We start from the raw sequence: 135,814 nt of genomic DNA on the forward strand, positions 1-135,814 counted from the left end.
GCATGCACCACATGTGTGTCTGATATTGTGGAGCCAGAAGAGGTCTCAGATCCACTAGAACTGGAGTTACAGAGGGTTTGGGGCTGCCATGTGGGTGCTGGGAATTGAATCCTGGTTCTCTGGAAGAGCAGGCAGGACTCGTAACTGCTGAGACATCTCCCCAGTCTTAACATTGTGTATGTGTGTGTGTGTGTGTGTGTGTGTGTGATGTGTGTGTGTATGTGTATGTGTGTGTGTGTGCTGCTGGTGATAAAACCTTAAACAAGCAAGACAAATAGGCCACGCCATAGCTCCACAACGGTGAGCGCTCAGGGAAGCTGTTGTGCTGAGCCGCACCTGCAGCCCGTCACTGGAAACTCTAGGTGCGCACACTATTACTGAGTCCAGCAGGGCCTCGGGTAGCCCAGGCTGGCCTCTATCTCCTGGTCCTCCTACTTCTCCCTCCCAAGTGCTGGGATTACAGGCCTGCACCACCATTCCCAGAAAATAAATTTTTTACAAAAGGTTTATTTATTATGTATACAGTATTCTGTCTCCATATGTGTACCAGAAGTGCACCAGATCTCATTACAGGTGGTTGGGAGCCACCATGTGGTTGCTGAGAATTGAACTCAGGACCTCTGGAAGTGCAGCCAGTGCTCTTAACTGCTGAGCCATCTCTCCAGCCCCCCAGGAAATGCACTTTAAAAATGTATTATTGGCTGGGCGGTGGTGGCGCACACCTGTAATCCCAGCACTCAGGAGGCAGAGGCAGGTGGATCTCTGTGAGTTCAAGGCCAGCCTGTCTACAGAGCTAGTCCAGGATAGGCTCCAAAGCTACAGAGAAACCCTGTCTCAAAAAACCAAAAAAAAAAAAAAAAAGTATTATTGCCATTATCACCTTGGTGTCTTAAGATAGCAGGAATTTATTTGCTCATAGTTCTGGGGGTCAGAGTTCTGACATCACTATCTCAGCCAGAAACCAGGATGTCATCAGGGCCACATGACCTCTGGAGCTCTGAGGGGAGAAGCCTTTGCTGGAGTTGCACAAGTTTGTTCATGGGGGTGGTGCACGCCTTTAATCCCAGCACTTGGGAGGCAGACGCAAGCGGATCTCTGTGAGTTGAGGCCAGCCTGGGCTACAGAGAAAGTTCCAGGACAGCCAGGGCTACACAGAGAAACTCTGTCTTGAAAAGACAAAACAAAGCAAAAAACTATAATAATAATAATAATAATAATAACAGCTGCACAAACACTTTTGCCAAATAAGGTAACATTGATGGGTCACAGAGATTAGGGTTTTCAAGGCTGGTGGAAAGTCTATCCCATTGTTTCCTGGACTCTACTATATTTCAATGCCACGGTCCTGAACATCTAATATGTTTCAATACCACAGTGTCCTCATGGTCTTGGCCTCAAGTAATCTTCCCACCCTATTCTCCAGAGTAGCTGAGGACATAGGCTCATGACATACCCATACCTCTGCCACCCTGTTAACGACTTAGGGCACACAAGTATCCAGAATAAGCTCCCACCTCAGGTCCAGGCATGTCTATCATTTTTTTTAAAGATTTATTTATTATGTATACAGCATGTAGGCCTGCAGGCCAGAAGAGGGCGCCAGTTCTCATTACGGATGGTTGGGAGCCACCAAGTGGGTGCTGGGAATTGAACTCAGGACCTCTGGAAGAACAGCCAGTGCTCTTAACATCTGAGCCATCTCTCCAGCCCCATGCTATCATTTTTATAAAGATCTCTTGACCTGGTGAAGTGTCATAGATGTAGACATCTTTGGGGGACCGTGCCTTTATTCTACCTGCCCCAAAGGGGTTCAGGTGAGAGGGTTGTAGTTTTAGCACTGTTTTTGGGGGTTGTGTTTGCTGGAGAGAGCCTCCTTGAGGCAGACCAGAGGAGGGGAGGAAGGAAGGGGGGGTGCTATGGCTATTAGGGAAGGGTTGGTATGAAGTAGGAACAGCCCCACCCTCCGGCTGTCCCAGATGCCTCCAGCATCTTGCTTAGCAGAGGAGTGAGCCAAAAGCCCGGAAGTGACCGGGGTTTGAGGACTCCAATCATCACTGGTCCTCTACTGCCCATGGCTCCTCAAAGGGCAGGTTGGCCTGTGGGGAGAGACGGGAGGCTGTGTCAGAGGGGCAGCAGATCCCACCTTCCCTCCTACCTGGATCCCGCACAGGTGGTCACCTGGGCTGTGGGCAGGGCTTGCTGGTGCAGCGTCCGCCTTCGGTGCCACTGGCGCAGGGAATCCCGGGCCTCCGAGCTGAGCCCCTGGGGTGCACGGCCAGAGTCGGGCTGGTAGTGAGCAATGTGGTAAAGGGCCCCAAACCACGTGGTAAGATAATAGCCAGCTAGGGGAGAGAAGGCGAGATCATCACGGCCCTCTGGGCTTCTCTGAATGCCCATCTCCCCTTCTGAGGCACAGGAAGATGGGGCTCACCGAGGGTGCCCCCTTCTCAGTGTCTGGGCATACTGGAGGTGGGAGCTCACCTTCTCCCCGCAGCTCCTCTGGATCCAAGAGCTCCATAAGAAACTCCACGTCCAGCTGCGTCTCCCCTATGTGTGGACTCCAGATCAGCTCCTCGGTCAGGGCGGGCAAAAAGGCGTCGGCCCCTAGGGGCTCTAGGAAGTCCGAGGACCGGTCGTGAGCTTGGTAGGGGTGGGCACACACACCGTCCTTCGGGTCCCCAGGCCCGAGTGGGCACTGGCCTCCAGAATGGGCTACCCTTCCCTTGGATATGGGTACCCACCATTAACCCACTCGACCTCCAGAGGTTCTTTACCTTGATTCTCGCCGCCGGCCAGGCCCGCGTAGACGTCGCTGCATACCGCCAGCAGCAGCGCCACCTTGCGGCGCGGGACGCAGGCGGCGTGCAGGTGCGCGAGGCGCGCGTGGATCCGGCTCCGCAAGGCTGGGGCAGGGTGCTGTCCCTCGGGCCCTGCCCCCGCCCTCAAGACTATTTGGCGCCGGCGCAGTAGCCGCAGTTCCTGGGCTCTGAGAGTTCGGAGTTTGGTCCACAGGGCCGGCTTCAGGGGCTCCAGAACTGCCCGACAGAGGGCCACTTCCACAGCAGAGCCTGCGGGGTGTGTGGCATGTGAGGACAATGCCTTCGTGACCCACCCTGATCCCTACTCGCCCTGTCTCCTGCTCCGGGCCACCTACAAGTGTAGATGGAAGTAGGGGCGTGGGGGGCGGGGAGGGGGATGAACACTCCAAGGATGGGAGAGTCTAGCCGGCAATGCATGTGTTAAGTGGAGCTATGATGTAGTAGTTATATGAAGTAAGGGTGTGTTTGCCCGTGGGGAATGAAAAGTTGGATGTGAACACATACTGGACCGAGTCATGGCATCCCCCAAACCCTTGGGAAGTTTCCCTCCAGTTCTCATTACCAAGATCTTCGTCGCCAGGGACCCTAGGTTCCCTGCTCCCAAAGACAGCTCTGACGTCGGGGTCCTTTGCCAGGTAATTCTGGAGATCAGTGAGGAGCTGGCGTATATCCTGAAGCAGCTCCGTGGCCGGGTCCCCGGGCCTGTAGGGATTTCCAGAATTTGAGGTGAGCCGTGCCCGAAGGCACCGGTACTGCCTGGCTACATAGCTGCTCCGGGCCCTGGCCAGAGCACGGATGTGGTCAGTGAGCAGGTCCTCGCGGCCTTCCTCTCCATCTTTGTGCTTGTCACTGCCCACTTCCTCCTGCTCTTCCACCACACTAACTAGAGCAGGCCTAGGAAAGGGCACTTCCGCTCCAGGACGGTACTCTGCCACTTCAAGGTGGTGAGTGTCTGGTCCAAGATGATGCACTTCCTGTCCAGTGTGGTGCACTTCCAACTTCAGTGGGTCTTCCACCCAGGAGACCCGATGTGGGGTGGGCTTCCTAGGGTCTGAATGTGAGAAGTAGGTTGGGTCCCTTATTACAGTGGCATCCATCCGCTCCTCCCTCAGGGTACCTAGGCCCCGGCCAGCTCACCTGGACTGTATTTCTGGTCGGTCTCTGGCTCTGTTTGCTGTGGAGCTTGCTCTGTCCCCCAGCCTCCATGCGTCTCCAGGTAGAGCTGGTTCACTACAGACAGCACCCTCCCTGAGGTGTTGACCTGGATGCAGCCAAGTCGCACAGGATCTGAGAGCCAGCAGAAGAGACAAGGTGTCCCTGATGTGCAGGGGGGCAACCAGGAGGCGTCATCGCCAGCCTTGCTCACTAAAGGACCAGGAATGCAGTCCCAGCTCCTCACACGTCCTCAAGCTCTGTCAGGAACCGGAGATGGTCTCATCCCTACTGCTACAGCGGCTATTGCTTCCTCCTCCTCCTCCTCCTCCTCCTCCTCCTCCTCCTCCTCCTCCTCCTCCATTTTCTTCTTCTTGTTTTCCAGACAGGGTTTACCTGTGTAGCCCTGGCTGTCCTGGAACTCACTCTGTAGACCAGGCTGGCCTCGAACTCACAGAGACCCACTTGCCTCTGCATCCCCAGCGAGTGCTGGGATTAAAGGTGTGTGCCACCACCGCCCGGCCCACCACAGCTTCTTTTCATACTTGCCCCAAGCCCAGATTCACCTCTCTCAAACCCAGTTATCGGGTCCTGCTGCGGGCCGCAGGAATATATCATAAGAACTCAGCTGGTTATGGCAAAGTCACTACCTGGAGGAATCAGAGAATTCCTCCAGAGGAAGTCAGATCCCAAGGAGTTTTTGGTGTTACTTGGCTTGTTATATATCAGCTGTATTCTGTTATGAAAATCATGTGTGCCTTCATAGTTTTCCCAATTGACTTTTCCCTAAGAAGGGATAACAGTGTGGACTGATCACTCTCTGGACATACACATTCCAGGTATTTGGAGAACAGCCTCAAGAAAGACTTTCTCTGGAATCAGATATCTCCCTTAGCCACTTTCAAGGACTAGCAGTAATAACAGTCCACATGCAAGTCTCCTGATTTAAGATAAATTCCACAAGGAGACACCACCTAGGTCAGGTGGACGTTAAGTAATAGCTTTACACAATTCAGCTCGGACCCTTCTTTCTTACAGCCTTACTAACTTTATAGACCTCTAACTCCTTACCTAACCACTTTTAGGAATATTTAGATAACCTTCTGCGCTGACAGCTATGCCCAGCCAGAACTCCAGTTCAAGCCTCCCTGTAATTATCATCATTGGCAGCATCCGGCCAGGTCCATCCCCAGATGGAGGAAAGTACCTTATCAGAGATACCTCTGTACTCTCTAAGAACAGACTTAAGCATCCAGGCTACCTGTTTGAGAAGGCCTGGCGGATGTGCCAATTAAGCCTTACTTCCTCTTTTCCCAAACCTTACCGCCAGTTCCAGATCTCCCTTTAACTATCACCAGAGGCATCTAGCTGTACACAGGTTGCCTAGCGACTGAGCACACTTTCCCCCACCCTGCAGAAAAACGGCAGATAGCTTGGACAGATAGGAGCTACAGGAAAAAAAAAAAAAGACAGTTTTATTTTCTCCCATTGACCTAGCAACTTATAGATTCTTAACACTTTCTACCAACCACGTTTAAGATTGTAGTTGGGCACATAAGAGCCCTCTTCTTAGATATTACATGAATTTAGCCTTTAGTTAATTCATTCCCCCATTGGTCACTTCCCTTTGGGGTTGCAAGTGATAATTAATGGTTATTGCCTCCCTATATAATTCTTATCGCCTCTCCATTTGACCCTGGAAGCCTGGCTTTGCACTGCTAAGGGAATACTGCTTGTAAGTGTATATATACCAGGACTTCCAGGGCACGAGAGGACAGAGAAGAGAGAAGAGAATGGAAGAACTAGATGGGTAAGAACTTGAGAGGAACAGACTGAGATGGGGAAGAACTAGATTGAAGGGTTACAAGAGAGGACAAGAGGAATGAGATGGAAGATGAGGAAGAGCCAGATGGGGAAGAACAAGATGAGGAAGAGCCAGATGAGAGAGGAGACAGGAGAGGAGCTGAGAGGGGAAAGAACTAGATAGATGAGAACCTAGAAGGGACAGAACTAGATGAAGGAATTAAGACAGAACCTAGAGGGGATCGCAGACGAGTGTAGAGAGAAATCAGGCTAGAAATGAGCTAAATATGAGAGCAGAATATAAGCTTGTAACTGTCACAGAATAATAAAGTATATGGACTAAGGAGTTTCGTGTACATAGATTCATTTCTTCCCATCAAAGATTAATTATCAGCTGGTTGTAGATTCTTCCCGGACCCTGGGAGGGGACTATTGAGGGGCTGGACTCCCATAGTCCCCGATATGGTCCTAACTTAGATCCAGTCTCTCTGGACTAAAGAGACCAGCAAGTTGACCCCTCCCTCCCCTGGAGCAGTGTGCCTCACCTGTGTCCTTGTCTCCAGGCCCTACAGGTGGAGTGGGCAAGAGCAGTGTCCTTGGCAAAACGTCCCTGAGGAAAAAGGGAGACCTCAGTCTGGATGGGGTATCTCAGGGAAGGGCCCCCATTGCCACTCCACCAGGGCACCAGTACCTGCTGGCTGACAGGAATGCCAGGAGATGGGGAAAGTCTGGCAAGCAGAGGTTGGAGGATTCCAGGGACACACCTGGGAAGAGATGAGAAAGCAAAGTTTCAGGGTGGCCACTGGCCTCCTCCACCCTACCCCTGCGGCCCAGCCTCCCCCCACCCTCACCTCTTGGCATGGAATCTCTATTCTTATACTCCTCCCTCAGAGAAGGAAAGTTTTTCACCCCGGGAGTTGACGTCTCCTCTCCTGACATTGCATCCCAGCTCTGACACCAAATGGAAGTCATCAAAAAATTCTTCACCATTTTTTGTTTTGTTGGAGCGGGGTCTCACTGTAGCCTTGGCTGGCTTGGAACTCACTGTATAGACCAGGTTGGCCTCAAAACTTGTAGCAATCTTTCTACCTGAGATTAAAGTCCTGAGCCACCATGCCAGGCTTACATTTCTTAATTTTGTTCTATACTCACTATATAGACCAGGTTGGCCTCAAAACTTGTAGCAATCTTTCTGCCTGAGATTATAGTCCTGAGCCACCATACCGGGCTTATATTTCTTAATTTTGTTCTATTTTATTTTATTTTTAGACAGGGTCTTGATATGTAACCCAAGCCATTTCTGACCTTGATATGTAGCCAAAGCTAGACTTGAACTTTTTTTTTTTTAATTTAAATTTCTGCCTGGCAGCGGTGGCTCACGCCTTTAATCCCAGCACTGGGGAGGCGGAGCCAGGCAGATCCCTGTGAGTTCGAGGCCAGCCTGGTCTACAGAGCGAGATCCAGGACAGGCACCAAAAACTGCATGGAGAAACCCTGTCTCAGAAAAAAAAAAGAAAAAGAAAAAGAAAATAAAGGGGGGGAAAAGAAAATTTTAATTTCTATTTTTAAATTTATTTCTATATGTGGGTGTTTTGCATGCACGTGTACTACATGCATGCAGTGCCCACAGCGGCCAGAAGAGGGCATTGGATTCCTGGGACTGGAGTTACAGGTGGGTTTGAACCGGCTGATATGAGGACCTCTGGAAGAGCAGGCAGTCCTCTTAACCAGGACCCATCTCTCCAGCCCCAGACCTTGCATTCTTGATACCTTTTTTACAGAGGCTCTCACGGCTGCAGCCTATGTCAACCAACCACTCAAGGCGGGAGGGAGGCTGATGCAGGAAGAACAAGAGCAACACGCTGCGGCTGGGTTAGCAGGAGCAGAGAAGAGAGCCCAAGGTCTAAGCAGGGAGGGAGGGAGGGCCAGAAGCAAGTGAGAGCAAGCTACATCGCAGGGCACTGTGGCTCATGGTGACCTCCTAACTCTGTATCTGAGGATGTTACCAAGCCTCTCCAGGGTTTGGGGAAGGGATGGACAACATGTAGTCTATGTGAGAGAACACCTGTTGGCTGTGCCCAGCATGCATTGTAAGGAAAGGGTAGCCACAAAAGCACCTGAGAGGAGGCCACTGCAACGGTCTTGGCAAGAAGGAACGGGCTAGCTCAGACTAAGTGATGGGTGCAGGTACTGGGGAGAGTCAAGAGATATTGGTGATCAAAGCTGAGAGTTCTTGATGCATTTGCAGTGTGGACTGGAAACCTAGGAAGAGGTACCTCACCTCCAGCAAACTTGTGGATTGGATAGGTGTTGACGTCTCCTGATGAAGGCCCTGTCTTCAGCATCAGGACCTGGCTAGGATCTTGTCCTATGACCAGGAAGCTCTGGAGAGGGGATGAGGGCAAGAATCAGCTCGAGGCAGGTATGTGCAATGCTTCCTTTTGCCTGCTTGGGGCCACTTCCCTTTAGACCAGCGGTTCTCAGCCTTCCCAATGCTGCGACCCTTAATACACTTCCTCACGTTGTGGTGATCCCAACCATGAAATTGTTTTTGTTGCTGCTTCATAACTGTAACTTTGCTACTGTTATGAATTGTAAATATCTGATACACAGGATATCTGATATGGGTCCTCCTGAAGGGGACGTGACCCACATGTTGAGAACCATTGACTGCTTTAGGGAAACCTCTATTCCTAGTTCCTGTGGATGGGACCCTAGGGGGTGGGGCCAGATCCAGAACTAGCCAATAGGGTGGGCTACTGCCTGACCACTGTTTGGTTCAAGGATGGGCAACTGCCTCAGCGTGACTGATGAACATCTGCCATGGGATTTTTCCTGGAGATCTTTGAGTTTTGTTGTTTGTTTATTTATTTTGTTTGTGGGCTCTCTCTCTCTCTCTCTCTCTCTCTCTCTCTCTCTCTCTCTCTCTCTCTCTCTCACTCAGGATTGAACCCAGGTTCTTTGCTGAACTACACGCCCAGTATTGTTTTCTTTTCTTCCCTTTTTCCTCCAAAAGGGTCTCACTACATAGCCCAGGTTAGGCTCAAACTCATAACCCCCCTCCAGTACTGGGATTACAGGCTTATCCCACACACTTAGCTTGAGGGAATTCTTTGGAAAAAGTGGGGAGTTTTTGTGGGGGGGTGTGCTTAAACCCAGGGACATTTGCTCACTATGCAAGGATGCTGCCGGCCACTGAGCCCCACCCCTGATGCCAAATGCATTTGACCCGGGTTTCTGAAGCGGGCAGGACATGGCGCTGACAGTCCTCTTTACTGTTACAGGGAGGGACAGCTGTGGTCTGCCAAACCCTGTCAGCTGTCCTTTCCAAATTTATCCTGTATTCCCTGGAGAATTTATTTATTTATTCGGTTATATATTGACAAGGACCCAATGTCGTCCAGGCTGGCTTTGAACTCCTGATCCTCCTGCATCAGACTTCTTAATGGTAAGATGACAGGCACGTGCCACCAGGCACAACCCTGTGGAATGTCTCGTCCAAGGCATTAGTATTCTGAGCTATAGGAAATAATAATGGTGGACATCTGGGCTTGGTGGTGCACACTTGTAATCGCAGCACTCTGGAGGCTGAGGCAGGAGGATGGTGGGTTCAAGAGTAACCAGGTTCCTTAGTGACATAGAGGTACTCAGTGCTGGCTTGGCTGTTCGGTATAACTCCTAGGTGATCTTTTTTTTAAAAAAAGATTTATTAATTTATTATGTATACAGTGTTCTGCCTGCATGCCAGAAGAGGGCCCTGGATCTCATTATAGATGGTAAGAGGGCACTAGATCTCTTGTGGATCATTGGATCAGGCAAGATCTCTGAGCCAGATATATAACAGAATTAAATTATTAGCCCTTGCCCTAGCTGGAGCAGCCTTGAGTCTTGTTTTCCTCTCTGCCAGAGGCCAGAGCATGGTTCACTGATGCCTGGCAACATGAGGATTGTCCAGCTGGGACCTGGCTAGGATCTTGTCCTGTGACCAGGAAGCTCTGGAGAGGAGGGGTGAGGACAAGAATCAGCTTGATGCAGGTATGTGAGCCACCACGTGGTTGCTGGGAATTGAACTCAGGACCTCTGGAAGAGCAGCCGGTGCTCTTAACCCCTGAGCCATCTCTCCAGCCCCCTCCCAGGTGATCTTTAAAGCTCTGCTGCCCGGCCCTTGCCATGTGTTCTGCGTCAGGTCAAAGGCACAAAAGCACCCGGCCCCTCTCTTCTTCCTGCCTGGGATGCACATAGCGTGGACCTGGGCCACACCCCAGGTAAGACAAGGAAAGCTCAGAGGGCTGCACAACAGCCAGCCCTGATGTCACTGGGCTGCAAAACGCCGGCTGCCAGGTGCCTTGCTGTTGGAAAGACAAACAGCTGTTTGGTGACGCCTATAGGACAGGCCAGGAGATAAACTCAGTTGGTAGAGTGCCTGCCCTGAATGCATGAAGCACTGGGTTAAATCCCCAGCACTGCATATGCTGGGTGTGGTCTCTCTCTTACACACACACACACACACACACACACACACACACACACACACACACACCCCTGTAATCTTAGTATTCAGGGGATGAGAAGTCAAGAGGATCAGAAATTCAAGGTCAGCTAGTGCTACATAGTGAGTTGGGGACCAGCCTGGGCTACATAAACCTTTTCCTAAGTTTTGGGTTAGTCCAGTTTGCATTGTGTCGGTCTCCTACCTGATACAAGTTGACAATAGGGATGGTCAGAAGTGACCCCCAGCCGTGAGTACTCACCCCCAGTGGCCACAGCTCCAAAAAGGCCTTGGCATGCTGAGCATCCAGCTCTGGGACCTGCCACACCCTCTGTGTCCTCTGCAGTCGAAGAAGTGGCTCTGGGGTACTGAGGACCCCAAGTGAGTTCTTGCCTGCTCCATCTGTTAGTGGCCAAGCCAACCTGGGATGTACAGGTTCCGGGAGGTCAAGGGTCATAGTAGAATCTGGCCATTGACATGGGGTCCAAGAGGCAGGGATAGCCCAGGGACAAAAGGTCAAAGATGGATCTGGGGACACTGGGTATCCTCACCTGTCCCTTTCAGTAGGGGCTGCAGACACCATGTCCTCCGGCTGGACAATCCTCATGTTGCCAGGCACCAGTGAGCCATGCTCTGGCCTCTGGCACGGAGGAAGAGAAGACTCAAGGCTGCTCCATCTAGGGCAAGGGCTAATAATTTAATTCTATTATATCTGGCTCAGAGATCTTGCCTGATCAGAATGGACCTCAGAGGTCCCCAGCTATGCCAAAAGCCATTCTTTGTTTTGTTTTTCAAGAAAGGGTTTCTTTGTGCTCTCTGTGAAGCCCCGGCTGTCCCAGAACTAGCTCTGTAGACCAGGCTGGCCCCAAACTCATGGCAATCTTTGTACTTCAAGCTCTGAGATTATAGGCCTGAGCCACTATGCCTGGCTGGGATGGCCATGCAATGCAATTCTTTAGTTGCTGGGTGGCAGGCAACTCTGGGGACCCCAGGAGAAAGGCCTGTGTATCTCGGGGGTGGAGGGCATCATTCCCAACAGGAACTTACAGAACAGAAGGGGATATTCCAAGATCTTCACCGAGGTATTTGCAACCATACAAGTGCGTACGATCTGGATAACCGCCACGGTTAAACCCAGAGCCTAGAAAAGCTCTTGGCTCACAGCAGAGCACTCTATCCAGATGCAATGTGACACACACTTCCTCCTTTTCCAGCCTTCAGAGGAGGCCTAGCAGACCCTCCCCCACATTCAGTTTTTGTTTTTTTTCTTTTTTGGAAACAGGGTTTCACTATGTAGCCCTGGCTGTCTCTATATAGACCAGGCTGGCCTCAGACTCATAGAGATCCACCTTCCTCTGCCTCCCGAGTGCTGGGATTAGAGGCATGCACCACCATACCCAGCCTTGATTAGAAAGAAAAAATTCTAAACATATAGAAAAGTTGAAAGAATATTCTAGAGCCTGCCATACGCCCAATATCTGGATTCTCCATGAAAATCTTGCTCTTATTTATCTCACATCTGAGCTATCCATTTATCTGTCAAACCTTAACTTTTTGTTTTGTTTTTCAAGATAGTTTCTCCGTGTAACCCTGGATGTCCTAGAACTCACTCTGTAGACCACCAGGATGCCCTCAGACTCACAGAGATCTGTCCACCTCTGCCTCCCGAATGCTGGGATTAAAGGTGTGTGCCACCATTGCCTGGCCCAACCTTAATTTTTCTTTCTTCTTTTTGAGACACGGCCTCATGTAGCCCAGGCTTGTCTCATACTTGTGTATTGTAGTAGAGGCTAGCCTCTTACTCTTGATCTTCCCCACCTCCACTTCCCATGTTCTGGGATCACAGGCATGTGCCAACTATACCTAAGAAGGGAACCCTATAAGGGATTCTCAACTCAGGGTGAGCCCTTTTGAATATTTCCCCCCAGCAGTCTCAGGAGTAGGGGGGTAGCCTGGAGAGAGACCATTCATCCATCTATCTTTCCATCATCTCTCCATCCCCATCCCCCCATCTTTCCATCTGAATTATTCAGCCTGGGCCCAGCATTAGGTGACTGGCCTGGGAGGAGGGCTGGTAAGTGGGATAGCCCTTTTATGAAGTGGGCTAGCCCTTTAATGAAGTGGGCTAGCCCTTTTGAGAAGGTCCCATTTCTGTTAGGGCGTTGTATGCAAGCCAGATAACTAACAGCTATTTAAATCAATTAGCTGCTGACTGGCAGCTTAGGGGGCAGGGGGCAGGGGCAAGCACACCGCAGGGATAAGCAGGGAAGAGAGGTGGAGAGGGAAGGTGGTACTCCCCTCCTCCAGGACCCTTGGGAGGAGATCCAGATATGGCGGTGCTGGGCAGGGTTGGATGGAGGCAGCTGTGGGTGCAGAACCAGATGCTGGGTCCCTGGGGGCCCTACCTGTTCCGAGGGGAGCCTGAGCAGCAGGAAGCGAAAGTGTTCTCTAGAGAGGAAGCCCGCATGCAGGGGAAGAGGCGGGGCTGGGGGCATCTGAAATCACCTTCCTCTCTCTTTCCGGGGACCAGCCTTAAGGGCTCCTCTTTTGGAGGAGTGGACCTCTGACAGGCTAAGAGCCAGGGTGAAAAGTCACCAGGCCACCCTCTCCAGGGGGCATCCTCTGGCCCCACACACCATCCCTCCTAAGATCCTGGAGCCATAGGTCGTCGGGTGCTGTCTTTATGGCCCCTTCCCCTCCCCCAGATGCCGCGGGTACCCACTAAAAGAAGCAGAGACCACACAGCTCATGGTTAGTTGCTTTGTTCTGGTTTTTAATTTGTTTCCAATAAGCAAGTCTCCTGCTCATCTCCCACTGGCTGGCAAGAGGGTCCCTAGGAAAGGGAGGCCAGCACCCACTTTGTCTGTTGGAGGCAGAGAACTGGGGGGCCTTCAGGCTTGGAGACCCCACAGACTCTAACCCCTGGGTGCAGTTCTACATCACCATAGAAGTCCAGCCCTTCTGTGGGGTAGGTTAATTTGATTTAGACATGGCCCCCTGAGAACAATGGAGAAATGCCTTGTTCTGGCAGTTAGCAGTTTGGGGGTAACCTGATCTCTGGGAGTTGTTAGAAGTTAGGGGAGGTCTCTTCTTGCCCTCGGTGGTTAGAGGCTGTGGGATGGGCTGTGCAGCCCTCAGCCCTCAGGGAGATTAGAATTTTCTGGGATTGAGTTGGGGACCCTGGTTTGAAGAAAGTGGTTAAGAGAATGAAGGATCCACCGAGCCCACAGCAGCTCGTGTTAGAGGGGCCAGTGCTGGCTGGGGCTCCTCTGTGCTGCTCGGGAGGCAGTGGTCAGGGGTGCTTCTCTTTCTCTTCGGTCCTGGCCGCCTCCTTGGCTGGAGGTGGGGACTTTCTAGGGGAGGTGCTAGTGCTGGGGTTCGGGGCCTGTGACCCTGACTGAGCATCTATGCTGGCATGCTCCCTCCGGACAAGGTCTTCCAGGTCCTTCTGCAGGGGGCAAAGTTCACAGAAGTCAGAGGTTACCAGAACATCCTATAGGGCTGGGCTCAGGGTGGGCTGAGGTGGCCTAGCTCCTCACCTTCCATCCGAGGAGGTCAGCGAGGGCCAGGCAGCCTTGGTCACAGTCACCTAGCCAGGCCACATCCCTGCAGTGTGAGCAGGAGTTAGAGAACAGGCTGAGGCCTGGCCAGGCTTCTGTCTTCTCTCCCTCCTCAGCTTGCTCTTCCCAAGCTCCTTCTGGCCCCCCAAGGCCCAGACCTCACCTGTAAGCTTTCTTGGAGTCAAAATCCATGCCGCCTCCCAAGCCCATCATCATGCCCAGGAAGGGATCTGTCTGTGGGGAGAGAATGGCTAAGAGCACAGCCCTGGAGCCACCAGACCTGGCTTGTATTTATTTTCCAGACAGGGTTTCTCTGTGTAGCCCTGGCTGTCCTGGAACTCACTTTGTAGCCCAGGCTGGCCTCGAATTGACAGAGATTTGCCTGCCTCTGCCTCCTGAGTGCTGGGATTAAAGGCCTGCGCCACCACCACCCGGCTTATTTTTATTTCTTAAGTGTATGTAGTAAGTATGTGCCTGTGTGTGTGTGTGTCTGTGGGGTGTGTGTGTGTGAGATCCCCAGGAGCTGGAGTTAGAGATAGTTGTGATATGGGTGCTGGGAGCTGCACTTGGGTTTCTGGAAGAACAGAAAGTGTTCTTAACCACTGAGCCATCTCTCCCGTCCAAAACCACTTTTTTTTCTGACAGTGCTGAGGCTTGAACCCAGGGCTCTGTGTAAGCCAGGCAAACACTCTGCCACCGAGCCATATCCCCAACCCAAACATATTCTTTTTGAGACAAGGTTTCTCAGTTGGCCTGGAACTGGAAATTGGTGAGACTGTCTGTCCAGTGAGTCCAGGTATCACCAATCATGGCCTCTCCAGCATGGGACTGCAAACGCATGCCACCATGCATTCCTGTGTCATGTCACGTGTCCTGTCCCCTGTGTTTCCTGTCAGCTGAGATTTGTCACAGACATGTAATCAGAGTCTGTTTGGGAGGGTGTTACCATTTTACCTGAGCTTTTTTCCAGAGCCTTCCATCCACAGACACCCCTCCCCCCTGCCTTTTAGTATTGTCAGCAGTGGCTGGTGAGAGGGACATGGTGACATTTAAACTTCTAAGCAGTTGCCAGGTGGTGGCACATGCCTTTAATCTCAGCACTCGGGAGGCAGAGGCAGGTGGATCTCTGAGTTCAAGGCCAGCCTGGTCTACAGAGTGAGATCCAGGATAGCCAAGGCTACACAGAGAAACCCTGTAGTGAAAAAAACAAACAAACAAACAAACCACAAACAACAACAACAAAAAGCTCTTCCAAACAAATAACACAGCCAGGTGTGGTGGCACAGGCCTGTAACCCCAGAATTTGAAAGGCAGAGGCAAGAAGATTAGGGGTTCAAGGCCATCTGTAATTACACAGTTCGAGAGGACAGGCCACACGAGAACCTGTCTCACTGTTTCAAGAACTATCTCCAGAGTTCACACTGTGTCGCACCACATGTCAAGTAGACACACAGCGTCTCCAGGAGGATGTGTGTGCTCCATGCAATCTGCCACTTCATATGAGGGACCGGAGCATCTCCAGGAGGATATCCACGAGGATGTGTGTGCTCCATGCAAACTATCTGCCACTTCCTATGAGGGACTGGAGAGTACCCAGATTTTGATATGTGAGAAGGTACTAGAATGGTAATGGCTGGAGCCCTGTGGCACAGTCAGCCGTACACTGGTCTCCTGGGTGCCCAGGAAGCACTCAGGTTTCAGCAGGTTCAAGGTGTGGTTCTGTCATTTGCTCAGAGGAATCCAGAGTGACACAGAGGCCTGCACTGTCAGGTTGGCCCAGCCCCTGACGCCCCTATTCTCCAGCCTGAACTGGCAAGTCTAAAGCACGATGCTCTCTAGGTGGGACACACTGAGACCTGTCTCACCCTCCTGCGGGAGGGGTGAACCCCCCCAGTGAGCAGAGAGTGAGGGAAGTTGAGACAGACTCACCTGGCCCGTCTTCTCCTTGTTGATGAGCAGGCGTGGGGTAGACAGTGGTGCCCTGGGAATGGGGAGCTGGATTCAGGATCTGCCCTTGTTCCCTGTCCCCAGCCGACCCCCAGTCCTACCCCTCAACCTACTTGCTGATGAGGGAGGCGAAGGGCTGCACCTGCAGGGAGGTGCCCATGATGATGAGGAGGTCCACCTTCGAGAAGTCCTGCGGGGAGTAGCCACAGGGACTTGGACCCCACTGCTCTGCCTTTGTGCCCCACCTCCCTCCAGCTCGCAGCCCACGTGGGCCAAGCCCAGGGTGGACACTTACTGACTGCATGCAGGAGAAGAAGCGTGGCGGAAGATTCTCACCGAAGAACACGATATCTGAGGTAGAATCAGGGACAGGAGAGAGGACAGAGGAGACAGAGCTAGAACAGGCAGGAATCAACTGAGGCCTGAGGGGGCAGACGAATACCCACCCTCTGTAGGACAGCAGGGGTGGGCCACGCAGCAGAGGTGGCCAGAGGTGGGGTGAGGAGGACAGTGGGGGAGAGGGCCCAGCTCCAGTCCCCCTGCCCCAGGCCCTGAGGCTCACCAGGTTTCACCACACTCTGACATTTCTCGCACTTGGGGGTTGCTTCTGAGAAGATCTTCTCTGGGTGGGAAGAGGGAGGGAGGGAGAGGCGTGAGGCCTCCCAAGGCTGGAGCAGCCATCTTTCTTCTGTCCCTCCCTACTGTCAACATAAATGCACCCCAGGCAGGTGGCAGAGGTGCACGCCACTAAACCTGCTTTTGGGAGAATTCAGGAGGAGGACTGTGAGTTCATGGCCAGCCTTGGCTACACAGCAAGACCATGTCTCAAAACCAAGAGCTGGGGCAAGGAAGCAACTCAGTGTGTAAACGCACATGCTGCTGCCAAGCCTGATGACCTGAGTTCGAGCCCCGGAACCCACACGCTAAAAGGAGAGGAACAAGTCCTGCAGACTGTCCTCTGACATCCACAGGCATGCTGTGGTGTATATATATACCCACACACATACACATGCAAACACACAAATCTGACTGGGGGCGTGGCTCAGTGGTAGAGCCCCTGCCTAGAGTCCCCCAGTGAGGGGCTGGGGTGTGATTCAGTGGTAGAGTACCTGCCTAGAATCCCCCAGTGAGGGGCTGGGGGCGTGGTTTAGTCGTAGAGCCCCTGCCTAGAATCCCCCAGTGAGGGGCTGGGGTGTGGCTCAGTGGTAGAGCCCCTGCCTAGAATCCCCAAGTGAGGGGCTGGGGTGTGGCTCAGTGGTAGAGCCCCTGCCTAGAATCCCCCAGTGAGGGGCTGGGGGTGTGGCTCAGTGGTAGAGCCCCTGCCTAGAATCCCCCAGTGAGGGGCTGGGATGTGGCTCAGTGGTAGAGCACTTGACTTTGCATGTCCAAGTCCCATCACCACAAAACAAACAGCACACCTCACCACTAAGGAATCTCCTGGGGGTCCTTCCGGCTTATCAGAGAAGAGCTCCCTTCTTAGAGAGCTGCCCCTTCATCTCCAGGCTTCCAGGGGGTGGCTCCAGCACCACTGCCTACAGCTAGTGAAGGAGAGGGTAAACACAGGAGCAAATCCACCTACCCCTGGACTCCACCAGACCACATCTGTGGAATGGGGGTCAAGCCCTTCCACTGGGTCTTGAGGACAGTCCTATTTGCCCTGGGTCAGGAGAGGACATACAGATAATGGTGGGATGGAGCCAACCTCAAGCTCCCCCGCTCTGTGACAGACTCCTCTAATACTACCCTTAGGGCAGTCACACTCCTTATTGTTCATGGAGCAGGGGCTGGAAAGCGCGCCTGTCACTTGCAGCCTGCAGAACTGGAACTCAGCTGTCAGCCGCTCATCTAGTCGCACACAGAGTGCGGCTTTAACCACCACCATGCAGGGTACTTCTGCACAAACACCACGCTGTTCTGCGGGGTCGATGCAGCGCCACAGAGACATAAGGACGGGGTGATGTCCATTGTCCGGAACCCCCAGCTGTGCACACTCGGGCTGCTCGGCACCCTCAGCCCGGGGGCAGCTGGCTGGCATTCTGTCAGAAAGGCCACCTTCCATGGTCCTGCCACAAAGGCCACAGCTGTCCTGATCTCAGGGGACACGAGGGGCTTTGTGAAGTCAGCATAAAGAATATAGCTTCCCGGCACAGCCACACGGCAGCCCCAGACTCGGCACAATGGCTGCCAGAAGCAGGCTGGGGCTGGCACTGAGGGCGGGGGACCGGCCGTGTCCCTGTCCTTCCATGGACGGGGACAGCGGCAGTGGCGAGCCCGCCGTGAATGCTTCCACACCCATCTCTGACCGGCACTGCACCCGGCTGCTCTCTACACATTCCTCTCGCACTGTCTACTATGGGAGTCCGGGCTACATGGAACTTAGAAAATTTATTGTTTTTTCTAATTTTTATTTTTTCTCATGTAGCCCAGGCTGCGCTGGAACTTGCTATGTAGCCAAGGCTAGCCCTGAACTCCTGATCCTCCTGCCTCTATCTCCCAAACAATAGATAATAGGCATATACCATGGCGCCTGGTATAGCACCTACAATTTAAATCAACAAAAATTTAATAAAATTAGAGACCCTGTCTTTAAAAAAAAAGAAAGAAAGAAAGAAAAGAAAAAGAAAAATTAAAATGTCCTGGGTCAGCAAGGTGGTTCAGAAGGTAAGGTGCCATCTTCAAGCCTGGCAGCTTGAGTTCGATTCCCGGAACCCACATGGTAGCAGAGAACTGATTCTTTGGTTCACTAGGCTCGTTTCTAGTGCTCAGTGGACAGCTGGAGCATTGGCACCACACTGGACGCAGACAGCCCCCTCGCTCCATGCTGACCTCAGAACACAGCTGTGTTTGCCTTCACGGAAAGACTCTTGTGTAAAATGGTGAAGCACCTCAGAGGCCACAGAGCCGGTGCTCATGACTTCAGTGGCTCTGTGGCCACTGTGAGTGAGTCTACGTGTGGCTGGCCTTGCTCCGCAGTTCGTGTGTATGACAGCCTGGCAGAGAGGTGGTGACGGAGCCATGACTTGTCACCACCTTGACTCCTTGGGGCTTCTACAGCTGCTGTAAAGAGCAAGAGAGCTGAGTGTGGTGGTGCATGCCTGCAATCTCAGCACTAGGGAAACTGAGGCAGAAGTGCAAGTTCAAGGCTAGCCTGGGCTACACAGGGAAACCTAGTCTCAGAGGAAACCAACCAACTCACCGACTAACCAGCAAGAGTGAAAAAGTGAACCGGACCACACTGGTGCCAAAGCACGTGGAGACCTGGCTATGGCACGGGCAAGGAGTGGGAGGCTTGGCCTCATCGTGATCCCAGCCTCACCTTTCATCCAGCTCAGCGTGTATTCTTGGCGGCAGCTGGAGCTGACGCAGTGGGAGGTGTAGAAGGTGCCATGGGCCTCCACCAGGTCCTCGGGCTCCAGCCCGGCCACTCGCTCCAGAGTGTCTATGTTCTGGAGCGGGAGACAGAGGGAGGGCAGGACAGTCAGCCCTGTGGGCTCCGAGGAGTGGGACTGCAGGGGACAGGGGCGCCTGGGTGGATGTGTGTGCCAAGTGCCCACTCTTCTGGGGGCCACCGAAGGGTTAACAGCCAGGACTACAGGGCTGCCTAGGCTCAAAGGTCTATGCAGCCAGGTCCATGCCATCATCAGCCCCACGGGACATCATTCTGTAACCTGGGTCATTGTTTCTATTTTTCAGAGACAAAATAACTGTTCCTGGGGGGGGGGGCACCTGCACAGCTTGTGCCCAGCAGCTCTGGACAGGCATTAATATAATAAAATGAATCAAGCCACGAGTGAAGGTGGCTGCTTGATCCCTGACTTGGAGACTGAGGCAGGAGGACTGCGGTGAGTTTAAAGCCAGCCAGGGCTACCCAGCTATTGTCGGGCCAGACAGGGCTACATGGGAAGACCCTGCCTCAAAAACTGAAATAAGGCCGGGCATAGTAGCACACACCTTTAATCCCAGCACTCAGGAGGCAGAGGCAGGCGGATCTCTGAGTTCGAGGCCAGCCTGGTCTACAGAGTGAGTTTCAGGACAGCCAGGGCTGCACAGAGAAACCCTGTCTTGAAAAACAAAACAACAACAACAAAACTGAAATAAACAATAAATAAAGCCAGGCATGGTGGATCATGCCAATAATCCCAGATTGCTACAAGCTTGAGGCTAGCCTACACTACACAGTGAGTCCCAGCCTGGGTGACAAGAGTGAGCCGCTTGAAAAACCCCAGTAAAGGGCTGACAAGATGCCTCAGCAGGTGATGGCACCCGCCACCAACCTGCCAACCTGATTCTGACCCCTGGAAACCACATGGTAGAAAGAAATACCTCCCCACGTTGTCCTCTGAACTCTACACACACACTCAATAAATGTAATAATTTTTTAAATTAATAAATAAAAGAATGTCTTATTTATTTCTTTGGGAGGAGTTATGTTTTTTGAGATCCTTCCTCTAGAGTGCTGGGATTACAGGGATTCACCACCACACCCGGCCTCACGTCACAGACCCCGCCTCAGAGCTGTAAATGACTCAGTCTAGAGAGTCATTACACATATGCAAAGTCTAGAGTCATTACACATATGCAGAGGGCTAAACAAGGGTCTAGGGAACTACCACATCCTGTATCTGCGGGAAACACCACAGCCTGGATCCGCGGGAGACACGGTTCAGGATCATAGGAGATGCCTGAAACCTCAGCCTGGGTTGGCTCCTATCCACACAGATGTGCCTATGTCCTGATGAACCCGTTGTGAGTTGAAGTTGCCTCAGATACATCTACCCTATTGCACATCACAGCTAAGTGACCCAGGACCTGCCTGGGTAAGTCTGCACGGTTTCCCCTCATGATGACGTGGCAGGACGGCTGCCTCTACCCAATGCCAACAGAGTAAAGCTGGGCTGGCGCAAGTCTGTAACCTCAGCTACAGGCGGAGGTGAGACGGAAGGATGGCAAGGTCAAGGCCTGCCTGGGCTCATGGCTCAGCAGTAAAACATTTGCCTAGAATCCCCCAGTGAGGGCTGGGGTGTGGCTCAGTGGTAGAGCCTCTGCCTAGAATCCCCCAGTGAGGGCTGGGGCGTGGCTCAGTGGTGGAGCCCCTGCCTAGAATCCCCCAGTGAGGGGCTGGGGTGTGGCTCAGTGGTAGAGCCCCTGCCTAGAATCCCCCAGTGAGGGGCTGGGGGTGTGGCTCAGTGGTAGAGCCCCTGCCTAGAATCCCCCAGTGAGGGGCTGGGGTGTGGCTCAGGGGTAGAGCCCCTGCATAGAATCCCCCAGTGAGGGGCTGGGGTGTGGCTCAGTGGTAGAGCCCCTGCCTAGAATCCCCCAGTGAGGGGCTGGGGTGTGACTCAGTGGTAGAGCCCCTGCCTAGAATCCCCCAGTGAGGGGCTGGGGCGTGGTTCAGTGGCAGAGCAATCCCTGCCCTCCCCCGCCCCCCCCCCCGTGCCCCCTTTCCCCATGCACACATCACCCCCACCCCAGGCCCATGGGGGAAAAAAAGGAAAAAAGATTAATCTTCAGCTTGTAAAAAGCATGGGGCTGCTGTGTAGTGTGCGCAGAAGGGGCCCAGACAAGGGGCTGAGTGGGAAAAGGAGCTTGAAGAGAACCTCTGTATTGTGAATTTCAACATTCAATTTGAAAGATCTGCAGCCGTCACTCTGTGGGGACCACAGTGGCTTGAGTGATCACGACAACTGTCTGAATGTGTGAATGGGTTCCTGTGTCCTGAGCTGAAAATAGCAGCACACAGCTTCAGAGATGCTGCGTTGGCACAACGCAGAAGCAAAGCTGCTGTGCTTGAGAAGGCGGGTCAGTGACTCAAACAGTGACTGAGGAGGAGGAGGAAGAGGAGGAGGAGGAGGAGGGCCGAGTGCCCAAGAGAAAAGACCGCAGAGTGGGCAGGTGAACATTCTTTTCCACCGCTAGATGTTTTACATAAGTCACTCAAAAATCCCTGTGTGGGGGCTGGAGGGATGGCTCAGCAGTTGAGAGTGCTGCTTCTCTCACGGAAGACCCAGGCTGGGTTCCCAGCACCTGCACAGCAGCTCACACCACCTGTTAACGCCTTCTCCTGGCCACTGTGGGCACTGCATGCACATGATACACAGACACACATAAAATAAAAATAAACCCTCTTAAAAGTGTATGTGTGGCCGGGCGTTGGTGGCGCATGCCTTTAATCCCAGCACTCGGGAGGCAGAGCCAGGCGGATCTCTGGGAGTTCGAGGCCAGCCTGGGCTACCAAGTGAGCTCCAGGAAAGGCACAAAGCTACACAGAGAAACCCTGTCTCGAAAAAACAAAAAACAAAAACAAACAAACAAACAAAAAATGTGTATGTGTGGTGGCCTGGGCAGGTGTCTCCACGATGGGTAAGGTGACCTGCTGACGTCCCACGCAACCCAAGTCAGAAGCTCATTTTTTAATAAAAGGGGGACCTGCAGGGCCCTGGCCCCCGTTTTGGGTAACTGTTGCCTTGCTTGTGGACTTTGACCTTGATATCCCCCCTATGCTAATTCCCTGTCAGGTTCCACCCTCCTGAATGCTTAAGGGAAGTTCCTTGTCTGTGTATCCTGAATAATGGGCATTAACAGCTTAGATGCAAGATTGTAAAACATCAGTAGCGAACTTCTGCCCTCTGGGGTCCTCCCATTGTGCTGTAAGCCTGTATGTAAGACCTCCTCCCTCCTTTAATAAATGGCATTCGGCATGTAAAATTAAAAAATATATATATAATTGAATGAATACTGCAAATGTAATCTATGAATACCACAAATGCGATTAATATCATGAGTGTAAGTAATGAATATCATGAATGTAATTTAAAAAATTTAAAAAAAAGTTTATGTGTGGGGTCAGTGAGATGGGTCAGCAGATAAAGGTGCTTGCCACCAAACCTGATGATCTGAGTTCCACCCCTGGAACCCATGTGACAGAAGGAGAGAGTTGACTGCAAGTTGTCCTGGGGCCTCCAAACTTTTTATGTGGCCTGCCTGCACATGTGTGTGCATACTTGGAAACACACACACACATACACACACACACACACACACACACACCAACTAAATTAAAGCTTAAAAAAATACTGCAGGTAGTGGGGTGGTGGTGGCGCACGCCTTTAATCCCAGCACTTGGGAGGCAGAGCCAGGCGGATCTCTGAGTTCGAGGCCAGCCTGGGCTACAGAGAGAGTTCCAGGAAAGGCGCAAAGCTACACAGAGAAACCCTGTCTCAAAAAAACAAAACAAAACAAAATATATACAAATAAAATAAAAACTGCAGGTAGTTGTCAGATACCTGCACATTTCACACTGAGCACGCCTGTGCTGGCCTTCTGGTGAAATCTGAACATGCCAGCACTCAGGGCACTTGGCAGCTGTCACTCCCAGCTGGCTTTGTCGGAGGCCTCAGTTTTTCACTCCGTCTGCTGAGTCAATGCCCATCTGCTGCTTCTCCAGCTATTGCCTCTCTGCTCAGCCCAGGTCCATGTCCAACCGCCCCCCACCCTCTACGTAGCTCTCTCCCAGGGTCTCAAGGCAGAATGCCATCTCCCAGACACCTCCCTTCCAACAGTCTCAGGAAAGCACAGGAGGTACTCAGACGAGGAACACCCCAGCATCCAGGCTTCATCTTCTAACGAGATGCCTAGTCTTCCTGCTGTTCTTCCTCAATGGCCCTCACCAAAGGTCCGTCTCCCATCCACTTTGGCTGGACAAACATGGCAGCTTCTTGTCTGCTCTCTGCGGCTCCCTGTCCCTGTCCCCACACACACCCATAGTGAGCTCTGCCTGAAGATTCCTTCTCTCCCAGTTCTCAGGGCTTTGCTTCAATGCCACCCTCTGGGTGAGGCTTCCATGCCTACCCTGTGCACACCAGCATCCGCTCACACAGACTTGACTGGCCTCCTGTGTGACTCAGAGGACTGGTTCCATCTGACACACGAGGTCTGTGACTCGCCCCTCCTTCATGTGTCACACACATGAGAGTGTGACAGGGGCAGTGCTCAGCACCGGGTGGACGTCTGCTGTCACCGAAGCTGGCAAACAACCGCATGCAGGGAGTGTGGGGCTTTAAGGAGGCTGTCAGCATCAGGCCTGGGCCCTGTTCTGTGTCAGCATCAGGCCTGGGCCCTGTTCTGTGTCAGCATCAGGCCTGGGCCCTGTTCTGTGAATGGGGCTGAGTCGGGAGTGTCCTGGGCTTGGGCAGCACCTGAGGGCTGAGCTGTCCCTTCCCCAACTAGGGCCTCCAGCCATCTGGCCCCAAAAGAATTCATCCTCCCCCTGGTGGCCATTTCTGACTTTGCAGGTACCTCATCGGGTTGCCTGAAGAAAACAATACCTCTTTGTATTCAAGCATTAACTCTTCTGTAAGTTTTGGAGTTCTGTTTTTCCTTTTTAATTTTTTTGGCGGGGGCAGGGGTAAAGTTTGGCTCTGGAACAAATCTGACCTTGAATTCACTATGTAGCCTAGGCTGGCCTTGAACTCATGATGTTGGGCTTGAACTCAGCATGCCAAGTGCTGGAATTACAGGTGTGTGCTACCATGCTCAGCCAGCTTGTGTTCTGAGGCGTAATTTATAGCACACATGTAGACTGCCGCAGAGCAGTCTGAACGTCAATACATGGATGAGACAGGTAGAGGCACACACTTTTTCTTCCTTCTGACTACCAGCAGCTTGAGCACCCTTCCGAATACTCCAGTGTGGCCACAGCGTCCTATTAGCCACTGTGTTCAAGGCCAGGCTCGGAACTATGCAAGTCATAAAAAGCACACCTTTTTTTTTTGCACCAGTTAGAAAACTGTCCCAGTTTGCAGACTTGGCATGGCTGGCTGTGGGATGGATGGTGTCCCCTCAGACTTTTGCAGGTGTCCTTTTGCAGTACGCATGGGGTGACCTGATGGGACTGTACTGTCACCTCACAATAAACCTCAGAGGGCCTGAAGCTGTTTTGGCTTTTTTTGTTATTGAAAAATTCTTTTAAAAAGTTCTTTTATGTATTAGTTTATATTTTAATGAATTAATTGACTGATCAATTAATTTAGAGACGAGGCCTCACATCCCGAAGGCTGGCCTCAAACTCACTTTGTAGCCAAGGATGACCTTGAATTTCCACTCCTTCTGTCTCCACTTCCCTAAGTACCAACTTGCCCAGTTTCTGACCCATTTTTATAAAGGGGAAACTGAGGCTAAAAGGAGTGGCTCACTGAAGATCACTCACTACAGTTAGCTAAACCCTGGTCGCTGGCCCTGTGCCTGCCTGTGTCACCCCGGCTCTGACTGAGGGCTCCAAGACCCACCCAACCGACGCACCAGCCCCGGCCCTGCCCCCCGCCCCGCCCCGCGCCCCCCCCCCCCCCCGCCCACCCACCTGCGTGTAGCAGCGCAGCAGCAGCCCTTTCTCCTTCAGCAGGCGGATGAAGTAGTGGCAGATGGTCGGCTGGAAGAGAGTAACAATGCTGATGGCCATGTCCACGGCCGTCCCATGGCCGTCCCAGGGACGAAGCCAATCACACGCCCATTCTACCCCAGGGCCACCCTTGCCCAGTGAGGATGAGCACAGCACTCTCCCTGTCACCGACGACGAGGAGACCATCCGGGGCATGGTGGTGGCTTGCTGGCATCGCCAATCGGCGAACTGCACAGTTAGGGTCATAGCCAGGCTCCGGCCTCAGCCCTTTCGGAGACTCTCAGCAGCTTTGTCTCACAGGTGGGGAAACTGAGGCTCAGAGCCACAAAGTAAAGAGGTGAGGGCCAGAAGGGAGGCCAGGCCGGGCAGGCAGCAATCCATTCCTCCTCCTCTCCTTGAATTTCTTAAAATTGTTTAGTATTTATTCAGTTTGTTTTTCTTTTTTCTTTTTATTTTTTTTTGGGGTTTTTTTTTTTTTGAGACAGGGTTTCTCTGTGTAGCTTTGCGCCTTTCCTGGGACTCACTTGGTAGCCCAGGCTGGCCTCGAACTTACAGAGATCCTCCTGCCTCTGCCTCCCGAGTGCTGGGATTAAAGGCATGCAACACCACCAGCTGGCCCAGGGATTTAAAAAATCAATTTCTTTCTTTTATGTGCATTGACTGCTGTTTTGCCTGCATGTGTTGGCAGGAAGGTGTTGGACTTTCTGGAACTGGAGTTCCAGACAGCTGTAACTTGCCATGTGGGTGCTCCAGGCCACCAAGCGCTTGGACTAAGAGTGTGCACCACCACACCAGGCCTTCCTCTCTCTTATCAAATATTTTATCATTTTTAGTTACTGTGGGGGGGTCTGCGTGGGTATGTGCACGTGAGTCCCAGTGCCCACTGAGGGTGCCGGACTCCCTGGAGCTGGAGTCCCAGCCTCCTCACATGGGTGCTGGTTCTCTACAAGCGCACCACATGCTCTTAAACACATCTCTCCATCTCTCCCACCTTTTTAGTTTTTTAATCTTTTTTTTTTCTTTTACTTTTGAGACAAGGTCTATGTAGTCTAGGCTGACCTTGCATTTGAAAGTTTCCCATCTCTGCCTCCCAAATGCTACAGTTACGGGCATGCACTACCACATCTGGCCAGAATTTATGCCCCTCCCCCTAAATAGTATTTATTTATTTCCATATTTATATGGGAGGGGTGCACTTGCAACAGTGCATATGTGGAAGTCAGAGAATAACATGTGGGAGTCAGTTCTCTCCTCAGTCATGTCGGTTCTGGGGATTGAACTCAGGTCGTCAGGGTTGGTGGCAAGCACCTTTACCCACTGAGCCACCTTGCCGGTTCCAGAGCCTGGATTCTTTTTTTTTTTTTAAAGATTTATTTATTTATTATGTATACATTGTTCTGTCTATACATATCCCCACAGGCCAGAAGAGGGCACCAGATCTCATTACAGATGGTTGTGAGCCACCATGTGGTTGCTGGGAATTGAACTCAGGACCTTTGGAAGAGCAAGCAGTGCTCTTAACCTCTGAGCCATCTCGCCAGCCCCAGAGCCTGGATTCTTAATAGTCATACAATGCTGGTCTATAAGGATCCTCCTTCCCACATCTGCTTGTCCCAATCTCCCCTGCAGAAAAAGACCTCACCTTGAACTGCCCGGGGTAGAGCTCCTTGGCAAGGGCAAAGAAGGGTTCTGGATGTTTCTGTAGGAGAGAAGCAGAGGGCCACACGCCAGGTAAGGTAGGGCCTGGAGGTAGGAACTCCCCCCCCCCCCCCCATCTCAGCTGCGTACCTTGAAGTAACTGATCTCAAAGATGGCTTCCGGGTAAGGAAGGCGGTACTTCTCCAGGTTCGCATAGAGGCCGGTGGATGGGGAGCGGAAGTCAGGGATACCCGCAGCTAGGGAGGAGCACTCAGTTAGAGGTTCTAGCCCCATATATGCGCAAACCCTCCCAGGGCTCCCACACCCCGGGAGTGGCTGGAAGGAGGGGCACTTACATGTGGAGATTCCAGCTCCCACCAAACAGATGACCCTGCGACCTGCAAGAGAGAGTTTCTATCGTGTGACAGGGTTTCTCCTCCCACTCGTATTGCAGGTGGGGAGGACAGCGTTGGCAGCCCCACATTACGGGGAGCACAGCCAACCAGAAGGGACAGCAGAGGAGTGGAGGCCAGTAGGTGAAGTCTGGGGAGAATGCTGCAGCCCGCTCAGCACTACAGAGCTGGCCAGTCTTCTGAGAACTGAAAACCAACCCAAACCAAACCCTGGTGACAGCTTACCTTCAGGACACAATAGTGTATGACTTAAAAATTACTTTTAAATAATTTTCTTTTTTTGAGACAAAGTCTCAATGTGTAGCCCTGACTGGCTTAGCACTGGCTATGTAGACCAGGGTGGCCCTGAACTTACAGAGATTTGCCTGCCTCTGCCTCCCAAACGCTGTGATTAAAACTGTGTGCCATCATAGCTGGCTTTAAATCTCTCTCTCTTTAAAATCTGAGCTAAGGAGTCGGCATGTTGGTGCACTCTGCAGTCCCAGAACAGGGGAGGCAGAGGCAGGCAGCTCTCTGTGAGACCCTGGTTTACACAGTGAGTTCCAGCCATCCAGGGCCAGGAAGGGAGACCCTGTCTCCAGTACAAGACGAACAGAAAGGGGAGGGCTGCACAGAAGGCTGAGGTTGGGAGCACCTGCTGCTTTCCCAGGGGACCCGAGTGCAGTGCCCCGCACCCAGGCCAGGCAGTGCCCCGCACCCGATAACTCCAGCTCCATGGCAGCCAGCGCCTCTGGCCCTTGAGGGCACCGTACACACACCCCTCGGGTGGTGGGGCTATGGTGTGTGCCAGCATGCCTGCTGTTATTTTCTTTGGTTTTGAGACAGTGTCTCCCTATCTAGGCAGGTAGTCTGGAATCCTGAGCCTCCTGCTTCAGCCTCCCAGGCACTGGGATGATAGGCTTCACCTTCAGATGACCCATTTCCAGCATGTTCTACTCTTTCCTTCACACTGCTGTGCTCACACAGAAGCCACCAGAGAGTCTGCCCCTTGGAGTCAGCTGCACTAAATAACCTCTTTTTTGTTTGTTTGCTTTTGGTTTTTGGACAGGATCTCATGTATTTCAGACAAGCTTTAAATTCACTGCGCAGCCAAGGATGACCTTGAACTTCTGATTCCCCTGCTTCCATCTCCAAGTGCTGGGATTACAGGCATGCACCACCATGCCCAGATTTTTCTTTTCTCTCTCAGAGACAGGGTCTCACTATGAGCCTGGCTGTCTTTGAACACAGTGACCTACCTGCCTCTGCCTCCTGAGTATTAGGATGAAAGATGCATGACACCATGTCTGGCCATGCCCTGTTTCTGTATGTGGTGTAGGGGATCGAACCCAGGGCTCTGTGCATGCTAAACAAGCACTCTACCAACTCAGCCACGTCTCTAGCCCCTCAACTGGATTAAACTTCCTCAGACCCATGGTTTGTATTCTTTTTTTGTTTTGGTTTTCAAGTGAGATTTTCACTGTGTAGCCCTGACTGTCCTGGAACTCACTCTGTAGACCAGGCTGGCCTCGAACTCACAGAGATCCGCCTGCCTCTACCTCTCAAGTGCTGGGATTAAAGGGGTGTGCTACCACCACCCGGCTGGTTTGTATTCTTATGAGGGTTTTGCTCCCAGTTTTTAATAGTTCTTAGAAAAGAAGATGGCAATGGTTGTGTACGCCTTTAACCCCAGCACTCGGGAGGCAGAGCCAGGAGGATCTCTGTGAGTTCAAGGGCAGCCTGGTCTACAGAGCAAGTTCCAGGACAGCCAGGGCTACACAGAGAAATCCTGACTGGAAAAACAAAGAAAAAGAAAGGAAGATGGGCCTGATACGGTCGAATCCATTCACAAGCACACGGCTGGCCGGAAATAGCCCTGTCGCTGCCTCAGCTGCTGGCTGGCAGGGAGCCCAGCGACACAGAGCCCTGGCATCTGTCTGTCAGCTGATGGACAGACACAAGTGTGCTGTCCCAAGAATTGGCCCCCCCTGGGGTGTTCTGTTTAAGGGACAACAAGTGTGAACAAAGGTCAAAGCCTGCCACAGGGGCCGGTGGGATGGCTCAAAGGGTAGAGGCACTTGCCTGCTGCAGGCCTGAGTTTGATTCTGAGAAACGTCATGGTAGAACGAGAACTCCTGAACACGGTCCTCTGCCAAGCACACACATGCACCTACACTAATACACACACCACACACACACATACACATACACTTACAATGTTTAAACTGGGCGTGGTGGCACATGCCTTTAATCCGAGCACTTGGGAGGCAGAGGCAGGTGGAACTCTGTGAGTTCAAGGCCAGCCTGGTCTACAGAGTGAGATCCAGGACAGCCAGGGCTACACAGAGAAACCCTGTCTCTAAAAACAAAGAAACAAAACAAAAAATATTTACTCAAAAAAAAAAAAAAAAAAAAAAAAAAAAGCCACAGCCTAGGCCTAGCCACAGCTTTTTTAGGACGTCACTGGCCCTGGTCTGGTTGGAGGTCATGGGCACTGAGACTGGGGACGCACACATTCTAGATTCAAGGGGCCTGATACTCCTGTGTGTGGTAATACATGTCTGTAATACCTGGGAGACTGAGATAGCCCCGTGTCAAAGCTAGCCACAGCTTAGAGCAAACCCTTGCTTCAAGGGCCTTGGTATCGAGTCCTGACTGTGACACTCACCAGATGTCACACCAAGTCACAACCTTTCTGTGCCTCAGTTTCCTCTTCAGTTCAGCTCACTTCTAGAAGGACCTCCTGGCTCTTCTGAGATAATCAGTACAAGGATGCTTGAGAAGTCCTCAGGCCAGAGCCTGGCACACAGCCAAGGCCTGGTTAATCACTATTTATCCTAAGTCCCTCTCCCTACAGGCCAGTGACGCTGAGACCTGAGTGGAAGAAGACGGAAGGACAAACGGCCCCATCCACTGCTGGGGTTCTCTCTGCAGGCGGCTGCCCAGCCTGTGGCAAGAGAGGGAGGCGCAGCCGCCAAGCCTGGCTGCCAAGGAGGGAGATGAGCAGCTGGTCCAAGGGGAAACCGGAGAAGGTGGCCTCAACAAAGGGCTGTTCAGGACCCTCAAAGCGCCATTGTTCCCACTGAGGACCGAGAGGGCCTGGTTTCCCAGACTTCGGTGACTCTCCCTCAACAAGAAATACAAATTTCACAGTGACCCAGCTAGGTGGCCTCTAAACAGCACATCTGAGACAGGCTTCCTGTAATAATATCATAGCAAGCACATCCACAGCTCTCGAGGGATAGGGTCCTGTTCTAATCATTTACCTCTTTTGAGAGAGAGAGAGAGAGAGAGAGAGAGAGAGAGAGAGAGAGAGAGAGAGAGAGAGGTGTATAGTATTTCTCAGGAGCCATTCACTTGGTTTTTTTGTCTGTCTGTCTGTTTGGTTTTTCACACATTTATTTGTGTGTGTGTGCCCCAGCAAATGTGTGGAAATCAGAGCACATCCTCTGAGAGTCATTTCTCTTCTACCATGTGGGTCCCAGGGACCAGCTGAGGTTGTCAGCTTTGGTGGTAAGCGCCTTTCCTTGCAAAGCCATCTTGCAGATCCGATTATGCTTTTTAAGGCAAGGTCTCTCCCTGGACCTGGGCTTGGCTTGGCTCCTCTTGCTTCTGTCTCCCCAGCCCTGGGCTTACAAGCACTGAGCTCCTATGTGGGTGCTGGGGATTACACCCAGGTCCTCATGCTGGTGTGGCTGCACTCTGTGGACTGAGGTATCTCTCTCCTAACTCTCTGCTTCTCTCTTTTTTTACGAAGCCCAGGCTAACTTTGGATTCAGACCCTCCTGCCCCAGCTTCCTGAGTAGCTGGACTGCAGGTGTGCCAGCCCGTTGGGCATCACCCTGGGTCACCCCAGAGGGATCATCACTTCTAGTCTCGGGCCTGGTGGTGCTGGTCTACATTCGCAGCTAATCCGGGAGGCTGAGAGGGGAGGATCAACCTTCAGGGACTGTAGAGTGAATTCATACCCATTCAAACTTCAACGGCAAAAAGAGGCCTGGGCTGCAGCTCAGCGGCAGAGCTTGCCTGGCATGTGGGAGCCCTGGGCTCCATCCTCAGGACCTACTTGTTCCACCCCTCAAAAAATAAGCAATGACTCAGGCCGCCAATCAGACAGGGAACTCAGAGGAGGCGGAGTTCAGGGCAGTCATTTGACTCAGCCTGGGCCAGTGTGGCCTGGTTCTTTGTGAAAAAGTGCCCTCTGGAGTAGCTCTGGTCTCCTGTGCGCGCGCGCGCACACACACACACACACACAGGCACAGACAAACTTGTCAGACTTGTGGGGCTTGAGAACAACGTCCAAGCACCTCACTCCATCACATTTAATGCTTAGAGTCTGCGTGCTCCTTTTTGGGCTAGGCTCTTGTCTGTCTGTCTTTCCTTCCTTCCTTTTCTTCCTTCCTTCCTTCCTTCCTTCCTTCCTTCCTTCCTTCCTTCCTTCCTTCCTTCCTTCCTTCCTTTCTTTTTCTTTCTTTCTTTCTTTCTTTCTTTCTTTCTTTCTTTCTTTCTTTCTTTCTTTCTTTCTTTCTTTCTTTCTTTCTTTCTTTCTTTCTTTCTCTCTCTCTCTCTCTCTCTCTCTCTCTCTCTCTCTCTCTCTCTCTCTCTCTCTTTCTTTCTTTCAGTCAACACTCTTATTATGTAGCTCAGGCTGCCCTCAAATCCATGATCCTCTTGCCTAAATTTCCTGAAGAGCTGAGTTTCTTTTTAAGTGTACGAGTGTTTGGCCTGCGTGAGTGTTTGTGTACCAGGTACATAATCGACACCATGGTGGCTATAAGCAAATCCCCCGGAACTGGAGTTACAGATGGGTGGGAGCCACCAGGTGGGGCCTGAGAATCCACCCAGGTCTTTTGGGAAAGCAGCCAGTGCTCTTAACTAGTAAGCCATCTCTACATGTCAAGAGTTGGGCGTCCTCCAATTTTTTATTTTAGAAAAGCTGTCATGTAGCTCAGGTTAGCCTCAAATGCACAATATAGCCGAAGCTAACCTTGAAAAGCTGATCCTTTTATACCTGCTCAGAGTTGAGACCACAGGTGTGTATCTCCATACTCGGCAGTTTTTCTTGCTTCCCACACCTGACAAATCTGCAGTCCCTGTGGGTCAGGGGTGGGAGAAGTGGCCAGGCAGTGGGGGACTCACAGCGCTCGCTCTGCATGTAGCGGGTCACTCCTTCGAGGCTCAGCTCGTCCAGCAGACGCTCCTTCTGGGAGCCCAGGCCCAGGGTCTGGGAGAATAAGTTCCGCAGGAAGTCCACTGACCAACAACAAGAGAGACAGTGCCAGAGTGACAGGGCCCCAGGCCTTGCCCAACCATGTAATCTACAATCCTCCCCCCAGCAAAGTCCCAGTGTCCCCCACAACCAGCAGCCTCCAGTACCAAGCCCATTATTACATGCTTTAGGTATCACTCCTATTAGCTACCCTCCAGTCCCAGACCCAGATCACCTCCCCGCCCTCCTCCAGGAAGGCACTTACTCTCTGCCGCTCCGCCAGAAGCGCCTCCCTCAGTGTCCGAGTCTGAATCCTGGAAGGGGCAGGTGGGGTGGCCAAGCCCAAGAAGTGGGGTTAGGGAGGAAGGGAGGGGAAGGGATGGGGTGCCACCTGGTTCAAAGAGGTCGGGCTCTGACTGGGAGGTGGCCCGAAGAGTAGAGGGCCAGCAGAGGGCTCTAGGAGAGGTTGCCTATAGGGAGGGGACCTAGGTCTCCTCATGTGACTGACTTCCTAGGCCTTATCTTTTTTTGAAATGGGATCTCTCTAGCTGGCCTAGAACTGGCTATGTAGACCATGCTGACCCAGAACTCCCAGAGATCCACCTGCCTCTGCCTCTTTCTGCATTAAAGGCATGTGCCACCATACCTAGCTTGCTTTCTGAAACAGGGTTTTATGTAGCCCAGGCTGGCCTCAAAGTTGCCATGAAGTCCACAGACCTTGAACTTCTGATCCTTTTGTCTCCACCTCCCCAATCCTGGGATTACAGGTGTCATGTTGGAGCTCATGTCCGACATTCTAACTAGCCTGACAAGACACTAGGGGCCAAAGCCAAGGCTTCCTGAACACTAGGCAGCCACCACCGCCGGGGCTAGACCTCGAGCGCGTGGGCCTCAACTTGTACATGCAGCTCAGAGTTTGCTGTGAGGCTGAGCGTGAGTCCCTCGGCATCTCGGCTGCTCCTCTCCACTTCCCTGGGCCGCTGCCACAGCTATGCTTCAGCCTAGGCGCCGGTGCTTCTCTGTCCCCAGATGTGAGCCTCTCAAGGGGACCCCACTTTGCTCCAACCATGTTCCAGAGTGGCTTTAGCATCTCCTGTGTGAGCCTCTCAAGGGGACCCCACTTCGCTCCAACCATGTTCCAGAGTGGCCTTAGCATCTCCGGGAGCCAGCTCCTGCTCCCAGTCCCCACGCCAAGTGGCCTCACTGTCCCTTAGTTGACTTCCCTACCGATGCGGTCCCTTCCCTGCCCTTATGCCAATTTCGTGTTCCCACTCAGCCTTCCGATCTCCCTCCACTGACCCCCTCGCCCCACCCCAGAGCTCTACCTAGTTCAGCCTGTTCTCTCTCCTGGGGTCCTGCTCTGGCTTCCCTGACTCAGTTTCCATCTCTGATCCTCCTATTCCCCATGGTAGCCTATTTAGGGCCGTCCACCCCTCTTTTCTTTAAAGCCCCCTGAATCACAAACATCTACCGTGTGCCATAATATCAGCCAAACCAAGGGTAGGGACTTTATCTACGATCACCACTTAATGCCCAGCCTAGGTAACAGGACTTCTAGAACCTTCTGCCACTAAATACATGCAGCCTGGGTGCTAGGCCCGGGTCTGACCTACTCAATCAACTAACCGCTCAAAAGCCCTCAGGCCACCCCTTCCCTATTCTGCTCCCAAACCTCCTTTCCAAATTAGTTTTTTTTTTTTTTTGGTTTTTCGAGACAGGGTTTCTCTGTGTAGCTTTGCGCCTTTCCTGGAGCTCACTTGGTAGCCCAGACTGGCCTCGAACTCACAGAGATCCGCCTGGCTCTGCCTCCCGAGTGCTGGGATTAAAGGCGTGCGCCACCGACGCCCGGCTCCAAATTAGTTTTTAAAAAGATTCTTTCGTTGTTACTGCTGTTTTGAGACAGGGTCCTACTAGCCCAGGTTGGCTCCAATCTGTTATGTATCTGAGAGTGACCCGAACTCCTGGCCCACCTACTTTTTTTATTTCTTAGGTGCTGGAATTATAGGGATGTATCACCACTATGCCCGATTCTAAAATGATTCTTTCCTGATGTTTTAAAATTACACAAGCTGGCTGGGCAGTGGTGGTACACACCTTTAATCCCAGCACTCGGGAGGCAGAGGCAGGCGGATCTCTGTGAGTTCGAGGCCAGTCTGGGCTATAGAGTGAGTTCCAGGAAAGGCGCAAAGCTACACAGAGAAACCCTGTCTCAAAAAAAAAAAATTACACAAGCTGGCAAGAGGGTCACCAGGGAAAGGTACTTGCCACTAAGCCTGACAATCTGAGTTTGATTCCAGGTCCCACATGGTGGAAGGAGAGGACAAATGCCCTCAGATTACCACACATCACTGTGGCATGTGCATCCTACCCACAAAACAAACAAACAAATAAGCAAAGTTTAAAAATTAAAAAAGAGATTATACAAGCTTTTTTTTTTTTTTTTGACACAGGTCTTACTTTCTCACCCAAGCTGGCTTCCAACTCATAATCCTGCATTTTCAGCCTCCTGAGACTTCGCATAATGAACAAATGCCAAGCAACATCAAATAATGATTAAATAGAAATAACTCCAGCTGTATGTGCTGCATGAGTTTTTACTCATTGATGTTACAGAAACGGGTCATGTCAGAGCACAGTACTAAACATTGTTTCATAGACCCACCTTATTCTTTTTTTTAGATTTAATTCTGTGTAGATGTGCATGTTTGTGCATGTGTGTGCAAGTGCTCATTGAGTCAGATCCCCTGGAACTGGAGTTGGAGTCACTTGTGAGTTGCCTGATGTGGGTTCTTGGAATGGAACTCAGGTCCTCTGGAACAGCGGTATACATTCTTAGCCACCGGGCCATCTTTCCAGCCCCCACCTCATTCTTTATTGTGGCTCCATAGTAACACATTGTATGATGAACCATAGTTCATTGACTCCCTCTCCTCATGGCCACTGGGGCTATTTCTAGTGTTGCTCTGTCTGGATAAGGCTGCAATTGACACCCCCACATCATCTTTGCCACTGAGAACCCCTTCGGACTGAAACCTTTGGTCTGGCATTAAGTCTTATTTTGGAAGCCAGACAAGAAAGATACTAGAGACCCACAGCAGGGTTGGCACAGCTCTGCTGGGCATTTATGGGTGTACTGTTGACTACAGCTTCTGTACCTGTCTCCCTTTGAAGAGTGATCTCATATCGATGGGCATGCTGGCATTCAGTGGTGGTAGGCACTGTCTAGTACAATGGTTCTCAACCTATGGGTCATGATCCTTCAGGGTTTGAACAACCCTTCCACAGGGGTCGGATATCAGATATGCTGCATATCAGATATTTACATTACAATTCATAACAGTAGCAAAATGACAGATATAAAGTAGCAACGAAAATAATTTTATAGTTGGGGGTCACCACAGCATGAGAGACTGTATTAAAGAGTCGCAGCATTAGGAAGGCTGAGAACATGAGGACAACCCGGCCTCTGGAGGTTCTAGAGGCATTGGCAGGGTCTTCAAACATCTTTCAGATGTTCATCTACCTCCCCACTGGACTCACAGCATCTTTCCCTACAGGTTCCAAGCCCTTCCCTGTCCCTCTACCCAAGGGACACTGCATCAAGTTCCTCATCTGTAAAGTGTCCATGAAGGGCCTGACGCTCACTCACCAGGACGCTGGAGAGAGTAAATGGGGTCGTGCACACCAGAGTACATCAATACACACAAAGTACATCAATAAAGGACTACCCCAGCAACCATTACTGAAAACGTTTACTCCTCCTCCTCCTCCTCCTTGCCCTTCAGGTCTTCACACTCTGCATGAAACACCATATCTGGTCTTATTTAAGAAAAGTCGAGCCGGGCGGTGGTGGCGCACGCCTTTAATCCCAGCACTCGGGAGGCAGAGCCAGGCGGATCTCTGTGAGTTCGAGGCCAGCCTGGGCTACCAAGTGAGCTCCAGGAAAGGCGCAAAGCTACGCAGAGAAACCCTGTCTCGAAAAACCAAAAAAAAAAAAAAAAAAAAAAAGTCGAAATCACTTCACTTATGACACTGTGACTATATCTTGGTCTTGTTCCTAGATCCACTTGTGAGTTCCTCCAAGGAAAAGTTTGGCTAGAACCTTCTATAATCTTCTCTTCCCACAAAGTTTTCTGTGCACTCCTGGAGTGCCTCCCCTAGACAGAGCCTCACTACATGGCCCAGCTGCCTGTCATTCTCCATCTTCCTACCCCAGCCTCTCGGGCGCTGGGATTACAGAAGTATGACATCACACCCAGCTTCTGTGCTCCTTTTAAAATCAACCCTATAAGGTCATGTCCCCCACCCCATGAGACCTGTGAGTTTGAGGATCAAACTGGAAAGCTGTCCCATTCAGGCCCAGCACAAATGAGGTTCAGAAGGGATTGAGGACGGGGGTGGGTGACAGTCAGCAAAGAGGACAACATGGAAGGACCACCAACCGGTGGTTGAGGCTGTTCCTTCTTCCTTGACAGTCCTCAGAAGCCACCATTCCCCAGGAGGCTGTACTAATCCCCACACGGGGTTAGGGATCAGGACCACAAGCCAAGGGCCCTCGGGTAAAAGTCTCCCCTTGCCACCTCCCCCAGCGTGGAATGTGGACCAAGTCCATCTCTCTCCTCCCTCCACCCTTTCTTTCCCCATCTCACCTGAGCCTCCTGCACCTTCCCTGCCTGGGTCTCCAGAGGGTCAGAGGCTGGGGAGGAGGGGGAGCAGACGTGGTTACAGTGGGGGGAATAGTTAAGGGGATGAAGGGTTCACAGTGGTGGAGGGCAACAAGAGGACCCACCAACCTAATCATCCTGGAGTCAGGGATGGTAGTAAAACTGTCAGAGATGAGGAAAGGCATAGTTCAGAGTGGAAGGCTGTGTGAGGTGGAAAGGCCGAGGAGGGGAACGTTTAGGAGGAGAAAGCAGGCGAAACAGGACTGACTGACGGAAGACTTCAGAATTAGGCAGGACATGGTAGCGTGTGTGCCAGCGGGGAGCATGAGGGAGGGCGAAGTTTTTCAGGGGATACGAGTAGGGATACTTCTGCTGAGAGTTGAGTATGGGAGAGGAGATGCAGTGAGGTGGGAGGTTTAGGAGAGGCGCAGGAACCGAAGGAATGAGATAGAAAGGGGCAGGAGGGGTCCCCGAACATCCCATAGTTGCCCCTAACACCAGACAACCTTAGCAACCAGGATCGTGGCAACTTTGGTCCTTAGCAACGAGGGTCCTCAGCAACCAAAGTGCGAGAAACGCGATCATTAAGAACTTGGCAAACGGACCCTTAAAATCTCACAGCCCAGAAACCCACCAACCCAGCAATATCGACCACTTAGCAATGGCCCTCCAAATCCCACTCCCTTCACGCAGCCCCTTTCTCCCACCCCACCGAACCTGCCCTCGGGCCCCGGGGCCTGCAGCCCAAAGCCAGGCCCCGGCGCGGCCCGACCCTCCCATCTGGGCCCCCGACTCACGGTCCGGCTCGGCCATGGGAGCGGGGTGGGGGCCCTCGGAGCTGTCACCGACTGCTCTGTCCCGTGACGGCACCGGAAACAAGAGGGGACCGAGAAAGGATAGAGAACTACAATTCCCAGCAGCCAACGCAGTCCCGCAACCGCTTTCGTACAATACACCTCTCATGGCACAGAACTACAAATCCCAAAAGGCATGGCGCTTGTAGCCATATTGATAAAGGGCGTCTGGAAAAAAGTGGGGAAACTCAGCGAGCCGGTGTCCACCTCGTTATTCTGATTGGTTCTGGTGCTGCACAGGGGCGGGATGTAGCTATTTAACGCATTTTGATTGGGTGGAAGAGGGGGCGTGTTGGGGAATTCCCAGCAGGGCGGAAGCACTGGAGATCACGGCAGAGCCCAGCGACAGGCGGGCGACTACAGGGGGCCACCCGAGGTGGCTGGGACCATGGCCGGGGTCGCGTGCTTGGGGAAAACTGCGGACGCCGATGAATGGTGCGACAGCGGCCTAGGCTCTCTAGGTCCGGACGCAGCGGCTCCCGGAGGACCAGGGCTGGGCGCAGAGCTGGGCCCCGAGCTGTCGTGGGCGCCCCTGGTCTTTGGCTACGTCACTGAGGATGGGGACACGTGAGTAAACCTTAAATTACCAAACGGAGCCCTGGGATCCTACCTGGGGTACCCTTTGATTCCTGTGGCTTCTTCTCGTTCCTAACGCTGACTTCCGATGCTGGACTTCCCGACCCATAACTCCCAAATACTAAGTTGTGAGAAGACTAGTCTGTCTTCACCCACAGTCAAGAATCTTACCTCTCTTGAACTCTAAATTTTTGCTCCTGGAATCCACATCGTACCTACTGATCCCCGAACTGGATCTGAGCCTTTCCGACCGGGTCCCCAAACCTTTGTTAGCACTCTAGCTCCCACACCTGCTGACCTCTTGCTTCCAAATTCTGCAATTAAGAAATTGAGGCCGGGCGGTGGTAGCGCACATCTTTAATCCCAGCCCCCGGGAGGCAGAGGCAGGTGGATCTCTGTGAGTTCAAGGCCAGCCTGGTCTACAGAGTGAGTTCCGGGCCAGCTAGAGCTACATAAAATTCAGAATCTCATTTCCATGAGGAAATCTGTTAACCAAATGTTTCTCCCACACTACCACCTTCCAGTCCTGTTTTTAGTTTGAGCTGAGTTTGTGATTACGTTTGTAATCCAGCACTCAATGGGCCAAGACAAGAGGATCTCTAGTCTTGAGGACAGCCTGGGAGGACCTGGAAAAGGAGGAAAGGGAGATTGAAAAATAATTTTTAAAAGCAGGAAATTTTGACTAGTAGCTAAGTTGGGGAGAAGGGACAGCTGTGGTGAAGGTCTATGTAAGGGATTGTACCCGGGATTTTTTTGTCCTTTGTGCTTATTGAGTATGCCCAGTGACTCAGTGTCTGACCCATGAGGGGAACACAATAAACGCAAATCTTAAAAAACCAGGTGTAGTTCCCTTAATTTTCTTATTTTTCGCTTTCTATTTTATTGGTCCCTGTTCCTTTATTATTTTATTCTAATTACTTTGGATTTAAGTTTTGTAATTTTCTCTTTCCCCCTTCCTTTTTTGTTTTTTCAAGACAGGGTTTGGTGCCTGTCCTGGAACTCGCTCAGTAGACCAGGCTGGCCTCGAACTCACAGAGATCCGCCTTCCTCTGCCTCCCAAGTGCTGGGATTAAAGGCGTGCGCCACCACGCCGGGCTAGCCTTAAACTCTTCCTGCCTGGGGTTCTAGGCATGGTGATGCATGCCTGGCTTCTGCTTTGCTGGGGATTGATTGTGAACATTAAACAAGCACCCCACCAAGGGAGCTACTCCCCAGCTCACCTCTCCTCTTTCTTTCTTTCTTTTTTTTTTTTTTAATGTATTTATTTCTATTTTATGTACATTGGTGTTTTTTGCCATGGGTGTCAGGTCCCCTGAAACTGGAGTTATAGACAGTTATGAGTGGCCATGTGGTTGCTGGGAATTGAACCTGGGTCCTCTGGAAGAGCAGCCAGTGCTCTTAACCACTGAGCTATCTCTCCAGACCCCCTTTCTCTTTTCTAATGTGCATTGAGTACTATAAATATTCCCTCCAGAAAACTTCTGATATATTGTATTTTTGTTTTCACTTAATTGAATATATTTTCTAATTTCTCTTTTGATTTCTCCTTTGGCCAGTAGATTATGAAGAAGCATGTTCATTTTCCACCCTTGGAGGAATTTCCAGATGTCTTTCTGTTGCTAATTTTGAATTTCATTTCACTGTGGGCAGAGAATATTCTTTGCTTGATTTGAAGTCTCTAGTTTTTCTCTTTCAGTGCTGGGCATCAAACCCAGACCTGAGTGCTAGGCAAGTGCTGTCAGGAATTGTGTCCCCATGGGAATTCATTTTGATTTACTGAGACTCGTTTTTTTTTTTTTTTTTTTTTTGGCCCAGAATGTGTTATTTGTGCACTTATAAAGAATATATAAAATGGGATTGGAGAGATGGCTCACTAGTTAAGAGCAATAGCTGCTCTTCTAGAGGACCCACCCAGGTTCCGTTCCCACACCCACATGGCAACTAATAACTACCTAGAACTCCAGTTCCTGGGGTCTGCTGCCCTCTTCCGGCCTCTGTTAGCTCCTGAGTGCATATCATCTACGTCCATACATTCAGGGACACATACACTAAATAAATAAATAATCTGTGATTTAGAGGTAATGTTGGTTAGCAGTGTTGTTCAAAGCTGAGTGTGTAATTCCAGCTACAAAGAAGACTGAGGCAGGAGGATTCTGAAGTTCAGGACCTGCCTAGGAACAGAGTAAATTCAAGTCCATCCCGGGGAACACTAATGGCAAAGCTCTGTCTCAAAACAAAGGGAACAAAGGCTGAGGATGTAGCTCAGTGGTAGCGTGCTTCCCTGCATGCACAGTGCCTTAGGTTCAGGCCACTGCTGCAAAAACGAAGCAGCAAGAACCACAAACCTGCTCTTCAAGTCTACTGTCTTTGCTGATATTTCCATTTCCTCGAACAATCAGTGACAGCGACCTATGGAAATCTCCAAGTCTATGGATTTGTCTATTGCTTCTCATTCTGTTAGCTTTTGCTTTATGTAATTGAAGGTCTGTTATTAGAGCCAGTGTGTGTGTGTGTGTGTGTGTGTGTGTGTGTGTGTGTGTGTGTGTGTGTGTAAGCCATTGGCCCATGGTCACTGTCTACCTCCATTGCTCCTCACTTTCATTATTATCATGTGAGACAAGGTTTCACAGTGTAGCCCTGGCTGTCCTGGAACTCACCGTGTGGACCAGACTGGCCTGGAATTCACAGAGATCCACCTGCCTCTGCCTCTTTCACAATGCCACCATGCCCAGCCTATTTTTGGTGACAGAATCTCACTATTTAGTATTTGACCATGCTGGTCTAGAATCCACCATGGAGCCCAGTCTGGGCTTGAAATAACAATCCTCCTGCCTCAGCTTCCCCAGGTGCAGGAATTTGAGCTATTATAGCTGGCTAAGTTCCTTATAAACACTGGTGAAACCAAGTTGGTGGCTGGGCCTACTTTTCACAGGCTTGCCAGCCCAGCTACTCAGGAGGCTGAAGCGGGAGGAACTTGACCTCAAGGTCAGCCTGGGCAATTTATGAAGACCCTTGTCTTATCTCAAAACACCAACCATCCAGACAAACAAAGTTGCTGGATTAACTCCTGTCCCTGGCTCTCCAGGACACTGAAGTGTTTCCAACTGTGGCCACAGTCTGTAGCACACAGTAGACACTCCATGTTCATTGACCTCTGCCTTCTGTCCCCAGGGCCCTGCACTTGGCCGTGATACATCGGCATGAGCCCTTCCTGGATTTCCTCTTGGGCTTCTCCGCCGGCACTGAGTACCTGGACCTGCAGAATGACCTAGGCCAAGTAAGCCACTGGGGACGGTCGCTCGAGGGAGCTGGGTCCAGGATTGTCAGAATGGCCCTAACCCCTGTCCTCTGTCCCTGTAGACAGCCCTGCACCTAGCAGCCATCCTGGGGGAGGCATCCACGGTAGAGAAGTTGTATGCAGCTGGCGCAGGAGTGTTGGTGGCTGAGAGAGGGGGCCACACCGCGCTGCACTTGGCCTGCCGGGTGAGGGCCCACACGTGCGCATGCGTCCTGCTCCAGCCCCGCCCCAGATGCCCAAGGGATGCCTCAGATATCTACCTCACTCAGAACCAGGACCAAACCCCAGACACCAGCCACACCCCTGTTGCTGTGAACCCCCAACCCAACCCAGAGAACGAAGAGGAGCCGAGTGATGAAGACTGGAAGCTGCAGCTAGAAGCTGAAAACTATGAGGGTGAGGGAAGGACGCGAGCTCCTGGCCAGAGCCAGGGAACCAAGCTCCTGGCTCTTACCCACCTTGAAACCCAGCTGCTGGCTGCGGATATCTAAATCGATGGAGTGCTTAGCTGGCATACACGGAGCCCTGGGTTTGATCCCCGGCATAAACTAGGCATGTTCAGGGTCATCTTTGGTGCTATCTAGCTAGTTTGAGGCCAGTCTAGGTTCAGGAAAGCCTGTCTCAAACAAATACCCACCTCAGGGCATGGCTATGTGTGCCTATAATCCCAGCCCTTGGGTGATAGAAGCCAGAAGTCGAAACATCATGAGGTCAGATTCAGCCTGTGCTACATAGTGAGCCTCTGTTTCAAAAAAAAAAAAAAAAACCCAAAGCAAAACCAGCTCCTAAAAGCAAAATCATCCCCAGACTCCAGGAATCCCAGCATTGGGTCCAAGGACCTTCATTCCGCCTCAGGGGTATTAAGAATTAGACATACAGGGCTCCTCTTCCCCTGGTTATCAAACCACTTGAGGTCCAGACCTGCCACCCCCAGATCCTGAAATGCCAGGATACAGTGGTTGAGCCTGGACTACCCATCTGCAAGGTGCCTTCCCTCCAGAACTGTTCCCAAGTCTAAGTCACTAGCCCAGCCTGCCCAGGATGAGAGGATCCATCCCATGCTCCCAGCCATGGGCAGAGGGTCTGGAGGTTACCCTCCTCATTCAGGCCTCGTGGGAAAAGAACCTGGCTTCTGCATAAATGGGCTGAGGTTACCTGGTAGCCAGTATCCCAGGTCCTTTGTGGGACTTCTATTGTTATTATCCTTGTTTGTTTTCTTTATGATGCTGGGGATGGAACTCAAGAGCTGTACACCCTAGTCCAGCCTCTGTTCTTTGTGAAGGAAGACCAAAGACTTGGTTCTGTTGGTCCACAGATTAAGTGCTCTCATCCAGAGTCCCCAGGCTTGTAGATCCCAGACCCTGCACCATCAGGCTTACACCCACCAGCATGCTGACCCTTAGGCATGTGGAATTCAGCAGCCAGCCTCCAAACCCGCTGTCCTTAGCTCACATGGCTCTTCTTAGGGTCGTGACCAAGCTGAGGCTCCTTAGCCTCTCATCCGACACCAATTGCTCTATCCCCAGGCCACACCCCACTCCATGTAGCTGTCATCCACAAAGATGTGGAGATGGTCCGGCTGCTCAGGAATGCTGGAGCTGACCTCAATAAACCGGTGAGCCACGGTGGTAGGCCCGTGTGGGGGAAGGCACAGTCCCCTCTTCGGTCTCACTGACTGCTCTGGCACATCCACAGGAGCCCACGTGTGGCCGGACCCCTCTGCACCTGGCAGTAGAGGCCCAGGCAGCCAACGTGCTGGAGCTTCTCCTGAAGGCCGGTGCTGACCCCACCGCCCGCATGTATGGGGGCCGCACGCCACTTGGCAGTGCCCTGCTCCGGCCCAACCCCATCCTTGCCCGCCTCCTCCGTGCACATGGAGCCCCTGAACCCGAGGATGAGGATGATAAGCTTGGCCCTTGCAGCAGCAGCAGCAGCGACAGTGACAGCGACAGCAGAGATGAGGGCGTGAGTCGGGAGCGGGTACCCCAACTGGAGGGCGTGAGTCGGGAGCGGGTACCCCAACTGGAGGGCGTGAGTCGGGAGCGGGTACCCCAACTGGAGGGCGTGAGTCGGGAGCGGGTACCCCAACTGGAGGGCGTGAGTCGGGAGCGGGTACCCCAGCTGGAGGGCGTGAGTCGGGAGCGGGTACCCCAGCTGGAGGGCGTGAGTCGGGAGCGGGTACCCCAACTGGAGGACGTGAGTTGGGAGCGGGTACCCCAGCTGGAGGGCGTGAGTCGGGAGCGGGTACCCCAGCTGGAGGGCGTGAGTCGGGAGCGGGTACCCCAACTGGAGGACGTGAGTCGGGAGCGGGTACCCCAGCTGGAGGGCGTGAGTCGGGAGCGGGTACCCCAGCTGGAGGGCGTGAGTCGGGAGCGGGTACCCCAGCTGGAGGGCGTGAGTCGGGAGCGGGTACCCCAACTGGAGGGCGTGAGTTGGAGTGGGTACCCCAGCTGGAGGGTCAGGGTCAACCAGCAATGAGAAAGCTGGGCGGATGCTGTCAGGGAACTCAGACAAGGGCCACAGGAGATGGGGGGACTGCCGTAGACTTGGGCAGCGGTGGCTGAACAGCCAAGGCAATCTGTCATGGTGGCACACATTAGCCTGGAATCCCGGAATTCAGGAGGCAGAGGCAGTGGGTGTCTGGGTTTGAGGCCAGCAAGGGCCACATAGTGAGACTCTGTCAAAAAGAACAACAACAAAGACGAGCTAAGTTAGACTTCCTCCAGAGGTGGGCATGAACACAGGCAGTGAGGGTCTGAACACGAGAGGTAACTTTGGGAGCAGGAGATGCAGGACTTGGGCTGTAGGTAGGTGGCCTTGGTCAGAGTGGCCGGAACACTGATGGTAGGGAAAGACCTCAGCCGTGGGGAGGGAGCCCTAGTGAAGAACCCAGACAACAGCATCCCCCTGGGGAGGGGCTGGCAGAGCAGGAAGAGGGCCGGAGGTGGGTGAGGCAGAGGGGAGAAAGCCAAGTCAGGTGGCTGTGATACCTGAGCCACGGGGGGCTGGGACCACAGGGTAGTGGTGGAGGAGGGGGTGCTGGGCCGTGGCCTCCAGTGTGGTGCATTGAGAGTGAGAATATTAAAGGGGACACAGGTGTCACATGAGACCCCATTAGGTGCTGTGGCCTGGGCAGTAGGCAGTGTGGCAGCTACCTGACCCCTGTGCTGTCCCTCTCTGTCCCCAGGATGAATATGATGACATCGTGGTCCACAGTGGCAGGAGCCAAAACCAGCTACCTCCCTCCCCGGCATCCAAACCTCTTCCTGATGACCCCAACCCCGCCTGACTTAAGTTCTAATATTAATATAATTCCCAGTTTAATAAAAACTTCCGACCTGACAGCCAGAGCCCAGATCGACAGTGCTTCCCTGCTTACTGCAGGCCCATCCCTCCAAAGCCAAGACTGCGCCAGGGGTTTGCTTTGTGCTTTATTCACTCAGAGGGATGGGGGGGGGGGCTGAGTCAGTCTGAACCCTGCCCCCTCAGACTTCTCTCAGGCACACCAGTCCCTGCCAGCTGGAAGTGGAGCAGGATGCCGCGTGGTTGGGGGCTCTGAGGTCAACTGTCTGAGCCTTAGGGGGTATGGGGAAGGAGGAGAGTGGCGAGGGGTCAGCCTTCCCTCCCAAGTGCCTCTCCCAGCATGGCGGTGGCCTCCTTCAGCTGCTCCTTCATGCGCTCCAGCCGTTCCACATCATCTTCCTGGGGGAGACCAGAAATCCAGTTACCACTCTGTGACCGCTCTGAGTCCGACCTGCCACTTCAAACCCCGAAGTCCCTTCCTAGCTGTCTGTCATGGTCAGTGATGGCCATCTTTGTTCCCACCTGGCCAGCATGGAGGCCCACATCTCCTGCCACATTGACCTCTTGGTCCTTCTGCTTCCACGTTCTGAGTGCTGGGATTACAGATGTGTCATCACAGCTGGTTTATGTAGTGCTTGGAATTGAACCCAGGGCCTGTGCATGCTCGGTATATTCCACCATGGACCCATATCTGCCCTGGGTGACCCATCTGAGGTGATGGCCATTTTGATTGCTGCTCCCAATTAAGGTTCTAATTTTAATTCATTTAAAAGAAAACTTTTTTGAACTGTTAAACCATCTCTCCAGCCCATAATTGAAAAGAAAAAAAACCAAGTTTATACATTTATTTATTGTGGATGTGGATGTGCACATGTGTACCACAGCGTGTGTGGAGAGGTCAGAGGACAACCTGTGGGAGTCAGTCCTCTCCATCTTCCATGGGGGATCTAGGGATTGAACTCAGGTCCCCAGGCTTGGCAGCAAGTGCCTTTACCCACTGAGCCATCTTGCTGGCCTGTGGGACATAGTCAACTTTGCATGACTTAGCCAACAGTGTCCGTCACTAGCCTAGTGAACCAGGAGAGTAGCTGCTAGCTTCAGTGGGAGCCGACTTACTGGTACAGACTGGCAATGGTTGCTTACCCTGATGCTCTGGGTAATTAGTGGTGTCTTCCTGGTCACTGTCCTTGCTTGGGTGATGCTACCTAGTCCTGGTGCATACTTGGTCACTCTGACCCATCTCATGGTGGATTTCATTGTGGCCCAGCACTGGGAGGTGTTGGAAGAGACCCCTTGGGTGGCCTTGGAGTGCCTCCCCCACTCACCTCCTGCTCTGACGCCTCTTCCTCCTCTGCCTCTTCCTCCTGTTTGGCCTTGGTGCCTGGCTGCTCCGGGTGGTGATGATGGCTGGAGGACCCTTCACGCCTTCCTGCCCCGGCCATCTCAGCCCCCTGCCACAGATGGCGGCCTCCGCCCAGCAGCTGCATGCCCTTCTCCTCTGCCTGAAACTGGGCCGCCTCCTCATTGCTGGCCTTCTCAGCCACCCGCTTCTGGGGGCCCCTGGCACTCTCTAATTGCTGCTCCCATATCCGCTCAAAGGTCTTCCCTGGCTGGCTCTTCTCCTCCTCCTCCTTCTCCTCGTCCTGACGGAGCCGGCTGTGGAGCTGTGTGTGGATGGCCTGCTCCCGCACCTCAGACTCCTGGGTCCTCTCCGCCGCTTCCTCCTCTTCCTTGTCCCCTATCTCCTGGCTGGACCTCATCTCTCCAGCCTCCTGCTTGTTGAACTCCCTGCCCAGCAACCTCTTCTGCTCAAGGGACACACAGCCACGGGGCTCTGTCTCGAATATCTCTGGCAGGAAAAGACAGGGCGCTCTTTGTGCATCCAACTGAGAAATGGAGGCCCCCGAAGAGTCCCGGGTCCTCCCGGACATCACGAAGGTAACTGCTTGGCACTGGGAGGGGGCATCACTGGCTGCAGATGTTCGCTGCTCCGGTCCCTAGGCTGCAGGGAACTTCAAGGGAGCAAGGCTCTTCGTGTGTGTGTTGGGGGGGGGGGGGGTAAGTAGTACCACACTAACCCAGACCTGGGAACTCTCCCACCATGCACTGCGGGCCGTAGGAGAGCAGGGAAGGATGTCGGGAGTCTGAGGGGGACTACGGCATCCCTACCTTTGTGGAGCAGAGCTGTGCAGGGGCCTCTCTGGGCCTGGCCCAGGGTCAGCACCTCCATGACCACCTCTGCTAGACAGCGGGTTAGCTGGGGGCAAGGAAGAAAGGTCAGAGGGAGGCCAAGGGCAAGTGGGAAAACAGAGTGGCTACCGGATCAAAAGAAAGAGGTGGGGAACCTGGGCAGAAAGAAGTTGGGCAGAGGGGACCCAACGGGATGGGGAGGGCAAAGAAGGTTTCCTCTCTCACCTCCTCCTTGGAGGGTCTGGGCGCCAGGGGAGCCGAGGAGGCTGTGGAGGGAGGAAACAGCCACTGTCCGGGGTACTGATCCCAACTCCCCAGAACCCCAGTCCACCAGCCACACCTGCCACGTGTGCTGTCCCTGTGTCTACAGCCCGACCCCAGGGGTACTGCCCTGCCACCGAGCCCCTCTGTGGACTCTGGACTCACCAGCCCCCAGCAGCAGGGCCAACAGCGGCAGCAGCGCTGTGGAGGTGGGTACCCGGCGCAGCATGGCGGGAGTCGGGACCTGGGACCTCTCCGCTGAGTGGCCAGCCAGTGCCAGAGCCTTATAACCCAGGTGCAGTGGCCCCAGCAGGGGGAGGAAATGACATCACCCCCTCCCCAGCTTAAGGAGAGAGGACAGCTGTGGGACGCTCCAGGACCCTCAATTATTCATGGGATCCCACACTCAAGCATGCACCCCTCCGGGCCTCTGGCCCAGGAGCACGTGGTGGGGGTGTGGGGGAAGGCTCCCCCCAGAGACTCACATGGGAACTGGGCAACTCTCCTTTTCTCGGCTTTCCTCATCTGGAAGGTGGATCCTCCTACATCTATTTCCTTGGAGGTGTGAGCTCCTGGCCAAGTCCCTGCCCCACCATCCACCGGCTGTGCAGTGCTGGGACGATTGCTTAAGCTCTGTTCTATTTAGGAAAGTTGTGGTGACAACCTACTCCAGAGCTTTTGGGTGAGAGTGAAATGTGAGGGGCTTGGGCAGTGCCCTGCACTGGGAACTCACGGGGCTACATGTCACACAGTACCGTGTGTGACGTACGCACATGTGGAGGCTGCTGTCTTCCTGTTGATCTCCTTTTATTTCCGAGATGGTCTCTTACTGAACCTGGAGCTAGGATAGACCAGCGGGCCAGCAAGCTCCTGGGATCCAACTGCCTGTCCACCTGGTGCTTGGGTTACAAGAGCACACGGCTTTCATGTGGGTTCCAAGGATCCGAACTCAGGCTGTCACGCTAGCGTAGCTCTTTTCACATGAAGCCCTAACCAACCACCAAGTAACATTTTCCCTTGCGTTTCTTTTTCTTTTTCAAGACAGGGTCTTGCTATGTAGCTCAGGCTGGCCTCAAATTTGTGGCAATCCTCCTGTCTTAGCCTCTAAAATGCAGGGCTTACAAGTGTGAACCACCACAGATAATGTCCAGTAATCTATTTTTGTTTCTTCGAGACCGGGTCTTGCTAGAGACAGCCTGCACTAGCTGTGAAATCCTATTTTAAATTGCTGTGCGTGCGTGGCAATGGGTAAGTACACACTTGAGTGCCTGCAGCCATGGAGTCCTTTGAAAGAGCAGCCGGTGAGAGCTCTTAACTGCTGAGCCACCTCTTCAGGTTGTTTGTTTTTTGTTTGTTTTTTGAGACAGGGTTTCTCTGTGTAGTTTTGATGCCTTTCCTGGATCTCACTCTGTAGACCAGGCTGACCTCGAACTCACCGAGATCCACCTGCCTCTGCCTCCTGAGTGCTGGGGTTAAAGGCTTGTGCCACCACTGCCCAGCTCTGCTCCTCATTTTAACACAGGGCCTCACTGTGTAACCCTGGCTGGCCTGGAACTTGCTATGTAGACAAGGCTAGCCTCAAATTCAGACAGATCTACCTTTCTCTGCCTCCCAGGTGCGGACATTAAAGGTGTGCACTACCACACCTGCAAGCCTTTAATTCCGGATCTTCCTGCCTCAGCTTCCCCATGCTGGGATCACAGATGTGTGTCAGCACACCAGACTCCAGGAATTCATATTCTGAGATAGGACCTGATACATTCCAGGCTGGCTTAAATTTATGTATGTATACCAGATTTGCCTCTGTTCCTGTGCTAGGATTATAGAATATATATATATATATATATACATATAATTAAAATGCCCAGTCAGTTCTGTGCTAGGGAATTGAACCCAGGGATGTGTGCATGCCAGGCAAGCACTCTACCAACTCAGCCACACCAGATCCCCCCTGTAACTTTCACTGGGCACATACTGTATGTGGATCTACAGCAGTGAATCAATTGGCCAATGTCCAGCCCTGCTGGAACTGACACTTGAGAAGCTGGACAGTCAACATCTGCAGATAATGTCATGTGAATGAGTGAATGACGGCAGTGAATCCGACAGAGGAAAAAGTCATGGCACTCTTGTCCTTTACAATGATAGAGCCACAGGAGGACCCTGGGCAGGGAGGGCCACACCCCAACTCAGATGCTCCCAGGGAGCAGAGACAAGGAGTCTTTTGTGACTGTCCAGGTGGGAGACCAAAGTGGCCAGTTGAAGAATAGGGCTGAGGAAGGAGGAAGGAGTGGGCAGCTGGCAGGTCCGGAACATTCTGAAGGCCAAACCTCAGGTTTGCTAACCCACTGAAGGTGGGAAAACACCGAGGATAGCCCAGTGTCGGTAAAGGGCTTGGAGTGCCTGTGAAGGGTGAGGTGAGCAAAAGGATTCTGGGGATCAGCTTCCATGAGTGTGACACTCTGGACAACACCGGAGTTGGGGACCATCGGCCACAGGATAAGGATAAAGCTGGCTCAGTCTGAGGGAGTCATCAGAGGATGATGGCCTTCTTGTCCCAGAGGAGGAAGAGAGGCCTTGGCATCCTTTCAGTCACCCTGGGGATCCCCAAGCCACCCAGCATAGGAGCAGTCACCTAGCACCTCTCTCGCTCACAGATCCAGAGACTGCTCTTGGGACCGTTTATTGTGGGTCTTCGCTTAGTACCAAGGCGGGAAGGAGGAAGACGGGATGGTGTCCTCCAGCTTTCTCCAGCTAGCCGCCTTCTTATCACAGCGGAGACACGCCTCTGGCTGACAGCCCGGTGACAGGAGGGGCCACTGCCAATGATTCGGGGGCAGGGGAGGAAGAGCGGCAGGCCAGGGGCTCAGGGGGAGGTGACAAGTACCAGCCATCAGGGCTGGCTCCAGGGGAAAGGCTCTGCGTGTCTGGGGGTCTCCGGAGTGCCAATCTCTAGAGCAGACGGTTGTCAGCTGGCAGCGGGCCGGCCAGGGAGCCTGGGCTTCTGGGGCTGGTTGGGGCCGATGTACTGGAGAGGCACGTGGGTAGGGGCTGTGATGCGGTCAGTGCCAAGGTAGGGCTGGAGGACAGCGGGCACGAGGACGGAACCATCCTGGGACAGAGCAGTTATGAGGATGCTAGCCTTCCTCCAGCGCCCCCTCAGCTGCTGGGGGAGTCTCAAATTCTCACCGCTCCCATCCACTGAGTACTGCCAGCTGAACCCAGGATCTGTCCCATGACAGGCAACTCTGAACCACTGAGCCACACCCTCAGCCCCTCACTGGGGGATTCTAGGCAGGGGCTCTACCACTGAACCACACCCCAGCCCCTCACTGGGAGGTTCTAGGCAGGGGCTCTACCACTGAGCCACACCCCAGCCCCTCACTGGGGGATTCTAGGCAGGGGCTCTACCACTGAGCCACACCCCAGCCCCTCACTGGGGGATTCTAGGCAGGGGCTCTACCACTGAGCCACACCCCCAGCCCCTCACTGGGGGATTCTAGGCAGGGGCTCTACCACTGAGTCACACCCCCAGCCCCTCACTGGGGGATTCTAGGCAGGGGCTCTACCACTGAGCCACGCCCCAGCCCCTCACTGGGGGATTCTAGGCAGGGGCTCTACTATTAAACCATGCCCTCAGCCCTGTTTTACTTTTAAACTGAGATAGTAAAGATCCCCAGACAGGCCTTGAACTTGAGATTCCAGGCTGGGAACCTCTCACCTTTTGCTGATTGCTCTCCAGGAGGGCAATGAGGAGTCGGGGAACAGCACAAGCCGTGGCATTCACCTGGGAGAAGGGTGTGCTCAGGGCCAGGCTCTGAGCCCGTCCTGGCCCTGGGGTGGGGCTGAGGTGCTGCAGAGGACGGGAAGGTGGAGATGCCGTGTGGGCCTCACCGTATGTGCAAACTGCAGCTCCCCGGTCTCCGTCTCAAACATGATGAACAGGCGGCGGCTCTGGAAGTCTGTGCAGTTGGAGGCGCTGGTGACCTGGAGCAGGGGTGATTGAGAGGCTGTCTTGGGGACAGGCCCATCCTCCAGCGTCTTACCACACATCCCCACTAGCCCAGGGCTTTCACCTCTCCGTATCGGCCTCGGCCAGGCATCCAGGCCTCAATGTCGAACTTGCGATAGGCAGGAAGGCCCAGTTCCTGGGTGGGCATGTCCAGCACCCTGAGGCCAAGGTCGAAAACAGGGTAAAAGTCAAAAGGATGGTCAGCGGAAGAGGAGGACATGGAGGAGGACGAAAAGGAGGGAAAGAAGGAATAAGAAGGCACAGAGGATGAGGAGAACCCGGCGCTGGGGAGGTGGTACCCAGAGGAGACAGAAGGCAGAGGGTGGGAAGGAAGGACAGCCATGCAGCAGTCTATGGGCTCCTCACCCAACCACTCCCTGGTCTAGAACAGCATCTCCAGTTTGGGAGATCTCTCTAACTGCCTTTTTCTTCTTGTATGGCTTTTTGAGGTAGGGGTCTCATGCAGCCCAGGCTGGCCTAGAGTTCACTATACAGCTGAGAACGGCCTTGGATGGGTCCCGACCACAAGCGCTGGGATTGTAGGTGTGCACCTCTAGGCCTTGTGTTTGTGTCCTCACTGATGGCGCTAGACAGGCTGGGCAGAGAGCTCTGGGGATCCACTGGTCTCTGACTCTCCAGCACTGGCGTCACAGATGCACACCATCACCCCCAGGGGTATGTGGGTGCTGGAGATCAGAACTGAGGTTCTATGTTCGCACAGCAGGCACTTTACTGTCTCCTTTTAAGTAGGGTCTCGAGTAGTCCAGGCTGGCCTCAAACTCACAGCAATCCTCCTGCTTCAGTCTCCCTAGTACTAAGATTGTAAATATGAGCCTTTTCAGTTTTATTGACTTAGTTATTTTGAGACAGGACCACACTCTATAGTTCAGGCTGGTCTTGAACTCACGGAAATCCTGCCACAGCCTCTTAAGGGCTAAGATTACAGGTATGCGATGCCCCACCTGGTTGTATATTCTGGTTTTTGGTTTTTTTGTTTTTTGTTTTTTTTTTTTTGCAATGAGTCACCTGGGGAAGAGGTGGCCTTCTTCAGCCCTCTGGAAAGCTGTGTGTCCTAAAGGATGAGTGGGCCTTGTGATATGTGCTGCCTCCCTTTCACATCCTGCTTCACCTTGGAGGACAATGAGTTCTCTTGGACCTCACTCGAGGGATGAGAAACTGCCCCAGAGGGGTCAGGGAATAGCTTTACTGTGCAAGCTTTTCATACTCCTACATAGCAAGATAATGCAGACAGAGACTATACCGTCCAGAGGCCTCACCCAGGGAAAAGGGGGCAGGGGGCAGGACAGCGAGTCACCCCCCTCCCTTCTTCAACCCCACCAACCCCACCCAGCTCCGCACCGGAAGTGCAAGCCCAGCTCAGTCAAGATCTCCACCTGCAGGGACAGGAACTCATCCAGCAGCTGCGAGCTCTGCTCCAGCCCAGGGGCGGTCACCCCAAACATCTCCACCTGGGACAGGGCGGGGGCACCGGGTCAGGAGGTCCTGGGTGGTGGTGGTGACCTGTGCTTGGCCAGCTGGGTCTGCGCCACTCACTTTAGTGAAGTGATGAACTCGGTACAGTCCCCAGGGCTCCTTCCCGGTGTCTGTCTCGGCCCGGTAGCAGGTGCTGGCACAAACCATCCTAGTAGGAGCATGTGAGGTTGGGTCAGGGAGGGTAGGAGACATTACCAACGGGGTCTAGGATTAAAGAAACTGGGCATCACCTGACTGGCAGGTCCCTGAAAGCTACAGAATGGTCCATGAAGTATCCTGGGAGGAGAAAGAGGCAGGATGAGGTTAGCCAGGGTCACGCCGTCTCCCACAGGAAGTCGGAGTGAGATTTTGTCAGGGCACACGGCTGGCTAGTCACTGTACTTTGAGCAGTCAACAACCTCCACAACTGTACGCGTTAGCTCCAGGGTTGTGATCTGTCACCTGCAGGGAGATGTCCCTCCACCACCCAGGCAGATGCTCACCTGCCAGCCCCACCTCTGCCGTCCCAGCCAGGTTGAGATCTTCGAAGCGGGAGGGGTCAATATTGTAAATTTGGGATGGGTTGGCGTTTGGTGTCATTCCACAGCCTTCCTGGGGGAAGGTTGCAGGGGTCAGGTAACCTTGGCCTTCCCGTACTGGGGTCACGACCCCAGCGGTTCCTCTGGAAATGCTCCCTCTCCCCCGCCCCCCATGATGGCTGACTTCCATGACCCAGCCCAGGGCAGTCTCCTCAGGGAGAGAGGGCCTGTCACCCAGGCCTCACTCACAAACACAGCTCCTCGCAGAAGGTCTGGAACCGTCATGGGGGTGAAGCCCTGGGGAGAGGAGAGGGCATAAGAGAGGAACATAAACCTAAGACAGTGGCGGCACCGCCATTCCAGTCACCCCACAGCAGGGGCCTGAGCCCTGCCACCCTGTTATCGGGTTCTCCTGCTACAGGCACCCTGCTTTCCTTGCAGCTCCTCCAGAGGGCAGCTGGAGATGCCACTGGATCTAACATGTGAAAGCTAACACGTCCCTTCCCTGCTTGAAGCCTCCCGTGGCCCCCAGTGCCCACAGAACACCTTTTATCCCAGAACTTAGGAGGCAGAGAGGCAGACCTCTGAGTTTGAGGCCAGACTGGTCTACACATGGCGCTCCAGGCCATCAGCTAAGGTTAAATAGTGAGACCCTGTCTCAAAGAAGAAAGAAAACCTGAAAGCCTGTGATGCCCCCACCACGGTCAGCAATTCACGCTATCAGTTTATGGGCTCCTTGCCTTAGGGACACCGCTCTCCAAATGCCCCGATGCTGCAGCAGGAAGTGAGGGTGGCGATTACAAGCGCAGGCTCCCGGCCAGGCTCTGAGAGCTTACACTAGTTACCTCCTCCTCAAGCCTCAATTTTCCCATCCCAAAAGGGGCATAATAACAGCACCCACTAACACAGATGACTTAGAAATTAATGTTGGTAACACACACTGATGCTGCGAACTGTGACACACCACGCCCGGGTGTTTTTTGACACAGTTTCACTATGTTGCCTAGGTCAGTCTTGAAGTTTTGATCCTCCTGCCTCAGCTTTCCAATGCTGGATAAAGTGTGTGTTACCATCTCTGTGTGTGTATATGATTCAGGGAATGGAACCCAGGGCCTTCTACATGCCAGGCGAGTGCTCTACCAGTTAACTGAGCTACATTCCTAGTAGCTTAATCACTCCGAGCTTGGTACCCATTCCACCCTGTCCCGGTTGTCCTCAGGTAGGCCATACCCTGCTGATGAGCTTGCTGAGGGTAAAGTTGACCAGGCCATGCTGTAAGAGGGCCCCAGCCCCGCGCAGGTAATAGGACCGGTGGCCAGACACGTGAGACAGGCGCCTAGAGACAGACAGGCAGAAAAACTAGCAGTGCCCATGGACCAGGGTGGGTGGGGAGAGGACTCGGGTACCCAGGGGGCAGAGGCACAGATGCTAGGCGGACCTGGCATCAAATATTCATCTTGCGCAGGCCCAGCCCTGGCATTGCACCTTGTACCCTAAGGCTGCAGGACAGAGCTGGCTACCAGCTGTTAGTGTGGGGTGATGGGGTAAGAGGGGGTGAGGCCCAGGGGTTCGGGGTGGGGGCTCACTTCTGCCGGATAATGTCGAGTCTCTCGCCAATTTCCAGGTGGCCTCGGGGTCGGAAGGAGAAAACTGGTTGTACATAAAAAGCAATGGGGGAAGAAAGGAAGAAAGATGAACTGGAGAGGGGGATTAGAGAGCGAGGAGGAGGAGGAGGGGGGGACCACGGGGGGAGGGAAGTAGGGTAAGACAACGGAGAAGGAGAGAAGAGAGAGAGAGGTGAGGGGGGGAGAGAGCACAGAGACCCAGGAGCTGGGAAGAAAAGCCCCAGAGTGGGGACCAAAGCAAAGCAGTGAGAGAAGAGACACGGCCAGACACACTGTACCCACGCCAGGGGGCACCCAGTGAAAGTACGAGACAGGTGGGCTGCTCCAGCCGCGCCCCATGCCCCACCCCCAGCCTGGGGTCCAGGGACACTGGATTTGGGCCCTGGGGTGAGACTCACCTGGCTTCTCTCCCACCACACGGAGCACCCTAGCCTGGCTCTCATCCCCAACAGGCTGCAAGAAGAGGCGCGTGTCAGAGGAAGGCGGCAGCTCGGATGCCGGCCCCCCTGCCGCCTTTACCGTGAACGGCCTTTACCGTGTCTGGGTGGGTCTGGTTGGGCAGCCTCAGAGCCTGTAAGTAGAACTGCTCCTCCAATTGGGTCTCTCTGGGGTACAACGGCGTGAGCTGTTTCCGGATTTCCCGGCCACGGGCCCGCAGGCCCTGATATTGGGGGTCCTGGACATGGCAGAGAGGGTTAGCCTTGGGGAGGGTCAGGGACCCCACCACCAGCCTGACTCATCCTTGCTGGCAGGACACCATGTAGACGCCTGAGTTTCCGTTCAGTTGGCAAGTTCATGCACACAAGGCTCAGGCCTGCCCAAATGGAACTTCTCTTGCTTTGGCTGTGAGGAGCCAGGAACCAAGCTGAGCTACCCATAATCAGCCAGAGGATTCTAGAGGGACCTATCCGGAAGGTGTGCGTGGCTCTGACTTCCTCTGCCAGAAAGGAACAAAGCCGGGCTCAGAATAAACCTAGTAATGGAGCCAAGGAGCTGGCTGAAGCCAGTTTTATTTTTACAAAGAGACATGCCACTTTTGTTTTTAATGTCTATGAGTGTGCCAGAGAGCAAATTTGGGTCCTCTGTAGAGCAGCACACACTTATGACCACTGAGTCATCTATCCAGCCCCAATGGAAGTTGTTCTTTTTTTTTTTAATTCTATTTATTTATATTTTATGTATGAGTCCCCTGCAGGCCAGAAGAAGGCATCAGATCTCATTACAGATGGTTGTGAGCCACCATGTGGTTGTTGGGAATGGAACTCAGGACCTCTGGAAGAGCAGACAGTGCTCTGAACTGCTGAGCCCCTCTCCATGCCCGGAAGCTGTTGTTCTTTTCATCTGACCTCCTGACCCTGTCTGGATTATGCTGTCACGGTAGTGGAAGAACTGTAACCGACATGGAACCCTACCTTCTGCACTTGGTCACTGTCTTGGTTGGCCTGGTGGAGAAGAGGAAAGGGGAAGGTGATTAGGTAATGAACTTGGGGATGCGGAGCAGAGACAGAAGAGGTCACAGTTCAAACAGGACCAATGCATCTGAATCTGTCAGTGCTGGCTGGGTCCCTCCACCACGCTGCCTCAGTTTCTCTACTGGTAAGGGCAGTGGTGGTAACACAACACAACAGTAATGACACCCACCAGTGAGACACCTGCTCCCTCCTCCTGGGCTCTGTGGGGGAAGACAGGCTTACCTCTTTATTTCATAGTTATGTCTTTGTGCATCTGGGTTTAAACCTACGGCTGTGTAGACAACATTCTACCACTCAGCTACACTCCTGGCCCTGTTGTTTTTATTTTTTAGTTATGAGTCTCTGTGTGTGTCTGTACGGTACATGTGTGGATGCCCTTGGAGTCCAGAAGGTGTCAGAACTTCTGGTGCTGCAATTATACGTTGTTGTGAGCCACCTGACGTGGGTGATGAGAACCAAACTCAGACCCTCTGCAAGAATCTCGAGGCCATCTCTCTGGCTCAGGTTTGTTTTTGAATGAGGAATCCGTAGGGCGGTCTGGCCTGGAACCTGATAGGCAGCTGCTAAGGAAGACACTGAACTCTTGGGCCTCCACCTGAGGGCAGGATGGCAGCTGTGTGCCACCACACCCTTGGTGACTTCTACTAAGCCATCCGAGCTAGTGGCACTGGTTGTCACGCTTTGTAGATGTTGGATTGTGACCCTATGGGGTGCTGTAACTGAATGGTGGGGTTGCAAAAAATCTGGTAGTGGTAAGGGTTTCTTTCTGTATGCACAATGATGGAAATTAATTACAAATCAAACATGTAACAAACATGAGTGTTTCTGGCAAAAGGCGGCTGGTGAGTGGGAAAAGGCTAAGAAGCCAGGTCTAACCCAGGCCCTCTCCTCCCCACAGGCCTGATTCAGTCCCTCTCTAGGAAAGCCCTGGGGGCTGGCCCTAAACTAGCAACAGTGACTCTATCTGTCCTGATGACTCTTGTGAGGGTGGGTGTCCGAGCCCTGGCAACAAGAGGGGCGTCTACTTTGCTCCTGGAAAAGATCTTGAGACAGAAAAGCTCAATTTTCATCTCTGACGCGGTGGTAGCCATCTTGGAACTGGGATGGGGTCCAATCTATGTGTTCAAGTTGGGCACACAGAGGAAAAGAATCTGGCTGGGGATGCTGAGGAGAGCTAATTCATCAGCCTTCATGGCATCAGGACTAGGTGGCTTGTTTAACTAGGTAACAACTCTCTACATGATCCAAGCCCCTTGAATTAGATTTCCTGTCACTCCCAGCCAGAGGCCTCCAGCCGGCCCTGGCCCACAGAGCCCCCACGCTCCCAGGCTCACCAGCAGGGCCCGCACGGCCTCTGTCACAGCCGCCTTCTCTGCCTCCAGGCTCCGGATCTGCTCCCGCAGCTGCCTCAACTCCTGCCACGTGGAGATCTGTGGGAGGACACCACGAGAGGGAAGTGAACTGCTGGCCACCTGGATGGCAGCAGGTGAGGTCCAGCATCCCATCCCATTAGTGCCTCAGCACCCAGAAGCCCAGGTGGGCACAGCCTGAACCAATGCCTTTCCCAGCTCACCCTGCAGCCGCTTCTGCTGGTGAGATCAAGACCAACCAAGGGACAAGCGTGGACGTGCGACTCATTATTATTATTTTTGATTTTGTGAGCCAGTGTATTGAAATACAGCTCAGGGTAGCCTTGAACTTGTAATCATCCTGTCCTTCTCCGAGGGGTGGGACTATAGAGGTGCCAGCATGCTTGGCTAAGTCACTTCTTGAAGGTGACTAAACCTTCTTTTTTCTTTCTTGTTTGTTTATTTTGTGTGTGGCCACAGCAGGGAAGTGAGAAGACGCTCTATAGGAGTTGGTTCTCTCCTTCCACTGCGTGGATCCCAGGGACTGAACTCAGGCTGTCGGTTTGGTAGTAAGTACCTTTATCTGCTGAGCATCTCCCCTGGCTCTTCTTTAAATACAAGATCCCTGGCTAGCCTGGAACTCCCTCTGTAGACCAGGCTGGTCTCAAACTCACAGACATCCGCCTGCCTCTGCCTCCTCCAGGTTACTGGGATTAAAAGTGTGCACCGGCCAAGCAGTGGTGGTGCAAGCTTTTAATCTCAGCACTCGGGAGGCAGAGGCAGGCGGATCTCTGTGAATTTGAGGCCAGCCTGGTCTAAGAATAGGTTCCAGGACAGGCTCCAAAGCTACACAGAGAAACACTGTCTCGAAAAATAAAAAACAAAACAAAACAAAACAAAACAAAACAAAAACAAAAAATTGTGCCCCAACATGCCCAGAGATTGTTGTTGTTATTCTTATTTAGCATTTACATTAATTTCTTGTGTTTGTGCTTGTATGGAGGTCAGAAGACAACACTCTCAGGAGCTGGTTTTCTCCTACCATCTGGGAATAGAACTCAGGCTGTCAGGCTTGGCAGCAAGTGTCCTTACTGGCTGGGCCACCTGGCCCACAGAAACTTAAGTGAGGCCAAAGTGGACATGATTTACAGTGCCCGGTGTGAGGATGTGTTGGTTTCAATGAGAAATGTCCCCCATAGGCTCCAGCTCCTAGGCATCTGGTCAGTGCCGGTGACGTTTGGGGAGACTTAGGAGATGCGGTCTGGCCGGAGGAAATAGGCCGGTCACTGGAGATGGGCTCTGAGAGCTTAAAACCTGCCCTATATCTAGTTTGCTCTCTCTGCTTCAGGCTGGTGGTTATAGGTGTGAGCTCTCTCAGCCAGGCTGCGAGCACGCCTTTGAGCCCAGACAGCCAGGAGGACCTCTGCGAGTTCAAGGCCAGCCTGGTCTACAGAGCGAGATCCAGGACAGGCACCAAAACTACATAGAGAAACCCTGTTTAATAATAAAAAAAAAAAAAAAAAAAAAAAAAGTGAGCTCTCAGTTTACTGCCCCCCCCGCCCCCCCCAACATTCTGTCCCCGCTAACCCCAAATACATTCTTCTGTAAGTTGGTTTCGTCATGGTGTTTCAGCACAGCAGCAGAAAAGAAACTAATATAGAAGGGTTCAGGACAGAGTTGTGAAGACTTTACATTCAGAACTCACTACTGACATGTGACCCCCAATTCTAGTTCCCTGTAAGGTAGCATTACGTAAGCACTAACGCTTTTTATCATTCGCGCCTAGTCTCAACATCTGGATCGTAAGTGGTGCTTAAATATCTGCTCAGCAGGTGTTTACTCATTCAACCCTATTTATCAGTTTGCTATGGTGGCAGGATGCTGTCTCCAAGAGTCCCTCCCCCACCTGATTCGCACCTCACTCCTCAATTTTCTTTGTGGCCTTAGGGCGAGCTTGGCATCAAGTTCGAGCACAGAAGACAATGGTATTTAAGTTCCAGGAGTAGAGTAGATACCAAGTGGCCAATTACGAAATACATGCAAAAGGTCGTGCAGGCCACAAAAGGCATCCGTGACGTTCAGTGGGGCCTTAGTTCTCAGTGGGCCACTGGCACATAAGTGGGTGCCATGCACAGGGCACTGCCTAACGTGGGAAGGAACCCAAATTCCTGTAAGTGGTTCCTCCCATTCCTGGAACGCACAGGGCAAACCCAGTCCGGCGAGCAGCCAGCTCCCGCCGCCGGCGCAGGCGCACTCACAATCGCAGGCAGGTCGGCCGGCCGCAGCTCCCCCTTGCGGAGCTCCAGGGCGCGCGCCGTTGCTTCCGGGCATGCGCACACCGACTCCATGTCCAAGTAAGGGAGCTCGCTGTAGCCCTCACGTGCGTGTTCATACAGGAGGTTCCGCACTCGCTTCTCTGTAGCGAAGCTTCTCCTTGGGCTCTGGGGGCACACGCAGCGTCCTCGGGACCGCAGCCCCTGGCGAGCCAGGAAAGGCCGCAGGAACCGAGCCATGGACGCAGCCATCTTGGACTGGAGACAAGGAGTCACTCACCAGGGACGAGCCAATCAGACGCGGAAAGAGATGTCCCGCCCAGGCTTCAGGAACCCTTCCAATGAGGAAAAGCGAACCAAGATAGATCCTGTCATTATCCAATTGTCACCTTTGTCCCGCCCCTTTCGTGGCGTAGGGAAGAAGTGGCCAACCGCTAAAGAGAATCCCCGGAAGGGGCTGGAGATAGGATTTAGCGTGTCTACGACCCTAGGTTGGGGAGGTGGGTGTAATTGTTCTCCAAACGTCTCTCTCTTCCCTCCTCACTTTCCCGGTCCGGTATCGAGGCGAGGGCGATTGCGTCCCTGGGGGCCTGCTCAGAGGGAGGCTGAATTTGCGGGGGGCACTTTCTGTTGTGGTTGGCCCTGGAGAGGAGACGTGGGACTCCCAACCTCCGTTCTGAGCATCTTATGTCCTAACGCAGGGACGCACAGAAGGCGAGATGTCCTGGCCCGGCCTTCTCCGTGGCCTCACCGCGTCCCTCAGTCGTGGTAAGTGAGCGTGGGCCGCAGGGACGAGGCTGGATGAGAGCTACTCACCGGGACTTGTGTGGCTTCTGCCAGATCTCGGGTGGTGTCAGCTTTAAACACGGTGCTTTTTTGTTTTGGAGACAGGGTTTCACTGTAGTCCAGGTTAGCCTCTACTTCGCTTTGTAGGCAGGATGGCCTTGAACTCCTGATCGATCACCCGCTTCAGCTTTCCAGTTATTAACAGGGATTTTCTACCACGCCCCCGGCTCAAGGGACAAGAAGTGGGAAGCTCCTGTGTCCAGCAGAGTTTAAGTCAATCGTTGTCATGGCTCCCTCACATAGATAGTGGTGAATCCTTAAGATTGTATTGGCTAATGATACTCTGTCTTAGTTTCTGTAAGTACACTCTGATGTTCATGCAACAATACCAACAAATGTTCGTTTCTCAGCATGTCTCCCTGGTTAGGTGTCTCAGCAAGTATTTATTGATGACCTCCTATGGGTGAGAAACCCAAGCCAGGGATTTTAGTCAGTCATTCAAGATGTGCCTCCCACAGGAGGGGAACTTTTATGTTTTTAGACATACCCCAGACATCAAATGTTGTGCAGTGTCCTGAGGGATTTCATTCACCTGAATATCTACTATCTAACCTGATCTACATAGAGAGTTCCAGGACAGGCAGAGCCACATAATGAGGATCTGTGTTTGTTTGTTTGTTTGTTTGTTTTTTAAGTGTTCAGTTTTGTGTGTAAGGTTTGCTGTATATATGTCTGTGCATCTGTGCATCATGTTTGTGCAGGGCATCAGATCCTCTGGAACTGGAGTTACAAATGATTGTGAGATGTCATGTGGGTGCTAGAAATTGAACCAGGGTCCTCTGTAAGAGTAGTCAGTGCTCTTAACCACGAAGCTACCTCTCTAGCTCCACAAATAAATCTTATTGGTCTGCCTTGAAAACATTTCCTCCAGTACTTCCACCTGCCTCTCCTTATATTACATTGCAGCTGCAGTGGTCTGTTTGTTTTTTTTTTTGTTTGTTTGTTTTTTTTAAGGTACCTAGGCTGGAGCAGTTTGAACAAGGAACCAACGGGGAGTGGGAGGTAATGGTGGGTTAGGTGGAGTCTTTGAGAAGGCTTGGCTTTGCCAGCATGCTCAGCTTATGGAAAAGATTTAAAATGTATAAGAACATAATTATGGGTATGGCAATAAAGGTTAGCTGTTGTTAGTATTATTCCTAAATACCTCTACTTATTTATGTGTATGAGTGTCTTACCTGCATGAATACTCGTACCACCTATGTGCAGTGTCCTAGGAGGCCAAAAGAGGCCATCGGATCCCTGGAACTGTTGCTAGCCACCATGTGGTGCCGAGCATTGAACCTGGGTCCTCTATAAGAACAACCTGTGCTCTTAACCACTGAGGCATCTTTCCAGCCCCGGTATGAATGTGTTTGCCTGCATGTATGTAAGTGCATTACAGGCGTGTGTCAGATCTGGAACTAGAGTTACAAATGGTTGTGAGCTACCACCATGGGTGCTGGGAATCAAACCCCTATCCACAAGAGCAACAAGTGCTTCCAACCACTGAGCCAGCTGTCTGTCCCCACAGATACCTCTAGACATGAGCAGTTAGGACCTTGTAAAGGGCTCGGATCCCTCCCTAGAATATGGAAACCATGTAGACCCTGTTGTGTCTCTACAGGTCTGGCCCTAGGTCCCCAACTCTGGGCCACACGCTCTATGGCCACCCTGAACCAGATGCACCGCTTAGGCCGCCCGAAGGAAGCCCCCAAGCGTCTGGGTCCCACAGAGGGCCGGCCACAGCTGAAGGGTGTGGTGTTACGCACATTCATCAGAAAGCCGAAGAAGCCCAACTCTGCCAACCGCAAGTGCTGCCGAGTGCGCCTCAGCACGGGCAAAGAGGCCGTCTGCTTCATCCCTGGGGAGGGCCACACCCTGCAGGAGCACCATGTGGTCCTGGTGGAGGGCGGTCGCACCCAAGACCTGCCTGGGGTCAAACTCAAAGTTGTGAGGGGCAAGTATGACTGTGGCCACGTGCAAAAGAAGAAGTGACCATAATTCACAGTGGTCAGGCACTGGGTCCTCGGAAACCAGTTCTTCCTGTTCCAGGGACGGCTAGTCTTGGGCGCAACTCTCACTTGTCCTCATCAGGACTGCTACTGACCTGCAAGAGTTCTGGTGAATTGGGAGGAAGCTCCCCTCTGCCCGCTCCCTTGGCCTCCATATTCAGTGTGCTCAGGTGGGACCTCATGCTGGGATGGGAGTTGTAATAAACGCTTCTGCAGGTTGTGACATCACCCATGGTGCTGTGTCTGTCCCGGCTGTGATGGCAAATGCCGATCTCTGCACCTCAGTTCCCTGATGGAGGAACTGTTGTAGGTGCTGAAGATGATTAATTGGATGCTCCACATGCTCGCACATGTGTGTGGTGGTGACGGTGTGGGTTCTTGCAGCACCGAGAGGGGTGAAGGCCCATCCCAGATGTGGCCATCTGCCAAGTAATAGGGGTTATATATGCCTCGGTTTGCTGATTCTTGCCTATGTGCTGTTATTTATTTTTTATTTTATCAATCTGTATGTATGTGGGTGCTTGTGGGGGCCCTTCTGGAGCTGGTTACAGGAGATTGTGAGCAGCTGATGCCGGTACTGGGATCAAACTGGGGTTGTCCTCTGGAGGCTGGAGAAACAGACAGCAAGTGCTCTTAACCACTGAGCCATCTTCCTAGCCCCTGGGAGTCCCTGCCTCTGGCCTTCAGTTTCCTGCCTTAGGTAGTGGCATCAATTGTAATGTGGCCTTTTATGATCACAGGTTTTAAGCTGTAGGAGTTATGCTTACATTATTGGACTCTGGAGTTCAACTGATCCCAGCCCTGCATAAACACACACACACAAACACACACACACAGGGTTCCTGCCTGGTGACCTGGGGCAAGGCATTCTAATGTAACCTGGACTACATGGCATTAACTGATAAGAACCATGGCAAAGTGGACTCCATGGCTCACACCTGTAGTCCCAGTACTTGGGAGATGGAAGCAAGAGGATCATGAGTTCAAATCTGTCCTTGGTGACAGCAGATTGGGGGGCAGCTACATGAGACCCTGTCTTAAATAGAAGGCCATTGGAGAAAGGACCCTTAAGAACTGCCTGGAGCCAAGTGTGGTGGTGGCTCACACCTGTAACCCCAGTACTCTAGAGGCCGAGATAGGAAGGTGCTTTGAGTTTGAGACCAGTCTGGACTATGGAGGGAGAGTCTTATCTAAACCGGCCTGGGTCCTTGCCTCCAAAACATAGCACGGACACAGCCTCTCGATGGTCTCTGATTGTGCACACGTGGCCACATGTACTTCTGGGTCGGGGCTGGAGGCAGACAGGAGCACAGCTTGCAGACGGACACCTTCTGCAGTCTCATTTATCCCAGGCCAGCTTGGAACTCCCTCTGCAGCAGCTGAAGATGCCCTTGAACTATCCTTCCTCCACCTCCTGAGTGCTGGGGTTACAGGCGTGAATCATCGTGCCCAGTTTTATGTGGTGCTGGGGATGGACACATGGGGCCTTTGCATGCTGGGCAGGTGTTCCACTGTGACCTCTGCCTCAGCACCAGTTTTTGTTTTTAAGATTAAAAATTTAGGGGTGTGTGTGTGTGTGTACGTGCAGCTGCCCTTGGAGTCCAGATGTGTTGACTCCCCTGGGAGCTGGAGTTACAGTAAGCTGCCTAGTGCAGCACTGGAGACCAAACTTGGTTCTTCTGTAAGAGCAGTTTGTGCTCCTAACCTCTGAGCTATCTGCCAGCCCCTTTAACACCTCTTTAATATAATTGTTTAACATTATTTAAACAATATTTATTTATAATCTATGTGCGTTGGTGTTTTGCCTGCATGTCTGTCTGTATGAGGGCATTGGATCCCTGGAGTCACAGACAGTTGTGAGCTGCCATGTGGGTCCTGGGAATTGAACCCAGGACCTTTGGAAGAACAGCAGTGCTCTTAACCACTGAGCCATCTCTGTAGCCCCTCAACACGTTTTATTGGGGAGTTTGGGGAAAATTTAGAGCAGGTGTTAGGGGTGCCAGGCAACTCGGCAGGAGGGGAGAGTGCAGGGGAGAGGAGGGTGTTACCTGGCATGGGGTGTGTGTGTGTGGGGGTGTCTCTGAGGAACTGATGAGAAATGCTGCCAGCCTAGAAAGATGCCCTGCTGCTGCGGGGCAGTGAAGACAGACATTGTCCCCAGGTGGATGGGTACAGGGGCCCTCAGCTGGATCTGCGACTCCTCAGAGCATCATGGCTGCAAGGATGAATGCCCGAGCTGACCTCTGTTCCCTGCCAGCCATCAACCCATCCCCCAAGTGTGCAGGTGAGACAGTGCCCAGGGCTGGAGAGCCAGCTCGGTGAGTGAAGAGGCTGCCAACAAGCCTGATGACCTGAACTTGACCCCCCATCCACATGGTGAAAGGAAAGAACCCACTCCTGCAAGGTGTACTCTGAGCTCCCCACATCCGGTTCTCCACCCCTTTGAGGTCAAATGGCCCTTCACAGGGGTTGCCGAAGTCCATTGGAAAATACAGATGTTTATATTACAGTTCATTACAGTAGCAAAATGACAGTTAGGAAGTAGCAACGAAATCATTTTATGGTTGGGGGTCACCACAGCATGAGGAACTGTGTTAAAGGGTCACAGCACTAGGAAGTTTGAGAACCACTGGTCTACACAAACTGAAGAGATCATTGTGAATGTCTCTTTCAACCCATGTTGTGTGGCACACTACCATCTGTAACTCCAGTTTCTTCTGTGGATTCCCACACTCACATGTACATTTTCACACACTGACACACAATTAAAATAAATGTTTTTTAAAAAGTCACTGTCTCCTTATAAGTCGCTTTCTCCTTTTGTTATATTCTGAGCTTGGTCTATTGGATGTTTTGGTTTTTGACGTGGTCTCACAGCTCAGGCTGGCCTGGAACTCAGTACATAGCTGAGGGTGACTTTGAACTCATGATCCTCCTACCTCTCCCGAGAGTGCTGGGATCAGAAGTGTGTGCTATCAGGTCTGGCTTGGCCTGTTTTTGTTTTGACACAGTTTACCCACTGGCATCCATACATGAAGCAGTTCTCGGGCTCAGTAACCTGAAGATGCCTGTCACGGTAAGGTGGTCCCTGCTTGAGGAGAGAAGGAAGCTACAGACAAGCTGGTTAGGTCCCTGGTGTATCACAGCAGGAGGGCCAAGATGCTGAAACAGCAAGTGTGGAGGGGAGCCACACAGGATCCCCCTTTTTTGTTCAGCTGGGGGCGGGCTGCAAAGCCACCTTTGACTAATACCATCCGGGAGAAGGCAGTACGTCCTGGAAGTCCTGAAGGGCTGGTCAGCTAGGACAGACGGATCCTGAGGCGCACACTGGAGTGGGTCACAAGGGCACCGTAGTGTCCCACCCAGGAACGCGTGTCTCTCCCATACTGCTCAAAAGACACATATCGGATGCCTTTGCCAAAGTCAGTGAAGACATGAGAGACCTGTGGGAAAGGGGTGACAGGCTGAGGCTGGTGGGCCCCTCTTCCTCCATCTCAGCAGACTCCTGAGCACCCAGAGGGTACCTGGCTATACTCTAGGTGCTGGGGGCTAGATGCTGAAGACTGGTGATCGGGGAGACCAGTGGGCATGCTCCAGGAGGGAGGCAGGTATGAACATGGAGGAGGAGGTGAAAAGTGACCATGAAGAGGCTTCATGGAGGTGATACTGGAGGAGAGATGAGGACTGGGAGCCACATGAGGTTCTGGAGAAAGTGTTGCAGACGATCGATCAACTGTCGGTGCAGAGACCGTGAGCTAAGAGAGGCTGCCACAGACTGAGTGGAGAAGCAGGAGGTGGGCGAGGCAGGTGTGAGGCCATGTGGGGCTCTGTGGGCCATAATGAGCCACAGACTTTGGCACCCTCCCCCACTGTGGCCTTCACCCATTTGTTACTGATTGATTGAGAGAGGTTCTATAAAGCCCTGGCTAGTCTCAGACTCAGAGACCCACCTGCCTCTGCTTCTCAAGTGCTGGAACTAAAGGCCCATACCGCCACTTATTTATGTTGAGACACGGTTTCAGGTAGCCCAGGCTGGCCTTGAACTCACTAAACCTGAAGAAGTCCTTGAACTCCTGATCCTCCTGCTCAGCCTCTCAAGTGCTGTAATTTGAAGTGCGTACCACCAGGCCTGGCTCCTGCGTGCTTTGGGGACTTAAGGCCAGTCACCCTCTCTGTGGCTCAGTTTCTCAACCCTAGGATAGTAACAGGGCAAGGACTTTGGTTCGTGCATTACAGCACCTTAAACAGTACCTTGAATACAGTAGGTGCTCAATAAATGCTCTAATCAAATGATTAATCAGTAAGCCTCTTAGAGCAGGGTCGAGACGTACTGTAGTTAAGGGATTGATAATTGGCAGTTGTTACCACAGACCCCATCAATGAAGCGGGAAACCCAGCAAGGTGATTGTTGGGCGCAGGCCTTGGAGCTAGAGGGCAGTCGGGACTTACTTGTCGGCAGCTGCTCTCAGTCCACTGAAGTACCGGGTTGGGTGAGGCCGAGAACTTGACCACTTCATTTTCATATTCATCCAGCAGGCGGACCCGCAGCCTGTAGACACAGCCGCAGTTCTCACGGGCGCCCCACCTGCCAGGTGGTAGTGCGTTTTCAGGTCCCTGCCCCCCAGCCAGCTCTCCGGGGTGGGAGGAGGGAGGCTGCGGGCTGGGCTTTCCTGCAGCTGAACCAAGGTCCTATCCACTTGCACAGCCATTAGTGCGTTTGGGCACTTTAGAAGATGGGCCCCAGTCGGGGGCCAGAGCCAAGACGAGGGGGCGGAGCCAAGCCTGAGAAAAGGGCCGGGAAGACTGTGTTGCTCCTTTGAGCGGGTGGAACTACAGTGCTCTAGGGAGGAGCCACGCCCAGGCAGGAAGAGTTGACTTGGAGAAGAAACCAGAGGCCAAGAGAAGAGACCAAATGCCTCCAGCTAGGGTTCTTAGGCCAGTGTTGCCAACTCGTCAGAAGCCTTGACTAGCCACAAGATTTTAGGGCCGGCGCTGAGTGGAATGATAGCATGGAGCCAGTCCGTGGGCTCGTGCGCGCAACCCATGCCTGCCTGCTTGGGAAGAGGGAGAAAAGGAGTGCAGGAACGGGCCTGGGATGCAACAGGGCTCCTCCCTCCTAGTTCTGCAGCTGTATCTCCCAGGAAAGGGGGCCCAACCCTGTGGCTGATGGGGCGAGACTGAGCTATCCCTCCAGCCCACTCTAGTTAGCATCGCTGTGGCTCGGGCGCCCCGCCAGCCTCCGCTCACCAGTCAGCTATGCAGATCTCAATCTGGGCACTGTCCAGTAGCTCCTGCCACACTCCCTCCATCAACAGGTCCACCAGCTGCCTCTTGAAGCACCATCTGGGAGGGAGATGCCAGGGCTGAGACACAGTCTAAAACCACTTCCTCCACGAAGTCTCTCCTGATCACCCTGCTTTTCAGGACAGGAAGGTGTGTGGTGGACGATGCATCTCCCGTCACACTATCCCCTCCCCCATTTCCACCTAGCCCCGCCCCCAGGAGGCTGATCTTCATGATAGTCTCCTTACCCCTGATGTTGGCGGGGCCAGGATATGTATATAAATAGGTCCACACACTAGACAACTGAGCAGGGAGTTCTGGGGCCTCCCAAGATTCTGGGGCCCCAAAGATAACACAGAAGCTTGTTAGTGGAAAAAGCTGTGTCAGCACAAACTTAGGCATGCGTGAGAACTTCGGAAATGACAGAGGAAGTGGGCATGGTGGTGTGGGGCCTGTACTGCCAGTACATAGGAAGTGGAGCAGGAGGATCAGGAATTCAAGACCAGCCTCACCTACACAAAGTTCAAAGTCAGCCTGGTCTATATGAGACCCTGTCTCAGGAGAAAAAAAAATCAGAAATTCTGGAGCCAGATTATCTGGGTTCAAATTCTAACTCTACTATTTATTTAGTATGTATTTCTTTACTTTGAGTCAGGATCTCACTATGTGGACCTGACTGTCCTGGAACTTATGTAGACCAGGCTGACCTCAAACTCACAGAGATCCGCCTGCCTCTGCCTTGGGAGTGCTGGGATAAGGGTGTGCGTCACTATTCCCAGCCCACCAATTTACTAGACATTAGCTCTCCTCTGTGCTTTAGTTTGTCATAAGCTGAGGAAAGAAAAACACCCATGTTGACGGACTTAACAGACTGTAAAAGTGAGACCATGGCCCAGTGGAAGAGTGCTTTGCCTATCATTCCTGGAGACCTGGATTTCCTTCCTAGTATCACAAAGACCACCACCACCACAACCAAAACAAAGACAAGTCAGATGTGATGTGGTAGCACACGCTTGGAATCCCGGCATGCTGGAGGTCAGAGATTCAAGGTTATCCTCTGCTACAAAGCATGTTAGAGGCCACTCTGGCCTACCTAAGACCCTATCTCCAAACCAGGGCTAGGGAGACGGCTCAGTTGGTAAAATGCTTGCCTCGCGGGAAGACCTGAATTCCATCCCCAACAACCACATAAGACACCAGAGTGCCATCACCAGGGGCTCTGGCGCCCTCTTCTGGTCTCTTTGGGCACCTGCACTCACAAACACAGCACACCTCTCCACATATACACAGGAAGGAGGGAAGGGGAGAGTGACAAGCAGCCTGAAGTAGGTCCCTCCCCCTCTTTGGACCCTCACTCTAGGCACCAGGGGCCACTCACTCAAAAGAAGTCACAAAGCAGGTCTGGGAAGGAGCGCCTGACACCACTGTCAAATTCTTTTCCACGGCCCAGCCGTTCCCTCCGTGCTCCACTTCCCAGCCTCTGAAGCCCTCTGTAGAAAACAACGGGGCAGAATATAAAGCATTCGCCTGCCCCTCGAGGGGCAGGGGCCTCGCAGTTTGCCCTGTCCATACCCCCCGCCCCAGTACATTTCAAATCTGGGGCGTCTTACTAAACCCATCCTCCAAGTTCCTGTATCCTGGCCCCACCGACCCGGCCACCCAACCAGCTTCTGCTTTCAAAAGCTTTCTGACCCACTGAGTCTCAGAGCCCCATCTTTCTGCGCACGCCTCCAGCCTTCTGCCTTGCCCCGCCCACCCTCTCAGGTTGGCGCACTCTGATACGCTTAGTGCTTTATGCAAACCCCTCCTTCCACCCGCGCCCAATCCGCTTTGTCTTAGCCCGCCTCAGGCCACGCCCTCCGACCGGGACTCCTCCCCTAGTTGTCCTTCAGTCCCGCCCCCTGCCTGCGTCCCCTCGGCTTTAGGTCCCGCCTCCTAAGCGTTAGAACTCGCTCTCTAGGGGTAGGCCCCGCCCACAGCCAGAAGGCCCCGCCCCCGGGACCCACGCTCTCCGCAGGAGTTGAAGATGAGGTTGCGACCCAGCGGTGCGCGCAGGCAGAAACGGGCCAGAGCGCAGAACGGGAACTCGTCCTGATGGTCATCGTCGGCGGGGCAGCGCTGGGCCAAGGCGTAGAGGGCTCTGCCCTCCGCACTGCGGTCGCGGGCCAGCTGCAGCAGCCACACGCTCGAGCCATCCACCACGTCGCGCCAGGCTCGGCACACGGGCCGGCAGCGCGTCACTAACGCGCGGGGAGGCACGTGGCTCAGCACCTGCACCAGCAGCTCCGGGGGCAGCGTGGCCAGAGTCACGCGCGGAGCTTCGGGCACCTGCCGTCGCGAGGGTCGGGCTCCCATGTCCCGCCACTGGCGTCCTCTGGGTGCCGAGGGGTTGGCGGCTCAGCCTCCCTGGGTAACGAGGTTCAGGATGCCTGGCTGCAGACAAGATAGAGCAAATCCGTTCGCCTGGGGCCAAAGACACCTCCAAATCTAACCCAGTCCCAGCGGGGTGTGGTGGAACATGCCTGTAATCACAGCACTTTGGAGGCAGAGGCAGGAGGATTGCCATGAATTTGAGGCCAGCCTGTCTCACATAGTGAAACCTGTTAAAAACAGCAAAGCTCTGTGTGCAGTCTACTTGGGCCGTGGAATTCACTGTGTATTTCCAGCAAAGTCGCTTTCTTCTAAACATCTTTTCTAGAATCCGGTTCTCCTCTTATGCCCCTTCCAAACCACTAGTGTCCTTGCTCCTTGGAGCTGTGTCCAGGCCATTCGGCCTCTCCTCTCCCGAAGTCCCCACTGCAGATCTCAGTTGGGGGCAGCAGGTCCACCGCTCCCTTTTTGTCCTTCACTGTCTCGGGCGTCTCAGAGTTCCACCAGCCTTCCAGCCCACTGTGGTCTCCAATCGTGGCCCTACTGCCCTCCACTGCCCTCAGCCCCTCGCTCTTTACCCAGCTTCAGCTCCACGGCCGATCTTAAGGGCCTCACATGCATTCCTGACCCTTTGGCTTTCGCGCCTAGTGATGTCTGAACTCCAACTCCGAGTCCCCTGAGCCTGCACCCACAGGAAACATAGTCTTCCTTGGCAGCCTCACCTCTCCGTGAGGCTGACCCCTGTCACCCTTCCAGCGGCCAGGGAGTCAGACGCTCATGTTCATTATCAGCTCCCTCTCTCTCCCTTCCTCCTTCCCTTTCTCTTCCCTGTGGAGCCCATACTGTTGTCCTCTAGACCAGGATCCCTCTCCACCCGCCAAGTGGCCATACCACTTTTGTAAAGCTCCTCCGTCTCCATTAAAGAGTGACAAAACCCCAAACTGAAGTTAGATGGTCCCTAGAACCAGAGTGACTTGTTTCCCTAAATTCTTTCTGTTTCTTTTGTGGGTTTTTTGTTTGGTTTTGGTTGTGATAGGATCTCACTATGTAGCCCTGGCTGGCCTGGAATTCCCCATGTAGACCAGACTGGCCTTGAACTCACAGAGATCCACTTGCGTCTGCTGGGATTCAAGTTGTGTGCCACCATGCCTGGCTCTTTTTCTAGATTTTTGACTTCCCTGCCCCATTGACATCCCACTCCACCCCTGATGGTGGCCCTGAGATAATTTTTCGGATCACCTGGTTATTTCTAACTGACTCTCACTGGTTAGCCATAGCAATGGCTGACAGCAGATCAAAAGGGAAAACTTTTAGTCCACTTACCCTGTTTTCTGACTGTTTAACTACTCCCGCCTGGAAGTGTACTAGGAGCTACCTGTTTCCTGAACTAGAGACTCCGCTCCATAGGCCTTTTCTTGAATACAGCCTTCCTTTGTCTGTGCAGAGTCTTGCAGACTCCCCTGTCTCTGTTCACATCCCCAACTCCCAATGCGAGGTTGTAATTCCGGGCTCTGTGCGCGCTGGCCGGTGACTCCATCACTGGGCTGCACTTCAGCTCCCCACTGCTGAGTTCTAGGTGGTGCCTCTACAATTGATCCAGGCCACACCTGGCTCCTCTTGAGAGTAAAAACTGCCCCGGACCCATACTTGGCTGTGCACGGTGGTGCGTGCCTGTAACCCCAGAATTCAGGGGTGGGAAGCAGGACATCCTAAGTCCTAGATCAGCCTGAACTATGCAGTGAAAATCTCAAAGCTCCAAGGGCTAACAACAAAAGGTCCACATGCACTACTGCTGTGGTTTCCGCCTGCAATATCTCTTGAATCTTTCATTCTCCTTCCTTTCTTCTGCTTTTTCAAGACAGGGTTTCTCTGCGTAGTTTTGGTGCCTGTCTCTGTAGACCAGGCTGGCCTCGAACTCACAGAGATCCACCTGGCTCCGCCTCCCGAGTGCATGTGCACCACCGCCCGGCTCTTTTGCTTTTTTTGAGACAGGATTTCCTGTAGTCCAGGCTGGTCTCAAACTTACTATGTAGGTAAGACTGACCTTGAACTCCTAATCGAACGGCCTTCACCTCCCACATGCTGGCGTTACAGGTGTATGTCACCATGCCCAGCTGGCGAACTGTTTCTAAGCACCCTGAAATGTCAAGGTCATCAATGACTGTCGTGGTGCAAAGCTACTAGTTACTACTCTGCTGGCCCGTCAGTGATAGTTCACTGCTGTCACCTCCCTCAAAGGAACATCTCCTCATTCTAGTCTTCGACCTAGGTCCTTCGTTACCCGCCTGTCAGAGATGACCTTTGAACCTTAGTTCTCAGGGACTCTCAGCATCTTCTGGCTCTGTGCTTCCTTCCGCACACACAGTCCGGTAGGGGAAGCAGCTGGGTCAGGTGTTGCCCTGGGCAGCTCAGAACACTCCACAACTCCAGGTTTTCAAGCTAAGGGGGGAATCCTCCCCAGGGGTCACAAGGTCCCACACTATCTGCCATGTCTTTCTGATCTCATCACCCTCCCTCCCTCTCTCTGCCTCAGCTACACAGGCCTCCGCACCTCAGGGCCTTTGGTCTGGCTGTCCCCTCTACTAGAAGCATGATGCTTACATTTGTTTTTGTTGTTGTTGTTGTTAGTTTTTTGAGACAGGGTTTCTCTGTGTAGTTTTGGTGCCTGTCCTGGAACTCACTCTGTAGACCAGGCTGACCTCAAACTCACAGAGATTCGCCTGCCTCTGCCTCCCGAGTGCTGGGATTAAAGGTGTGCACAATTGCCACCAGGTGATGCTTACATTTGTCCTTCAGGTCTTTGCTCAAAAGTCTCCACATATCTTCTTATAATTTTAGGGCCTCATCACCAAACCTAACCCCTCTTCCCTTTTCCTTAACTTTTCTCTTTAAAAAAATGTATTTTTCTTGCCAATTGTGGTGGAACACACCTTTAATCCCAGTGCTCTTGAGGAAGAGGCAGACAGAGCTCTGTGATTTGAGCCAGCCTGGTCTACATAGTCAGTTCCAGGCCAGCCAGGGCTACACACAGAAACCTGGTCTCAAGAAGAAAAGGAGGAGGAAGAAGAAAGAAAGACAGACAATTGGGGCTGGACCGATGGACCAGTGGTCAAGAGCACTGGCTGCTCTTGCAGAGGACTGGCTGAATTCCCTAGCACCTATGTGGTGGCTCACAACTGCTGTAACTCCAGTTCCAGGGGATCTCATGCCCTCTCCTAGCCTCTGAGGGCACCAGGCATGCATGTGGCACACAGGCATACATGCAGGCAAAACACCGATACAATAAGATAAATAAATGTTAAAAGAAAAAAAAAGTACAAGTAGATAAAAATAAAAATGAAGGGTTGAGGTCATTCCAAAAAGGACTATGATGGTACTTCCTATCTCACACGGGGCTCCATAATTCTGCTAGTCATAAGGCATGGCATTGCCAAGGGATTTTCCAGGTGGCATTCTAAAAATGTCTCTACTGAAGTCAAGCTCCTTCTCTGGAGTCCTGGCTGGTGGAGTGGGCAGACTGAAGTTGACAGTCTTGGCTGCTGTCTGGAGTGTGAATCACACACACCTCCACTGCCCAGGTGAGGTCCCCAAGCTGTGAGGTTGGGGAGGGCTTTACGAAGTTTATAGACTTGAGCCAGTGCCAGCCTGCTCCACCACATCCCTGCCAAGTCAGCTGCTGACATTTCAGCTGCTGTGAGGGCAGGGGGCTGGAGAGACCACAGGGAGGCGTGGCCTAGACAGGCCAGCTGTTCCAGCCCAGCTGTCTAGTGTTCCCAACACAGGTACCCGTGAGGAAGCCCTCGGGTGATAGCAATTACATGAGACCCCTGAGTGTGGGCCAGCTGCCTGAGCCCAGTTAGTTCCCAGAGCACCGAAAGAACACAAAATCACTGTTCATGCAACCGTCCATCTTTGTTCTTCTGAGACAAGGCAACTACATTCTCCCACTCTGCATCCAAGGTCTCTCCTCTCTCTCTGTCTCTCTGTCTCTCTGTCTCTCTCTCCTCTCTCTGTCTCTTCTCTCTCTCTCTCTCTCTCTCTCTCTCTCTCTCTCTCTCTCTCTCTCTCTCTCTCTCTCGGGTGTGTGTATGTGTGTCTCACTATGTAGCCATGGCTGACCTGTACTTGCTCTGTAGACTAGGCTTTGGCTTCCCTTGAACTCAGAGACCTGCCTGTCTCTGCCTTGGGAGTGCTGGGATCAAAGGTGTGCACCACCACACTTGTCTTTTTAAAAGTTATCTTTTTAAAAAAATAATAAATTACATTAATGTGTGGGGACTGGAGAGATGGATCAGCAGTTAAGAGCACTGGCTGCTCTTCCAGAGGTCATGAGTTCAATTCCCAGCACCCACATGGCCGCTAACAACTGTCTGTAACTACAAGATCTGACACCCTCTCACAGACATACATACAGGCAGACCACCAATGCACACAAAATAAAAATAAATAAATTAGCCAGGCGGTGGTGGCTCACACCTTTAATCCCAGCACTCGGGAGGCAGAGGCAGGAAGATCTTTGTGAGTTCGAGGTCAACCTGGTCTACAGAGAGAGACCCAGGAAGGAAAAACCAAAATTAATAATAATAATAATAATAATAATAAATTAAATAAATAAATTATTTAAAAATCATTAAAAAATTACATCTGTGTGTGTGTGTGTGTGTGTGTTCCACTGCTGTATGTGGAGGCCAGCAGACAACTTTGTGGTCAGTTCTCTTCTTCCACCACGTGGCTCTGGGGGACTGAACTCAGGTCGTCATGCATGTTGCTAAGCACCCACTGAGTCTTCTCACCAGCCCTCCAGTTTTCTAGTATTTGGTGGTAGTTCTTATTTTTGCTGATGTTGTTATACAGGGGCTTACTCTAGTGCAAGCTGGCCTAGAATATGCGGTGGTCCTCCCACCCCAGCCCTGCCGGGATTCCAGCAGTAAGCTACTGGAGAACCTGCCAATTACCTATTTATTGAATTGAAGTTGGGCCATTCAGTACTTTCTCCTCTGCCGGCTGCCATGGGTCTCCAGTAGGGGGCGCAGGAGGAGCGTGGCAGACGGCAGGGTCAGCCTCCGGCTTTCAGGCTTCTCGGTGGCATGGACCTGCAAGCTGCCCTGTCTCCGGCATCCACTGGGCTCCTGCCACCACCTCATCCCAGACACTTCCTGTAAGCGGTTTGTCTGGCATCTTACAGGACGTGCTCTTCTGGCAAATTCCATCCCAGCCTGGGGCTGCTGTCTTTAGTCTCTCTTTTCATTTAAGATTTTATTTTTAACGTTTGTTTATTTAGTGCGTGTTGTGTGTGTGTATGAACTTGTGCCACGGCACACATGTGGTCATCAGAGAGCTGTCTGTAAGAGTCAGTTCTGTCTTGCTGAGTGGTTTCTGAGGATAAATTCAGGTTGTCAGGCTTGGTGGCAGGTGCCCCTCCCCCACCCCGGGTATCTCAGTGCCCCCCTCCCACCTCCACATTTTTTTTTGTGTTTTTGAAACGGGGTTCAGACAGTCAAAGCTCTTTCATCTCTGAAGTGATGGGATTGCAGTTGTGTGACATCACACTCAATCCTGTGCAACTCATTCTCCTCTCCCTCCCTCCTTCCCACCCTCTCTTTTTTTTTTTTTTTTTTTTTTTTTTTTTTTTTTGTTTTGTTTTTTTTTTGTTTTTTTTGAGACAGGGTTTCTCTGTGTAGCTTTGCGCCTTTCCTGGAACTCACTTGGTAGCCCAGGCTGGCCTCGAACTCACAGAGATCCGCCTGGCTCTGCCTCCCGAGTGCTGGGATTAAAGGCGTGCGCCACCAACGCCCGGCATTTTTAAATGCTTCCTTTTTTTTTTTTTTTTTTTTTTTGGTTTTTGGAGACAGGGTTTCTCTGCGTAGCTTTGCGCCTTTCCTGGAGCTCCCCACCCTCTCTTTCTTCCTTTCTTCCCCCATGTCTGAGCAATGATCTCCTTATGTTGTTCAGGCTAGTTTGAACTACTGTGCTTAAATTATCCTCTTGACTCAATCTCCCAGGTGGCTGAGACTACAGACATGCACTCAGGCACACACAAATAAAATAAATATTAAAAAATACAAAATATTCAAAAAATAGTTTATGTTTATAAATGTTTTGCCTGCAAGAATGTAATAACTGTACCACATTCATGCCTGGTGCCTGAGGAAGAGAGGGCACTGGATCCCCTAGAACTGGAGTTAAGGATGATTATGAAGCACCATGTGGGTGCTGGGAATTGAACCCAGGTCCTCTGGTGGAGTTGTCAATGCTCTTAACAACTGAGCCACCTCTCCAGCTCCAAAGCGATGTTTTAATTGTGTGTGTGCCCGTGTAAGCAGAGGAAAGCTGGCAGGAGCTGGTTCTCTCTTTCTGCCTCATGGGCTCTAGGGATCAAACTCAGGTCCCCACGCTTGGCGGCAACGACCTTTACACACTGAGCCATTAAAAACAAAACAAAAGCCAGGCGGTGGTGGCGCACGCCTTTAGTCCCAGCACTCAGGGAGGCAGAGCTGGGCAGATCTCTGTGAGTTCAAGGCTAGCCTGGTCTACAGAGCGAGATTCAACAGGCACCAGAACTATACAGAGAAACCCTGTCTTGAAAAAAACAAAACAAAACCAAAAACAAACAAACAAAAGAACAAACAGCATTTCTCTATGTAGTCCTGGCCTGTCCTGGAACTCACTCTGTAGACAAGGCTGGCCTCAAACTCACAGAGATCTGCCTGGCCACTGTTACACTTAATAGCTGAGTCATCAACATTTGTGTTTCCAGTGACTATGTGGTTCCAGGATCCTGGTTAGTCTCTGATTGACATGTCTATTACATATTCCCAAACCTGGCTTCCTCCTCCTCCAGGACTCATCCACATTGCTGGATGCATCCTTCAGTGCTGAGTAATATACCAGCGACCAAATGAACCGAAATCTGTTGATCCACTCACCATGATGGAGACTTACTTGAGCCTTTTCCCACGTGGAGCTGTTATGAATGGAGCTGATGTGAGTGTTCGTGTATGAAGGTCCATGTGCACACAGGTTGCATTTCTCTTGAATAAATACCTAGGAATGGAATTATTGGGTCATAGGGTAAGTATGCATTTCACTGCACAGTAAAATGATTAAGGGGCCTGGAGAGATGGCTCAGTGACTAAGAGCACTAGCTGCTCTTTCAGAGGATCTGGGTTCAATTTCCAGCACCCATATGGCAATTCACAACCATCTGTAACTCCATTTCCAGGGGATCTGATACTCTTTTTCTGGCCTCTACAGGTGGTGCATGTACATACATGAAACTAAACACCCATACACTTAAAACTAACATTAATTAAACTTAAACAAACATTAATTAAAAAAATATATACTCTGAGCCAGGTGTGGTAGTGCATGCCTTTTATCCCAGCACTGGGGAGGCAGAGGCAGGCAGATCTCTTTGAGTTTGAGGCCAGCCTGGTCTAACAAAGAGAGTTCCAGGACAGCTAGGGCTGTTACACAGAGAAACCCTGTCTCAAAACACCAAAATAAATCAATACACAAACAAACAAACAGTGTGTGTGTGCCTACCAGTGAGGGGCTGGGGTGTGGCTCAGTGGTAGAGCCCCTGCCTAGAATCCCCCAGTGAGGGGCTGGGGGTGTGGCTCAGTGGTAGAGCCCCTGCCTAGAATCCCCCAGTGAGGGGCTGGGGGTGTGGCTCAGTGGTAGAGCACCTGCCTAGAGTCCCCCAGTGAGGGGCTGGGGTGTGGCTCAGTGGTAGAGCCCCTGCCTAGAATCCCCCAGTGAGGGGCTGGGGTGTGGCTCAGTGGTAGAGCCCCTGCCTAGAATCCCCCAGTGAGGGTCTGGGGTGTGGCTCAGTGGTGGAGCCCCTGCCTAGAATCCCCCAGTGATCGGCTGGGGTGTGGCTCAGTGGTAGAGCCCCTGCCTAGAATCCCCCAGTGAGGGGCTGGGGGGGTGACTCAGTGGTAGAGTGCTAGCCCAGCATGCCCACAGCGGTGGATTCATAAATAGCACCAGAAGGAAATAAAGAAATAAAAAGAGAGATCAAAGCTATTCGTGATAAGAGAAGATTAAGATGGCTGTAAATTTTTTTATAAGAGCCACAAAATGAAGGGAAGGAGACATAAGGAAATTTAATCAGTTAACAGCCGCAAGCCAAACCAACAGAAAAGTATTCTGTATTAAAAACCATTTGTTTGTGTGTTGTGTGAGTGTGCTGTGGTGCGGGTGTGGGGCTGTATGACAACTGTGGCGGTCCTTCCTTCTCTCCTGGTGGATTGTGGGGACCTCACTTAACCCTTTACCTGCTGAGCCATTTCTCTAACTCTGTTCTGCATTCTGATTTTTTTTTGGGGGGGGGGCGAGACAGCGTTTCTCTGTGTAGCCCCAGCTGACCTGGAACTCACTCTGTAGCCCAGGCTGGCCTCCAACTCAGAGATCCATCTGCCTCTGCTTCCTGAGTGCCAGGATTAAAAGCGTGCACCAGGAAATAACATTTTTTAAAAATATATTTTATTTTATGTGTATGGGTGTCCCTGCATGTATGTCTGGGTGTGGGAGCCCGTTCTGGGGTTCCTCGTGGCTTTACCCAGCAGGTCTGAATAGAGGATGATCAGGACCACGGGCCTGAGTGCAGGTGTCTGAGATGGCCTGCACTTGGCTGTGCTGGGGGAGGAGGTCTTTTGCTCCACCCCTTGGCGTCTCTATAAAAACCCTGGACCAGAGACAGTCCGGGCCCGTTGGAATAGGTTCCAGGCCCTCTCGAGGCTATCCTTTATTTTCTATCTGTTTATCTCCGCAAGATTCTCCGCTATAAATCCTTCTATCTAATATTTCCTGCTGCTCGCACTCAAGAAAACTCTGGGAAGCTGTGGGGGTGGTGGGTAAACGCCCCACATCTGGGCACCGTGTGAATGCAGTGTCCTTGGAGGCCAAAAGAGGGTGTCGTAGCCCCCGGGACTGGAATTACAGCTGGTTGTGAGCCACCACGTAGGAGCTGGAAGTTGAACCCAGGTCCTCTGGAAGAACAGCCAGTGTTCCAACAGCTTTCTCCAGCCCCACGGAACCTTTAGAAAACGCAGCCTTGCTGAAGGAAGAGCCTCAACTGTGGGTGGGCTGTGGGGTTTTACAGCTTGTCCCTCTTCCTGTGCTCTCTGTTTCCTGTGTGTGGATGAAATGTGACCAGCTTCCTGCCTTTGTCAACCCCGCCTTCCCACCCCACCACCACCACCCCGGTCACTATGTCTTGCCTGCCATCATGGCACATCTCTCCCTCTGGCACCCTGAGCTAAAATACACCCTCCCTTCCTTCTGTTGCTCTTAGTCATGGTGTTTATCGAAACCACAGAAAAGTAACTAAATGCACCCATGAAATCAATCAATTAGAATGTAAAAAAGAAAAAATTTAAAAGGATGAATTTAGATCATTTTCTCACTGTCTGCTCATACTCACAATTACTTATCTAGACATTTAATTCAAGACATAAAACTAGAGCTGGACATGGCGGCCCACACCTACAATCCCAACAGTCTAGAGGCAAGAGGACCGTGCATTCAAGGTCATCCTTGGTTATATAGTTAGTTAGAGGCCAGCCTGTTTCATAAGTAAATAAATAAACTTTAAAAATAAAGACTGTCTGGCTCCAGGAGGCGTGTGTTGGAGACCGTGGGTACCTAATACCCGCTGCTCCTAACAGCTGTGGACAGAGCAAATGTGCCCGACAAATAGCTCGCTGCAGTGGTGAATGTCTCACTGTGATCATGGCCAGTGCCAGAATGTGGGCCCCCATGGCAGCCTTGATGCAGGACCAGAGGAATGTGGGCGGGGCTGACACAGAGGGCGTGTCTTACAGAATGTGGGCCCCCTATGGCAGCCTTGATGCAGGACAAGAGGAATGTGGGCGGGGCTGACACAGAGGGCGTGTCTTACAGAATGTGGGCCCCCTATGGCAGCCTTGATGCAGGACAAGAGGAATGTGGGCGGAGCTGACGAAGAGGGCGTGTGTTACAGTCCCACTGAGTCTCGGGCTGAACTCAGAAAACGCTCAGTTCAAAGGAAGATCTAGATTACCAAGTGACCAAATGTGACTCTGTCTAAAAAAGAAAGGGAGGGAGGGAGGAAAAGACGGGGGTTGACAGAGTGCTGGCCTAGCAGTCACAAAGCTTCTGGAACCGATCCCCAGCATTTCATAAAGCAGATAGTCACTGCACACCTATAACCCTAGCGCTCACAACAAGGAGGGTCAGAAGTTCAAGGTCATCCTTGGCTACATAGCAAAGGCGAACCCTGGGCTGCCCCAGATCAAGTTCTAACAGAAAGAAAAAAAGCTGTATTTAGAAAACAAGGTGGAGCTGAGGCTGCAGCTCAGTGTTTGCCTCCCGTGCATGCCTGAGGTCCGTTGTTTAACCTGCAGCGTGGGGGGGGAGAGAGAGAGAGAGAGAGAGAGAGAGAGAGAGAGAGAGAGAGAGAGAGAGAGAGAGAGAGAGAGAGAGAGAGAGAGAGCTCAGAGAGGGCCTGTGGTAGTTAAGAAAATTTCTTTGGGGCTGGAGAGATGGCTCAGCGGTTAAGAGCACTGGCTGCTCTTCCAGAGGCCCCGGGTCCAATTCCCAGAACTTACATAGCCCCTCACAACTGTCTGCAACTCCAGTTCTAGGGGATCTGACACCCTCACACAGACATACATGCAAGTAAAATACCAATGCACATAAAAATGAATAAATTCAGAAAAAAATATCTCTTCATTAAGAGGAGCCATGTTCCACACACACACAGGTCCTGGTGCATGGGTGACTCCAGAGTGAGTGCCTGTAACACACACACACACACACACACGTGGCGCCACGTCCAGAGAACACAATGACTGTCCTTTACCAAACCCTGCTGACTGCACATCTACTTTACTCCAGGTTTCTGGGAAGTGTTTGGGAACTCAGAGCCCCACAAGAGGGAGATGCTGTTCTCCACCAAGGGAAACTGAGGTTTTAAAAGGCAGAAGACATGCTTAAGTTCCCTCAAGCAGTGAACTACAGAGCGAGGGCAGAGCACAAAACCACAGGAAGCTCACAGGTCCAATGGATGGGTTGTTTTCTTTTCTCTTTCTTTTCATTTTGAGACAGACATGGTCTGTCAATAGTCCGAGCCCTTCTGAACTAACTGTGTAGACCAGGCTGGCCTCAAACAGATCCACCTGCCTCTGCCTCCCAAGCATTGGAATTGAAATCATGTGCCACCAAGTCTGGCTCTGTTTTCATTTTGAGACAAGATCTTACCGTGTAGCCCAGGCTGGCCTTGAACTCATGACCCACCTGCCCTAACCTCCAAGTGCTAAGATCGCAGGCATGCACCACACCTGGTCTCTGATCTGATGTGTTTTGATGGAGGATTCTAAAATCAAGGCAGCATGTATTTGGCAAGCTTTGTAAAAGGCCATCACAGAAACAGAATTGTGTGGGGGTGGGGGTGGGGGTGGTAATCAGTTAAAATCCAGTTTCATCTGGTTTCCTCCTGCAGGAAATAGAGAACTTCTGTTTTCCTTCTTTCTTTTGTTTGTTTGTTTCTCTGTGTAGCCCTGGCTATAATGGAACTCACTCTGTAGCCCAGGCTGGCCTCGAACTCAGAGATCCACCTGCCTCTGCCTCCCCAGTGCTGGGATTAAAGGCGTGCGTCACCACCAGTGAGAGAGGACTTCTTCAACGCTGACTCAGGTCGACCTATTTCAGGAATTTGTCCTTTAGCGGCTTCCCCAATGTTTCCATTTGCTTAGGTGGCCTCTGGCAGGAATGGCTGCTGACGCCTCCCATTCCGCCACTCAGTAGCTAGGATGTGAAACCTGGTGCTCAGGACTCCAGAGTCTGTGCCACGGGACCAGTTCCACATTGTTTTATATCTAATCTTGCTTCATTCTTCCCTATTTAAAAATGCACTGATGTGGGCTGGAGAGATGGCTCGGCGGTTAAGAGCACTGGCTGCTCTTCCAGAGGACCCAGGTTCAATTCCCAGCACCCACATGGCATCATAACTGTCCTGGAACTCCAGTTCCAGGGGACATTCACACCAACACACATAAAATAAAGTTAACTAAATTATTTTTAAAAAAATACATTGGTGTGCGTGTGTGCGTGTGTGTATGTATGTGTGTGTGTGTGTGTGTGTGTGTGCTCGGGCTTGTGTGCACACAAGCTCCCTTTCTACTATGTGGGGGCCCAGGGATTGAACCCAGGTCATCTGGCTTGGCAAAGAAGAACTATCCTGCCTGCGTCTTAGGCCTAAGAGCCACCTCATAGTAAAGACAAACTAGGTTCGTTCCTGTTTATGATTAAACCTCTGTTTCTCAAGGATTGGGCTATGCCCCACCTTAACTACAAATGGTTCTGCACTCCTGCTCCAGGAATGGCAATCATGTCTTTGTTTCAAAAGGTTTTTTATAACCATCTTGAAACCCTACTCTTGTTTGAACAGGTTATATGACCCCCTATGACTATCTGTTGCTATGACTACCTTGTTCTGACTGTGACTGCCTTGTTCTGACTGTGACACCTTGTCATGACTGTGACTGCTTTGTTCTATGACACCTTGTCATGACTGTGACTGCCTTGTCATGACTATGACACCTTGTTATGACTATGACTGCCTTGTCATGACTGTGACTGCCTTGTCATGACTATGACTGCCTTGTCATGACTGTGACTGCCTTGTCATGACTATGACACCTTGTCATGACTATGACTGCCTTGTCATGACTGTGACTGTCTTGTCCTGACTGTGTCTGCCTTGTCATGACTGTGACTGCCTTGTCATGACTGTGACTGCCTTGTCATGACTATGACTGCCTTGTTTTGCCCACCTTGCAACCATGTCTTTGTTTCAAGAGGCCATTAGGACTAACTTGTTTGTCCTGCTCCTGTAACCCCAACTATTTTGTCCACCAAATCCTCCCTTTGGAAACCTCCTACCCCTGAGCTATAAAAGCCTTGTCTTCTTCGCATCCAGTGCTGGCCTCTCAAACCCTGCCTTATTGAGAGGCAGCCCCTGTACATGAATAAGAAAAGATTGCTTTAGCAGGGCGGTGGTGGCAAACGCTTTAATCCCAGCACTCAGGAGGCAGAGGTAGGTGGATTTCTGAGTCTGAGGCCAGCCTGGTCCACATATGAGGTTCCAGGATAGCCAGGGCTACAGAGGGAAACCTTACCTGGAAAAAAACAAACCAAAACAAAAAAAGCTTGCTTTAATTATTTTGGCCATGATAATTTGGGTTGGTATTCTCCTCCTCCCATCTTTGGGATGAACAGCAGCAAGCATCATTACCCACTGAACTACTTATCACCCAACCGTCTTCCAAAATTTTAGAGCATACTCATATAGAAAAGTTGAGCCGAGCATGGTGACACCCTGTTCTAGTAAATACGTCCTCTTTATTTATTTTTATTGTGTTGAGGTTTGAACCTAGGTTCTCCCTGATGTGAGGCTAGTACTCTACCACCAAGCCACGCCCCCAGCCCCTCACTGGGGGATTCTAGGCAGGGGCTCTACTTCAGATCCACTCTTACAGTCCAGAAATACAAATTTTTTTAATTTATTTATTTTTATTTTATGTGCATTGGTGCTTTGTCTACATGTATGTCTGTGTGAGGGTCTCAGGTCCCCTAGAAGTGGAGCTATAGACAGTTGTGAGCTGCCATGTAGGTGCTGGGAATTGAACCCGGATCCCCTGGAAGAGCAGCCAGTGCTCTTAACCACTGAGCCATCTCTCCAGCCCCCAGAAATACAATTTTTAAAAATTAGTAAAGTAGCCAGATGATAGTGGCACAGGTCTTTAATCCCAGCACTCAGGAGGCAGAGGCAGGCGGATCTCTCTGAGTTCGAAGCCAGCCTGGTCTATAGAGTGAGATCCAGGAAAGGTGTAAAGCTACACAGAGAAACCCTGTCTAGAAAAACCAAAAAGAAGGAGGAGGAGGAGGAGGAGGAGGAGGAGGAGGAGGAGGAGGAGGAGAAGAAGAAGAAGAAGAAGAAGAAGAAGAAGAAGAAGAAGAAGAAGAAGAAGAAGAAGAAGAAATTTGTTAGTGGGACGGGACAGTCGCCTCGGTGCTGATGAGTTCTTGTGGCTTCTGCAAAGGGCACTAGTTCAGTTCCTCGCTCCCACATTCAGCCGCCCACAAGTACCTACAACTCCAGTTTCTGGACATCTGGTGCCCCTTTTAGTTCATGAGCAGCCACATGGGTGTGCAGCCCCCAAGACACATCCACATACATAAAAATAAAATGTATCCCATCCCCTTGAGACAGGGGTTCTTTGTGTAGCCCTGCTCTCCTGAATCTCACCTTGTAGGCCAGGCTGGCCTGGAACCCTGTCTCCGCCTCCCAAGTGCTGCGATTAAGGGCGTGCATCACCTCACCTAGCTAATGAAAGAAATCTTCATGAGATCTGAGAGTAAGCCTGGTGAGGCAGCTTACACCTGTAATCTCAGCACCCAGGAGACTGAGGCAGCTCACACCTGTAATCTCAGCACCCAGGAGACTGAGGCAGCTCACACCTGTAATCTCAGCACCCAGGAGACTGAGGCAGCTCACACCTGTAATCTCAGCACCCAGGAGACGGAGGCAGCTCACACCTGTAATCTCAGCACCCAGGAGACTGAGGCAGCTTACACCTGTAATCTCAGCACCCAGGAGACTGAGGCAGGAGGATTTCAGTATATTAAGATCATGGAGCCAGGCAGTGTTGGCACACGCCTTTGATCCCAGCACTCGGGAAGCAGAGGCAGGCGGATCTCTGTGAGTTCGAGGCTAGCCTGGACTACCAAGTGAGTTCCAGGAAAGGTGCAAAGCTACACAGAGAAACCCTGTCTCGAAAAACCAAAAAAAAAAAAAAGATCATGGTGGGGGTACATAGTAAGTTTTATGGGCTAACGGATGAGACCATATCTCAAAAAAACAAAACCCAAAACAAACAAAAAATATTTCTAATTAGCTACCCAAGAAGTACAACACAGAATAAGGTTAAAAAAAAAAAAAGGCACAGTGATCACAAATGAATTGTGCGTGTGTGTGTGTGTGTGTGTGTGTGTGTGTGTGTGTGAGAGAGAGAGAGAGAGAGAGAGAGAGAGAGAGAGAGAGAGAGAGAGAGAGATCTGGAAGTCCTGGTGAAGCTCCTTTCTCATGCTCTCCACTGCTTTTGTTTTGGAGCTCACGGATCGGGCTAGCCTGGAAAGTTGTTAAGGTCCAGAGCCCCTCCTTTCCCAGGCATCCTAGTGCTGGGATTACAGGCGTGCTCAGCTAGTGCTGGGATTACAGGCGTGCTCAGCTAGTGCTGGGATTACAGGCGTGCTCAGCTTCCCCTGGCTTTTTCTGTGGCTGCTGGTTATCTGAAGAAACTCAAGTCCCTGGGTTCGCCAGGCAAATGCTTTACGGATTCGGCCATCTCCCTAGATGCACAAATTAGCCGTATTTTGAAAAATAGCTTAATTGCAATTTAACTGGCTGCCTAGGAGATGGGTGCTCTCTTGAAGAACGCTTTATCTTCATACAAACTCTCTCTGTCCTTCCGATGGTTTTTTTGTTGCTTTTTCTCACGGGATATGTAGACAACTTATCTTAGTTAGGTTTTCTATTGTTGGGATGAAACGCTATGACCAAAAGCAATTTGGGGAGGAAAGGGTTTCTCTGTAGCTTACAGCTTATAGGCCTTCATCCAGGTAAGTCAGGACAGGAACCTGGAGGCAGGAGCTGATTCAGAGGCCCTGGAGGGTGCTGCTTACTGGCTTGTTCAGCCTGCTTTCCTACAGAACCCAGGACCACCAGCCTAGGCACAGCACCACCCACAGTGGGCTGGGTGCTCTCCCAACAACCACTAATTAAGAAAATGCACCATGGGCCAGACTGGGAGGGGTGTTTTTCAGTTGTGGTACCCTCTTCCCAAATTACGCTACCCTGTGTCAATGTGACATAAAACTAACCAGCACAAAATCATTGTTCAAAGTCAGGTTTGTGATAGTTTAGGTTTTCAATATAGGGAGTTGAATAAACTGGGGGAGGGGGGGGAGCCTGACCATTGCAAAAGTAACTCCGCAGAACAGAATTTAAATTGGGAGGAGTAGCCACAGCTGAAAGGCATCAATCATGTAGCTAAATCAGGAAACAGCTCTGAGACTGAAGCACAGATTCTGAGAGGGGGCTGCCAGCCGGAATGATCCAGACTCCTCTCGGGGGCTGCTATGAGAACACCGTTGGTCTGGTCTGGGAGGGATTTTGTTGTTGTTGGATATTTTGGGATGGCATGGGTAGAGATGCAAGAACGGGTGTTGAAAGATCCGTTTCTTTCTTTTTTAATTTAAATAAAAAAAACAGGTGTTATGGTTGCGTATGTGTTTGATGTGTATGTGTGTTGGGGTGGAGGTCAGAGACAACATGTGTGAGTCTTCAGTTCTGAGTCTTGAGGGTCATCATCAGGATTGGTACCAGGTACTTTGATCTGCGTACCCACCTTCAGCCAGTAGACCCATTTCCATAAAAACAGAGCATGTACGAAACTTGGGAATGAAGCTCATTACTTCGCATGCTGCTTCTTCTTCTTCTTCTGTTTTGTTTGTTTGTTTTTGTGTTTTGGAGACAGGGTTTCTCTATGTAGCCCCGGATGTCCTGGATCTCACTCTGTAGACCAGGCTGGCCTTGAACTCACAGAGATCCGTCTGCCTTTGCCTCCCGAGTGCTGGGATTAAAGGCGTCGCCACTACCGCTCGGCGTATGCTATTTCAAAATATGAAAAGTCCAGTGGCGGTGGTGGCGCACGCCTTTAATCCCAGCACTAGAGAGGCAGAGGCAAATGGGTCTCTGTGAGTTCAAGGCCAGCCTGGTCTATAGAGTGAGTTCCAGGACATCCAGGACTACACAGAGAAAAAACACCTAAAAATGAAAACAAAAGAAAAAGAAAAACTAAAGAGACACACAAAGTAAAGTCTTTTCATTGCGGCGTGTAGCTTTGTCACTTGCACGCGTACAGCTGAGCGTAAGCGAGCCCTGTACAGTCGGAGAGTCTGCCCAGGGAAGTAGGGACTCCAGGAGACCCCGCCCCCGGCATGGCGCCAGGGTAGACTCCTCCATCCTCCGGATTGCCCCAGCTGCGGGGTGGACGTGACCCTTTGGTCCCAATCTCAGTCCCTACCTGTCCCTGCGCTCACCTGGTGGCCTGCTCCGAGGTGGCGGAGGAGATCCAGTCCCCGCCAGGCGCTGGGAGCAGTCGAAGGGTTCCCCGCGGTCCAGGGTGGCCCGGGACCTGGGATCCTGGCGGACCGTCTTCCCCGTGCTCGGGATCCCCGGCAGGATGGGCCACACCGGGCAAGGTTCCAGTCCCAGGGAGCCCTGGCCAGGGCCGCCGAGCCACGTCCTTCCCGTCCCTCACGTGGCTCCCACCCTCCTGCTGCACCCCGGGCACCTCCCCTGCTCCCCGCCCCCGCCCCACTCCGGCCTCCCCAGCCCGCCTTTCCTAACGCGGAGGCCAGGGTACGGCCTCCCGTCGCTAGGAAACGGCTCAGCTGTGGCTCTGACCTCCGCCGGATTTGAAACCCGAGGATGAACGCCAAGCCAGGCTGGTCTCCTGTTGGCGCGGTTCTCAGAAGTCCGCTCCGTCCTCAGCAGAACCGCCCAGCACGCGGGCTGCGCCACATCCATCGCCGCTCTGCATTAGCGAACCCTCCCCGCCGTGAAGATCAGCATCCTCCAGGCCCGGACGTGACCATGATTTCTTTAATTTACACATATATTAATTAATTAATTTTTATCATCATCTCATAATGTAGACATGGCTGTCCTGGAACTTGCTATGTAGATCAGGCTGGCCTGGAACTCACAGAAATCCACCTGCCTCTGCCTTTTGAGTGATAGACTCCAAGGGAGATACCGCTACCTCTCGGCTATTATTATTACTTTAGATTTATTGTTTATTTTTATTTTATGTGTATGAGTGTTTGACTCCCTGTGTCTGTGGGCACCACACGCATGCAGTGCCCACAGACAGAGACGGTAAGGGGAGCCTTCAACCCTGGAGTTACAGATGGCTGAGAGCCAGCATCTGGGTCCTGTGAAGGAGCAGCCTGTGCCCTTAACCGCTGAGCCATCTCTCCAGCCTTTCCTGGTGTCTTTCTAAATCGTTTTCCACCTTTTTATTTACTTACTTATTTATTTTTTACGTGTAGCTACTGTGTGTGATTGAGTGCAAACTCGTGTGTCGCTGCGCCCGTGAACGTCAGGGGACAATTTGCAAAAGTCGGTGGTGGCGCACGCATGTAATCCCAGCACTCGGGAGGCAGAGGCAGGAGGATCTCTGTGAGTTCAAGGCCAGCCTGTCTACAGAGCTAGTCCAGGACAGGCACCAAAACTACACAGAGAAACCCTGTCTCGAAAAACCAAAAAAAAAGTCAAAGTCGGTTCTTTCCTTTAACCAGTGGACCCCTAGGGTTGAAGACAAGCTTCCTCAGTCAGGCTCCACGGCAAGCTCTGTTACACACTGGGCCACCTTGCTAGGCCTCCACCTTACTCCTTGGAGCTGTGTGGTTGAGTTAGGCTGCTGGCAGGCTCCAGGGATCCTCCCGTCTTCCACCCTGTCAGGACTGTGGTCTTTTCACATGTGTGCTGGGGAGCCAAATTCGGGTCCTCAGTCCTGTACAGCAGAGCCCTTCACCTACAGAGCCACGGCCTCAGCTGAGCCACAGCCTCATTTATTTTATTTTGAAACACCACTCACCTTCTGTAGCCCAGGCTGGCCTCAAACATGTCACTCTCCTGCCTCTGTCTTCAGAGCGCTGTGATTTCAGGCTTGTGCCACCATGCCCGGCTGTGTGTGTGTGTGTGCGCGCGCGTGCGAGTGTGTGTGCGTGTGTGCGCGTGCGTGCCTGTGTGTGTATGTGTGTGTGTGTATATGTGTGTGTGTGTATGTGTATGTGTGTGTGTATGTGTGTGTGTGTGTGTGTGCGTGTGCGTGTGCGTGTGCGTGTGTGTGTGTGTGTGTGTGTGTATGTGTGTGTGTGTGTGTGTGTGTGTGTGTGTTTCTAAGGATCCAAAGGGAGCTTGGGCCTGTGGCTCACTCGCTGCCCCCTCCTGTGGTTCTACACCTGGCGATGGAATTGTCAAGTGGGAACCTTTGGGGAGGAGACGTCGCAGCTATCATTCAAAAGGTAGTTTTGGTGGCCCAAGCGGGTTAAAATCCATTTGACTGCAATCTCGCTAGCGTAAGGGAGAAGGGGAACAGAGCTCAGTGTAAGTTAGGATGTTCCCAGCAGTTCAGGGGTGGTGCTTAGCCCTTCCGGTGTGGGAGTTAGAAATAGGCTAAGGCACTTGGGTGCGGTGCTGCATGCCTCAGTCCCAGCACCGTGGAGGTGGAGGCAGTGGGATTGTGAAGTTGAGGCTGCCTGGGCTTACATAGTGAGTCTCAGGCCAGCCTGGGTTGTAGGACGCTTACCCTGTCAAACCAGCCAGGGCTGTGACTATGCCTCAGTTGGTGGAGTGTCTGGCTAGCCACACAAGACACAGGGTTCAGTCCTGAGTGTGCTGCATGTTCCAGAGTTCCAAGCTCTAGAGAGGGTGAGGCGGATGGTGTCTGTAGATGGAACTTTTCCCCTCCAGGCCTCTTCCCCAGCCCACAGTCCTCTTCTCTGTGGAGAAAAGTGTGTGAACTTATCATAAGTGACAAATGCGTGAGACACTTTCTACCATGGTGGGCTGTGTGGGCTCTGGAGACAGTGGTCAGATACGTGGACTCAGATCTGCAGAAACATCGAGAAATTCAAAAGGCTGATGAGGGGCAAAGTGAAGTGGGGGTGGGGGAATGAGGAGGGAGCCAGCGAGGAGACATCTGGGCTGGGAGAGAAAAGTGCTGAGGTGGAAAAAGGATAAGACACAGAAGGCTGCATGTGGCTCACTTGGAAGAGTTCCTGCTCCTCAGACACAAAACCCTGGCTTCCATCCCCAACACTGAAGAAACAGGCCCCGGCGGCTCCCACCTGTGATCTCTGATCTCAGCATATCCGAGGCAGGAGCATCACATCGAGTTCGAGGCCAGCCTGATACAAAAGACCCTGCCCCTCAAAGAGAAAGAACAGGAAACAAGGGAAATGGTACCATTACCTGTCTGTCTGTGGCCTCCCTGTCTAACGGGAGACCACTACCGAGGACAGACACCAACTCATTGAGGGTGGCCAGTGGCCACAACTGTGTGAACCTATATGCTTAGGTGGCCTTTATTTATTTATTGCCACTCCCAGGGCTTGAACCTAAAACCCACAGATGCTAGTCAAGTGCTCTGCCTCTGAGCTATGTCCCCAAGCAGTTAGGTAGGGCTTTATAACTAAATATTTTTTTAATTATTATCATTATTTTGGTTTTTTGAGACAGGGTTTCTCTGTGTAGCCCTGGCTGTCCTGGAACTCACTCTGTAGACCTGGATGGTCTGATTTATTTATGTGTCTGTTCACATGTGTGTGTGCACTGATGGAAGCCGGAAAAGGAAGTCAGACAGACCATCTGGAGCTGCAGTCATGGGCAGTCAGGTGCTGGGAGCAAACTCTTTTTTTTTTTTTTTTTTTTTTTGGTTTTTTGAGACAGGGTTTCTCTGTCTAGTTTTGGAGCCTGTCCTGGATCTCGCTCTGTAGACCAGGCTGGCCTCCAACTCAGAGATCCGCCTGGCTCTGCCTCCCGAGTGCTGGGATTAAAGGCGTGCGCCACCACGGCCCGGCCTCACCCTTCTTCTCTGCAAGCACAGCAGGTGCTCTTCACTGCTGAGGGTCTCTCCAGCCCCTACCCATTCCTTCGACCAGAAACCAGGAATTAGAGCAGATTAGCAAGAATTAAAAGAAAGAAAAGTATAAAAGTAATCTATAAATAGACACAGTCAGGGGTTGTAGTCACTCAAAAAAGTTTTTGTTTTTGTTTTTAAAAAAACACTTTTATTTGGGGGCTGGTACACACCGTAGTTCTAGTGTAGAGATCAGAAGACAATGGTTGGTTCTCTCCTTTCACTGTGTAGTTGTTGGGAATCGAACTTGGGTCTTCAGCCTTGTCAGTAAGCACCCTTACCCACTGAGCCATCTTGATGGCCCCGAATTGGCCTTCTTTCGATGGCTCAACAAAGCCCGGCTACCTCCACCTTCCTGCCTTTGTGTTAGCCAGTGATTATCCTTTCTTCTTCCTCTACAATCGTTTTCTTCCTCCTCCTCTTCTTTTCTCTTTTGAGACAGGGTCTCCAGTAACACAGACTGGCCTTGAACTTCCTATACAGGGAGTGATCCTCCTGCCTCCAACCAGGGAGTGTTGACATAACAGAGTGTCATCTGGTTGGAGCATGTTGTAAAATGAAGACATAAAAACAGCACTTCCCCATAGTGGTGGGCATGCAGTAACTCTCCGGGTCCTAGGAGCTCAGCACGGTAAAGTTCTCAGAGATCACCCTGGGGCACCCTGGTCCCAGGTGTCTACCAACGCTGTCCCTAGGGATCAGGGAGATATTAGCCAATACACTTCTGGGTGAGCCGAGCCTTGTTGCATTACTGATTTATCTTCAGGATTTCCATAAGTGCTTGGTGAAGGATCTTGTAACTTGGGTGTACTGACTGTGATGAGGACCACCCCACCCAGTGTGAGGGACACCCAAGCTGGGGTTTGCAGCTCTTTAAGTAGCCCCTTTTTTGTACAAACGATGTATTAGGAAGATGTTACTATGAAATACAATTGATGTTTGCTTTCTGTTTAATTTTATTCATTCCCCTATTGTTGTCTTGGGATGCTGTGGATGCCACCCATGACTTTGTATTGGGAAAATAAAAGAGAATTACTGCTTTTCTTCTTTTTCTTTTTCTTTTAGATGTATGTGCATGCTGGGGCTGGAGAGATGGCTCGGTAGTTAATGGCACTGGTTGCTCTTCTGGAGGATCCATTCCCAGCATCCACACAACTGCCAAAAATCTTAGCTCTAACTCCAGTTCCAGAGATATGTTGCCCTCTTCTGGACACAGTGGGTACTGCATTCTCATGGTGAACATACATACATACAGGTAACACACATAAAATGAATCTAAAATAATTTTTTAAAAAATTTATGAGTATATGTGTGTGGTTCTGTGCATTTGGGTGCAGGTGCCCTCAGAGGTGGGGAGGCCCATAGTTTAAAGAAAGAAAAAGAAACATTGTCTTTCTTAGTTGCCAGAGTTCTACTCACAAGTATTAATTCTATCTATAAACCTAGGAAATTGTAACATCCACTTTCTAGGCTTGTTTGATTAATGTTCTGCCAAATCCAGTTTCAACAACTTTATGGCCCACTTAGTATGGGAGTTAATTAAATTCTCTAAATATTCTGCTTTTACAACTTTAAACCATTCAATTATCTTCAGAAGCACATTAGAAACACACTCAGTGCTTGTAATAGACTGAACAGGCTGGGTCTTCAGACAGCCCAGTACCACAGACTCAGCTGGAAGCACTCCTTCATGCCCCTTAGTTCAGTGAAGCATTTCAAGTCTGAAACAACAAATTACTAAATGACACAATAAATTTATGTTGGATACATTTATTTGTCACACTTTTTTGTTTTTTGTTTTTTTTTTTTTTTTTCCCGAGACAGGGTTTCTCTGCGTAGCCCTGGCTGCTCTGTCCCCCCCACCCCCCCCAGTGCTGGGACTAAAAGTGTGCGCCACCACCGCTGCCCAGCTGTCACACTTTTTTTTTTTAAGATTTATTTATTTATTATGTATACAGAAGAGGGTGCCAGATCTCATTACAGATGGTTGTGAGCCACCATGTGGTTGCTGGGAATTGAACTCAGGACTTCTGGAATAGCAGTCAGTGCTCTTAACCTCTGAGCCATCTCTTCAGCCCTGTCACACTTTTTAAAGCAATTAGATGGGGCTGGAGAGATGGCTCAGCAGTTAACAGCATTTGCTGCTCTCACAGGAGACTGGAGTTCAGTTCCCAGCACTCACATCTGGTAGCTCACAACTGCCTGTAACCCAGCTCCAGGAGACACCCTCTTCTGGCCTACAAGGGCACCCATGTGCACATGGTCTAAACACACACACACACACACACACACACACACACAAATTAAAAATGATGAAAATAGCTGGGTTTGGTAGTACACACCTTTAATCCCAGCACTCAGGAGAGAGAGGCAAGTGGATCTCTGTGAATTCAAGGCCAGCCTGGTCTACAGAGTGTGTTCTGGGCCAGCCAGAGTTGCATAGTGAGACTCTGAAAACAAAACAAACAAACAAACAAAAAATCTTAAAATACAAGTGTAAATGCTAACTACAATGATCCCCTCCTGGTTCATTCTCTTCCTTTCTTCTTCTTTCCCCTTCCCTCTTCCCCATCTCTTGCTCTCTCTTTCTCTTTTTTTTTTTTTTTTTTTTTTTTGTTGTTTTGTTTTGTTTTGTTTTTTCGAGACAGGGTTTCTCTGTGTAGCTTTGCGCCTTTCCTGGAACTCACTTGGTAGCCCAGGCTGGCCTCGAACTCACAGAGATCCACCTGGCTCTGCCTCCCGAGTGCTGGGATTAAAGGCGTGCGCCACCACCGCCCGGCTGCTCTCTCTTTCTCTTAAAATTTAATTAAAATGTAAGTACATAATTTCCCTCTCCGCCCATGTATCCTCTCCTCCTACTCTCTCCCAAATCCACGGGGCTTCTCTGATTTCACCATTGCTGTTATATGTCCCTATAAATGAATAAACATATAAATCCAACCCGCCCAGTCCCGCAGTGTGGCTGCAGGCCTATGTAATCAGAGCTGACCATTTGCTATTGAGAACCAATCAGGGACCATCCCTGGGGAAGGTTAATTCCCTCTGCAGTTGTTCACTGGCTGTGGCTCTTCATGGGGTTTGGGCCTATGAGATTCCCTCTACTTCAGGATGTCAACTGGTGTTGGAATTATTCAGACCTTGTTTAGGCAGCCGTTCTGTTGAGATATCATGGTGTCACTTCTCTGTCACAGCTAGAAGAGACAATGTCACAGCAGATGTCCGGCTCCTTTGACTATCACAGTCTTTCCGCTTCCTCTTCCAAGGCTCTGCCTGACCTTATGTGCAGGAGTTGTGTTGTGATTGTATCTATGGTGCCTGGGCACCCTGTAATCAGCTGTTTTCTGCATCTGACTAGTAATGGCTTTCTGTCTGTCTCTGTCTTTTCCTCTTTTTCTTTTTTCTTTCTTTCCTTTCCATTTTTTTTTTTTAAACAGGGTCTCACAATATAATTCTGACTGGCCTTGAACTCACAGAGATCTGCCTGCCTCTGCCTCCTGTGCTGGGATAAAAGGCGTGTGCCACAATGCCTATTTTTTCTGCCTTCCCCCCTTTCTTTGTGTAATTAGGTAGGCTGCAAACTGGAATCCTCTTGCCTTCAGCTCCTGAGTTCTGGGCTTGTAGCCACATGCTACCCTGCCTGACTCCATTTTTTTTAAGTATTTTGAAAAACATCTATTTATTTATTTGTGTGTGTGTGTGTGTGTGTGTGTGTGTGTGTGTGTGTGTGTGTGTATACATGTGCACATGCCATAGTATGCATGTGGTGGTCAGAAAACAACTTTAGGATTCTATTCTCTCCTTTCAGCATGTGGGTTCTGGGGATCAAATTCAGGTCATCAGCTGTGACAGTGAGTACCTTTACCCACTGAGGCCTCTCACCAGCCCTGCCTGGTGATTCTTAGATGTTACCCAGAAGTGTTAACTCTGTGGGGTTGGACCCTTTCATTCCTCTGTTCACGTGTAGCCTTCCTGGATTGACGTGAAAAGATGCTCACCAAGACACGTGTGGAAGGGCTGGGGGTGGAGTGCAGAGTGTCTTCTCAGCATCTGTGAGGCTTCAGTTCCTGGGAGTGCAGAACCCAAAGTGTGGTACACGCCTGTAATCTGAACATTCAGATGGTAGAGGCAGGAGGATCAGAAGGCCTGGGTCATTCTCAACTGCATAGCCAGCTCAAAGTCAGCCTGGGTGACGGGAGACCTTCATCCTCCTAGGATAAAAGAATCAAAGAAAACAATGCCACAGCTGGGCATGGAGGTGAACATCTGGGATCACAGCACTTAGGAAGAAGGAAAATTGCTAAGGGTTTGTCTAGCCTGGGCTACATGGTGAGACTCTGTCTCAAAGACAGACAGGCAGACAGGACACACGCTCACACCACACTGGAGATAAGAGGAATCACACAGTGCCTAGTGAGCGGAAATTATCCATCCTGGCTATCACTGTGAGGGTGGATGCTGTGATATCCAGTTATGAGCCACCCACCCTGAGCCCACCCCAGCCACGTGGCAAGGTGTAGATTTATAAAAATGGGTTAATTTAAGATAAAAAGAGTTAGCAAGAAGCCTGCCATGGCCATACAGTTTATAAGTAATATAAGCGTCTGAGTGATTATTTTATATGTGGATTGTGGGACTGTGGGGCTTGGTGGAACCTGGAGAGAAGCCCTCCAGCAACAGTAAGCTGCCCAGTGTGAATTCTGGGAACCTAACCCAGGTCCTCTGAGAGCAAATACTTTTAACAACACATAATCTCCTCTGCCTCTCCATCATTTAAAGGAAAAAGATTTGTATTTGTATGTGTATTTGGGGGGGATGCCACCAAGTGTGCATGTGCCCATGAACACCAGAAGCAGGTATCACATCTCCTAGAGCTACAGTTACAGGTAATTGTGAGCCATCTGGTGTGGGTGCTGGGAACCAAACTTGTGTCCTCTGGAAAAGCATCAGGTGCTCTTACCCAGGGAGCTATCTCTCCAGGGCCCCCACCCATCACTTTAATATTCTCATCCAAACTTTTTTTTGGGGGGGCGGTCAGTTGAGACAGGGTTTCTCTGTGTTGCCCTGGCTGTCCTGGTACCCACTGTGTAGACCAGGATGGCCACATACTCACAGAGATCCACCTCCTTCTGCCTCCCCAGTGCTGGGATTAAAGGCGTGCGCCGCCGCTGCCGCCGCCGCCGCCACCACCACCCAGCCTCATCCATACTTTTTGCCTCTAACGTTTAGGTGCAAAAGAGACAAAACCCACTTGGGTGGGAGGCACATTTCGCTAAGTTAAACAAAAACTCACACGGCATGAAGGGGTGGGCCACAAGAGACTGGATTTTCATCCATTTCAGAGTGCTGTGATGCCAGGCTGCGCTTGATCGTGCATCCCACCAGCAGCTTGGAAAACATCACTCACTCCAGGGACAGTTGCAGGAGTCAAAATGTCTTCCTAACGTGGCATCGTGGAGCAGGCTGAAGGAGGCCACTGTCACAAACCACAGCCAGTGTACATGACTACAGCAAGAGAAGTGAGAAAAGCCCCTCAGGGGCTCAGGACACAGTCTGTCAGGTGTGGCCCCGGTGTCACAGTCCCAACCCGCAGACCTGCAGATTTGGGCAAGATTGGCAAGTTAGAAAGCATGAGAAGAGGCAAAGCTAGGTAGGTCCAGAAGCACACACGTGTAGTCCAAGCACGCGAAGGCTGAGGCTGGAGGATCAAAGCCAGCCTGGGCACCTGAGTAAGACCTCCTCTCAAAACACCAAGGGCTGAGGTTGTACATCAGTGGTGGAGTCCTGGCTTAGAGTCCGCCTGTGAGACGCTGGCTGTTTAACAAAAGAACTCTTACCTAGAGTTCAGCAGACAGGGGCTGGGATCATGACTTAGAGCACTGGCCTAGAATCTCCCAGACAGGGGCTGGGAGCCTCGATCAGTGGTAGAGCCCCTGCCTAGAATCCCCCAGTGAGGGGCTGGGGTGTGGCTCAGTGGTAGAGCCCCTGCCTAGAATCCCCCAGTGAGGACTGGGGTATGGCTCAGTAGTAGAGCCCCTGCCTAGAATCCCCCAGTGAGGGGCTGGGGGTGTGGCTCAGTGGTAGAGCCCCTGCCTAGCTTGAAGAGGTCCTAGTTCTAACCCCCAGTACCTCCCCTGTACTTCACACAACGTCTTCACCTCCATATTGTTGGGGGTAGACAGAAATGACTCCATTTTGTACCTGCAGCTTTTGCAGTGGTGTGAAAGTCTGACTGTGTCTCTGTCTGCTGTTGGAGGAACGTGTGACATAGAATTTACAGAGCTCAGGGTAACACTTTCCATTGTTTCCTTTCTTACCGTGGAAGGAGATGACAAAGGCCCAGAAATCCCAAAAAGAGCGTGGTGGATCAAAAACAGCATTGTTTGTTGAGGTGGGGTCTGGCTGTGCGGTCCAGGCTAGCCTAGAACTCCCCATCCATCTACACCCTCAGCCCCGAGTGCCGGGATAGCATGTGGGCTCCACCTTGTAGCTCCCCCCCCCCCCCCGTGTCCCTGGTGGGAAAGAACCCCAATGTGAGTTTCAGCTGAATTGAGCGTTTGCTCTGCTTCTTCCTCAGACCAAAAAGACTCGGAGAGACGCGGTTTTAAACAGAGGGATTTGCCTGGAAGAGAACTGCATTCAAGATGCATGGTGTGGGTAACATCCAAGGAGTCCTCAGCATGGTTCCATCCGTTTCCAAGGAGCAAAGCCTCAGAGGGCAAAAAGGTCCTGTGCACACAGATAAGCACCGGAGAAGGCAGGGAAAGTTAGACACATAGCTGGTCACTCTTTTCGAATGAAGAAGACATTTGGCTGTTCCCCAGGAACGCCGGAGGAAGTGCAGTTTACAACCTGGTAAACCTTTGTTACCTGGTTTTCCGGAATTTTTTATGTTTTACTTATCCCAGACCATTTCTCCCTAAAACCTTGAGCATTAATAAAACTCATCCTGTGAGAGATGTCATTTGTACTTTACAGCAGCCTAGGTGACTTGGATGTTCTCTTAGGGCCAGGCCACTCCTGACACCCACAGGCGTTGGTTTACCTCGGTCATTCCCCCTAGACCCTTATCTTGACCATTGTTTCTAAGTCAACAAGAACCATCTTAGGGATGAAGCCATGTGCACTTTGCAAAGAGCGTCAATGTAAACATGTCCTAAGCTTTGTTACACTCACAGGGCCCAGTTAATTGTTATCTGAAAACTCCCCCCCCCCAATATTGTGTTGTGTTTAATGTGGCAAAAATAACTGAGCAGATGTCAGACTCCAAGAGTCTTGGTCCAGCACCGGTCACCTAAATCATTCTTTCCTCACCCAGATCAGTTTTTTCCCCCTCCGGGCTGAAAAGCCTGCAAGGACCTCGCACACAAGGCCTTAGGTGGGGTTGAAGGGACTCGGGCCAAGTGCCAGCCTGCAGGCTGTGGCCACAGCCCCACCTTCTGCCAAAGCTGTGGAGTTTACATTAGCTGAGTTTACTGCAGCACACTAGCAATCAGAGGGATAAGAGATAGATTTTTTTTGTAATTAATTTATTTATTTTGTTTTTTTTCGAGACAGGGTTTCTCTGTGTCATTTTGGAGCTTGTCCTGAATCTCGCTCTGTAGACCAGGCTGGCCTCGAACTCACAAAGATCCGCCTGGCGCTGCCTCCCACGAGCTGGGATTAAAGGGGTGCGCCACCACCGCCCAGCTAGATTTTTATTTTATATTTACTGGGGTTTTGCCTACATGCATGTCTGTGAATCATGGTCAGAAGAGGGCGCCAGACCTTCAGATTTCTTAGAACTGGAGTCATGGAGACTTTGGGTGCTGGGAATCAAATCCAGGTCCTTTGGAAGAGCAGCCAGTAATCTGGACTGCTGAGCCATCTCCCCAACCCTCTGAATTAAAAAACAAAAAAACCCACCCCCCAGAAAACCTCTTTGCAGTGCACATCGGAGACCATCTGCTCAGAGGAAGCCGAGAAATGACATCGTGTGTAAAAACCACCTTTGTTTCTGCCCCCACTGCCGCCAGACCGTTGCCTTTTGAAAGGTAGGAAGCATACCTCCGTAAACAGGGCTTTTACTACGATTGTGGTCTGGAGTGTCTGTGGGGCCAGCGAGACGCCCTCCGTGTGAACACTCACTTTGGGAGTTGTGAAGAGCAATATGGAGCTAGCTAAGGAGTCAGGTAAAATCAGACGCCGACCTTCCCCTCCCAGGACGCTTGTTCTCCTGGCCCTTGAGTGCACTTTCTGTTTTTGTCTGAAAAGCACTTTGCCTGTGCTGATCTCCGCTCTGATGTTGTGTGTTAGACTTTATTGTTTTAGAGCCGTTTCGGGTTTGTCCTAAGTTCCCACCTACCCCAGCTGCCACACCACACTGTCCCCATTATCAGTGTGTCTCACCAGGATGCTGCCTTTAGTGCTGTTTGGGCCCACACTGATAGGAATTCCAACCACGCCCCATGGTCATGCATGCCCAGCAGGACACTTAGTCATCTCCGGGTCATACGTCTTGGGTGACCCATGTCCCATGGTTACTCAGTCACGTAGTCACTCTGACGTGACCGAGTGATCTCTGCTCGTGGGCCTGTGTGTGCAGATGCGTCCTGGCCTTTATAGGGCGGCGCCATGTCTGTGCCCCCCCCCCCTTTGCGCCTCTGTTTCTGCCAGGCCTGGATTCCCCAATCCATCCCCTCTTCTCTCTAATAAAGTGCATTCTACCTCTGGGAACCACGGCTCGTGACTCCTCCACCAAACAACCAGGCCGTTAATCTTTCACCCACTGACACATCGTTACCGACAAAGGCCATAGGTAATCAGGGTTCACTCCCCCGCACCAATGCTAGGGACTGAACCTAGCGACCACTGAGCCACATCCTAGGCAGGGGCTCTACCGCTGAGCCACACCCCAGCCCTTCACTGGGGGATTCTAGGCAGGTGCTCCACCACTGAGCCACACCCCAGCCCCTCACTGGGGGATTCTAGGCAGGGGCTCCACCACTGAGCCACACCCCCAGACCCTCACTGGGGGATTCTAGGCATCGGCTCTACCACTGAGCCACACCCCAGCCCCTCACTGGGGGATTCTAGGCAGGGGCTCCACCACTGAGCCACACCCCCAGCCCCTCACTGGGGGATTCTAGGCAGGGACTCTACCACTGAGCCACACCCCAGCCCTCACTGGGGGATTCTAGGCAGGGGCTCTACCGCTGAGCCACACCCCAGCCCCTCACTGGGGGATTCTAGGCAGGGGCTCTACCACTGAGCCACACCCTAGGCTTTCACTGGGGGATTCTAGGCAGGGGCTCTAGGGCAAACGAAGTCAGAATTGTCCTCTGACCTCTGCACGCCCAATAAGGTAAATAAGATATTCTAAGTGTTTACCTGAGGTCAAGCTTTGTCTTATTTCACACACACACACTCAAAACTAGTTCAGGCTGGACCAACTTTTCCATTCTTCTACCCAAACATAACGAGAGTAAACTGAATAAAATTTGATTAGATTTGATGGTTAGGGGAGAACTTATCTCATTTTTCAGAGGGGTTTTCATGTAGCCGGATGCAAATGGGAGTCCAAAACAGCTAGCTACATTTTTTTCTTTTCTTTCCTTTTTGGTTTTTTCAAAACAGGGATTCTCTGTGTAGCTTTGCGCCTTTCCTGGAACTCAATTTGTAGACCAGGCTGGCCTCAAACTTACAGAGATCCGCCTGCCTCTGCCTCCCGAGTGCTGGGAATAAGGCGTGTGCCACCACCGCCCAGCTTACATTTTTTCTTTTTCTTTTCTTTCTTTCTTTTTTTTTTTTTTTTTTTTTGAGATGGGTATGTGAGCACAGTACATGCTGGTAAAGGAGACAGGCTCCCAAATACATCATTAGAAAAAGAAGGGTGTGTGTAGTCAGGCCAGGTAGAGTACTAGGTCTCTAAGCTATTCCCTACGCTTGCCAACCTCAGTCTGACTTGATGATGATGGGAAAAGAATATGCATTTAGTAGAAGTCAAATTTAGAGTTAAAAATATTTTTTGTTATTTGTGACAGGGTCTCAGTATGTAGCCTTGGCGGACCTGAAACTCAGAGATCCACCTGTCTGTCTCTCACGTGCTAGGATTAAAGGCCTGTGTGTGGCACATGCCCAGCCTACGCTTGGAATGGTTATTTTTTTATTATTTCCTGGGTCACAATGTAAGAAATATCAAATACCAGTCTTTTCCTATCAAGTACTACAGAACTTGTGTTTAGGATAAGGAATTCAAAAATGTTCCCCAACACCTTCTAAGACTTTTATGCTAATATTTTAATCTGCCACCCAGGAAAACTGTTGTTTACACAAAAGCTCACTGCTACATTCCAGGGATCTGGTGGTTAGGTGTAGCGAATTCTAAATGGTCTCATTAAATAAATATAGTGAAAGCCTTAGAGATCACGGAAATAGGGAAAGACACAGCTAACCTCACCTCACCAACTCAGCAGCTTCCAAAGCGAGTTACTTCCTGTCTACCCAATCCTATATGCCTTGCTGTTCTGCCATCTGATTTGCTCTCTCTTTCCAGCTACATCATTTCCTCTTCCTACCCAGCTCTGTCACTTCCTGTCTGTCTGTACAGACCTCCAGACCTCCATGGTTAACTAGTGTTGGAATTAAGGCGTGTGCCACCACACCTGGTTCTGTTTCCAGTGTGGTCTTGAACTCACAGAGATCCTGCCTGCCAAGTGATAGGATTAAGGACGTGTGCTACTGTTGCCGACTTCTTGGTTTACTTAAATGGCTGGCTGTTTCCTCTGATCTCCAGGCAAGCTTTATTTATTAAAGCACAAATAAAATATCACCAAGTTAGGTGACCCCTCTCTCCTTGGGGCAGATGCCTTTTCCACCGTTTTCTGTGCACTGATTCTTTGCAGACTGGCCACCTGAATTAAGACCAAGCGGGACTCAGCCAATGGGGAAAAGACACAGCCACCACCCGGATTAGAATAAAAACCAGATGTACTTCCTGGGTGTCGACCTCCAGAGCACACTCTTGGTCGAGAGTGATGGTGGCCTTGTCCAGCCACTTCAGTTGGAGATGTGCTCTCTTACTTTGTGACCCCAAACTTATTTCTAACAACTAGAGATCTCATGCTGGGTGGTGGGAACCGTGGGTCCTGAGTGAAACGTTTTGATATGTTTCAGATCTTTGTTTTTGAAGCAGGGTTTCACGTAGAGCAGACTAGCCCCAAACTCTCAAGGATGACCTTAGTTCTCATTCTCCTGTCTCTAAATGCGGGGATTATGTTCTCTAAATGCTCTTCCCCTCTGAGGTGTTCAGGGCTCCTGTAGATCGCACCTCACCTGAATTTTTGAATGGATGCTGCCTTAGCCACACTCTCCAAAACACGTGCTCTTCAAATATCGTGATGAGGCTTTCTCCACAGCCTCACTGTCCCTGTAAACCCACATATAATTCAGAGTGCGTTGATTTTAATGTACCGATGTCACAACTCAGCGCCCCGGGGTCCTGTGCTGTAGACTGTAGTCACCCCCACAGACTGTGGCCCTGACCACTGTTAGGCAGGCAGGCAAGGTCCAAAGTGGCCGCCCAGAATGGCAGTGCTGGTGACAAAGTCCTGAACAGAAGGACTCTGACCAGTGAACAGGAGGATTATGATTGAGTAAAGAGAAACCTAAAGATGGGTTTACCAGGACCTCCCTTACTCTGCCTGCTCAAAGGTCTGCCCAAGGCAAGGGCATCCAGTTCCGGGTCAATCTAGAAGGGCCGGTATCAACTCAGAGATCCCACCCTCGCTTTCTCTCCTCCGCCACCCCACCCAGGAGGGAAACAGCCTTGGCAGTTTGCTCTCCAATAAACATGGAGTGATCTGGTTCGGTGATTCCTTGTGACCTCTCTTACAAGGGGCAGGTATTCTGGAAAGCTCCTTCATTTGGTTAAAGTTTGACAGCCCCTGAAGCTACAATAGTTTGGCTTCCAGAGCTAAGGTAACTCGTTCTTCCAGATTCTCTCCTGACCCACCCTCACAGCTGATGTAGAGACAGCCTGGCTGACAACCCAGACTGTGGATACTCATCAATTACAAGGTCCAGAACTTCCCCTTTCCTCTGAAACCCATAAGAAGGAAGCCAAAGTTAGCCACACAGGCCTGACTGTCCTCAGAGCCCCATCAGGCTACTCTCTGTCTGCGGCATTAACAACTTCTGTTAGAAATCTGAGGTTGGAGAGATGGATCAGAGGTAAAGAGCACTGGCATATGGCGGCTCACAACTGCTTCTAATTGCAGTTCTAGGAGATCTGATGTCCTCTTCTGGCCTCCACAGGTACTGCACACACAAGATGCACAGACTACTTGTAGACAAAACACTCATACACATAAAATAAAAACCAAATGAAGCCAGGCGGTGGTGGCCCACGCCTTTAATCCCAGCACTTGGGAGGCAGAGGCAGGCGGATCTTTGTGAGTTCGAGGCCAGCCTGAGCTACCAAGTGAGTTCCAGGAAAGGCGCAAAGCTACACAGAGAAACCCTGTCTCGAAAAACCAAAAAAAAAAAAACACAAAAATCTCCCACCCAGAAAGAAGATCTGGGGGCTGCAGAGACGACTCTGTGATTAAAACTGAGCGATGTTCTCACAGAGGACTTGAGTTCAGTTCCTAGTACTTGGAAGAAGGAGGCAGGAGGATCAGAAGTACAAGTCATGGTTGGCTAGACAGAGGTTTGAGGCCAGCCTGGGCTACACAAGATCAATAACAAACAAAGGACTGAAGGAAGCTGGGCGTGTGTGTGTTGTCTATAATGCTACCAGTTGGACACACAGGAGGCAGGATTGTCATGAGTTCCAGGCCAGCCATACCATTGCAAGAGTCTGATAAAAAAGATCAAAATATTAGCTGCCAAGATGGCTCAATGGGTAAAGGTGCCTGCCATCAAGCCAGAGATGGTCTGAGTTGGGTCCCTGGGGTCTACATTGTGGAAAGAACAGACTCCTTCAAGTTGTCCTCTGCAGGGGCAAACATGCACCTTCTCCAAGCAGAGAAAGCATGTACACAGACACACACACACACACACAGACACACACAGACACACACACCACACACACACATACATACACACACACCACACACATACATACACACACCACACACACACACACACTACACACACACACACACACTACACACACACACACACACACACACACACACACACACACACACACACACGAGCATTTGGCTGGGGTAGTGCATGAAGCAGAGCCAGGTAGAGGCAGTTGAGGCCAGCCTGATCTACACAGTGAGTTTCAGGTTAGCCAGGGCTACATAGTGAGAATCTGTCTCAAAACCACAATAACAATAAAACAAACAAAGAAAAAGATATGAACCAGTTTAGGCAAAATAATTTATTACAGTGCAATTGGCAGACAGATATTGCCAGTATATTATTATTCTCTGTGTGTGTGTGTGAGAAAATGATAAATAACTTTATACATTACACAATTCAGAGGTCCCTGAGGATCAGGGCCGGGGCTGTAGGCAGTTCCTCATTGTTTGGAGAAAATCTGTGGGCAGACACACCCTTCAATGAGGAGACCCGGGTGTAGCCATGTGAGCTTGTGTTCACTCGGGAGTTGGGATTTTGCTAGCCATAAGTTCAGATATGAGTGGAGGGCTTCAGTAAAGGGACAAAGGAAGTCCCTGAGGCGGAAGCAGGAGGTGACAAGAAGACAATGCCGAGGACGCTGCTTAGCTGGTAAGATGTGTGCTTGGCTTGCTGAGGGCCGGGCTCATCCCAGCACCTCACAAACCTGGGTGGTGTTGGTGCATGCCTGTAATCCCAGCACCTCACAAACCTGGGTGGTGTTGGTGCATGCCTGTAATCCCAGCACCCCACAAACCTGGGTGGCGTTGGTGCATGCCTGTAATCCCAGCACCCCACAAACCTGGGTGGCGTTGGTGCATGCCTGTAATCCCAGCACCTGAGTGGCAAAGGCAGGGGGCTAAAGCTACTCTTGGCTTTTAGCCACTGGATACATGAGACCCTGTCTCAAAAAAGGCTGAGGGATCAATACTGAGGACAGGCAGTGAGGGGTCAACTGAAACAGAGGCAGCTTGCGACCTCTCTGAGACGGGCATGCAGACAGGCACCCGGACACCCTCGCTCTACCCAAGCAGCAGCCGTGGGCAGATCTGATGGAGGACTCCAGTGTTCAAGACTCTGCAAACAAGGCCAAGCAGGACCCTCCACTGGATCCTAGCGTTTCATGTTCCAGGAAGGTGTGAATGCTTGATTCATGAAGAATCCCAGTCACCAGCCCCAGCCCCTGGAAGGCACAGTCAGGCTGTCTTGCCAAGATGGAGGCCTTTGGCTAGGGCTGACAGACTCGCACGATCACACTGGAGTTGGTCACTCTGGCCCCATAGTGGCCGGCCCAGAACTGCGTGTCCTGGCCCCAGTGTTCAAAAGACACAAAACGGACGCCTCTCCTGATGTTGGAGAACACGTGGGTGACCTGGAGGTAGAAGGAGACAGTCTTGTGTCACAGCCCCGTCAGACAGGGCTTCCCAGGACGGCGGCCACCTCACTGCCTACGTCCCTTCTTCTTCTGAAATCTTGCCATGTTCTCTAGGTGTGGTGACAAGCCCGTCATCACGGGTTGGGTGACTGAGGCAGGAGGATGGAAAGTCAGAGAGGACAGTCTAGTCTTCGTAGTGGGGTCCAGGACAGTTGAGTTATACAGTAAGAAACTGTCCCAAAAAGAAAGAAAGGAAGAAAAACCCAACCAAATAATAGGGGTTATCAGCAAGAATGTGGCAGAGATTCTGGGTGTGGCTGTGTACATCTGCAATTATTCCCAGCATCTGGGAGATGAAGGAGCTCAAGGTTAGCCTCACCTACATAGTGAGTGTGAGACCAGTGGGAGCTACACGAGACCTTGTCTCAAAAGAAAAAAAAGCAGCAGAAATGAGCCTGAGCAGTCTTTTTTTTTTTTAAGAGATTTATTCATTTATTTATTATGTATACAGCATGTATGACTGCAGGCCAGAAGAGGGCACCAGATCTCATTACAGATGGTTGTGAGCCACCATGTGGTTGCTGGGAATTGAACTCAGGAACTCTGGAAGAGCAGTTGGTGCTCTTTAACCACTGAGCCATCTCTCCAGCCCAAGCCTGAGCAGTCTTACTGAGTGACCTCCCAAGCTCGGCCAGGACAGGCCAAGCTGCTAAATCTCACATCTCTTGGCCCCTGACCCCTGACCCTTGTGGAAAAGTCTGCCTGCCCTGGGGTGGCCATGATGTGAGGAATCTCAGTGTAGACTGGACCAGAGACCTCATGGAGGAAATTTGAAACTAAATCAACAGTGATTCTTCACATCACGGCTGCTCCAGGGTAGACTGCCACGTGTCATGGTCACCCACCACTACCCAACCTGCCCTTCAGCTCCTGCCAGGATCTGAATGCTATAGTTAGAAGAGAGACTTCAGCTGGATTTGCCCAGTCCAGCTTTCTTCACGCCCTGATTCAGAAGACATGGCAGGGCAGGGATAGGGAAACGGCTCAGCTGATAGAAGGCCTGCACACGTGTAATGGATCTAAGTCCGGATCCCCAGCTCCCACGTACAACCTGGCAGTGAGGGTACCTCTGTAACTCTAGTGCCGGGGGCAGACAGTGGAGCCTCACAACTCACTGGCAGAGCAGTCTAGCCAACCAATGAGCTCCCTGTTCAGTGAGAGATACTGTCTCAAAAATGAAGGCGGAGGGTGATGGAAAGACATATGACATTGATCTCTCTGCCTTCCACGTGCACATGGACATGGACAGGCACAGTTCCCCATACACACACACACACACACACACACACACACACACACACACACACACACTAAAAAACAAAGACAGAGGGCTGGAGAGATGGCTCAGAGGTTAAGAGCACTGACTGCTCTTCCAGAGGTCCTGAGTTCAATTCCCAGCAACCACATGGTGGCTCACCACCATCTGTAATGAGATCTGGTGCCCTCTTCTGGTCACACATGCTGTATACATAATAAATAAATAAATCTTAAATAATACATAATAAATAAATAAATCTAAAAAAAAAAAAAAAAAAAAAAACAAAGACAGAGAGTTGGGGGTGATGAGACCATCACGGTCCCCACCCCACTTTCCTCTCCCAGTGAGGCTCCTCTTCAGTCAGAGGCTCACCTGCAGGTAGATGTTGTTGTTCCATTGTTCAATGGGGTCTGGCACAGCCGAGAACTTATCCAGGACATTCTGGTGAGCATCAAGGAGTTGGACAAGGAGACGGTACCTGCAGCCGCTGTCATGTCGCGCTCCCCACCTGTGGGAACAAATTAAGTTCCTCAAAAGGGCCTTCTGGGGCTGGCAAGATGGCTAAGCCAGTAAAGTGCTTGCCACACAAGGATGAGGACTGGGATTTGAACCCCAGAACTCATGCAAGAGCTGGATGTTAAGCTGGGTGGTGGTGGTGCATGCCCTTAAACCCAGCACTACTTTAATACCAGCACTTGGCAGGCAGAGGCAGGTGGATCTCCAAGTTCAAGGCCAGCCTGGTCTGAAGAGCAAGTTCCAGGACAGCCAGGGACACACGGGGAAACCCTGTCTTGAACCCTCTTACCCAGAAAAGCTGGGTGTTGCCGGATGTGGAGGCACATGCCTTTAATTTAAACTTTCTGGAGGCAGAGGCAAATGGATCTCTGTGAGTTTGAGGCCAGCCTGGCCTTCAGAAGGTTCTAGGTCAGCCAGAGCTACACAGGGAGACTGTCTCAGAAGAAAATAAAAGGCTGAAAAGCCAGGTGCTGTGGAATAATCCTGTTGTCCATTGAATAATCCTGTTGTCCATTGTAAATATGCATTGCTCTCATTGGTTAGTAAAAAGCTGATTGACCCATAGCTAGGCAGGATTTCAGGACAGAGAGAATGCTGGGAAGAGGAAGGGTGGAGTCTCAGGGGTCTGGAGCCAGAAGCAGAGGAAGCATGACTTGTAGAAAATAAGGTAACAAGCCATGAGCCATGTGGTAGAACTTAGACAAGAAGTACGGGTTAATTTAGGTTTAAGAACTGGTTAGTAACAAGCCTAAGCATCAGCTGAGCATTTATAATTAATATTAAGTCTCTGGATGCTTATTTGGGAGCTAGCTGGCAGTTCCAACAAAAAACTGCTTACAGCCAGGGAGAATAATACCTGCTTTTAACCCCAGCACTGGGGAGGCAGACGGGGACTGCTTCTGAGCAGTGATACTAGGCTGACCTCTCCCCTCCACCATCGGCACACACATGGAATCTGCCCTGATCCCCAGATTTTAGGAGATGGGCCTGCTGGTTTGGGCAAGTAACCCCAGTTGTTACAGAGGCTGACATGGGAGCATTGCAAGGACAAGGCCAGCTTAGGCAACTTGGTGAGACTGTGCCTCAAAGTAAGACCAAAAAGAGACCTGGCATGTGCAGCTTAGTGTTGGAGGCTCTTCCTGGCATGCATGAGGCCCTAGGTTTGATTCCCAAGTTCCTGTACTTGTCTCTGCCCCCCAATAAAATGGTCTTGGGAAGATGATACCAGGCCTTTTTGAAGCCATGTCTGCCAGGAGTGTCTTTGTTGGAGATTCCAGTCATACCAAATAGTCTACCAGACTGAGGACAAGGGCTAGCCAAGCCCACAGATAGGCTTAGGTAAGAGCTGGCCACTTTAGAAAGATCTACAATGCAATTTAGGGCTGTGAGTTAGCCTCACCCGGAGGCTGTGGTTAACCACATGGGCAAGCAGCCAATCGTTCAGGCATTGTTCTGTTCTAGGCATCTCCCCCCCTCCCTTTTTTTGGTTGTTCGAAACAGGGTTTCCCTGTGTAGCTTTGCGCCTTTCCTGGATCTCACACTCTGTAGACCAGGCTGGCCTGGAACTCACAGAGATCCGCCTGCCTCTGCCTCCTGAGTGCTGGGATTAAAAGTGTGTGCTACCACAACCTGGCCCCTTTTTTTTATTAAGAAAATTTTTTCATTCATTTTACACACCAATCAAAAATCCCCCTCCAGGCATCTTGGCATGCATGCATGCACGCACGCACGCACGCACGCACGCACGCACGCACGCACGCACGCACGCCTCTCAGGCTGTTAACACTGCACCCCTGGGAGAGAGGCCATGTGATCAAGGTTCCAAAAATGCAGCCACACTTTCACACTTACAAAGCCCTGGCTGTGTTTCACGTGAACTCATCATAGTTCAGGCTTTCCGTTTTGTTTTGTTTTGTTTTTAGACAAGGTGTTGCTATGTAGCCCTTGCTGGCCTTAAGCTCATTTACACTGTCCTGGGATTCCCCATGACCCAAGTGCTGGGATTACAAGAGTGTGCCATGGCCATGGTCCCCAGTGTTGAGCAAAGGACCTTTCCTGTCACCACACTCACCAGTCAGAGACAGCAATCTCCACACCACCACTGTCCAGCAGCTCTGGCCACAGACCCTTCTCCTCCAGGTCCACCACCTGCTTCTTGCAGCACCAGCTAGGAGGGTGGGAGAGGATCGTGAGAACGGGCAGGCCTTTCTCAACAAGGGCTGTGGCCTTTGGGGGGGCGTGGGGCTGTCACCTGAAGGAGGTCACGAAGCAGGTCTGTGAGGGGGCCCCAGGCACAGGGCTCATGTTCTTCTCCACCACCCAGCCATCTCCACCATGCTGCACCATCCACTTGCGCAGGCCTTCTGTAAAGTGGAAACAAGGCTGACGTGGGATAACTGCACCAGGGAAACTGAGGCACTGGGATTGATGTCAAATTCAAGTGCCCCCACATCGGTCACAGTGTGCAAAAATTAAGAATTTGTGTAAAAATAAGAGAATTGACTGCTCAAGGTTGGCCTATGACCCCACCACCCACCTGTGCCACGACACTCGAGTCCTTTGGCACACACAATAATGATTTTAAAAAGTTAAAAATGTATGTCTGTGCCCCATATGTATGCCTGATGCCTTCGGAGGCCAAAACAGAGGCTAGAATGGAAGGTGGGACCTCCTGGGTCTGGAGTTATGGATGGTTGTGTGCCTCCATATGAATGCAAAGAACTGAATTCAGGTCTTTTGGAAGAGCAGTCAGTGCTCTTAATCGCTATCTTTCCAGCCGGCAAATAATAATTAAAAAAAAAAAAAAAAAAACTACTGAAATAGCTGAAAAGCTAGGAGCTGCTCTTCCAGAGGATCTGAATTCTGTGCCCAGCTCCCAAGCCGGGAGACTCAGTCCCCTTTTAACTCCAATTCCAGGGGAGCTTTCTTTTGACCTCCAACATACACATTAATAAAAATACATTTAAAAGTTTAAAAGGCAATCAAATTAAAAATATTTACGGCCGGGTAGTTTAATCCCAGCACTCGGGAGGCAGAGGCAGGAGGATCTCTGTGAGTTCGAGGCCAGTCTGGTCTACAGAGTGAGTTCCAGGAAAGGCACCAAAGCTACACAAGAAAAACCCTGTCTTGAAAAACCAAAACCAAAACCAAAACTAAATCCAAAACCAAAACCAAAACCAAAACAAAAAAAATTTATGCAGCAATTTTAATTGCTCATCGGTGGCTCCTAGAGCACCCTGTCTCCCAGGTAGAGGGTATGGAGTTCGGTTCCCTCCCAAGCTCCCTTGTGGTCAGGTCCTTCCAGTCACTCTCTCTGGGTCGTGTGACCCCACTTCTACCCGCTCCCTCTGCTTCATCTGTAGCCCTGCTTCTCTTCCTGCTCGCCCCTTAGGCTCCGCCCGTCTTGTTACTCTGCTCTTGCCCCTCGCACAGGTTGCGGCCCCTGCCCTCAGCACTTCCCATCAGCTCTCTTGGGGCCCTGCCCCGCATACTCTCCCATTTGGTCCATGGTGACCCCGCTCCCATCCTTTTCCATTGGTTGCCTCATGGCCACGCCCTCACACCGTCCATCAATTGTCCCGTGACTCCGCCCCTCATCCGCTCTCATAGGTTCTCTTTCGTGCGCCCATCCATTATCTTGCGCCCCCTCCGTTCATCCCTTCCGGTCGATGCTCTCGGGGGCCCCGCCCTCGCGGCACTTCCGGGGCTCCTCACCTTGGCCGCAGGGGTTGCTGATGAGGTTACGACCTAGTGGCCGTCGCACGCAGAATTGGCCCAGCGGGCAGGGCCGGGCTTCGCGGGTCGGGGGCAGGCAGCGGCGGGCTAGCGACAGCAGGGCGCGGCCGGCAGCGCTGCGGTCGCGGGCCAGCAGGAGCAGCCACAAGGCCTGGCCATCCACCAGGGCGCGCCAGGCGCGGCACACCCGGCGGCAGTGCAGCAGCAGCGTCCGCGGGGGCACGTGGCTCAGCACCACCAGGAGCAGCTCCGGGGGGAGACGGCTCAGGTCCAGCGTCTCCTGGGGGTCGGGCTCCCGCGTGGGGACCCGGGCCCTGGAGGTCCAGGAGCCCATGGTCCCCGCGCCCCGCCTGCTTGGGACTACAGGGGGGAAGGGGTTAGAGGTCAGTGACCAGAAGCCTCCGCGACGCGCAGCCTCCGCTCGCCTGCTTTGCAGCCCCCTGCGCACCCCGAGACTGTTAGCCCCAAAGCCACCCGCCGCCGCCTCCCGTGTCTCTCGGCGGTCCCCAAGGCTCCCTGCCCCACCCCCACCCCCGCAGCTGCCACCCCACCCGAGCCCTCAGGCGCTCACCAGCACCTCTGCCAGCTCCCCTCCGCGGCCTGGAGGACCTCATAGCCCTAGTCCTGCCTAATGCGGTTGTTCCCAGATGGGACTCGTCTGAGACTCACTGGTCTCTCTCATTTCCCAAAGTCCCAGCCCTTTAGTTCAAGACCCCACCTCCTTCCGGCTGAGGACGCCGTGTGAATCCACCTGGAGATACAGGCTAGGCCAGGGCTCTGGGACAGTCCCAGGGACTGTCACAATCCGACACTTGGAATGACCCTAAATCCGCAGTAGGCGTCTGGCATCTGGCAACAACTATTATCTTGGCTAGGCATCTGAGTGGAAGGCTCCACCCCTAAGCGCATTGGACCAGTCTTCTTTAATGTCAGACATAATCATCCGTGCTTTACAGGAAAAGGCAGGCTCTAGAGGACCAAAATAACCGCCCCCCAAGCGAAAGCATCAGCTAAAGTTTACTGTTTCACTTTGCCAAATTAGCACATCTCTGCCTCATCACAGGCGAGAAAACGGAGGTTCTCAGAGGCCATGTGATTAGTAGGTGCAGGTAGGTCTGGATCAGAATTGTTTCCCCGCTTTGAGACAGGGTCTCACTTTGTAGGCCTGGCCTGGAGCTCACTGTGTAGGCAAACTCACAAGAGACCTGCCTGCCTCTGCTTCAGGAGTGCTGGGATTAAAGGCGTGCGCCACTATGACAGCATTTAAAACATCACTTTTCAATTTTCATTATTTGTATGAGTGTTTTTGCTTGTGTTTATGTCTCCACCACTTTGTTGCCTGGTGCCTAGGGAGGCCAGAAGGGCATCATTGGGATTCCCTGCATCTGGATGGCTGTGAGCACCTATGTGGATGCTAAGCATTGAACTCAGATCCTCTTAGAAGAGCAGCCAGTGCTCTTAACCCAAGTCATCTCTCCAGCCCTGTTCTGCAGCTGAGTCTCGGGTAGAGCACAGGCTGTCCTTGAACTCACTAGGTAGCCAAGCATGATACTGAAGGTCTACCACTGGAGTAGTGGAATTACAGGCACGAGTCACCATACCCTGTTTACAGCGTCTTTTAACCAGTGTATCAGCTCTGTCCCGTGCAAATGAATGAGTCATGTGCACACTATTAAATGTCAGCAAGTAGAACTGGACCTGGTTCTTGCACACACTGAGCTTGCTGTATAATAGACACAATAAGCAGTGTGTGTGTGTGTGTGTGTGTGTGCGTGCGTGCGTGCGTGTGTGTGTGTGCGTGCGTGTGTGTGTGTGCTGGGAAATGAATTACAAATTCTTACCTGGGCCTGCTGTGGATCCCAGCTACCTGGAGGCTGAGGCAAGACAATCTTTTTTTTTAATTAATTTATTTACTTTTATAATGCCGAATGCTGTTTATTGAAGGAGGGAAGAGGTCTTAAATACAGGCTTGCAGCACAATGGGAGGACCCCGGAGGGCAGAAGTTCACTACCGATGTTTTACAATTGAGGCAAGACAATATTATATTCTGGGCCTGCCTGGACAATTTAGTGAGAGCCTGTTTGAAAATAGAGTCCTAGAGATACAGATCAGAGGTACAGAGCTTTAGAACCGTAGAAAAGGCCCTGGGTTCAACCTTCAGGGTGGGAAAAACAAAAACAGAAATAAAGTCTGGGTGTGCTTGCACACACATTTAGTCTCAGTGCTCTCGAGGCAGAGGCAGGAGGATCTCTGTGAGTTCCAGGCCAGCCTGGTCTACAAAGTGAGTTCCAGACCAGACAGGGCTATGTAGTGAGACCCTGTCTTTAAAAAAAGAAAGAAAATAATCTACAAACCCCCAAACTCTGTAAATGTGGAAAAGAATGATGTGGTTAATTAGTGAATGGGTGTTTACATGTCATAAGGTGTATCAGCCATGATGGTCAGACTCCCCATGATGAATTATTGAGTAGGGTATTGATCCATGCTGTGGAAAAACAGTGCTGGCCTGGGCCTGGCCAAGAGAGAAACACTGCTGGCTGGGTGGAGAGGACAAGACCCCTCGTCATGAGAGGAGGCTGCCTTGACTAAGGGACTGGCTGCATTTCTTCTCAGCACAAAGGTTTATTAACTTTTTCAATCTTTTTTTCCATGCTGAATATTGAACCCAAGACCTTGCTCAGGGGCCACTGAACTGCATCTGTGCCCAGCTCTCAGGTTTTGAGAAAGAGTGTCACTATGCAGTTCAGATGGCTTCTGCCTTAGTTCTAGGAAGACAGGCCTGTGACACCACACCTGACTAATATATGCATGTTTATGTGTGATGTATGCTGGTGTGTGAAGTGTGTGTGTGTGTGTGTGTGTGTGTGTGTGTGTGTGTTTATCACGGCAACATTGTTAGGTCCAAAGTGCTGTCCCAAAATGGCAGTGCTGGTGACAATGTCCTAAACACAAGGATTGTTATTGGGTAAACAGATGCCTAATGGTGGGTTTCTGTTTACCAGGAGACCACCCACCGGGAGCCTCCCAAAGGTCAACTACCCTGGGCAAGGGCATCTAGTTCTGGGTCAATCCAAACAACCTGTGCTACTTTAAAGACCCTACCCTGCTGATGTCATATAAGGTCCATTCCATTTTCCACCATTTTGCTTTTTCTCCTCACCCCTGGAGCAGGGTAGCCTTGGCAATTTGATCTCCAGTAAACCTTTCTTTCTACCCCCGGGGTGGTCTAGTTTGGTGGTTACACTGTGCCCCAAAAGCTCATGGAGGCCAGAGGACGGCTTGTGGGAGTTGATTCTCTCCTTGCACGGAGATGTGGTACCTGGGGCTTGTACCCGGGTCATTAGGCATGGCAACAAGCACCTTTCCCCACCCGCCTTTACACACCGGCCTCCTTAGTGCATACAGTGTCCAGCAACACTTTACCATGGAGACATCCAAATGCATTTAAAAGATCAGTGCATGTACCACTCAGTGTGGACAGCTAACCTCCTGCCTGGCTCTTTTTTCTGTCCTTCAATCCACTCTTTCCCTCTGGGCTGTTCGAGGCATAGGTCAGGCAGGAGACTTTTCTGTTTATAACAAATTCAGTACTTTTAATGCCATGTACAAGGTGTAGGGAAGGCGACGTCATGACCCAGGTATGGTGGTGTACTTCCAAAATCCCAGCACTTTGGAGGTAGAAGTGGGAGGATCAGACAGTCAAGTTCATCCACTACTATAAATATATAATTCAAGGCCAGCTGGGGCCATGAAACCCCATCTTAAAAGAATAGGGGGATGGAAAGATGGCTCAGTGGCTAAGAGCATGTATAGCTCTTGCAGAAGTCTGCAGTTCAGTTCCCAGCACCTGTGTTCATCTCTAGGGGCTCAGAACTACCTGTGACTCCAGCTCTTGGGGATCTGACTCTCTCTTCTGGCCTCTTCAGGTACTGCACTCACATGCACCTGTATACATAATTAAAACCCAAATAGGGTGGTGAAGGCGCACGCCTTTAATCCCAGTACTTGGGAGGCAGAGGCAGATGGATCTCTACAGAGCGAGATCTGGGACAGGCACCAAAACTACACAGAGAAACCCTGTCTCGAAAAACAAAACAAAAAACATAATTAAAACCAAAATAAATCTTAGCTAGGTGTGGTGGCTCAGGTCTTTAATCCCAGAACTCAGGAGACAGAGACAGGAAGATCTCTATGAGTCTGAGGCCAGCCTGGTCTACAGAGAGAGTTCCAGGACAGCCAAGGCTACCTAGTGAGACCTTGTCTCAAAAGAAAAATGGTAAATTTTTTTTTTTTCCGAGACAGGGTTTCTCTGCGTAGCTTTGCGCCTTTCCTGGAGCTCACTTGGTAGCCCAGGCTGGCCTCAAACTCACAGAGATCCGCCTGGCTCTGCCTCCCGAGGGCTGGGATTAAAGGCGTGCGCCACCATCGCCCGGCAAAAATTTTATATAAAATAAAACAAATAGTAGCAAAGTGTAAACACTGGTCAGTTCCCCTTTCTAGTACCCCAGCTCTCTTCCCAGAAACAATCCCTTTCAGTTCCTAGAATTAAGTCCTGGGCTCTATTCTGGGGAAAAAAAGAAATATCCGTACAGACTTGAGAATATAATGAGTAAGCCTGGTATGGTGGTTCACACTTGTAATCGCTGCACTTCAGAGGCTGAGGCAGGAGAATTTCAGGTTCGACCTGTCTGGAATACATAGCGAGTTTTAGGCCAATCTGGGCTACACAGTGTCAAAAAAAAAAAAAAAAAAAAAAAAAAAAAGAAAGAAAGAAAGAAAGAAAAGAAAAGAGCCAAGAACCAAAGCAGAGAGTGGATTTCGGGGAGTTGGTGGGTGAGTGTAGTGTGGGAAATCACGTGTACACAAAAGGTCTCGGCTAAACAGCTGACTCCATTTCTCTTATTCCACATCTCACATGGGTGTCGAAAGACAGCATCCCGACAGACCTAGCGTCAAGGTTTATTGGCTTTTATTTCCAATTCTAGAGCGCAGCGCAGCAGCACCTCACTGTCCAACGCAGAGCGGGTGTTCCAAGGGGCTGAGCAGAGAGATGGCGCAGGCTGGAGAACGCGGAACAGAGGGCAGGAAACAGACTGGTCATTTCACAACGGCTTTCCTTGAAACGACCCACGCAGAGGAAACTTCTGGCTCACATGGGCCTGCTGGGGAACTGACCTATTGTTCCTCACCAGACTCATGGGAGGTGACAAATTTCAACTTGGTGTCACGGGACCGTAGCCTGAGTGACCCCAGTCTAGTGTGGTGCATAGCGGCTACAGGAGAGCTCCGCCCAAACTAGCAGCGTCCATCCATCCATCCGTCTGTCTGTCTTTTTAAATATTTCATTTTTAATATTAATTAATTAATTAGCTTGTTTGTTTTTTAAGACAGGGTTTCCCTATGTAACTCTGGCTGTCCTGGAATTCACTCTGTAGACCAGGCTAGCCTCGAACTCAGACCTTAGAGATTGCCTGCCTCTGCCTCCCGAGTGCTGGGATTTGTTTTTATTCTGTGTGTTGTGTTTTGCCTGCACGTTTGTCTATGCCATGTGCATGCCTAGCACCTGCAGAGGCCTAAGGAGGGGGTCGGATCCCCTGGAACTGGAGTTCTAGACAGTTGCAAATTGCCATATGTGTGCTGGAAATGGTAGAGTACTGACCTAGCATGCAAGAAGGCCTGGGCTCATTCTCCAGCCCCACTGGGCATGGTGGTATGTGCCAGGAATCCCAGCGCTGGCGAGGTGGGGATGATGGGATCAGAGATTTGAGACTATCCTTCGCTATGGAGGGAGTTCTGGGCCAGCTTGGGCTTCAGGAGACCCTGTCTCAAAAACAAAAGGGGGCTGGAAAGATGGCTCAGGAGTTGAGTGCTGTCTGTTCTTCCAGAGGTCCTGAGTTCAATTCCCAGCAACCACATGGTGGCTCACAACCATCTATAACGAGATCTGGTGCCCTCTTCTGGCACTCAGGCATTCCTGCATGCAGAACACTGTATAAGTGAGAGAGAGAGAGAGAGAGAGAGAGAGAGAGAGAGAGAGAGAGAGAGAGAGAGAGAGAGAGAGAGAGATCTAGCTGATACAAAACCATAATTCTCACTTGAACAAAGGTAGTTTATTCTGGAGCCAAATATGAGTGTCCACAGCTGGGGACACAAATTCAGATCCAGGCTTTCCATAAATGCTGTGTTCTCATGCTGTGATAGTTCCATCAAGTTTTTACTGGTTGGTTGGTTGTTTTTTTTTTTTTTTTCTGAGACAGGGTTTCTCTGTGTGTAGCCATGGCTCTCCTGGAAATCGCTCTTTAGACCAGGCTGTAGACCAGACTCAGAGATCCACCTTCCTTGGCCTCCCCTGTGCTGGGACTAAAGGCATGCGCCACCACCCAGATCTCCCATGAAGGTTTATAAAAAGAGAACAGAGCCGGACGATGGTGGTGCATGCCTTTGATCTCAGCACTCGGGAGGCAGAGCCAGGCAGATCTCTGTGAATTTGAAGCCAGCCTGGGCTATAGAGCAAGATCCAGGACAGGCACCAAAACTACACAGAGAAACCCTGTCTCAAAAAACCGGGGAGAGAGAGAGAGAGAGAGAGAGAGAGAGAGAGAGAGAGGGAGAGAGAGAGAACAAAAGAAACCATAAATCAAATCGCCTCTAAAATACCTTGAGGTGTTTTAAATACCAATACATTAGATCAGCTGAGTATGGGAAGATGAGACTCTCAGCCACAGGCTGAGAACTCACTTGGTAGCCCAGGCTGGCCTCAAACTCACAGAGATCCGCCTGCCTCTGCCTCCCGAGTGTTGGGATTAAAGGCATGAGCCACCACCGCCCGGCTGGAAACAAACCCTGTTTTAAAGACAAACAAAACAACAAGATCCAAAGCAGTTCAGGCAAAATAGTAAAGTTATTATACTATGATTGATCGATATGTATTTCTGACATAGTATTTTCTCAGTGTTTGTTAAAAACTTTTTTTTTTTGGTTTTTCAAGACAGGGTTTCTCTATGTAGCTTTGTGCCTTTCCTGGAACTCATTTGGTAGCCCAGGCTGGCCTCGAACTCACAGAGATCTGCCTGCCTCTGCCTCCCAAGTGCTGGGATTAAAGGCATGAGCCACCACCGCCCGGCTGGAAACAAACCCTGTTTTAAAGACAAACAAAACAACAAGATCCAAAGCAGTTCAGGCAAAATAGTAAAGTTATTATACTATGATTGATCGATATGTATTTCTGACATAGTATTTTCTCAGTGTTTGTTAAAAACTTTTTTTTTTTTTTTTTTTTTTTTTTTGGTTTTTCAAGACAGGGTTTCTCTATGTAGCTTTGCGCCTTTCCTGGAACTCATTTGGTAGCCCAGGCTGGCCTCGAACTCACAGAGATCTGCCTGCCTCTGCCTCCCAAGTGCTGGGATTAAAGGCATGCGCCACCACCGCCCCGCTGTTAAAAACTTTTTAAAGATTTGGGTCTGGTTAATTTCAGTATGTGATGACTTTTTTATTTACAACTTTTTTTTTTAAAGATTTATTTATTTATTATGTATACAGCATATATGACTGCAGGCCAGAAGAGGGTACCAGATCTCATTACAGATGGCAGTGAGCCACCATGTGGTTGTTGGGAATTGAACTCAGGACCTCTGGAAGAGCAACCAGTGCTCTTAGCCACTGAGCCATCTCTCCAGCCCCCTTTATTTACAACTTTTAAAAAGTAAGTTAAAAATAAAGTTATTTTTTAATAACAAACTTATTATCATTAAATAATTCCAGCACTTGAGAAACAGAGGCAGGGTAAGACAGATATCTGTGGGTTCAAGGCAGCCTGGTCTACATAGTGAGTTTCAGGCCATCCAGGGATATATAGTGACACCATATTACACTTCCCATGTCCCCCCAAAAGATTTATTTTTACTCTTAATTATATCTCTGTATGGGTATGTACATGTGAGTGCAGTGCGTGAAGAGGCCAGAAGAGGGAGTCAGAGTTCCCGAAGCTGCAGTTAGAGGTGGCTGGGAGCCAAGCTCAGGTCCTCTGCAAGAGCAACACTCAGTCTTAACTGCTGAGACATGTCTTCAGCCCCTGAAATGAAGAATATTTTTAAACATTCCATAATTACAGAGGCCCTTGAAAATCATGGCTGTGCTCAAGGTATTTCCTCATTGTTTTTTTTTTTTTTTTCCAGAGAGGTCCCTTTGGACAGATTTATCCTGAGCTGACCTAGCTGATGGTCAGTGACAGACTTTAGACAAGAGGGCATCATCAGAGGAACTGAAGCAGAAACAGGAGGTGACGAGGGACCATGTTGGGGGCATGGAGGAGAGGTCTTCAGCTGAATCAGAGGCAGCTGGTAGGGAAGGGGTCTGTCCAAGACCAGCATTCCCCAGTGGGTAGATCTTCTCAAAACTGAACACAGGGCCTGGAAGGCCTGTTCATTACTAGGTGGATGGAGTGGGTAGTAAGGAGTCTGGGGGGGGGTCAGGGGGGGGCTCAGATCTGCTTCTTGCAGGAAGGTAGGAGAGGATCGTGAGAACAGGCAGGCCTTTCTCAACAAGGGCTCTGGCCCTTGGGGGAGTGAGACTGTCTCCTGAAGGAGATCACAAAACAGGTCCGCTAGGGGAAACCAGGCACCATTTGTGAGTTTCTCACCACCACCCAGCCTTGGTCTCTGCCATCCTCGAAGATCTGTTTTTCTCAGCATTCTGTTAAATAATCAAACTGAAGCCAGGTAATCCCACAGCACACAGGAAGCAGAGGCAGCAGGGTTGCTGTGAATCCAAGGCCAGCTAGGGCTAGAGTGTGAGACTGTCTCAAAAGAAGCACAAACAAAAGATCTGTTGTATACAGATTCCAGCAATCTCCCTGCAGCTCCTGGGCGATCCCTGCCCTAATCCTTCCCACTGGGTCCTGTAAGGGTCCCCCAGACCTCAGTGTGACTCCATAACGGAAATGCCACTCAGGCCATGACACTCAGCATGTAGACAACACCACGTGCTTCACAAAATGAAAACAAAGACCTACTCCTTCAAAGCCCATGACATGGGAAAGTCTCTAAATGTGCTAATCTTGCCTTTGGGCTGCTGTAGTTCCACCTCTGGCCAACTGTTCTTGTTAACTGAAGTACATGTCAACCCTTAACATGGTTTTAGTGCTTAAAAGCTCCTCCTGAGGAAGGCTCAGGGCTACAGTGGAATCCTGAACACCCAGTGTAGTCGCTGACCCGGAAATAAAGACTTTCTCTTGGCTTACACCCACGTCCAATCAGTCTTCTCTGGGGGATACCCCACAGCAGGTTATGACCCTGTCCCTCAGTCGCCCTCCAGCATGAGATTCCTGAGGAAATGCTCATTTCTCAGGGGTGTAGTGTTTCAGTCCTCTGATAGATTGAGAGACGCAAGATCTGATTAGAATATCTTTATTCCTGTCAGAACAGTTACAATTCCCCATTTTCTTTTTTTGGGGGTGGGCTGTTCTAGAACTCACTATATAGACCAGGCTGGCCTTGAACTCCTAGAGATCCATCTGCCTCTGTCTCCTGAGTGCTGGGATTAAAGGCGTGTGCCACCATGCCCAGCTGGATTCTCCACTTTCTATATGTCTATGTGGGAAACAAACCTAAACGCAATGCATGTAGGGACCAAGGTCAGAGTATACTTACTGTCGGGTAGAGCATAAGAATGTTTCTGTAATGCCTTGGCCAACCTCCCATCTCAGCCCCTCCCACTCACCTGTTACGGATGTATAGCATGTTTAGAACATTCACAGAAGTTTCTATGAATGGTTTGTTTTTTCAAGACAGGGTAGCCCAGGCTGTCCTGGAACTTGCTCCATAGACCAGGCTGGCCTTAAACTCACAGACATCTCCTTGATTCTGCCTCCCGAGTACTGGGATTAAAGGCATGTGCCACCATAGCCCTGCTACAGTTGTGGCCTTTGTTCTCAGTTCCCTGCTTCAAGAAGTAAAGAGAGATGCCGGGCGGTGGTGGCTCACACCTTTAGTCCCAGCACGTGGGAGTTCGAGGCCAGCCTGGTCTACAAAGTGAGATCCAGGAAAGGTGCAAAACTACACAGAGAAACCCTGTCTGGAAAAACCAAAAAAAAAAAAAAAAAAAGTGAAGAGAGAACAAAAGACTACATGCAGCAGGAGACTTTACCTAAAGCCCAAGTTCTCTACTGGGACCATCCTGTAGAGGTGTGCTTGCTAGGGGCACAGCATGGGTGAGTGTTTTGTTTGTTTGTTGTTTTGCTTTGATCAGAACACAGAAACTTCTGCCTTCTTCCCAGGTGTGAATAATTGTGGTCATATGTGCACTTAATCATGTCTAGGCATGAGATGATCAATGTTAGGGTCCTTGAGAAGTCCCACAAAAGACCACCAGACACGTACTCAATCAACAAGAGCATTTAATTTCTTGAGAATAAAAATTCCAGCATGCTGGGGTTAAACCATCTGACAAGGTGGCAAAATGGCCACCCAGAGAGAAGCTCGAAGACTCCTTTTAAGGCTGCAAGGGGAGTTCCAGCTGCGGGTAAGTGTGCTCTGAAGTGATTGAATATAGACCTTACTGTACAGGAATCATTTTACGATTGGCTCATGACATCTGGTCAGCAACTGGTTCCGGTGTCAGGGATCTGTCTGTCTGCCGTGTCAGGGGTCTGTCTGTCTGTAGTGTCAGGGGTCTGTCTGTCTGCTGTGTCTGGGGTCTGTCTGCTGTGTCTGGGGTCTGTCTGTCTGCTGTGTCTGGGGTCTGTCTGCTGTGTCTGGGGTCTGTCTGTCTACTGTGTCTGGGGTCTGTCTGCCGTGTCAGGGGTCTGTCTGTCTGTAGTGTCAGGGGTCTGTCTGTCTGCTGTGTCTGGGGTCTGTCTGTCTACTGTGTCTGGGGTCTGTCTGTCTACTGTGTCTGGGGTCTGTCTGTCTACTGTGTCTGGGGTCTGTCTGCTGTGTCAGGGGTCTGTCTGTCTGCTGTGTCTGGGGTCTGTCTGTCTACTGTGTCTGGGGTCTGTCTGCTGTGTCTGGGGTCTGTCTGCTGTGTCTGGGGTCTGTCTGCCGTGTCTGGGGTCTGTCTGCTGTGTCTGGGGTCTGTCTGCTGTGTCTGGGGTCTGTCTGTCTGCCGTGTCTGGGGTCTGTCTGTCTGCTGTGTCAGGGGTCTGTCTGTCTGCTGTGTCAGGGGTCTGTCTGTCTGCCGTGTCAGGGGTCTGTCTGTCTGCTGTGTCAGGGGTCTGTCTGTCTGCCGTGTCTGGGATCTGTCTGCTGTGTCAGGGGTCTGTCTGTCTGCTGTGTCAGGGGTCTGTGTCTACTGTGTCTGGGGTCTGTCTGCCGTGTCTGGGGTCTGTCTACTGTGTCTGGGGTCTGTCTGCTGTGTCTGGGGTCTGTCTGCTGTGTCAGGGGTCTGTCTGTCTGTTGTGTCAGGGGTCTGTCTGTCTGCCGTGTCTGGGGTCTGTCTGCTGTGTCTGGGGTCTGTCTGCTGTGTCAGGGATCTGTCTGTCTGTTGTGTCAGGGGTCTGTCTGTCTGCCGTGTCTGGGGTCTGTCTGCTGTGTCTGGGGTCTGTCTGCTGTGTCAGGGGTCTGTCTGTCTGTTGTGTCAGGGGTCTGTCTGTCTGTTGTGTCTGGGATCTGTCTGCTGTGTCTGGGGTCTGTCTGTCGTGTCAGGGGTCTGTCTGTCTGCTGTGTCTGGGGTCTGTCTGCCATGTCTGGGGTCTGTCTGCTGTGTCTGGGGTCTGTCTGCTGTGTCAGGGGTCTGTCTGTCTGCCGTGTCAGGGGTCTGTCTGTCTGCTGTGTCAGGGGTCTGTCTGTCTGCTGTGTCAGGGGTCTGTCTGTCTGCTGTGTCAGGGGTCTGTCTGTCTGCCGTGTCTGGGGTCTGTCTGCTGTGTCAGGGGTCTGTCTGTCTGCTGTGTCTGGGGTCTGTCTGTCTGCTGTGTCTGGGGTCTGTCTGTCTGCTGTGTCTGGGGTCTGTCTGCCGTGTCTGGGGTCTGTCTGTCTGCTGTGTCTGGGGTCTGTCTGCCGTGTCTGGGGTCTGTCTGTCTGCTGTGTCTGGGGTCTGTCTGCCGTGTCTGGGGTCTGTCTGTCTGCTGTGTCTGGGGTCTGTCTGCTGTGTCTGGGGTCTGTCTGCTGTGTTAGGGGTCTGTCTGTCTGCTGTGTCAGGGGTCTGTCTGTCTACTGTGTCTGGGGTCTGTCTGCCGTGTCTGGGGTCTGTCTACTGTGTCTGGAGTCTGTCTGCTGTGTCTGGGGTCTGTCTGCTGTGTCAGGGGTCTGTCTGTCTGTTGTGTCAGGGGTCTGTCTGTCTGCTGTGTCTGGGGTCTGTCTGCTGTGTCTGGGGTCTGTCTGCTGTGTCAGGGGTCTGTCTGTCTGTAGTGTCAGGGGTCTGTCTGTCTGCTGTGTCTGGGGTCTGTCTGTCTACTGTGTCTGGGGTCTGTCTGCTGTGTCTGGGGTCTGTCTGCCGTGTCTGGGGTCTGTCTGCTGTGTCTGGGGTCTGTCTGCTCTGTCAGGGGTCTGTCTGTCTGCTGTGTCAGGGGTCTGTCTGCTGTGTCTGGGGTCTGTCTGTCTGCTGTGTCAGGGGTCTGTCTGTCTGCTGTGTCTGGGGTCTGTCTGCTGTGTCTGGGGTCTGTCTGCTCTGTCAGGGGTCTGTCTGACAAAATAGCAAGAACATTTCCTGTTTGTGGCCGGGTACGACCCTGATTGACTACCAGACTGGATTACTTCCTGAGGGTCTGACTGAAGCCAGACATGAGTCAACATAGGATGGTGGGGTAATATGGGGCAGAGTTCTTAGCAAACTGGCCCCTGAGTGGGGAGGAAACTGCTCTGTTACTGGCAGTCCTGTTATAAGAGTCAGTTACCACTGCTAAGGAGAGCGATAGAAGAACTAGGCCATCAATCAGGTACCTGGACTTTGAAAGATCCAACTCTCTCCTAAGAGGAAAGCTTTCACAAGGTTCAATAGATATTTGTAGGAATGAGTAAATCAGCAGCGCCCGCCCACCATGTCCTTCTCCCATTTAAACTACACCTCCATTTAAACTTCACGAGCTCTGTGAAGCAGGAATGCCCCAGCCAGGTAGTAGCATCCAACTGCCTATGGTGCTACTGGGAAATGTAGTTTTGCTTCTGGTTTCTCCATCGTTAAGGGGGATCTTAAAGATCAAGGAGTTTAGGGGAGGGAGTGAACGGGTGTTCATTTGGGATCTGTCTTGATTTCCATATACCGATGGCCGGGGTCCCGGGTCTGCTTGTGAGATTCACCAACACACTACTGCAAAGGAAGGCAGGTAAACCGGAAGCCGCAGCGTGTTAAACCGGGTCCCTGGAGTTTTCACCAGGGCCTTGGGGACAGCGGGAACTGCACCACTGCAAACCCGCCAGAGCGCAGGGCAGGGCTACTCACCGGGCTCTCAGTGGCCTGGCTGTCGTCCTGATGGGGCGCCGCGCGGTCCAGGGGCACGGCCAGCACAGCGGACAGCATCAGGAGAGGAGCTAGGAGAAGGAAAGGGGTCCCGCGGGGCGCGGAGGCAGGCATCGCGGCTGCTCTGCGAGGAGAGGTGGAGAATGGGGTTTTGTTGCTTTGCTCCGGCTTTTTGAGACAAGTGTTAAGTAGCAAAGGCTGGGTTTGAATTCCTGATCCTCCTGCCTATACCCCCCCGCACCCCCCCCCCCCAGCGACTTGTAGGCTCACATTACTACCCGACCTAAGGTCTAACCCCATATCCGGCTGGGCAAACGAGTGTGCACGCCATCCTCAGTGCCATTCCCATTTGCAAAAATGAAGTCTCCACGCGTTTCGTCACCTGCAACCCGGGATGCCAGGCCTCCAGCCTCCCTTTCCTACAGCGCAGTCCGCAGACCTTCATCCTGTCTCCCTCAAAGTAGGGAATCCTTCCCCAAACCGAGATGCTAGGCCTCCTAGACTCCCCTTCTCACGGGACCACAGGGACCTGAAACGCTGCAAGTACCCGGATCTCCAGTCCCCTGGCCTCCGCTATCCAATGCCCCTCACCTCTCCTAGCGCAGAGGGCGTTTTCCCACGCTAGGACCTCTGCCGGGTTTCTGATGATTTCCCTCCTAAGTCACTCCCACTTTTCCACCCGCGGACGACCTGCCCCCAGGATGCTGATTGGTCCATGCCGGCCCCCTTACTTTGGAAAATTTCTCCTGCTTTCTTGGAAGCTCATATTCTTTGTGTGTGTGTGTGTGTGTGTGTGTGTGTGTGTTTAAAGATTTTATTATTTATTTTGTATATGTGTACTTTATCTGCATGTACAACTTTGTGCCGGAAGAGAGCATAAGATCCCACTAGAGATGGTTGTGAGCCACCATGTGGTTCCTGGGAGTTGAACTCAGGACCTCTGGCAGAGCTGGCAATGCTCTTAACCACTGACCCATCTCTCCAGCCCCGAGGCTCACATTCTTAAACGTGACCTTTCCTCCGTCGTTTTCACATGAAAGTCAAAGCCCTGCATGCGGGTAGGGGTGGGGAGGGCAACTTTTGCCACTGTGTCTCCTGGGAATTGCAGTCTTCTCATTTATTTTCGCTCCACAGGTTCCTGTAAGTCAGAGCTTTGGTGATAACCAACTGTATAGGATACTATCACTACTTTTTAAAAGGGTCTCATTATGTAACCCTAGCTGGAGTTCTATGTAGACCAGGCTGGCCTCGAGATCACAGAGATCCTCCTGCCTCTGACTCACAAGTGTTGAGATTAAAATACCCCACTCCCAGCTCCCTCTCCCACTTTTTCCCCCTGAGAAATGGCTTTATGCATCCCAAGCTGACCTGGAAGACATAGGAATGCTTGTAGAGGAAGAATGCTTAGATTCCTGGCACCTTGTCTGCACCTCCCAAGTGCTGGAATTACAGGCATGAGCCACTAGGCTTATAAACTTCTTTAATGCTCTGTATGTAGAACTATATTGCTAGGTAGATACTCTTGGGTCCCTTTAAGGAATGTTGGCTTGCAGTTCCAATTCAGAACCCCCAGAACAAGGGATCAGTCTGCTTCAGTGGCCTGGAGGCATTACTCTGTTGGACATGGACCTTGAGGGGCCAAGAGGGCCAAGAAGAGGGCAAGTCCCTGTGGGAACACCCCTTTCTAAGAAAGTGTTTGCCTGTGTTTAGAGTTCCAGCATCTGGGCAAGGCTGTGAGAACTCCAAGCTGGTGCTAGGGAGGGGTGGGTGCCTCTGGGATTCCAGATAGGTGGATGCTGGGGAGTTGGGATTTGTGACCCTGAGCCTCCAACTCCCAATACTTAGAAGCAGGACCAAGCAGGACCTGCCTTACCTGTGTGGTACAGAGCTGGATTTTTGTGCTCCCAATAGTGCTTAAAGTTCACCACAGGCTACTAAGTCTCAGGAGGGCATTGGGATTTGGGTTGTTAGGGTTCAAAAGAAAATCGAAGGCAGATGTCAGGAATTAGAGGGCGGTTTCTCTTTAGATGTTGGGTCTAGGTCTGATTATGCCTTCCTAATCCTCCAGACCGTCTCAGGAAAATGAACCGTGGAAGAAAGAGTGAGTGAGGAAACCTAATGGGCAGCGGGTTGGGGGAGAGGGGACCTAGATACCTGATACACACAGCTTTGGGGCTCAAACTGTCTTCAGGCTGACCACCATCAACCAAGAGAAGCTGGGGGGGGGAGGCGGATCTGGACTCCGATGTCCATGGATCCCGAGATAGCTAGAGCCTCAGGTTGGGTCCTAAGGGGAGGGGCTGGGAGAAAGAGTCATAACTGACCTAGAAGCTCAGGTCCCTCACCTACTATGACATCACTGGCGCTCAGAACCCAAATTGGTCAGGGGAGGGGCTCTGGATCAGGCAAAGCTGCCCTGCTGCCTGTGGCCACCAGCCTGTATTTCTCTAGAACCTTGGAGGATGAATTCTCGGGTGTGAGGCTGCAGAAACTGGAACAACAGGTATGACCCGAATCCCACTCTTCCATCTTCCCCACCTTCCCAGGATGCTCAGAGACCCCAATCCCATGTTCCTTTTCTCTGAACTTCTGGTTCTCAAATTAGGAAAAGAGAAAGTAGGAATTTGGTTTTCTTTTGAAACAAGACCTTGCTGCCTAGCCCAGGCTGGTGCTAGAATCACAGTTGTGAGCGGCCACACTTGCTTTGTTTTGTTAAATTGCATTTACTCAGGGGTCGAGGACACGCACGCCATGGCGTGTATGTGGGGACAGCTTGCAGGCTGGGTGCTCTCCTTGGAGGATTTGGGTCCCAGGGCTCAAACCCAGGTTGTCAGGCCTGGTGGGAGCACAAGCACCTTTACCCACTGAGCCCTCTCTCAGGCCCCAGTTAGCCGCTCTGTGACCTATGCTGACCTCACACTGGCTCCCACAGTCTTCCTTCTATTTCCGGACTTACTACAGATGTGAGTCTTTATACCCACCTTTGTATGTGGAAACAGGTTCTCACCAAATTGTCTAGGACTTTTGTTTAGTTTTTATTTCTTTTTTTTTTTTTAAAGATTTATTTATTATGTATACAATAAACTGCCTACAAATATCCCTGTAGGCCAGAAGAGGGCGCCAGATCTCATTACAGATGGCTGTGAGCCTCCATGTGGCATGTGATTGCTGGGAATTGAACGCAGGACCTTAAAGAGATGGCTCTTAACCTCTGAGCCATCTCTCCAGCCCTGTCTAGGAAGGCTTAGTCCTTGTGCCTCAGCCCGGATGGCAGCTCAGGCTGAGGAAATTTTTAAAGACAACAGTTCTAGAGGGCTGGACTCCTAGTTGTTGGAGGAGGAGGTGGAGATAGACCGGATCTGACCGGAAAGGACTGGGTATCTGGGACCCTGATGGAGGAAGGGCACCTGGACGCCCCACACACCCCCTCTTGATCCTTCAGCAACAGCTACTCGAGAAGAAGCAGCGCAGGAAGCGCCAGGAGCCCCTCATGGTTCAGGCCAATCCTGATGCTTCCCTGAGGCACCGGCGACCAAGGCGCGGGGATGATCGCTTCCAGTGTGACAGCGGCTGGGGATTCGGTCTGATGAACGGGTTTATGGGGGCTGGGGGCGGGGCCTAGTGAGCACTGGAGGGTGGAGCCTGGTGAGGCCCAGGGCGGGAACTGCGTGGCTGGTGCTGGCTGCCAGAGGGATGGCCTGGTAGATGTCAGGAAGTGTCCTAATGGGACAGTGGGGCCTAATTGCATCCAGATAGGGAGTTTATGGTAGAGGACAGGGGTGAGACTTGAGTGTGGGGCTTTATGAGGGAACAGGGGTGGGTTCTCGAGGATCCCCAGGCAGAGGATTGATTGGGCTGGGGGTGTCTTTGGAGCCATTCCAATAAAGCTGGGCCCTTGAGATTACCCGGTTCTCTGACAAGAAGCAGGCAGAGCTTAGAGTAACTGGAGGGCCAGACCCAAGCGAATCCAGTGACTGGGTTTGTCAGAACCTAGTAGAGTCTGAGGGAACTCGGACTGTCCCAAGACAGAAGTTCTGCTGGTAGAGCAGGAGTCCATGGTGTTTGCTACCGAGTTTTTGTTTAGAATTTGGGGGGCCATGGTCCCATGCTATCAGACTGGAACTTGTTATGTAGTGGAGGGTTTGAGGTAATCCTCCTGCCTTACTCAGGAGATCCTCTTTAAATGGGCCTCTCTGCCCTCTCCCCCAGGTGCTGGGAGTCCTTTCCTCCAGGAGAATGTACCACAGGCGCATCTGCCCTCCAGGCCGCCCGGTGCCCTGCTCTCCATGAGCTATGTCAGAGATGGTGGTGGCCAGCGGGCCCCCCTTCTGCCACCCAGAGGAGCAGGTAATCTTAGGCCACTGATATTTAGAGCACGCCTCCTTAGACCTTCAGGATTGCCTGCTTTTCCTCTGACATCGGGGTCAGGACAGAGCTTCCCCCTCTTGCACCAAAGGACCCCAAATCTGACACTCCTTTTTCTCTAGTGTACACTCAGGGTGATGGCGCTGCGGTCCACCATCTTTGCTACCTCCCAGACAGCTCAGATTCAGATGTGGAGGAAGTGACCATGGAGGACATCCCGATCATCCCCCCGCCTCCCAAGACACATCTGGCAACCCGGTGCAGGGGCTGGTTAGCCTCCCCAGGACCTGGTAATTTCGGGGACAGGGGAGTGAAATCTGGTCCCTGGTTCATGACAGTTTGTCATCCTGCTTTGTTAACAGCTTTATGTGGGATATCGTAACTCACGGGTCTCCCAGGTCTTCTGTCCAGGTGTCTAGTCCCTGTCACACAGTGTACTCAGAAGTAAAACCATCACCACATCAAACTCATGTGTTTAAACTGAGTTTGGAGGGATGGGGTCGATATCTATGATCCCTGGGCTGGCCTTGAACTCACAGAGATCCACTGACCTCTTCCTCTTGTGTGCTGGATTAAAGGCTTCTTGTACCACACCCAGATTATTTATTATGGTTTTGTTTTGTTTTGTTTTCCCTTTTTCTTTTTAGCTTTTTCTTTCTTTCTTTCTCTCTCTCTCTCTTCCTTTCTTTCTTTCTTTTTTATTTTTATTTTTTTTTGAGACTGTTTCACTGTGTAGCTTGAGGCCTGTCCTGGAACTTGCTCTGTATAGAAGACTGTCCTTGAACTCACAGAGATCCACATGCCTCTGTATCCTGAGCACTGGGGTTTAAAGCATTTGCCACCACAGTCCTGCTATTTCCTTTCTTCTTTTTAATTTTTATTTTATTTATTTTGTTTTTTCCAGACAGGGATCCTCTGTGTAGCCCTAGCTGTCCTGAAACTTGCTTTGTAGAACAAGCTGAGATCTGCCTGCCTCAGCCTCCATAGTGTTGGGATTAAAGTGTGTGCCACCACTGCCCGGCCTATTTTGGTTTTTCAAGACAGGGTTTCTCTTGGTAGCTTTGGCTGTCCTGGAACTCACTATGCCGACCAAGTTGGCCCTGAACTCACTGAGATCTGCCTCCCTCTGCCTCCCAAGTGCTGTTATTTAACACATGTGACACCACCACCTGGATCAGATTATTTATTTTAATTCTTTTTAGTTTGTAGATGTACATCTGTGTGTTTGTAAATGTGAGTGCAGTTCCCACAGAGACCAGAAGAGGGAGTCAGACCCACTGGAGCTGGAGTTGGATGTGTTTGTGGACCATGAACCTTGAGAGCTGGGAAGTGAACTCGGGTTCTCACAAGAGCAGAATGTGCCTTTGACTGTTACTCGATCTCTCCAGGCCTTCAATTTATTTGTTGTTGTTGTTTTTTAACTTGTTTACTTTTGACCAGCTATTGTGACACAGGACTTTAATTCCAACACTGGAGGCAAAGGCAGTTGGATCTCTGTGTTCAGAGCAAGCCCAGTCTAGAAATCTGTCTCAGACTAGGCCAGAGCCACACAGTGAGACATTGACTCTGGGAGATCAGGCTCTGTAGGCTCCATGTGCATGGGAAGTGCACAGAGTGTGGTCAGTGGAAGAGCCTGGCAGAGCAGCTGGGAACTGGGGTTCCTGTCCTGTCCAGCTGACAATACTGATCTCACCTAACTGCGACTCAGATGTCCTGACCTGTAACTGCTTCTGCCTCTTAGGGATCAGCGAAGAGGAAGAGGTTGAATCCAAGGATGCTGCCTTTGAACCCAAGGCACCCAGTCCTGCCCCGGCCTCGACAGTGAGCTCTGGTAGGGTTCAGGGACACTTGGCATCCTGTGAGGAGGAAGAAAACACAGCACAAAAGGATATAGAAACAAGGAGACCAGCCTCTGGCCTCGGGGTAGGTGGCACTCAAAATCTGCAGCCCAATCCACAGGGCATTTGACTGGCTGAAGGAGCAACAACCATGGTGTGAAAATCTGTGCCCAGCGGTGCATGCTTGCATTTCCTGCAGTCAGGAGGCTGCCAGAGACTGAGTTCAAGGCCAATCTGGACTCCATAAAGAGACTCTCTCTTTTAAAAAATGAATACCCATGAACAGGTGCCAACTTATAGAGACTATAAAGGGTGATTTGGAAAGTCTTTTTTTTTTTTTTTTTTTTTAATTTTTCAGGATAGGGTTTCTCTGTGTAACAGCCCTAGCTGTCCTGGAATTCAGTCTGTAGACCAGACTGGCTTTGAACTCACAGAGATCTGCCTGCCTCAGCCTCCCGAGTGCTATAATTAAAGGTGTGAGGCTTGCAAGGCTCATTTTATAGTAAAATGGTCAAATTCTTTGCTAGGCAAGTGCTCTTACCACTGAGCCACACCTGAGCCCCTCACTGGGAGATTCTAGGCAGGGTTGCTATACTACTCAGTAATGCCCCAAGCACCTCCCTGGCATGTTTACCTGTTCTAGAGTAGGATCTCACCGTTTGTGTGACCTAATGAGGTTGCACGTTTGACTCACCAGCAGATGGGCCAACTTGGTTGGGTGGGTCACCTGACATGCTTGACTGGCATGAAGCCCTGGGTCCTCAGGGGTCATCCCTTAGTTGACACAGCCAATCAGGGCCCAGCTTGACTGTCCCTCACTTGTGGATCTGCACTCGAGCTAGGATGAAGACCTGGAGAAGAAAGAGGCCTCAGAGTCTGCAGGGACGGACAGCGCCCCAGTGCCGTCCAAGGTCTTGCAGGACAATAAGGACCCAAGCAACCAGAATCCTTGTAACTGGACCCGCCCCGCGGCCCGGCCCCCGGGCCCTCGGCTGGGGGAGGACGTGGAGGCCTATGTGCTGCTCCCCGCGGCCCGGGACCACGTGGTGCAGTGCCGCATCATCCGAAACAAGCATGGCATGGACAAGGGCTTCTTCCCGTCCTACTACCTCTACCAGGAGGCCGAGGACGGTGTGGCGGTGAGATCCAGCCCTGGTGCGGGGGCCTTCCCGCTGGGGGACAGAGGAGGGAGACGAGCCCCCGATTCCAGCGGCATGCCCCTCCCTTCTGGACAAGGTTAAAATTTCTGGAGCCAGATGTGGCGGCATCGGGGGTATAGCTCAGTGGTAGAGCATTTGACTGCAGATGTGGCCGCATCAACCTATAAACCTAATCATATATGGGACATGGCAGCAGAGAAGGTCAGGAGAGCAAGGTCAGCCTTGTATAGAAAGAAGGAGTTCAAGGCCAGCCTCCTGACCTGACTGGAGACACTATTGCAAACTAAAAAAAAGTCAGGTGGTGGCGGCAGATACCTTTAATCCCCACACTTGGGAAGCAGAGGAAGGCAGACCTCTGAGTTGGAAGCCAGCCCTTTCTAAATAAGTTCCAAGCCAGCCAGGGCAACAATGTGAGGCCCTTTCAACGCTTTGTTTTCCCCTGGACTCAGGTCTGTCCTGTCAGGCCTAAGTCCTACCCACCTCAGCACTTCAGACATTTTAGAACACAGTAGCTCAGGTCCTTCCTACCCTACCTCATTCCCACTTGAGTTAAGTGAGTCTCTTCTCTGGCCATCCAACTGAGTCTTCTTGGTGGCCAAACCCCACCCAATCCTGATATAAACTGGGTCCTTCAAATTGTTTCCATTCTATAGCTAAGCTACACCCCTCTCCTGCTGACCAGTCTCCTCCCAGTGTGGCCTTCTTCGCCTCCAGAAATAGCCCTTCCCTTATTCAGAGCTGTTTTCAGGCCACCGGCTCTAGACAGATGTCAAAACTCAATCCTGAAGTCTCTTCTCCGATCTGTAGCATTTCCTTCTGGCTGGGAGGAAAAGGAAAATATGCAAAACCTCAAATTATCTCATCTCTCTGGATCCCAAAGATATGTCTCGCAACGGGAACAACTTTGTGGGCAAAGTTAGGTAAGTGAAGCCTTCTTGGTGTGGTGCTCCTGGTATGTGGTGAGGCAACAGGTGTCAGAAAGCCAGGGAGAGACAGGCCAGTGGACTTCATTTCCCAAGAGGCCGCAGTGCACAACACAGGACTGCACTAAAGCCTGATGGGTCTTGTAGTTCTGCAGGATGTATTTCCACAGGTGGGAAAGAAAAAACATGAAAGCTTTGGATGCCAAGAATACAGGCCGGCATTTAAGATGTTTTGCTTTTTGATAGGGAGAGGGCTGGGACCCCTCAGTTCCTGTGGGGAAAGAGGTCTGGAGTGTGTGAGTTCTTGCTTCCCAGATGGAAGAGGGTTCCCAAAGTGTCAATGTAGCATGCTAGAAAGACACAAAAATCAGAGGGCTGGGACTGTGATTTCTTTTCATAGAGGATGGTTTGAGAAAGCACTTACACAGAGTAGCAATCACTATCTCTCGGTTTTTGTTACTCTCCCCCCTGCCCTCCTGGGGCAGATCCAATATCTTGGGCACAAAATTTACCATCTTTGATAATGGGGTGAACCCTGAGAGGAACTACTGGATCCCAGACAGTACCCGGATCAGAGAGAAGCTGGGAGTCGTGTGTTATGTAAGTATCCTGGAGGGGCCTGGATGAATGGGGTGCCAATAGGTAAGAACGCACAGGGAGCTAGGCTAACTCAATATAATTAATTAATCCTGCCAGGAAAGCAATGTCTTGGGGTTCCGGGGACCTCGGAAAATGACTGTGATACTTCCAGGAATGGACAGGCGCAAGCAGAGGATGAGAGTCCAGCCACAAAATGTGAGTCTTTAAGGTTGTGAAAAGCAATACTAAGAGGTGAGAATGGGTTAGAAAACCATGATTTGCAGGTCACATTGAATGGCTTTGCCAGAGTCCCTTCTCAGGAAGTAAAGACTAGAGACTCAAAAATTCTGGGTCTGGTGCTGGAGAGATGGCTCAATGGTTAGCAGAGCATGTATTGCTCTCCCAGAGGGAGAAGAAAGACAGACCATGTAAGTTGGAGGCTAGCCTCATCTAAATATCAAGTTCCAAGATAGACAGGGCTAGAGTGAGACCTTGTTTAAAAAAAAAAAAAAAAATTTTTTTTTTTTTTTGTTTTTTCGAGACAGGGTTTCTCTGTATAGCTTTGGTGCCTGTCCTGGATCTCGCTCTGTAGACCAGGCTGCCCTGAACTCACAGAGATCCACCTGCCTCTGCCTCCTGACAGCTGGGATTAAAGGCGTGCACCACTACCGCCCTGCTCAAAATTTGTTTTCAATCCCAGCACTTGGGAGGCAGAGGCTCAGGGCTCACTCCATTATCAAAGATGGTGATTTTCGTGTTCAAGACATTGGATCTGCTTCGGGAGGGCAGTGGACAGAGTAATAATAACCGTGACAGTGATTGTTACTCTGTGCTAAGTGCTTTCTCAAACCCATCCTCTAAGAAAAGAAATTACATTCCCAGCCCGGTCTACAGAACTAATGCCAGGACAGGCAGGGGCTACACAGAGAAACCCTCTTCAAAAACACAAAAGGGTAAACCTGGCAATCCAGAGACACTGTTCTCAAGTAAATAAATAAGTAAATAAATACAAATAACACGTGCATCTGGACTTAAAGAAGGCTGCGGGTAGCCTAACAAACGATGCCCCTATTGCATCTCAAGGATCAGGATTCGATATTGAGTCGTCTACCAAAGGGCGCAAGACAAGGGCCGCTCCTTCTGCAGAACAAGGCCCCATCCTGGAGCGACGAGAGCGGCGGCTACGTGCTCAATTTTCACGGTCGCGTCACTCGGGCTTCGGTCAAGAACTTCCAGATTGTGCACCCCGATCTACGTGAGCTCTAGCAACCCGAAGACCTGGGCTTGGGGGCGGAAAGGGGGCATTAAGCACAACTACTCCCTCTTACGTCATTGGGCCGGTTCCTAAAGAGGGCGGAGCCTCGCTGTCGCAAGGTCTATTGGGAGATGTAGTCTCTAGGCTCCTTGCGTTTCCTAGCTTGGTCAGTGTGCAGCTGCCTGGGGCCATAGGACGGAGTTTAACTAAATCCTCTTCCCTGGTTTTCTCATCAGCGGACTACCTGGTGCTCCAGTTCGGCCGCGTGGCCCCAAACATATTCACTATGGATTTCCAGTATCCTCTTTGCCCGCTCCAAGCTTTCGCCATCTGCTTATCCAGTTTCGATGGGAAACTGGCGTGTAACTGAATAAAATTATCATCCCTCACTAGCCCTCCTGTGCGTTTGCGGGAAGCTTCACACCATGCCTCCTTTCTCGTTTAGTTTTTTGATAGTCTGGTCTCCAACTACGAAGCTGACCCTGGCCTTGAACACCTCATCCTCCTGCTTCCACCTCCGGAGTACTGGGATAGCAAGCACGGCCCTTTGTGCCGGGCCTTGTCTTCTAATAAATCCTCTATTTTTAGTGCACATAATAGTGGGCTTCATTTTTATACCTGTCGTCGGGCTTTGCTTTGCTTTTATCTACCACCCTCCCTTTATTTTTTGAGGCTGTTTTCCTCCATAGGTTATGTCTGCCAGTCCTTGGAACTC

At 51.4% G+C, this 135,814-nt stretch overlaps 9 protein-coding genes and 1 long non-coding RNA gene across 22 annotated transcripts; 3 read left to right on the plus strand and 7 right to left on the minus strand.

The window, feature by feature from the left end:
• Positions 1–881: 881 nt before the first annotated feature.
• Positions 882–12,922, minus strand: Rinl (Ras and Rab interactor like). Of its 2 annotated transcripts, none has more exons than XM_006981972.4 (12): positions 12,669–12,922; positions 10,815–10,952; positions 10,526–10,685; positions 8,056–8,158; positions 6,466–6,538; positions 6,320–6,384; positions 3,957–4,106; positions 3,382–3,870; positions 2,775–3,068; positions 2,482–2,613; positions 2,179–2,342; positions 882–2,096 (listed from the first exon to the last, which is right to left on the minus strand). In XM_006981972.4, exons 1-12 carry the CDS (start codon positions 12,728–12,730, stop codon positions 2,052–2,054), a joined length of 1,875 nt encoding a protein of 624 aa, XP_006982034.2. In that variant the 5' UTR covers positions 12,731–12,922; the 3' UTR covers positions 882–2,051. The 2 variants fall into 2 exon arrangements, with proteins under 2 accessions (XP_006982034.2, XP_076434286.1); XM_076578171.1 differs by having other exon boundaries at positions 2,432–2,613.
• A 93-nt stretch (positions 12,923–13,015) lies between these two features.
• Positions 13,016–37,995, minus strand: Sirt2 (sirtuin 2). Of its 3 annotated transcripts, none has more exons than XM_006981971.4 (16): positions 37,865–37,995; positions 37,053–37,099; positions 32,669–32,717; positions 32,334–32,447; positions 27,159–27,200; positions 26,953–27,059; positions 26,807–26,863; positions 25,126–25,194; positions 19,087–19,216; positions 16,333–16,392; positions 16,066–16,121; positions 15,884–15,960; positions 15,753–15,804; positions 13,987–14,057; positions 13,803–13,869; positions 13,016–13,711 (listed from the first exon to the last, which is right to left on the minus strand). In XM_006981971.4, exons 1-16 carry the CDS (start codon positions 37,878–37,880, stop codon positions 13,556–13,558), a joined length of 1,170 nt encoding a protein of 389 aa, XP_006982033.3. In that variant the 5' UTR covers positions 37,881–37,995; the 3' UTR covers positions 13,016–13,555. The 3 variants fall into 3 exon arrangements, with proteins under 3 accessions (XP_006982033.3, XP_042132151.1, XP_042132145.1); XM_042276217.2 differs by lacking the exon at positions 37,865–37,995 and adding an exon at positions 37,197–37,561; XM_042276211.2 differs by lacking the exon at positions 37,053–37,099 and having other exon boundaries at positions 37,865–37,994.
• A 236-nt stretch (positions 37,996–38,231) lies between these two features.
• Nfkbib (NFKB inhibitor beta) lies at positions 38,232–45,139 on the plus strand. The gene is made up of 6 exons (XM_006981970.4): positions 38,232–38,488; positions 41,669–41,774; positions 41,858–42,191; positions 43,322–43,410; positions 43,491–43,760; positions 44,983–45,139. The coding sequence occupies exons 1-6, from the start codon at positions 38,310–38,312 to the stop codon at positions 45,082–45,084; spliced, it is 1,080 nt and encodes a 359-aa protein (XP_006982032.1). The 5' UTR covers positions 38,232–38,309; the 3' UTR covers positions 45,085–45,139.
• A 40-nt stretch (positions 45,140–45,179) lies between these two features.
• Positions 45,180–50,072, minus strand: Ccer2 (coiled-coil glutamate rich protein 2). Of its 2 annotated transcripts, none has more exons than XM_006981969.4 (5): positions 47,715–50,072; positions 47,514–47,554; positions 47,268–47,355; positions 46,424–46,947; positions 45,180–45,497 (listed from the first exon to the last, which is right to left on the minus strand). In XM_006981969.4, exons 1-5 carry the CDS (start codon positions 47,776–47,778, stop codon positions 45,408–45,410), a joined length of 807 nt encoding a protein of 268 aa, XP_006982031.1. In that variant the 5' UTR covers positions 47,779–50,072; the 3' UTR covers positions 45,180–45,407. The 2 variants fall into 2 exon arrangements, with proteins under 2 accessions (XP_006982031.1, XP_042132167.1); XM_042276233.2 differs by having other exon boundaries at positions 45,191–45,497; positions 48,323–50,072.
• A 144-nt stretch (positions 50,073–50,216) lies between these two features.
• Sars2 (seryl-tRNA synthetase 2, mitochondrial) lies at positions 50,217–61,648 on the minus strand. Its single transcript, XM_006981968.4, has 17 exons — positions 61,109–61,648; positions 60,278–60,627; positions 58,005–58,100; positions 56,611–56,640; positions 55,734–55,874; positions 55,597–55,651; positions 55,160–55,223; positions 54,804–54,909; positions 53,823–53,870; positions 53,538–53,646; positions 53,286–53,331; positions 53,116–53,203; positions 52,921–53,030; positions 51,626–51,719; positions 51,444–51,536; positions 51,271–51,336; positions 50,217–50,661 (listed from the first exon to the last, which is right to left on the minus strand). Exons 2-17 carry the CDS (start codon positions 60,542–60,544, stop codon positions 50,518–50,520), a joined length of 1,557 nt encoding a protein of 518 aa, XP_006982030.1. The 5' UTR covers positions 60,545–60,627; positions 61,109–61,648; the 3' UTR covers positions 50,217–50,517.
• Positions 60,712–63,357, plus strand: Mrps12 (mitochondrial ribosomal protein S12). The gene is made up of 3 exons (XM_006981966.4): positions 60,712–60,792; positions 60,994–61,060; positions 62,742–63,357. Exons 2-3 carry the CDS (start codon positions 61,012–61,014, stop codon positions 63,110–63,112), a joined length of 420 nt encoding a protein of 139 aa, XP_006982028.1. The 5' UTR covers positions 60,712–60,792; positions 60,994–61,011; the 3' UTR covers positions 63,113–63,357.
• A 234-nt stretch (positions 63,358–63,591) lies between these two features.
• Fbxo17 (F-box protein 17) lies at positions 63,592–88,198 on the minus strand. Of its 6 annotated transcripts, none has more exons than XM_016000538.3 (7): positions 87,931–88,198; positions 77,725–77,826; positions 70,419–70,845; positions 69,791–69,902; positions 68,377–68,472; positions 67,579–67,714; positions 63,592–66,572 (listed from the first exon to the last, which is right to left on the minus strand). In XM_016000538.3, the coding sequence occupies exons 3-7, from the start codon at positions 70,765–70,767 to the stop codon at positions 66,429–66,431; spliced, it is 837 nt and encodes a 278-aa protein (XP_015856024.1). In that variant the 5' UTR covers positions 70,768–70,845; positions 77,725–77,826; positions 87,931–88,198; the 3' UTR covers positions 63,592–66,428. The 6 variants fall into 6 exon arrangements, with proteins under 6 accessions (XP_015856024.1, XP_015856026.1, XP_015856025.1 ...); XM_016000540.3 differs by having other exon boundaries at positions 67,579–67,678; positions 87,931–88,193; XM_016000539.3 differs by having other exon boundaries at positions 77,709–77,826; positions 87,931–88,173.
• Positions 88,199–104,892: 16,694 nt separating this feature from the next.
• Fbxo27 (F-box protein 27) lies at positions 104,893–112,533 on the minus strand. Of its 3 annotated transcripts, none has more exons than XM_076578237.1 (6): positions 112,167–112,533; positions 111,569–111,949; positions 110,106–110,217; positions 109,926–110,021; positions 107,711–107,846; positions 104,893–106,017 (listed from the first exon to the last, which is right to left on the minus strand). In XM_076578237.1, exons 1-6 carry the CDS (start codon positions 112,201–112,203, stop codon positions 105,874–105,876), a joined length of 906 nt encoding a protein of 301 aa, XP_076434352.1. In that variant the 5' UTR covers positions 112,204–112,533; the 3' UTR covers positions 104,893–105,873. The 3 variants fall into 3 exon arrangements, with proteins under 3 accessions (XP_076434352.1, XP_042132237.1, XP_042132244.1); XM_042276303.2 differs by having other exon boundaries at positions 112,161–112,533; XM_042276310.2 differs by having other exon boundaries at positions 112,308–112,530.
• Positions 112,534–119,416: 6,883 nt separating this feature from the next.
• On the minus strand, positions 119,417–125,693 carry LOC121828856 (uncharacterized). Its single transcript, XR_006071487.2, has 3 exons — positions 125,571–125,693; positions 124,962–125,103; positions 119,417–119,661 (listed from the first exon to the last, which is right to left on the minus strand). It is a non-coding gene; the product is annotated as an uncharacterized LOC121828856 (long non-coding RNA).
• A 680-nt stretch (positions 125,694–126,373) lies between these two features.
• Positions 126,374–135,488, plus strand: LOC102908882 (tubby-related protein 2). 2 transcript variants are annotated; one of them, XM_076578246.1, is made up of 13 exons: positions 126,374–126,637; positions 127,048–127,080; positions 127,431–127,482; positions 128,422–128,560; positions 129,189–129,326; positions 129,467–129,634; positions 131,086–131,267; positions 132,025–132,321; positions 133,150–133,262; positions 133,751–133,865; positions 133,962–134,060; positions 134,928–135,099; positions 135,336–135,488. In XM_076578246.1, the coding sequence occupies exons 1-13, from the start codon at positions 126,519–126,521 to the stop codon at positions 135,467–135,469; spliced, it is 1,761 nt and encodes a 586-aa protein (XP_076434361.1). In that variant the 5' UTR covers positions 126,374–126,518; the 3' UTR covers positions 135,470–135,488. The 2 variants fall into 2 exon arrangements, with proteins under 2 accessions (XP_076434361.1, XP_076434363.1); XM_076578248.1 differs by lacking the exon at positions 126,374–126,637 and adding an exon at positions 126,724–126,742.
• The last annotated feature ends 326 nt before the right edge of the window (positions 135,489–135,814 follow it).

This window comes from Peromyscus maniculatus, chromosome 1 (genome assembly GCF_049852395.1).
Source record: "Peromyscus maniculatus bairdii isolate BWxNUB_F1_BW_parent chromosome 1, HU_Pman_BW_mat_3.1, whole genome shotgun sequence".
In the NCBI taxonomy this organism is placed as follows: Eukaryota; Metazoa; Chordata; class Mammalia; order Rodentia; family Cricetidae; genus Peromyscus; species Peromyscus maniculatus.

Excerpts from the sequence above, each read along its gene's own strand:
- Fbxo27 (XM_042276303.2), bottom strand. The coding sequence starts at position 112,203 with ATGAGGTCCTCCAGGCCGCGGAGGGGAGCTGGCAGAGGTGCTG. Across the intron at positions 111,950-112,160 it reads GGGAGCTGGCAGAGGTGCTG|TCCCAAGCAGGCGGGGCGCG; the intron begins GTGAGCGCCTGA and ends TCCCCCCTGTAG. Across the intron at positions 106,018-107,710 it reads ACAACAACATCTACCTGCAG|GTCACCCACGTGTTCTCCAA; the intron begins GTGAGCCTCTGA and ends TTCTACCTCCAG.
- Sirt2 (XM_006981971.4), bottom strand. Across the intron at positions 26,864-26,952 it reads TTGAGATCAGTTACTTCAAG|AAACATCCAGAACCCTTCTT; the intron begins GTACGCAGCTGA and ends TCTCTCCTACAG. Across the intron at positions 13,870-13,986 it reads GACTCCAAGAAAGCTTACAG|GGATGTGGCCTGGCTAGGTG; the intron begins GTGAGGTCTGGG and ends CTCACACTGCAG.
- LOC102908882 (XM_076578246.1), top strand. The coding sequence starts at position 126,519 with ATGTTGGCTTGCAGTTCCAATTCAGAACCCCCAGAACAAGGGATCAGT. Across the intron at positions 128,561-129,188 it reads TGACAGCGGCTGGGGATTCG|GTGCTGGGAGTCCTTTCCTC; the intron begins GTCTGATGAACG and ends CCTCTCCCCCAG. Across the intron at positions 135,100-135,335 it reads GATTGTGCACCCCGATCTAC|CGGACTACCTGGTGCTCCAG; the intron begins GTGAGCTCTAGC and ends TTTTCTCATCAG.
- Mrps12 (XM_006981966.4), top strand. The coding sequence starts at position 61,012 with ATGTCCTGGCCCGGCCTTCTCCGTGGCCTCACCGCGTCCCTCAGTCGT. Across the intron at positions 61,061-62,741 it reads CACCGCGTCCCTCAGTCGTG|GTCTGGCCCTAGGTCCCCAA; the intron begins GTAAGTGAGCGT and ends GTGTCTCTACAG.
- Sars2 (XM_006981968.4), bottom strand. The coding sequence starts at position 60,544 with ATGGCTGCGTCCATGGCTCGGTTCCTGCGGCCTTTCCTGGCTCGCCAG. Across the intron at positions 58,101-60,277 it reads CGGCCGACCTGCCTGCGATT|ATCTCCACGTGGCAGGAGTT; the intron begins GTGAGTGCGCCT and ends GTCCTCCCACAG. Across the intron at positions 51,720-52,920 it reads GAGCTGGGCTTGCACTTCCG|GGTGCTGGACATGCCCACCC; the intron begins GTGCGGAGCTGG and ends CCTTGGCCTCAG.
- Fbxo17 (XM_016000538.3), bottom strand. The coding sequence starts at position 70,767 with ATGGGAGCCCGACCCTCGCGACGGCAGGTGCCCGAAGCTCCGCGCGTG. Across the intron at positions 68,473-69,790 it reads TGCTTTGTGACTTCTTTTGA|ATGGTGCTTCAAGAGGCAGC; the intron begins GTGAGTGGCCCC and ends TCTCCCTCCCAG. Across the intron at positions 67,715-68,376 it reads GAGATCTGCATAGCTGACTG|GTGGGGCGCCCGTGAGAACT; the intron begins GTGAGCGGAGGC and ends ACCACCTGGCAG.
- Ccer2 (XM_006981969.4), bottom strand. The coding sequence starts at position 47,778 with ATGCTGCGCCGGGTACCCACCTCCACAGCGCTGCTGCCGCTGTTGGCC. Across the intron at positions 47,356-47,513 it reads CCAGACCCTCCAAGGAGGAG|CTAACCCGCTGTCTAGCAGA; the intron begins GTGAGAGAGGAA and ends CCTTGCCCCCAG. Across the intron at positions 45,498-46,423 it reads AAGAGGCGTCAGAGCAGGAG|GAAGATGATGTGGAACGGCT; the intron begins GTGAGTGGGGGA and ends GGTCTCCCCCAG.
- Rinl (XM_076578171.1), bottom strand. The coding sequence starts at position 12,730 with ATGCGGGCTTCCTCTCTAGAGAACACTTTCGCTTCCTGCTGCTCAGGC. Across the intron at positions 4,107-6,319 it reads GCCTGGAGACAAGGACACAG|ATCCTGTGCGACTTGGCTGC; the intron begins GTGAGGCACACT and ends GCTGGCTCTCAG. Across the intron at positions 2,097-2,178 it reads AAGCCCTGCCCACAGCCCAG|GCCAACCTGCCCTTTGAGGA; the intron begins GTGACCACCTGT and ends CTCTCCCCACAG.
- Nfkbib (XM_006981970.4), top strand. The coding sequence starts at position 38,310 with ATGGCCGGGGTCGCGTGCTTGGGGAAAACTGCGGACGCCGATGAATGG. Across the intron at positions 42,192-43,321 it reads AGAAGCTGAAAACTATGAGG|GCCACACCCCACTCCATGTA; the intron begins GTGAGGGAAGGA and ends CTCTATCCCCAG. Across the intron at positions 43,761-44,982 it reads GCGACAGCAGAGATGAGGGC|GATGAATATGATGACATCGT; the intron begins GTGAGTCGGGAG and ends CTCTGTCCCCAG.